The sequence below is a fragment of the Phodopus roborovskii genome, unplaced genomic scaffold (genome assembly GCF_943737965.1).
Source record: "Phodopus roborovskii unplaced genomic scaffold, PHOROB, whole genome shotgun sequence".
NCBI lineage: Eukaryota > Metazoa > Chordata > Mammalia > Rodentia > Cricetidae > Phodopus > Phodopus roborovskii.
This window is the reverse complement of record NW_026126469.1, coordinates 28,905,519-29,022,426: the sequence shown is the minus strand read 5'-3', so window position 1 is coordinate 29,022,426 and position 116,908 is coordinate 28,905,519. Positions and strand designations below refer to the sequence as shown.

Below are 116,908 nucleotides of genomic sequence, written 5' to 3'. Positions count from 1 at the left end.
GGGATCTGTACTCAGGTCTTCATGTACTTTACTGACTGAGGCATCTTCCCAGACTCATGACTTTATTTTCATGTAAAGGAGTCTAGACTTAACAGATAAAATTTGAAAAAGAAAATCTTACAAAACATCTACTGGATTTCAAGTGATGTCCATTCTGATAGTTTTACCAGTATGTCTGGCTATTTATCCCTTCACAGCTGGTAGTACAGAATCTCAATCGGTTTTAGTCTAGTAAAGAATCAAAGGAAGCCAGATTCAGAAATGCAGTGCACAGTAACAAGTCTGTATTGCTTTGTGTTTATAACTTACCCAGTCACGAGGCTTTTTATCTCAAATCATCCCCCCATAATCATGTACCATTTGATATGAAAATTGTAATTTCCATGTCAGTGCACATATTTAAAGAGTTTACTGCATTCTTAGAAGTGATTCTTTGTATACTAGGAACAGTTTTTAAAACATAAACTTTAAAACACGAATTGCTGGTTTTAGGTTGAATGACAAAAAGTAAAAGAGGATTTGACAAAATGCAAATTAGCTTTATAAACACACCCAGGAGCGACTTGCACAGCAAATTATTCCACTCCCATGCTGACTCAGATACTTCTGTGAATTAAAAAGCAACCTTATCTTATGTATTATTTCCTCCAGGTGATCAAAAAAGCAGCAGGCACAGACTTAAATACAAAAGTATTAGACAGCATCAGACCTTTCTTAGTCCTGATTATTTTAACCAACACCCAAATAATATTCCACAACCTCTACCAGAAGCCCCACTCTACATCTGGAACCATCATCCATCGTTCTAAAGTATGTGCTTTCCTCACTAATGTTATTGCTAGCAGTGGCATCTAGACATGGCTGCTCTTTACAATTGGCCTGAGCAATGTTAGAAATTGATGGACTCACAAGACCATGTCCAGAAAACCCACAGACTGACCCAAGCAAGTTGGAGCTCACTGACTCCAGACTGACAGCTGGGGAACCCACAATAGACCATAGGCCCCCTGAATGTCGGTGACAGTTGGGTGCCCAGGATAGTTTATGGGCCACTGGCAGTGGGACCAGTATTTATCCCTAGTGTATGAACTAGCTTTTTGAGCCCATTCCCTGGAGGGTTATCTTGCTCAGCCTAGATACAGGGAGGAGGGCCTTGGTCCTACCTTGATGTGACAGACTTTGATGATTCCGCATGGGAGGTGGGTTGGATGGGGATACATTGGGGGGAGTAGCAGAAAGAAGCAGGAGGGATTGGTATGTACAATATGATTATTCTAAAACTAATAAAAATAAATATAAAACAGAAAAAAAAAAAAAGAAAATGACTGATGCTTAGACCCAGACCTTAAACTGCTGAGTTCAAATTCCACAGAGCTGTGGCTGGAGTGCTCTTCTGAAAAAGATGGAAAGATACAAATGTGGTTCTGACACATTGCATTGAAAGGATGGTTAGAAATTGACTGGTTGGTGAAACTGGTGAACTTTTGACATGTGATAGAAAATATTTCATACTCACTAGTTGTCATGTTTTTTGAATTCTTAGAGCCCAAGGCAGACCCAGAGATACCTATATCCAACACAGATTGCCCTCTACAGATGTGTTTTCTCTTAGCTCTGGGGATGGCAGTTAACACAGGCCTCAGACATTAGCTCCCTCAGTGTGTTCTCCATTGAGAAGTGAGTTACCCAAGGTCATGCTGTTCTTGATGCTCTGCATGCAACAATGGACCAAGAGAAGTGTGCAAAGCACTTGCTATTTTCACTCAACACAGAATGCTGGTGTGACATTCTTGCTCTAGAAAGCATCATTGAATTGGCCAAGTGTAGGTAGAGTTTTCCTGTCCCAACTGCCTACTCCGAAATAACTGGCAGCTGCTTCCAAAACAACTGACTCAGCTGATAACAGAGACTTCTCATTAGCTAACTCTTACGCTTAAATTAACCCCTTTCTATTAACCTATGTATTGCCACAGGTCTCATGACTTGTTACCTCATTACCTCCTGCTTTCTTGGCATCTGGCTGGCATCTCTTCTGACTCCGTCCTCCTTCCTCTCATTCTCACTTTGGCTTTCCTGCCTAACTTATGCCTAGCTACTGGCCTGTCAGCTTTTTATTAACTGAGAGCAATACATATTCACAGTGTACAGAAGGATTATTTCACAGCAGCCAAGGTTGTCAAGCATGCACCACAGTTTAATTTATCTCTGTCCTGCTTCACTTCTGTCTTTGCACAGATGTGGATTCCTAATCATCTCAATATCTGCTCCCAATCTGCTCAAATCCACTCGTATCTCTATTCCTAGTTTTGTTGAATGAAGATGGTAATAAAACCACTCTATTAGACTAGTTGGTTAACTAAGGCGATTTGCACAGTGATCAGCAATTGTATCTATAACTATCCCCAAATGATGGTTAGTTTTTACTTGGAAAAGATACACACCACATTAATAAGCCAAACACTAATGACAGGGGAAGCACACACACAAACACCACATTCCAAGGAAGACACAGGTGTGGAGTAGAAAATAAACAAAAACATAAACTGTTTTATTAATTCTGTTATCAATAAACCAGTACAAAAACCTCTACAAAACATAATAACTAGTCAAAATAAGGCATTTCCTTAACAAGGATGAAGATTCCAGTTTCTGTACTAGGAATTTAGAATGCAGAAATTACATAATGTCTACTTTCTTCATAATATCTACATCACTTCATCTGTAAAACAGAAATATTAACACCCTTGTAAAAGGTTGGTATGAGGACTAGAGATGTAAATAATTATATTATATATATATATATGTATATATATATATATATATATATATAATATATGAAAACACCTACCACAATGCCTACAATTAAGAGCTGGAGAGTTGAGTCAATGGTTAAGATCACTTGTTGATCTTGTAGACAACCAGAGATAAATTCCCAGAACCTGCATGGCAGCTTACAACTATCTACAACTTCAGTTCTATGGGCTCTGATGCCCTCTCTTCTGCCTCCTTCATGCATGCACATAAAATAGTAAATCTAAGCAACAAAAATTTATAAAAGATTCTAATACATGCTTTTTCCTTTCTTTCAGTCCATTTGCAAAATTTTAAATTTCTTAAATTTTTTTTCTTTATATCTTCAAAGCATGGGCAAGAAGAACTGGCTTCTCTTAGATTCTATATACATGTGTAAAGTGTATTTGTTATATGCTTGTACTATTTTTTTAATCAAATCATACCTAATGTTGATTTTTTTAAAAGACACTTTTTTATTGAAAATAGATTCTCCACTCCTGGAATCCAGTTGCAGAGAGGGAAGAGTGATGAGCAAAGGAGTCAAGAACAGGCTGAAAAAACCCACAGAAACAGCTGACCTGAAAAGGGAGTGTTCATAGACCCCAGTCTGATAGCTGGGAAACCAGCATAGGACTGACCTAGACCCTCTGAACATGGGTGTTAGGAGGACTGGGCAGTCTATGGGACCTCTGGTAGTGGATCGGTATTTATTCCTAGTGTACAAATGGACTTAAGGATCCCATTCCACATAGGGATACTCTCTCAGCCTGGACACATGGGGGAGGGCATAGGTCCTGCTCCAAATGATAGGACAGACTTTGAAGATCCCCCATGGAAGGCCTCACCCTCCCTGGGGAGCAGAAAGGGGATAGGATGGGGAATGGTAGGGGAACAGTGTTACAAGAAGTTTCCCGACAGCCTGGTCCCACAGCCGTATCAGCCCCGAAATAATACACAGAGACTCCATTAGTTATAAAGCTGTTGGTCAATGGCTTGAGCTTCTTATTGGCTAGCTCAGTTTTAATATTAACTCATTTCTATCAATGTTTCCACGTGGTCTTATCTTACTGGAGAAAGGGTAAGGACCTCTTACTCCTCTCACAGCCTACGTCTTGACTCTTCTTTGCTACATCTCCCAGAATCCTCCATGTCTCCTAGTCCCACCTATCTTGCCTTCCTATTTGCCAACAGTGCTTTATTCATTAACCAGTAAGAAAAAACATTTTAAAGAATGACATCTCTCATCAGGGATAGGGGAGGAGGGAAAGGAGAGGGAACTGTGATTGGCATGTAAAACAAGATTGTTTCAAATTTAAGTAAATAAATAGAAAAGAAAATATGTTCTTCCCTCATACAATACATCCCAAACAGTTTCTCCTCCTTCCTCTCCTCCCAGCTTCCCACAAATTCCCCTCTGCCTCAGATCCACTTCCCCTCCATTTCCTTTTCAGAGAGGCCTCCTAGGGATATCAACCAAACTAGGCACAACAAGCTACAGTAAGACAAGATAAAATCCCTGGACAAGGCAACCCAACAGGAGGAAAAGAGTCCCAAGATCAGGCAAAAGATTAAGAGACACACCTGTTCCCACTCTTAGGAGTCCCACAAAAACATCAAGCTAACAACAAACATACATGCAGAGGACCTGGTGCAGACCCACACAGAACTGTCTTCAGTCTCCATGAAGCCGTGTGAGCTCTGCTTAGTGATTCTGCCATGTTGTCCTGGTGTCCTCCATCCTCTGACTCCTGTAGACTTTCCTCTCCCTCTTCGATGTGGTTCCCAATCTCTGAGGGAAGGGATTTGATGGAGACCCCCAATTTAGGATCTTCCTCCATGTAATGCCTGGCTGTGGGTCTGTGCTCCCACTCCTGTATGCTGCCAGAAGAATCTTCTCTGATGACTGGAAAAGGCACTGATCTGTGAGTATATCAGCGATTTGTTGGAATAATTTCATTGATTTTTTTTCTCCAGTAGTGTTTTGTTCTACCCTAGGTCTGTGGGCTATGCAGTCTCAGGTTCCTGACCATTCAGATAATGTAAGGCATTGACTGCCACTCGTGGTTTGGGCCTCAAGTTAAACCAAACATTGGTTGGCCACTTACACAATTTCAGTGCCACCATTGTCCCAGCACATTTTGTAGGCAGGACAGATGGTCTGTCAAGAGTTTTGTGATTAGGATGGTGTCTAGATTTCTATTTCTAGCATCTGTAGAGTACATTCTTGTGCCAAAGTGAATAGAGTACGGGGGTGGGGGGAGTTCCAAGTAGGTACCAGCTCTGTCTTTACATTCAATGAGATAAAGGGAAGTTTTCTTCAGCAGTGGGGCCCTGGTGTCAGTTTTCAGACAGCAATCTTCTGTCCTAGAGTAAGCCTACATTGTTTAAGGATCTCCACAGGTATGCAAGGCCAACAACTTAATCAAATACATCCTGGTCCCACCACTGGAAAACTTGCCTGTCTACTAAAGATGGCTGATGATCACCCTCATAGATTCCGGGAAGATACCACTGTGCAAGGTTTTCACACCTCCCATACTCCCCAATTCCAACTGTCTCTCCCTACACACAGTCAGTCCACACACACGCACACACACATGATTATTGTATATCTTTATTTCATTGCTCCCTTTGTGAAACCAACATTATGACTTATTATCACACTTCTTTGTCTCTTAGTTTTACGGATATACATATGCTTCAACATGCCTCAGCTTTGAGATCTCAGCAAAATACTAGGGTCTGAAGCCATGACATTCTTCTGCCATTAGAGCCTTGGGGAAAGGAAGTTTTCATGGGGCGTTGAGTATTATAATGTGTCTCCAATGATAAGGATGGTAATTGAGCAAGATACTCCAGTGTCTGGACTCTATCAATTCATCACTGCTCTTTTGTGCTAGACACAGTAGAGGTGCCTAAGTAGGCTTATTCCTGGAAGATACAAGACTCTCCCATGGACTGTACAATACTGCTTTGCATAGTAGTCTTGAATCATTACACTCACACTGTTTCCTACTTTTCTTTCCCTGAAATGAACTTGCTCTATGGTAGAATAGTTCTCCTACTTCCCATTTTTTTCTTACAGGAATTTCCCTGTGATAAAAATCTTTGCATATTTGATCCTGTTTTGGTATCTCTTAATGCAGCAGTGTTAGAATAGTGTGCCAATATCAGTCATACAATAGTTTACTTTATGACCCTTCATTCTTTGTTCAGCAGGCAACATTTCTCACAACAGGCATCTGTTTCAAAGGAGGTAAGAAGGTATTAAAGATAGTAAAAACAATATGACTAAATCAATCAATTCAAGATAAACTAAATATTAGCCAATGTACAAAGCAGACATAAAACAGAAACATGGAGCATTCATAATATTTTAACCAAAAAGGTATCTAAGAGCATAGTGGGAATTTAACAAAATAAAGTGAAAGTGTGTTTAATAACCACACTATGAACACTACCACATATTTCTTGGCTTGGTATCCTCTTATTATTTTATTTTATCTTTAGGTGGGGCTTCATGCAGCCCAGGATGGCCCCAAACTCACTATGTAGCCAAGGATGATCTTCAATTTCTGATTATCTCTTCTTCTACCTCCGAGTGCTATGGTTACACTTGTAGACAAAAATGTCCTATTTATGGGGACGCAACCCAGAGTTTCTGAAATACTAATTGAACACTCCACCAACTGAGCCACATCTCCAGCACCTACAGGGCTTTACAATAAGAAAGGGAGCGTGTGAATGACAGTAATTCATTGCAAAATGAGGGTTATTTGGTTGGTTGGTTGACTGATTTGTTTTGATTTGGGTGTGTATTTGTTTTTGCAGACATAGTAAGACCCAAGAATTTGTGTATATATGCATATGTGTATGTGTGTGTGTGTGTGTGTGTGTGTGTGTGTGTGTGTGTGTGTGTGTATAATATACATGGTATATAAAATTTTGGGTAAATATACAAACAATATGATTCCTTGAGACTTTATTAAACAGCTTTGATGTTATTTGTCCTCCCTCTTCTTCTATTTACCTTCCACCCTTATCTACAGCTGGAGCCCCTCTGTTAATCTGTTTCCCACTTCATATCACCTGTATCCTGTATACACCTCCCAAATCCCACTCCAACATGCACCTACCATCCCTCTATATTTTCCTGGTTTCTGCTGCACCGCTTAGAATGGCTTAGGTTGGCCAGGGTAGTCAAGTGTCTTGCAAAGAAATATTTATAGATGTAGGTAGGCTCTGGCTGCCTCTTAGGAGTAGAGAGTGGTTCCCTGTTGCTGAAGACACCACACACCTAAGACACAGAACGTGGATAACTGAATCTAGAGCTAACCTAAAAGCCTCTTTATTTGCAACCTAGCTTCCATTATTGCAGAAAATACTGTGCAAGCAGCCAAGGGAAGGAAGCAGTTAAACATTCCAAGTCACCTATGGATCACAATAATTGTCAGCATGGCAAGCTATGCAGAAAGGTGCAAGAAATGGCACTTAAATGTCAGTGGCAACCAGCAGATGCTTAATTTAACTGAAGGCCCACTCAACAGAACAGACAATCATGCCTAGTACTGGAAACATAGACAACATCCTGAGGCTAGTGAGGTAACTTATCTTAGAAAAGAATTCGCTGGACTATCATAATTCCTTACTACATTCCAAAACTCATCTTTATACACACAGATAAGTGTACTTATGACCCCTTGCCCAAGGAGCATCTTGTACCAGAAAACGAAGACCATCACAGAGAACCACAACTGGATACATGAAGAGATCAACAGATCATGGAGACCAGCACCAATGGGTATATCCACACCACAGCTCTTACACCTAGTGCTTAGGGAACGTCAAGAAAGAGGGGGCAGACCGACTGTCAGCCCAAACACTAGGAATTCTGCTATGAAACTGTCTCCCCTAAAAGTGACTGTATAAACATGACCAGAACAATAGCAATGTCAATGAAGATGCTAGCTAGCATGGAAGAGGGTATTACATGGGGTCTCACCCCTAGAAAAAGAAGTACAGGCTATTAATGACTGCTGGAAGAAGGAAAATTAGCCTCCAAGTCATGAGCCCCCCTATTGGTTGCTCAATGCAAACAGGTCATCCATGAAATCATACACACACAAGCAAATTATATATATATATATATATATAATATATATATATTATATATATATATATATAATATATATGTATGTATATATGTAATATATTTATATATATGTATGTATGTATGTATTTGTACATACACATACATACTTATGTATATATGTAACAATAATAAAGAAAAGGAGACAACTTGAGGAGGGGAATGGAATTGATTTGAGAGAGGGTAACTGGGAGGAGCTGGAGTGAGAAAAGGGAAGGGAAAAGGTGATGTGATTGTATTTCAGTTTAAAAGTCATTTTAAAAATGAAGATGGAAGGGAGGGAGGGAGGGAGGGAAGGAGGGAGGGAGGGGGAGGGAGGAAGGAGGAGAAAGAGGGTGAGTGGGGTAATGCCATAGGTGTGGAATTCTAGGACCTAATTGACCTTCTGCAAAGATCAAGCCATCCCACGGTTCATGCCAATCTTCCTATTAGGATGTTGTCATTTGAGTTTTTTGTTAGCTTGGATCAAGTTCAACTAAGGTGATGGCTTAGATAGGGTTGAAAATTATTTCTTACAAATGAAATAGAGACTTAGAGATAGGCAGTATGGGGCTGATCTAGGGGCTCCTTCTTGATCAGTAATCCTGTCTCTTTTTGTCTCTGTCTTTTTTACTCTCCATCTTAACTCTGAGATCCATCCTCCAGGGTGCTTCATGGTCTAATCTGGATGGTCTGGACTCCAGGATCCTTGTGTGAGTTGTTAGGCAGAGGAGGCAAAAGAGAAAAATGGTGGTCCTCAATGATGTGTAGCAGCCATTAAAGAAGCTTTCTGGAAAACCCTCACCTAAAACTCACTGACACCTCACCTCACTAATGTAAGAGAAATATGCTTGTAAAACATGACCCCTTCCTATCAGATCTGTATGCTGTGTCATGTTGTTCCATGACCTAGAAGCTGTAAAGAGAAGTTACATGCTCCATTCCCCCAACAGTTCCATCGTAATCTTCAAATTTCTTTGATAACCAGTTTTTGACTCCCAAGTGAAGTGTTGTTTGCAGTAATAAAGTGTAACGTGAGGCATTTTCACATTTAAAACAACTCATCTCCTAAAGTAAACTTCAAATTCTTGAGTAGCAGTTATTAGTTCTAACTAACTAGTATTTTGGTCCATTTTAATAAAAATAACTGCTAGATTTTTAAACATGGGTATCCTTAAAAATCTTAAGATACTGGTAATTCATTCTCATAGTAAAACTAATACAAGGTAGGACCTTTGGGACAATTGAGATCAATGACCTCACAAACAAGGCTTCAGAGCTGACTGGGTTGTCCCTCTCTGCTGCCAAGGATATGGCAAGAAGGCACCATTTAGAAATAAGGAGTAGCCCTACCAAACACCAAATTATTGCCTTCAATTGTATCCCCACTGGGGACTCCATCAGGCTCCAATGGAGAGTCATAACCTGATGATCACACAAATGACTGTGATTAAAAAGATAGGTCATTTGAAAAAAAAATCATGAGTATGGGAAAAGAATGGGTAGGGAAGGAGGTGTTGATTGTAGTGGGAAGGAGGTAAGAAAGGTCAAAGAAGGTAAGGAGATAACATAACCAGAATACATTTATTTCGATATATGGAAATGTCAAAGGACGAACTTAATAAAAATTTCCAGAAATAGAATAATGTCATTCAAATGTTTAAATTCATAATATATAATAAGTCAGTAATTATGAAATAATCTCTATATCCTTGAAAATCATGACTCTCTATATGAAAGAAAGGAGTTATACATGTGATACAGAGGAAGTCAGTCCAGAATCTGCAAAGTTCCTAAATTTGAATTTGAAGGTATTAAATATTTTATTCTTTAACATGTACACACACATGTATAGATTTTTATTTTTGGTCTGCCAGTTGACAAAAAAGTGACATGGAAACTTATTATTAATTATAAAAGCTCAGCCTTGGCTTAGGTTTGTTTCTAATTAGCTTTTAAAACTTAACCTATATTTGTAGCAGGTAAATGAGATATAGGTTTGGCATTCCAGGTCAGCCAAGAACACTTGGAAATACTTATATTAATAGTAAATGTGTTAATAATTAAATCAAAGCTAACCAACAAGAAAGCATAGCCAATGGCCAACAGTTTCATAATTAATAAAGCGTCCTCATGTTTCTTTGGGGCTGTGAAGGGTGGCGGGACCTGCCAAGCCAGAAAGCTAATCATAACCCATATTTTTAATCTATATTCTTCCATTACCTCATTTCCATTATGCCTATCCTGGGTTATTCCATGTCTGCCTAGTGACTTTTCTTTCTTCTTCCAAGAGCTCTCTGTCCAGAAATCCCGCCTAGATATTGGCCATTTAGCCTTTTATTGACCTAATCACAGCGACACATCTTCACACAATGTAAAGGAATATTCCACAACACACATGTTCATAGTTGGGAAGTGGGTAGAAAGGGGGAGGGAGGAATAGACTGGGGAAGGAAAGGGGAGAGGGAAGCTCTTTCTATGCCCTGTCAAGTGAGGGAACCCTGGAACAGTAATCAGCTCAGGACTAATTGCTATCTCAGGCATGCCGACTGCAGTCTTGGCACACATACCTTTTCCACTTTAAAATAAAACAACAATACTAAAACATATCTTACTGAAGAAACATCTAATCCAATCTTGAAGAAAACTTGACAAAATAAACCATTTTGTCATACTGTGTATATTTATTCTGGATTTCAACCACAGTTCCTGCCCCATAACTAATCTCTCTTAAGAAGGCAACTGAGACTACAGTTTCTATTCTTCACAATGGGTTACAGATATTCTAATTTCTCCTGCCTTTCTGTCTTGAAGTTGATCATTAAAAAATTCTGGTTTACTCTTAACTGAATAGGAGATTATAAGACATTCATTCCTGAGGAGTCCAGACACATACCTTTTAGGAAAGAATGTTTCACACAGGTCAAGAAGAAAATAAGAGGAAAGGGGAGAGGGAAGGGAGGAGAAGAGAGGAGAAGAGGAGGAGAGGAGAGGAGAGGAAAAGAGAAGAGGGAGTTAAGAGCTTCTGGATAGACACACAAAAGTGCTTGTAGGTGGCACTCTTAGAAAGGAAAGATCATCAAAGCTTTCCACTGGTCACTTGTGTTTTAATGTCCTTTACAACAAACTAGTGAAAGTATTCTCTTTCGTTAACCTGAGAGAAAAGAGTTATGAGAGTTGTAAAATTTATTATATCCAGTGCATCAGAAAGACAAGAAAAACAACCTGGGACTGTGACTGGCATCTGGAGCAAGAGAAAACGTGAAGACCAAGCTCTAAAATTTGTGTCATCTGATTCAATCTCAAGGTAGGTAATGTCAAGAGTCAAATGAATTAAAAGATACAAAGCCTTTCCCCCAAACAACTGTTTATTTGTGGGTGGTGATAAATCAGCATACTTCCTCTTACAAGCCTGTGTTGATTGTGGTGCAACATCAGAGGAAAAGTAAGAGGTTCCCCCAACACTCATGTAAACCAAGGACACGAAATTACTAGGGATGTATCAAAGGGACTTGAAGACAAGAGAAGAAGTCTCATTGGTAAAGTTGGGGTTACTGAGTTTCTTCTAAATGGATAATAATCATTGTTTAAATGGATAATAATCATTGTTTATTGAGACCCATCAAATGTGAAAGAATAAAGGATGAAGGAGTGAAGACAGAACGTCCATCTCCGGATCAGAGAAGAGCTCACTTTGAGTTGGATGGAACAGTGGTTACTAAAATGTCACTGAGGTTACACAGAGATTCTAGGATAATCTCCTCAGGAAAGAACAGATGAGCTATCGCCTACAAACTGCCATAAGCATTTGAAGAAATGGTAGTGTCTTAACACTCACACACACACACACACACACACACACACACATATGTGTGTGCACGCATTTTAATTGCGATCCATATGTCATATTTATTTAGCTTACTTTTTATAGGCACAAAATATGATGGACTGCCTCTGTGGAGCTAATAACTTAGACTTTACATGTACACAAAAATCTGAAATAGAATAATAGTGAGAAATAAGTGCCATCACAAAGGCACAATCAAAATTCTGCAGTTCAATAGAAATATCATTTCCCTGGGCCAGAAACAGGGGTGGAGAAGAGAGAAGAGACTTAGCACTGTTCTGCTTATGCTAGACACTCCAAGTACTACAGCTGATGAAAGAGCAGGACATCCAGCAGGTGAGACACTGCCTCTGAGACAATGCCACATACAGCAATGCCTCACAGCCCATCTGCAGAAACGGGTCACTGTGTCTCCCCAGTTAGTTGTGTTCCATACTTGTGTTAAAATCAATAATCATTGCAAGAAAAAAAAACACACCATTAAGTGTTTAGACTGCTATAAAATTTTCTGCAAACATTCTTTCACTTCTTAGGTTTTATTTTAATTTATAAAAATAAACATGAAGTTACTTTGGCACTGGGTTGGTGATGGCTTAGTCATTTCTTGTCTCAGTGATACTATCAACCCTTTGACCTTCTCGGGATTTAAGTTCCTTTTTCAGAAATAAAAATTAAACATGCCCTAAAACTTTCTAAATTGCATGGTGCAACTTAGTAAATATGGCCATGTCCTCTTCCTTCTGCCAGAGGAGGGTTTTCTTCCAGGAGTTTTTACATTGTTCCTCTATAACACTTGAAGTATAAGGCTAGAGTTGGTGCCCAGAAGGTTGGTGAGGAAGGGAAAGGCCTTGAAGGGACCATATTGTCTGTAAAACTAATCTAGGTTCATCTGAAATCACAGTGGCCTGAAAGTCACAGGAAACCAACAACAAAGCATTACCTTGAACCACAGAGCCCAGCTTACATTAACAGGATCTGTGACTCACTCCAGATTCCTAGGTACTGGTATCTTGCTGAAATCTGTCAGCTGAAATCTCCCACTTGAATGGCCAGTGGCTATTTACAATACTGCTTTTCTTATACATTCCTAATGTCAAGCATTATGCTAGTTTTGAACTCTTTCTCAAGTAAGTTGGTGAATGGATGAGAATGACTCATGTCCTTCAAAAGTCTTCACATCTAGCTTAACTTCACTAAGTTTTTCTTTCTCTTTTGTCTCTCTGGCTACTACTAGAACCTAATTCTTATTTGTGTGGTGAAAGGGAAAAGATGATATAAAAAATGATAGGTTTCAGAGTTTTAAAATTGTGACTTCAGACTCAAACTTTCTCCATTTTGAACAAAATATATTGGACTTTAATACAACTGCACACAACCTTCAAACACCAGTGGCTTAACAAATATGTTTCCCTCACTTTTCTTCTGTCGTCTGGAATTCTAAATGAATACAGGGCAAAACTCCTTCAGCAGTAACATGGTGGGTGCTCAGGGTTTTTCCTATTTGTGATCTCATTATCTCATGAGAGGAGCAGAGAGACTAGGAACTTAGTCATGACTTTTTCACTGCTTCATGTCAGCTGGCCGATCAGAACTATCAAATGATCCACGCAATTGCAAGGAAGGTGTAATATAAGGTCTTCATGCCCAGGAAGGAAGAACACTAGCAGGAATGCTATACTGCAATGAGACTGGTTTTTAAATCACTGCCATCATAGACTTTGTACTTTGGTTTCAATAACTTAGAACAACTTTAAGAGATCTAGAAAAATCCCCAAGTTAAAAGCAACAGACTTCTTAAGAGTTCATGGGTCAAAGAAATCTTAAGAGAAACTATAAACCTCTAGAATGTTCAAATTAGGATAGGTGACTTCTGCATGTCTATTATTAAGACTGGTGGTTATAGTGAATGACAGTAAGTTGGATAGTTTTAAATTGACCAAAGAGTGATCTCAAACATTCTCACAGTAAGAATAGACAAGTATGGAATCTGAAGTGTATAAGTATAGCACATCACAATCTGTGAATGAGGTCACAACAGTGCTTACATGGCGATTTATAATTTAAAAACATATTTTATCTTTTATTATGTGCATATGTCTGTATTGGGTATATATGCACATGAGTGTCAGTGCCTTGTAGTCCTGAGGCATCAGATCCCATGGAGTTGGAGTGACAGGCACTATAGTGTGGCATTCAAAACTCAATATAATTAGCAAAATATTTTAAATAAAGAAATATATTTTAATAGGTAAAAAAATATGCAGCAGAACTTATTAATTCAGAATGAAACCTCTCATCAAGTTAAAATTAGAAGGGGCTTTTCCCAGTCTGATGAAAGTTGTTGGCAATAACCAAGTCTTCAAATATGATATTTTGCTGTGCTTACAAGTTAATATTAGCCTATTGCACCTCATAGATGCTGGCAGAAGACATAAGCCTCATAATTCATGGTAAAGATGAATGACCCAGGATAGCCAAAACAACCATGTACAGTACCGAAACTTCAGGAGGCATCACCATCCCCGATTTCAAGCTCTACTGTAGAGCTATAGTCCTGAAAACAGCTTGGTATTGGCACAAAAACAGACAGATAGACCAATGGGATCGAATCAAAAATCCTGACATTAACTCACACACCTACAAACACCTGATTTTTGACCAAACAGCAAAACATATACAATGGAAGGAGGAAAGTGTCTTCAACAAATGGTGCTGTCACAATTGGATGATGGTGTGTAGAAGACTGCAGATAGACCCATGTCTATCGCCATGCACAAAACTCAAGTCCAAATGGATCAACATAAATCCAGCCACATTGAACCTCTTAGAAGAGAAAGTGGGAGGTACCCTTGAACAAATTGGTACAAGAGACCATAACTGAACATAACTCTAGTATCACAGACACTGAGATCAACAATTAATAAATGGACCTCCTGAAACAGAGAGCTTCTGTAAGGCAAAGGACAGTCGATAAGACAAAACAGCAGCTCACAGACTGGGAAAAGATCTTCATCAGCTCCACATCTGACAGAGGGCTGGTCTCCAAAAATATACAAAGAACTCAAGAAACTAGGCAACAAAACACCAAATAACCCTATTAAAAAGTGGGGTACAGAACTAAATAGAGAACTCTCAATGGAGGAATCTAAAATGGCTGAAAGACATTTAAGAAAGTACTCAACATCCTTAGCCATCAGGGAAATGCAAATCAAAACAACTCTGAGATACCATCTTACTCCTGTCTGAATGGCTAAAATTAGAAACATCAATAACAGCTTATGCTGGAGAGGATGTCGAGAATGGGAACACTCCTCCACTGCTGGTAAGAGTGTAAACTTGTACATCCATTTTGGAGATCAGTATGGCAGTTCCTCAGGAAAATGGGAATCAGTCTACTACAGGACCCGGCAATCCCCCTCTTAGGCATATACCCTAATGATCCACATCCATGCAACAAAGACAGATATCTGTTCAACTATGTTCATAGCAGCATTATTTGTAATATCAAGAACCTGGAAGCAACCTAGATGCCCCTCAACTGAAGAATGGATAAAGAAGATGTGGCACATTTACACAATGGAATACTAATCAGCAGGAAAAAAAATGGAATCTTGAAATTCACAGGCAAATGGATGGAACTTGAAGAAACCATTCTGAGTGAGGTAACCCAGTCACAAAAAGGAACATGGTATGTACTCATTCATATATGGATTTTAGACACAGAGCAAAGGATCACCAGCCTATAATTCACACCACCAGAGAAACTAGGATACAAGGAGAAATCTAAGAAATTCATACAAGCTCCCTCACAGAAGTCGAAATGAACAAGATCTCCTGAGCATATTGAGAGTCAGGGGGCAGTGAATGGAGAGGGAGTTAGCAGAAAAAGAATGGGAGGAGAGGAGAACATGTGGGACCAGATGATTGAGTCGGGGAACGAATAGATAAGAGTGAAAAAAAAAAGAGAGAGAGAGAGAGATACCATAATAGAGGGAGCCATTATAGGTTTGAAGAGAAAACTGACTCTAGAGAAATGTTCAGGACCTACAGGGATGACCCCCAACTAACAATCTGAGCAACAGTGGAAAGGCTACCTTAAATGCTCTTTCCTGATAATGAGATTGATGACTAAATTATATGCCATCATAGTGCCCTCATCTAGTAGCTGATGGAAACAGAAGCAGATACCCACAGCTAAACACTGAGCCAAACTCCTGGAATCCAGTTGCAGAGAGGGAGGAGGAATAAGGAAAGGAGTCTAGGCCAGGCTACAGGAATCCACAGAGACAGCTGACCTGAACTAGGGAGAGCTCATGGCCCCCTAGACTGATAGCTGGGAAACCATCTGTGTCTTCAGTGAGGTGGTCTAACAGGGGTATGTCTCTTTCTGCTTACCTTCCAACTGGCCCTTTAGGCATTTGTCTCTTCTGAGCATGAGATACCTGAAAGAATTCCAATTTCTTGGAGCCTATCATGTTAACAGTCTAGAAACTAAAACAAGGGACACACAAAATATCTGTTTCCCTGCCAGGCCTATTTCTGTACTACATTCATGTAGTGAAACACAAACTGTTTGAATGTTGCTTTTCTGTAAAATAATATCTACAAATTCAAAACAACTCAATAAAAACATCTAACAGTATAATTTTATAGAAATTTTAGATATAAAACTCTCTCCCCTTCCCCAAAATGCTATGAGAAATTCCAACATGGCAAATAATAACATATCCATCTTGGTACAAGGTGGCAGGAGGAGAGCTGGAGCTCCCGACTCCTGGCATCCCGGAAGTAGCTCTTCAACACCAAGCACTCTTGGAAACAGGATTTTAAAACAATCATCAGGGAAAAATAATTGGTTTGGTCAATTCCCGTTAATTTACAAGAGGACATTCGCACATTCTGCGCTAAATGTGAAGGAGGATAGAGGCTCAGGATTCAGAGTTGATACAAACCCCCTACATGCTCCGATTTTGTGCTGTTCTACTGCCCTCTGCTGGACAAATGGTTCTCAATGAATCTCCGAGAATGACATCATCGTACAGCATCCCAAGCAGCAGGATACTTTTGAGGAGGCAGGGCTTGTTGTGGAGGAATAGAATATAGGTGAGATAGAGGAAAGAGGGGGTGTTAAGAGAACGCTTAGCACTGGCTCAGCAACTGGGTGTTTAGTAGTAATGGGAATAATTGGTGGGAACATGGGGGTCTTATTATTCATCCAGCTATGGAAGTTGTAAAATCAGAAATTTTAAGCTACACATACTATGTCTGAAATGCCAAATAAGTAAGCAAATGAAAGTGAGAATAGAGGAAACTAAAAGGACAATAACTGACTTTATTCAGACTGATGCTTGTTGCAGGTTACCCTGCTTGGACACTCCCTGGGCGGGGGTGGGGGGGGTAAGAAGACAGTACCAATGACCCAGGCACTGGGAGTCAGTGAGTAGCAGAGCACGCTGTAGACTCATTTATTAAGGAAGCTAGGCTGCCTTTATACCCCCTCCCAAGGTCCCATTGGCTCTGACAGCTTTGTTGCTTTGCCCCTTTCTCACTGGAGTCTCTGGTCACGTGTCTCTTCGTCAGCAGTCTCTGGGCTTAGAGGCAGGCTTGGTTCAAGGAGGAAGTACGTGCCAGGCATGCTCATGTGGACTGGCCTGGGCACCTGGGCAGGACAACTGCGGCTTTGGTAGGCTGACCACAGTTTCTCCTACAGATACTAAAGAACTAGTCATACTTTCTTGTCTTCAATTGCTATATGGTACCTTGTAAATTTACCCATAATTAATGACTAGACTTCTTCCAACTCACACCACCATAAACAGAAGCAGTGTCTTCCTAGATGCCCCTGTGATGCTCTTCAATTTCTTTAAGATGTGTGCCCTAAAGCAGAACATACTTGACAGGATATGGTGAAATTTTATCACAAAATGCTGTACCAGTCAACACCATCAGCTGTGAACAAGAGGGAGAGGCTTTGAGTTTTTCTTTTAATTGCTTTTTCATCTTTAAACTTTAATTGCTATTTCATTTTTAAACTTGAGAAGACCATGGTAGTAGGCCTTCAGGATGGCCTGTTATGATCCTAATTGCATGACATTCATATATGCAAATTGATTTTCCTCACACAGTGAGTAGGCTGACCTATATAACAAACAGAATAAGGGGCGTTCAGTTTGTGAATTCTAAGAGTAGGTCATGGAAGAGACTGGCTTCTCTCCCATTCTTAGGTTCTAAGTTTCTCTGTCTGGGAACTTGAAGTAAGAAACAGCTCCTAACCATTGCCAACTTGCTAGCTGTAATAATCTTGTCACCTTGAGTAGATCTAGAAGCAGTGAGGAGACTGGAGAGGTGCACCTCTAGGTATGTCTACAAGGGTATTTGCAGAGGCTAATAACTAAAGGGCACAATCTGAATGCAAATGGTGTCACAAGTTAATCCCAAGAGACTGAGATGGAATGAGAACGAGAAAGACAGCCAAACACAGGCATTGCCTATATGCTTCCTGGCTGGCCACAAAAAGGTCGGGTCTCCTCTACCCCATGCTCCCATTACATTTAATCACAGTAACACTAAAGTAAATATACCTGTTGCATGCTTTTACTAATGAAGCCCACAGCATTCAGGTACTTGCAAGCATGGCTAATATGAAGAGTGCAGCATCTGACTTGACCCAGAAAACATGTGAGGCCATTCCAAAGCTCCAGATAGATCTTAGTCAATGACCATGACAACGATGCTTATAAAGAAAGTCATTTAATTGGGTTTGTTTACAGGTCAGAGGTTTAGTCCATTATCAGCATGTTGGGCAGCACACAGGCAGGCATGGTGCTGGAGAAGAAACTGAGAGCTCTATGTCTGGCCTGCAAGAAGCAAGAATAGAAGGCCACTAGAATTGGCTTGAACATTTGAAACCCCAAAGCTGCCCCTAATGACACACTTCCTCCAACAAGACCATACCTCCTAATCCCTTTCAAGTAGTGTCACTCCTTGATGACCTAGCATTCAAATATATAAACCTATGGAGGCCATTATCATTAAATCCACCACAGGATTCAAACGGTTAAGAGATCAGTGTTGATCATTGCTTTAAGCTACTGAGCTACAGGGTAATTTTTAGATGGAATCACAGTAATCTCCCACTGATTTCATTGCTAATTCGCAGGAATTCTCTGAATAAACATAAGTCGGACTCCTCTGATATATAAGCCCACATTCTACACATCCTTAAGACAGTTCAATTTTGTTGAGGGCATTTAGAGCTCTCAAATCATCAATTTATTTCAATTAGATTTTTAAATGCATCATTTTTTACACTGCTAAAAATATAAGCATCAAAATGTTACATGCAAGTGCTAACACAGTGCACATTACCTTAGCTTCCATGTATATCAGTGACAAATTAGTGAGGACAGAGTGGACAATAGGGGGAAAAACAATCTGAATATAATTTGGTGAGTCCATGTGCATTTCAGATTCTCTTCTCCTGAAGTCTATTTGGCACTTAATAGAAAACACCAGAGGGAGCACTCAGAAATGTTTATTGCTGTACATAACTGGGGTTGGGGATGGGATGGTAGTCATGCATCATATGTAGAAATTCCAACAGGATACCTTCATGAAGGCCAGAGTCATTAAAAAAGAATCACCAAATTCATCCAAGAAGAAATTGTCCTAGAATGTATGAAGAATTTGATTCCTAGTCCTGCATAAACTGTGTATGGTGGTACATACTTGTAATCACAGATCTCTGCAGGCAGAGGCCAGAAGCTCAGAATTTCAAGGCCATTCTCAACTACCCATGTGCCCAGTGTGTGAAGATTCAAAATTCATCAACACAAGCTGGGCCATGGTGGCACACACCTTTAATCCTAGCACTTGGGAGGAAGAGGCAGGGGGATCTCAGTGAGTTCCAGGCCAGCTTGGTTCCAGGGCAAACTCCAAAGCTACACAGAGAAATCCTGTCTCAACAAACAAACAAAACAACAAATTCATCAACACAATAGTAAGCTGAACTCAAATAATATGTATTATAAATTAGATACATATACAATTCATCCAAAGAATGCAAAGTTGTTTTAATAATCAGAGTAATTAACTAAAAAAAAGAAAGAAAGAAACAGGGCTGGAGAGATGGCTCAGCCGTTAAAGGCTTGGCTCACAACCAAAAAAAAAAAAAAGACAACAACAACAAAAAACCACTGATCATTTTACTAAACATAAGGGGGAAAGAATACCTCAATATTCACAGTAACTCTCAGTCCAAGGGCATTTATACAAAACTACAGCTGATGCTACAGAACTGAGAAACTAATCATTCTCAAAAATCACAAAGGCAAGTATGTTCTACTTATCACTATTTGACAGTTTCTAGACAGTTCAATATAAGGGACACAGATTGAAAAACGGTAAAACTGTTGGCATGTGACAATTTCCTCTGAAGGAAGATCTGAAAGGATAAACAACAAATCAGAATTTTTAAAGGGTTTTTATTTTTAATTATGTGTGTGGGAAGGAATGCATGTGAGTACACAGGCCCCTGAAGGTCAGAAGAGGACAACAGATCCTTTGGCACTGGAGTTACAGGTAGTAGTGAGCCACCTAGTGGTGGTGTTAGGAACCAAATTTGGGTTCTCTGCAAAGGCAACAAGCAGTTGTAACTGCAGAGCCCACTTAAAAATCACTGTAATTTAATGACTCTACCCAGGATACACAATCGGAAGCATATCACAGCAAATTGTATTCCTATATAAGGAGTAAAATATTGGAATTAGAAGTTACAATATGATATAATCATACTCAAATCCCAAAACTAACAAAATAAATGCATGATCAAAAAATCAAAATAATGCAAAGCACTACACTTACAGGTTTGAAACTTTTTGTTATGACATGAAGTCTCCCTTACTTGACCTATTGACTCAATGCACTGTCTATCAAGATCCCAGCAAAGTCCATTTATATACATTTTATCCTGGAGTTGCCATGTGAAGGAGAGAATCTAGAATTGCCAAAAACTGCTTAAAATAAAAAGTTGGAACTCTTACTACCCAATTCCAAGATTTTTACAGTAAATCAGGCATGAACATACCATTAAAACCCCAGAAATGCCTGTTTCAGGCAAGAGCCATGCAAGAATCTGGAACTAGAAAATGAGTATTTGTAGTAACTCAGAATGTCTCTCCCAGAATCTACCAGCTTGACAATGCTTTACCACAAAGCACATTCTTTGACACTCCTTTCTCTAGAAGAACAGTGAGCTCATAACCTCTGATATGCAAGTTGTAAAAGCTCAGACTCACTTCTAATAATACAGAACAAACAGTAATAGTACAGTACAGAGAAGCCAGCTGGCACCGATTAATGCCTGTTATAACGCAGAAGGCAGGCTTACTACTATTGTAGTATTCTCCAAAAATCCTAACTGCAGACTAGCCACCAGAAAACACACAAACTGAAACTGAGAATACTGAACAAAATTTCTACCATTAAGCTCTGGAGGTGTCAAGATCACTGAAACCAAAAACACCTAAAACTTAGTATCTGTGTGTGTGTGTGCATGTATGTATGTGTGCACACATTTGCATGTGTGCCCGTAGAGCTCAGAAGACAGTGTCAGATTCTCTGGAGCTGGTTACAGAAGGCTGTAAGCATCCAAATGTGGGTGCTGGGAACTGAACTTGGGTCCTTCATGAGAGCAGCATGTCATCCTAGCCTGAGCCATCTATCCAGCCCCACAATGCCTATTTTTTGTTTCATGTTGCTATTTTAGTTTTTTTGTATATTCTATTGAATGTATAGTTAACAAACTTTCTCCCATTTTTGTGTTGTCTTCACTCCAGGACAGTTTCCTTTGTTGTACAGAAGCCTTCTAAGGTCTGAGATCCCTTGTCAATTATTGATCCTACTTCCCACATTATGAGAGGCCTATTAAGAAAGTCCATACATCTATACCTGCAAGTTGATGTGTCTTCCCTTCTTCGTCTTCTTAACAGTTTCAAAGTAAACAAAATCGCCAGACTTGCAGGTAACTGGATTAAACTTTAACAATCACACTGAAGCCACCCAGAATCGATGCTGCACATTCCTCTTATGTGGATCCAGCTTTGAATCATCTTTAACTTGGAGTACATGTGAAAGCCAAGTAATTCTCAACAGACATTGAGAGTGGAGCCTGAGGTGAGATGCTAAACAACAGAGCAAATGTGAGCAGAGTGAGAGAGCTAAGGGTGGAAAGGTTCAAACGTGGAGGGGGTGGGGGGAGGCTGAGCCAAAATGTGCTATGAAAAATCTATATGGAAATCTATGACCTTGCACACCAAGTTCAAAAAGTAGAAGGACACCACACTGGTAGCATAATAGAATGGGAGTGGGGATACTGAGTTAAAGGTTTAAGTGAGGATGGGAGCAAGGGGGTAGGGGAGATCGAATGTTAGATGGGCTCATCAAAATTAAAGATGCATAAAGAAGCCTTATGGAAACACACTAGTTAATAATCTTATTAAAATACTTTTAAAATGGGGAGTTTGAGCAGAGGTACCCTGTAAGAGTGGACAATACTGTTCTCAGAAGACGTGCATTGCTTAATGAAAATCTAAATGCCAGGCACAGGATAACTCCCTTACTAGTTATTGATGACAGAGGACTTGAGGTACCCCAAACAACTTGTTACTGCCATTGTTCTTGGCTGCTCACCATAACTAAATACTAAAACCCTGTTTCTGAAGACACTGCCCACCTTGGATTCCATACATTGAGAATCAATTCCAGACTGACCAGGAAACCTTCTTCCTGCTAGCTAGCTTTCATAGTACTAGAAGGTGCTCATACAGGCTCCTGTGGGAGAAAAGTCATCAATGGACCCGCTATAGTACTAACCAATCAGCACAGGTGTACCCACTACTACACTGGCAATGGGGGACAAACCTGATTACATTCAAGGTCTGACATGATAACCTCTAAGGAGGAGCAGGGAGAAAAAGGGAAGGGGAAAGGGAAAGGGAAGGGAAAAGGGAAAGGAAAATGGAAAGGGGAAAAAAAAAAAAAAAAAAAAAAGGAAAGGAAAAGCCCAAGAGTTCATAGGTCTTAGGGGAGGATAATTTACTAGTGGTATTTTACTAAATGGACAAATAGTCAAGAGTCGTTCTTGGGATTTATGTCTATACCCATAGATTTATGCTGCTCTCAACCTTGGTCATTGAACAGCAATAAATGTAGAGAATAAGACTGTGATACATCATGTACACCACCCTCCCCCACCCAAGGCTCAGGAAACACCGTGGAAGAGTGAGCAAAAGAATGTAAGAGCTAGATGCTAAGTAGAGCTGTGAAATGCTGTTATCTAGACCTGACACGGCTGATGCACACATGGCAACACACAGCAGCTATGGTTGCCTGCACATGATCAAGCCAGTCAAAACTCCAGCCAGGACAGGGAAGGGCTCCTCAGGTCCCACTCCTTAGATCTATTCAGTTACTGGCTGGTGAGAAAGGGCCACTTTTCTCTGGGAATATGGCCAATGATAGGTTGCCCATGCCCCACAACATTCAAATATGGTCAATAGTAACTGTTCTTGGGATATTAATAAAAAAAAGATGATAATGAAGACATGAGTTTTTGATGAAGACAGGTTGATGGGTCCTGGAAGGGCAGGGAGTTGAAGGGAGGTGTATCCAAAATACACAGTATATGTGCATGAAATTTTCAAAAAAGCTTGTAAAGTTAAGGACATTCTTGAACAATAAAAACAAAACAGAAGTCAAGGTAAGCCACTACACCTTATACAAACTGAGACAGAGACTGAGAACAGTTTTGAGTAGAATGTTAAAACAAAACAAGGAAGCCAAAGGTCTAGATTCTTTTCCACAGCCTAAAGTATGCTGTTCCAGAAAAATCTGCTGTTTAACTCCTATGCCCAGATCTATAAACTGATATAACTAAAGATTCCTTTCAAATCCCATTATGCTACTGGCAACTGTGTTAAGAAAAATAGTCCTACAAGTTACTGGGGAAAAGGATTTCTATTTTTGTTTCTACAGAAAATGAAAAGATGTGGATTCCTTCCAGACTAATGTGGTTTGATCAAGCCAGACCGCCTGAAACAGAGTACGAGGTGATCCTACATTCAAAACAGCTGGACAAAGCAGCCTTACAAACTACAGCCAGGATTTCTGAATCTTCTTCGAATCCCCCATGACAGCGCCCCTTACCAGCAGGAAGTAGTTTGGAAAGAATGATGCCCAAATACCCAAATATCCAAATATTTTCTATAAATGTTTGTTTTCATTTAAATGGACTTTGTTATATAAAAAAAAATTAAAAAAAAAGAAAAAGAAAAATAGTCCTAAATCCTTAATAAGTGATATGGGTGGTGGCAATAAGTCAGGAAAGAAGTAGCAGTCCTGAGCATGTCTCTTGGCATACAATTAGCACTTCATAACATGCTATAAGCACATAGCAGATGTGGGGAGACGGCAAGCCAGAGCAAGGAGTGAGGCTGAAAAGGAAGAACACACAGCCCGGCATGGAGTACGTTCTAACACTGTTAGATGTTCAGTACCATTCTGACTCTGTAATCATCTTGATGGGAAATCCTACTATAACCTTTTGATAGAAAATGAAAACAGTACTTCTTCACACTTGTTTTTATTAAACAAATAAGGCTGGTAGTGGAACAGTTTTTATTTAATGCATAAACATATAAGTCCTTTTATTAGAGAAATTATACTTATTGGTAAATATGGTCAATGGTCACATCTATGTATTAATTCTTTAAAAATCAGAAGCAGTAATTAAGATACACTCTGTGTCCTCTTCACTACATTGTGAAGTGTCTTGTGTAGTCATATTCTATTGTTGGAATGACAGCTTGTACAAATTTCAAAAAAATTAGAAGATACCTGAAAGTCTTTAGCTAAGGAAAATAAGATTTTTAAATAGTGTTGTTTTAAATCCATAGTAATTATCTATTTTATCAATTTATGAGAAAAATATATGATAAAATTTTACATTGCATCTATTAAAGACACCTAGTCATGAAAATTTATATCTACTTAACACAGGTGTTCTACAACTGACTACTTAGCCATCTACTCCAAATTTGAATTTGAAATTTCTTAACAAAAAGTTCATACATGCTGAATTACCTCAATATTTATAAGAACAATGTTGTCTGTGTTTAAAACTCATATACATAAAACTCATTCACTTACTTTGTCCCTTTACTGCTTGAAATTTTCTAGGATATATATAAAATTAAAATGAAACAAGTATACAATCATAGCAGCAAATGAAAAGCAGATCAGATGTAAACACTTCATAAAGGACTCTCAAACTAGATCATATATTTAATAAACATGGAATGAGCTATACTGTACTATTTTTATTTAGTTAAATGTTAAAGTTTTTATCTGTTTGACCTAGAAACATTATGAGTTTACTTAATTTCAATAAGAAATAAAATTACTCTATCATGAATCACCTGTAGCATTCTAAGCTGCTACCTAGCCTTCAACATAGAGATGAATGTGAAAGTTAATGTACAGCAAGATTCCAGAAATAAGTCTTGTTGGGCTGAAAGCTTCTGGTGTTTGTTGCAGTATCAAATCAACCCAAAGTTCTTCTATGGAACATGTCTATTAATAATACAAAGCCTTTAATGCATGAGTAACCTCTGTCTCTCACTGAATGGTTTAAATTACAAAATTCAATACAAAAATATGCCCAAATCAATTCAGGTTACTTGGCATGTCAATCACTGACTGTGAGTACAAATCAATTCAGGTTACTTGGCATGTCAATCACTGACTGTGAGTGCTCTGATGAACCCAATACAGATACACACTTCTCAGGATATGACAAGTTGCTCAGACATTATATTAATTTACTCCTCTTATCCACCCTGGAGAACTGAGTAGGAAGATCAGAATAAAATGCTTTCCCACAGGAGAAAGGTTAAACGCTGTACTTTAAATTAACCAATTTAACTTGAATTCTTTGCTTCAGGGAGGCCTCAGGTTGACACAATCTTAACCTTACTGTCACCTGATGGGAACACACATTTGTATGTTAACCTTACTGTCACCTGGTGGGAACACACAATTGTGTGTTAACTTTACTGTACCTGATGGGTACACACACTTGTGTGTTCACCTTAAAAAATGATGGGGATGCACATTTGTGCTAAACATTATGTCTTTAACAAGACAGAGCTAACTGGCATAAAGATACAGTGTCTAGTCATTGAGTGTGGCCTAGTTTTTAAAGTATGACACATACCAGATAAATTAGATTTTCACTATGACATCCATACATGAGGATCTAAAACAAATTATAGGTTCTATCATGAAGGTTATACTAAATATCCAAAATGAACAAACAAAAATCTGTAGGAGCCATTAGCCACCAATGCTATATTCAGGTAAGGATACATATGAACACCAAGCTCTCCCCCACCTTCTGCAACTGTCTCAATAATTTTCTTCATCACTTCAGCATGCCTGAAAGCAAACAACAAATCTTATTAGCATGGGTCAACTCAATCAAAATAGGTTTTATTTACAAACAAACCCAAGAGAACCCTATGGCAATTGCTCATGAGTTAATTTTAATATAAAATAATTATACTATCTCTTTCTCCATTGCTGAGCCACAAAATCTCTTTCACTGGAGTGGGTAGCCATTTCTAAAAGTTATAATCATCACCACAAACACAATGGCATCAGTCAGCTTTCTGATAATGGAGGCAGAAAACCACAGGGGGAAACCCTGCCAAATGGTAAATATGAAGCTACGGTTCTTTGATCTGGAAACATAAATATCAGGGTATGCAAATCAACAAAAGCAAAAAGCTAAGAGGGCTCTACAGTCTTGTGACTGTGGAAGTGTGTGTGAGTTCAAATGTGGCCATGCGCATGCCAGGTGTATGAGAGGTCACAGGACCATTTTCAGGGCTCTCCTCTCCCCTAATGGATTCCAGGCTTGTGTAGCGAGAGCTTTTACCTACACTGAGACATCTCAGCAGCCTCTTAAATGTTTAAATATTCATTTAGCTTAGCGGAAAAACTATAACTGAAAGGGTAGATAAAAGCTAAGAATCACAGCCAAGTTCATTATCTTCCCTTTGTATTAATGGGTATTATCTGATTCTACTTGAAGAAAAATTTTGGATTTACATGAAGACAGTACCAACTCAAGATTATGTCCTATGCACACATCCACAGAAAATATGTTCTCTCCTTTGCTACAAATTAAGTGACATTGAATTAATCCGATAAACTAAGAAAAATCAATATTCAAAATAAACATTTCCTAGCTTACAATGCTATTTTAGTTCTTATAAACAACCCTTCACACATGGAGGAAGTTCCATAGGAAACAAGAATATACAGATTAGCACAGACCATGGCAGCCCTTGGAAAAGCCTAAAAATGTCCTCATTTCTTGTATAGGGCCTCAGATTTTTTAAATTTTATTTCATCCTGCTTTATTATAAGTGTTTTTATTAAAATGTTTAATGTAATATCAATATTTATCTCTTCTCAACAGAGTAAAACGTATGCCGCAGATAGACATATTCCCTTCAATTAGCACCTATTAAAACATCAAACTATGAGAATAAACAGACTGACTCTTAAAAATTAAAACCTTCAGATAATTTAAAATTAAAATAAGGCCATCGGGTACTTATTATAGGCTGTGTTTCTCACTACACAGAAAGGGAAGGCAAAGTAAATCTACCTAATACACTCAGCCCAAATCCTGTGCATGGGGATAAAATGGAGAAACAGAAGAAAACAAACACAAAACAACAACAATGAGATCCCACAACCAATGAATCCTAATAAATTATTTTGAACAAAAATATTAAAATTCTTAATATATATAAATAAGCTGGAAAATTGGAGCAAGCTTTCCATGAAATAAAAGGCTCTCCAAATATATAAAAAGGTTGTATAAAATAAGTGGACACCATCAACAGGTTCCAGATTTGGTGATTTCTGAGGCAGAGTCAAACTGAGCAACCCAAGATGGACTCCTGCCTCAGCCTCCCAAAAATGAAAGTGTAAACCACCATGCTCACCTAAACAAAACCTTTTCTTGAAAAGTTATCATCTAATTTTTCAATGGATTAGTAGCATTCTTATATTATTCCGTGTATCATGAATATTACTTATCATAAATTACTAAGCAAAAGAAACACGCACATTGCTTTTCCGTAAGGAAAATTCAAAACAAATCATGTGTCTCATTCAGTTTTGCTTCACTTGGCCTCATGAAAACACACTGACAGAGAGAGAATGCTAAAGCACAAAGTTCATTTGACTTGGGAAAAGCTAAGGAAAAGACTTGCTAAGCAAAGAATAAAGGAACGTACACTCATCTCCTCCCACTAACCAACAAGAGGAGATAGGGAGGCCACCAGAGGGAGCACCAAGTTAACCTTATAGTCCATGTCATGAAAAGATGCATTCACAACATTGGACACCTTGTATAACAGATGAGTGCTGAGTCCACAGCAGAATTGCCCAAGCTACTGTCTAAAAGCAGGAAGACCAACAAATCTATAACTAATCAGGAAACTTAAGTTCTGAATACTACATATAAAATAAATCAATGTTTATCTTCTTTTCTCTTGAATATTATGCTAAGCACAATAGGAGAACATTTCTCAGATGAAAGAGATTTCTTATAAAGTAAAATTTTCTGTTACTGATGTTTACACACCCCCAAATAAAAAAAAACTCATGAAGTTTACATACAAACAACACACATTCTCTCCTCTCTCTCTCTCTCTTTCTCCTCTCTCTCTCTCTCTCTCTCTCTCTCTCTCTCTCTCTCTCTCTCTCTCTCTCTCTTTCCCCCATACACATATATACACCCAGACCTGCATGGGTGAACTGAACACATAGGAGGTGGTGGGAGATGAGGATGATTTTCAATGGTCACTGTTTTCTTCACATGATCTTGACTGATGTCTTCATACATGTGCTCAACTGTTAAAGGCTGCCGTTGCTGAAAGCATAAAAAATGCTCTGAAACCACTAGTTAAACTTTCAGCCTACACCTGTTTATTATCGTATATCACTTGTAATTTACAATTTCAGATTACTTAGAATGACCAGATTGTTTTTGAGAAAAGATTCTAATGCTCAGGCTCTGTAATGGAAGCCATCACTTAATGTTGCAAGATGTCACAAACAGGTAAGTTTATAGACATAAAATTTTAAAATGTTAAGAATTTATCCCTTAGGCAAGAATTGGGCCCTTTTATTTTGTTTTGTTTTTCTTCCTTTTGATAATCATAAAATGACAAGTTAAATAAGTTGTTCTTATTTCAATTACTCTTCAATTCAATATCAGCAGACTAAAAACTGGTAAGGAAAATAGTACCTAACATAATCATTTTGTAAATGTTTACATATTCCACAGATGTAATACTGACAAAATACAAGGAACTCTACAGAGTTCAACTTACCACACTTTAAAGGGATAAGCTTAGAGGAAAAGAGTCAGGAGTCAGTACACACATATTATTTGTGTTCACTGCATTGTCATGTTGAATAGTTTATTCTAAACGTGAATCAAGTTCAATATAACAAAATTGTAAAACAAATGATTGCAAAAATTTGAAAGATCTTCTATACTCATGTATCTAATAAAGAAACTGGATTAAATCCACCAATCTAAAACATTCACTTTTCTTTCTATTTTTACCTCATCATAGCCAAACAACCATAGCCTCGGTGTCTGGTAATATTTGTCGTAAGTGATGTACAGGTCATAAGTTCTTGTTTGCAAAATAGCATCTTCACCTCCAGCATCAGCTTTAGCTTTACAAGCTTCCACTATTTTTCTTGTGTCTAGAGTAGCCTGTTACACAACAATAGGAAAAAATTAAGAGTCATTAAAAATTATTTTGAAAGACCATTACCAATATTAAAAACACTCATAAAAATCATCTTAAAAATTTACAAACCTCATCTGTTTCCAACAATCCACTCTCTTCATATTCTTATATGAAAAAGAAAAAGGAAGAAAAATGTTATGAGTTAAAATTAATGTTCCAAGACTTAATCTTTTTCAGTTTGATATATTATCAGCAAAGCAGAACGGGTGGTTCTTCTTGAAATTTAATGGACAGATTTGCTCTCAGTACAGAACTTGCAACCTTGGTATAAGATTTTCTATTCATACCAAATCATGGGCTTCCACCATCTCTCTTAAAGTATTTTACAGACTCTCAAACATACCCAAATGGCATAATGTGCCCTTTGAGGCTATTCTTAAGTAAAATAAGCCTCACTTGCACGCAAGCACTGTGACACCATGACAATGGCCATGATAACTGAGGTGCTTACAAGTGACAAGTCATATAGCCTACAGCATGAGTATGCTGGACAAAGAGATGCCTTCTTTATCATGGATGAAAGACACTGGACAGCATAAAGTGTCATCATTTTACTCAGAAAGCATGCGACTTAAAACCTAAAACTGTCCTATTTCTGGAATTATCTTTGTATTTAATATTTTCTTTTTTATGTTTATTTTTTTCTAATTTTTTAAAATTTATTTTATATAACAAAGTCCATTTAAATGAAAACAAACATTTATATTTTCAAGCCACAGTTGACAGCAGGGAACTGAACACTGACATCAAATGATAAGGTAATGACCACAGCTCGCAGCCTGCAGTGTGTTCTTCAAAGCTTTGTGTGATTTCAGTTTCACTGTGCCTAGGGGTAAATTACTAGTTTCCACCTTGGTGAACTCACAGGCCACTATGAACCATTGTGCCTTATCCCTGCACCATTGGAACACTCTTCCCTTGACTCTCACTGACTTCTTCTGCCTTTCTCCTGACTTTGCTGCCACTGCCTCTTCGGTATTCCCTAGTCTGGTTCTCCCATCAAACCTACTAAAGAGGAAAACAAAAAAGCAACATTTTTTAATACTTTAGTAACCTAAGTAAGGAAGAATTAAAGCCTGGAATATTGTCTCTTCTCTACCACACTGCCTCTAAGGACAAGCTCATCTGTTTAAATGATCCTTCCAAAACTTATTCCCTGTGTTCAGACATGGATACCTAGCCTACTTACTACTATTATTATTATGTTATTTATTTTACTTTAAGATCCAGTGTTTTACCCAGGCAAGATACAGACCTATAATCCCAACACTCACAAGGCTGAGGCAGTAGGATCATGAATCTTAGCCCAGATTGAACTCAAGGAGATTCTGCTTAAAAACAAAACAACAAAACTACTCTCTTCCCAAGTCTAAAAGTACAGGACTACACTTACAAGACTAAGGTAAGAAGAATTTCATGAGCCCAGTTGTCTTAAACCCTGCCAAGACAATATAACAAGACACTGCCTACTGCATCCTCCAGAGTTCGATTTATTACCAATAGTTCCTAGTAGAAATAATGCTCTTAAAATTATGTTCAAAGTAAAACAGAGGAACCCAAAATCAAAGTCAGTTTTACCCTGATCTGATAAAATTTAAAATAAAACAAAATATTCACTAGGCAACAGACCAGAATTCTCAACTCACATCAATTATAACTATTACAGAATCAACAGTCTAATGGAATTAAAGCAATTCCAAAATAGTAATACCTTCCATGTCTGCAGCTTCCCCTTCATCTTCCTCCTCTTCCTCATCACACAGAGCCGAGCAATCTTGGAGTTTTATACTGTCCTTTGAAATTAATTATATTTAAGTGACGCAAATGCATATTCAAACATTAACATACTTAACATGAAATTGTTATCAGAGATATTTATTTATTTCCTTCACAAACATTAATAGAAAGCACATCACATGCACAGTCTTGTTCTTGGCACTAGTGATACAAAGGTGAAGAAAAATGACTCGTCTGTCTCCTTCCTCTGACTGTTCTTTTTCTGTGAATATTTTTACAACTGTAGATCTCTTAGTGATGAGAACACATTCTGAGAAATGCACTGCTGGATGATTTCACTAATGTAAGACCACTAAGGTGCCCTTGACATCTCTAGAAGATAGCATCTTACAGTACCTCCAGCATTAATGTGTTCATCCTCATAAACATTCACACTGACCACTGAGCACAATGATAAGAATCTAACGTAAAGTTAAGTGTCATCTAATCAGGCACTTTATGCCCCCTAGAAATTCACTTACCAATGACAATGAAAAATCCATAAATAAATCACTATGTAGCTAAGTGCTACATAGTAACACATATATTAAAACTGGAACAACACAAAGAAAATTTATTCAATCCCACATAAGGATGAAATGTAATTAATGAAGCATTCCATTTTTTAATTTGTTAAAGAAGAAAAGCAGGTATTCTGTATTTTTCACAGCATTTCTAACAATCATATAAAAATATGAAGACAGGATACAGTCATTCTGAGAAAAGAGCTAATAAAACAAAGCAAATTAAACCATACTAGCAGAAAAGTCTCATCCAATTACACTGACATCTACCTGCCCAAGCTTACATGATTAAATGACATTATTCAAAATGTCACCATTCTGGCTGATAGTAAAGTACACATTTAAACCCCTAAAAACAGAACTTATAAAAACAATATAAGAAGTTACTACTGGTAATTAAAAAAAAGAAAAAGGAAAAGAGAGAGAGTGTGAGAGAGAGAACAATAAGATTGCTTAGAATAAACTACAAAATGTAATATTAATAAAACATTAGCACCTGCTAATCAGCAAAGGTACCCCTCACAAATGTTCCACTAAGTCATCTACTTAAACTAGTAGTTTATTGTAATAGTTATAAGACTGATGACCTGAATTTCATCCCCAGGACCCACATGATGGAAGGAGAGAACCAACTACCCCAAGTTATCCATCATACTTCCACGTGCTTGCTGTTACACACACTCAAAATAAACAAATACAATTTAAAATTGTTATGTAGGAAAAACTAGGTCACTGATTTTAGCGATGTTAAGCAATACCTTGCTTTCCAGTGTAATCTCCTTAACTGCTTCATTAATTCCTGTAATACCTGTTTAAAATTCAGCAGGAAAAAAATAACTAAAGTTAAACTGCAAATATTTCATTACTTGTATAAAACATTTTATTTAAATTTTCACAACTCTGAAATAGGCATATATTAATAGAATCTTCACAAATAAATTTTACAAGTAATCCCAAAGCACCTTAAAAAAAATCCAAAAGAATTCTAATTTAAGTTTTCCTATATTACCATAACTTGTCCTATTCAAAAACCCATTTACAATCATTCATTTAAATGCTTAGCACAACATACACTAAGACCAAGAGATTATGTGGCTTATATTTACATTCAACAAAATCAGGTTTTGGTTATGGTGACATACTATTTATTTGCTTCAAATATCTTGGACATTTGGATGTAGTAGAGCACACCACACTCTTATGGACCTTTTCACTTTACCAACTATTTCCACGTCTTATTAATCCTTACAAAATCCACCTATAAAACAGAGTAACAATTCCTCCCTATGAAGCAATGAAGTTGACAGGTTAAATAAGCAGCTAGAGGCTCACAGCAGTTAGGAGGGAGTTGTGATTAAAATCCATACAAAGAACCCCTTTGTCATAGGAGGGTATAATGCAAATTAGCAGCAACACCACACCATGCCCTGCAAATATTCTAGTCCCCAAAACCTGTCAGAGTTCTCAAAAGGACAGTTTAACCAGATGGGAAAGTCAGTAAGATGAGAGTATCTAAAGTTTCTACGAAACAAAAAAATCCTAAACTCAAAACGTATTTAGCTCCTAAAATTAGATTTTCTTAATCTAAACCTGGCATGCATGCCTTTAACATTCCTAAAGTAAAGGGTGCCATGTTCACTTTCACAAATGGAAGATGGCACACCCCTAAGACCAGCACTACAAGTCTATCTCATTACAGTTTCTTACAATCCTACAATAGATATGATCATTAAGATGATAACCCTAAATCTTAGCCCATCAAACCAATAATAAAAGAGTATTTACTAAACCCAGAACATAAAAAGAAAACTCATCTATCTGCCAAAACAGTAATGCAGTGGTATCCCATTAAACCAGACCCCCATGGCCTTCTCTCTGCAATGGGAAGCAGTCATGCAGAGATTCATGATGGTCAAAATACTAAGACTACGTGACTAGTTAGTGCTTGTGCTTGAACAGGCTGAACAGGACCTCTTTATCACACTCTCAAGGTTCTGGGAATATCAAGAAAGAAATGGGAGAAATAAAGGAAAACCTGGGAAGGTATGCTAAGGGATGCTGCCCTTGGGACATGATATGGACAACACACTCATGAACTCATAGAATCTTTGGTTATCTACACCAGACCTACAGAAGACTAAACCACTCAATCTTACAGCATGGATGGGAGAACAGCTCGTGAGGTTGCATCCCAGGTAAGTACTACTGGAAGCTGGTAACTGCTTTAGGGACATAGAGTACAGCTGTTTGTTTTTGAGGGAGGTGCCACTGGTGGGTTGTCCAAGCTCTGGTGGATATGTGGCCTACACTAAAGAAGGCAGGAAGGGGATAGGGTACAAAGATGGCTTAGAGGTTAAGAGCATTGGTTGCTCTTCCAGAGAACCCAGGTTCTGTTTCCAGCACACACCTGCTAACTAACAACTGTTTGTAACTCTTGTTCTAGTGAATCTGATACCCTTTCTTCTAGCCTCCCCAGCCACTCCACTGAGTGTACATGGTGCAGACATCCATGCAAATAAGACAAACATAAAATAAAAATAACAAGGACGTGTGAATTTTTAAAGGGACATGAAGATGGGACATGAAGATGAGAGGGGAACATGTCGAGCATAACTGAGGGAGTGGTGGTGGGTAGGGATATGAACAAGACACACTATACATGTGTATGAAATTGCCAAAAAGATCATTTAAAAATATTCTTAATTTTAAAAGTATGGCACAACTGACCAAAAGAAAGCTCAAAAATTCGACACACAGTGACCCTCTAGCATTGTGATGTTTTATTCTGTCAAACTGTTGTAACAGCCAGATGTCTGATCAAAAACTAGTACAGAGGTTGCAGTATAGGTACTTTTTAGGAGATTATGAATAAATAATAAACCAGTTTTAAATAAAGCAGACCATTCTTCAAAAACCTAGGTGGATTGCATCACATCAACTAAAGGAGAACAGAGGACATAAAGACCTACAGACTGCTGCCTGCAACAGCAACCCTTCCTTGGTTCTTGGTTCTCTAGCCTGCTGGAACATACATTACAAAATTCATCTGTCATATAAGCCAATTCCTTAAAATAAATCGATTTATATTAGTGTAGCAGTGGTCCTGGAAGGATAGACACTAGAGAATTAAAATGTCCCCAGGAAATCCTATCCTGTGGAAGAATAGGCCTTAAGTCCTGGCTATGGAGGAAGAGTTCACTGAGGCCTCACAATTTACATCACTGCTAAATCTACTTTGTATTATATTTCCTGGACTTTGTTTCATCTTTTCTATAAAATTATAGCATCACTGAAGAGAAGGTAAGGAGACAATTCCTCTCCCACATCTAGACAAAACTGTAAACAAACCCACTCCTCTAACGTGCCCAAAAGCTTTCCAGTGTCTCCTGTCATACCTATCTTATAGCAATGTCATTATATACCCTCTATTGGTTCTGTTCCTGTAAACAACCAATGACTACAGGGGTCAATATTACAAAAAAAGCAACAATGAAATCTCAACGAGGTAAAGCAAGGGAAACTGGCCTCGGGGGCACTGCCTCACCCTGAGACAGTTTAAAGTTATATTCTACAAGTATCTCTAGTGAACTTTAGAATTTATGTATTAAATGAACTGAAGAACAATAATGTTATTATCCATATAGAAAAAAATATGTTTCTTCTTCGGTACCTTTAAGCAAACGTTTCTAGCTGTCAGATTTTCATAGACTTTTACCAATCCAAGCACACTACTACCCACTTAGCTCTATGCACTATGATCCTATAGGTTAGGTTCTGAAGTTTAGGCTAGTGCTTCTAAAATAAAACAAGTAGAAATCACAGCATCTCTCCAGCTTTTTAAAGGAAAACACACTAAATGTAATCAGTAATCATTTCCAATCAGCCAACAGGCAAGTTACTACTCAGGTGCTATCTGGTCTCCTAGCCATGAGAAAATTAATGAAGAGCACTGAACCTACCACTTCCTCTAGGCTTTAACACAAGAGATTCAGGGAAAACTCATGCACAATCAGTGCTTTTTATTTGACTTATTTTCTCTATTTAGCAATCATGAAAACAAATGAATATTTCACACTGCAATGGAAACAGCAGATACTACTTTTTCAGGGTGAAGTCTTCAGGAACAAACCTGTACCATATGTATCCTTTTTAAAATTTTAAATCAAGCCTATTATAAAAGATAATGAAAACTTTAAAATAATTTATACACGTCATCCTGTACACCTCTCACCTGTGTTGTGATATGTATCTACCCATCCCCCATCGCCATCATCTTCTTCAATGATAGCCTCCAATTCATCTGAATACTCCATCTGTTTACACCGTTTGTAGCATGGAACTATTAAAAAAAAAAAAAAAATGCCAAATAGGTACATAACCCACTAATAAAAATCCACCAGAAAGAAACAGCTTCTATCACACACACACACACACACACACACACACACACACACACACTCACACACAAATGCAATCCTACCAGGTTATTAAGTGAACCTTTCCTTTCCAAGGAGACTGATAAGAATTATACTCAGCCCACAGACACATCATTGTCTGGCTTCATTAATTCTTCCCCAGTCTGCTTTATCAAAGACAAGTAAAGGGCTCTGGTTTAAGCATCTCTGTCTTCCTTTACCATGATCTGTGAGGAACAGCTGGCTGAAGCCAGATGACAGTGCTCAGTTCCAAGCTAATGAATAATATTTCACACTAACAGTTATGGTCTCAAAATATGCAAGCACCACCTGTCATACTGACAGGAGGTAAAGGTGACCTCTGGAATACAAGGCTAATATAACTGTCAATATGAGTTTCATAATTCATATTTAAGTTCCAGTTATTTGCAAAGGAAAAACAGATTAAAACTCAAACTGCTAAATTTTACTTCCTAATACAGCACAGGTGACAAAGTTTTCATATAGGTGTATTAATTATTATTACTTCATAAACCTATAATTGACATCACAAGGCATAAGCATGATGCTCAAGACACAGCTATTAATTTCCTGATTAAACAACCAGGATATAAATTACCAATCATAAAAAATAAGTACACTGTAAAAATAAAACTGCTGGGATTTTTTTGTTTGTTTGCTTTGTAGTGCTGCATATCAAACACAGGACTTTAAGCTGACCAAGCCCTCTACCAGAGAGCCGGATCCCCAACACTTGACTTCTTTCTTTAAACAATTGAAAACATGGTGTCCTTATATAGCTCAAGCTGACCTTGCACTATGTACCCCATGGCAAGTCAAAGCCCACAGGCACCAGGCCTGCAAAAACTACTCCTTATTACCTACTCTCTCCCTTTCCCACTTGGGTTAAATTAGAACAAAAGTCAATGCATTATTATATGATTATTTGAGGGCTATCACAGTCTCCTGATGCTTTAAAAATTAATTTCATAAATAGATGACATCTATTTTAAGAGAGTTTTAGTGCCTGTGGGTAAACCTTTGATGGCACAATGAATGATCAAAGCTTTAACTTTGATCTTTTCTATATCAAAGGTGGGATCAATTTAATTTCCATAAAACACACAAGATTAAAATAAAAAAGCTAAATATATTTTGATTATGAAATCAACTTTAAAAAGCTAAAAGGAATCTAAGTCCCCCTGGGAACCTCTTCTTCCATATTTTCACAATTAGATCTTTTTGGTAAAAAGAACTAAAAAGAGAAAGGATAAAAATCAACTGGAAAACATTCCTGGGATAGAAAACCCAAAGCTTCATGAAATCTTCATGTTTACATCTGTAAGAAACTTCAAGTGTAACTTGAGGCACAAATTAGAATCAATAACTGTAAATTGGATTTTGTTGTTTCAATATAATGTGCAAATTTTACTAATGTATACAATGATATAATTCTTACCATTTTTGGTTACCAAAAATTGTTTCCCTGATGGTAGATATGCCTTCACTTTCAATTCTTCCCCTGTAGCCCTTTAAAACAGTGAAAAGCACCAAAATACAAAATATTTTAAGAGTCAAATATGTAACAGAAGATATCACATGTAAATCTCAAGACTACAAAATCTGCATTTCTGTGGAAATTGTCTTGGGACTTGTTAGGAAATTCTGCCATTAAGTAAGGGCATAGAAAAGCATATATTAGCACGAGAGAAATATATTAGGAGGTGCAGACAAAGGGAATTTGTATTTAATATTAGGCAAAAAAAATGGTGGAATAATAGAAGTAGGAAACTTAATTCATTTGCCTCTAAACAAAAAGAAAGCTTAGCTCTTTCATAATCTATTACATCATACAACCTCTCAGACTATTAATATCAAAATACTGCTCATTTTGAGGTTAGGGTAAAGAATGGGGGGGGGGCTGTATGATACTACATACAAAGTAGACAATTAGCAAGATCACCTATCCCCTAGAAGGGGAGGGGATGAAGAAGGTAACGGTGGTAGCTAATATGGTCTATGTGAAAGGAATTTCTTCATGAACCCTAACACTTTGTACAATGACTATACTCTAAAATTAAGTCCTTCCTCCTACCAGTGTTTAGAATTGGAACAAAAAGATAAAAGACGCTTGAATCAAAGATGGTAATACTGAGAATAATGATTAAAAGCAAACAACAACAACAAAAAAATCCAGTTGCAGCATGTAATTACAGGACTTCCAGCTCTAATATGAGCTATTAATTATCAAAAAATTCTGCTAACACTAAGAGGCAGGGAATATTATCCCCTTTACAGATAAGAAAACTAAAGTTTAAAGGGGGTCAGAATGCTCGCAGTCACGGAAATGGGATGGAGGAGCCAGGATCAAGTCAAGTGAGACTCTTCTTCAGCTCCTCCTTTGGGTGAAGACAAACTGCTAGAAATTCTGAGCTATTCTGGCATCTCTCACTAAGAATTTATTCAGTCTTCTGTGCACCATCTACGAGACCTGGCCAGGACAGAGCTGGCATATGGTGCCTTCACAAGTATCAACACATAAACTTGAAGTCCCAATACCTTTTCAGGTTTTTAAAATTTAAACCCTATAGATTTGAGAACAAAATAAAGCCAGGAATATTATTTGACAACCTTATAATCTTTTTTCAATAAGCTCAACTATCATATTCAACATCAATGTCTGAAGTTCTGAGGGAAGGCGTTAAAATAATATCATGACAGCACTTGTGTACACAAATACATTAGCATGGAAATATCTGCTTCTAGCATTCATTTAAAATTAATTACTCCTTGGCCCTAGCAAGTCAGACAAAAGTGTGGGTGGGCACTAGCACGGGGTATGATTGAGTTCTCAGTTACAGTACAATCATTTCAACATTCATAATCCATTAAAAAAAAAAAAAGTTGGTGAGATAGCTCTGTGGCTACAGACTCTTGCCACTAAGGAGAGTACTGACTCCCACACATTGTCCCATGACCTTCACAGCTCATGCTGTGCTCAAACACACACTCACATGCACAGAATTTTTTTAAGTCTATAAATATAGACTAATACCCGTTAAAAAGATATTGCCTATATACACTGCTCTTTCACACTGTGCTTTATGTACGACACCTAAACTACGTGGATAATTTAAGGCATCATGAAAGAAATCTCAATAAGAAAATGTAGGCCTATCATAGTAAAGAAAAGTCTTTAAGAAAATTCCTCTGACCAAATAAGTGTTAGTTTATTTCTCTAGTTATTTGACTTGTAAAACTTGGAGATATGTTTATATGTATAAACATACACCAGAACATAACTGTAGCAAAAAATTTAGAACACATATATGAAAATATTAAATCAGAAACTTTCTATAGCAAGAACTTAATGTTTAAAATTTAGGGCAGAAATACACACATACACACACACACAAATAAATGAAGGTAACAATCTGGTATTTCTTGGTACGTAAGAATTAATGCCCTATAAGATACACAGCACTTGATAAAAGCCAATGATGAAAGGAAATAAAACAGGTCACAAATGAAAGAATTTTCTAAATTCAGTTTAAAAATATTTTAGGTAATTAAATTCTTTAGCCTAAAAGGAATCTGATAGCAACTAGAACCTTGTCATCCTAGGATCTAATAATTAAAACTACATCTTTCAAATTGAAAAACATCATTAACAAAAAAGATACATGTTAAAAAAGCATGTACATGAATTGAAGACAGGTGATTAATTACACATAACTGTAACCTAAACAAAACAGTTCAGACAGCACTGAAATAAAAATTTAGAACCCCCTCCCCATCTATTAGTACTTAAAAGTAACAAAAGTGCCTTTATTCTAAAGCATATTTGTATTAAATTACTTTAATACTAAAAGTAAATGCTAAGAAACAATTTAATCGTAATTGTGGTGCCGGAACTTGATTGGCACCCCAAGCCTCTGATTTTTGCTGATCTCTAAAGAGGGAGCATTACATTCACCTGTGATGCTATAGTTTAGGCATTATATCTTGAGGAACATAAACTCCACAAAATATCTGTATTTGTCTGTAACACAAAGAATAAAAAACCCAGACAGAAACAAATATTGGGATTCAAGCTGAAGATCAGAAAAGCAAAGCAGCCAAGCCATTAGCTTTTACCTCTACCTCAGACTGAAATGGAACTCCTACCCTCAACATGGCTGGGAAATGAATGCCTTCCTATCCTCAGTGTGGCTGGAGAATGAATGTCTGAAGACCCTGCTCCTATCTTTTATAACTCTCTAGTGTTGGAATTAAAGTCATGAGTTCTGTTTTTCTTTTAGACTGATTCACTCTCTTGCAGCCCTGAGAGGCCTTGAACTCAGAGAGATCCATCTCCCTTTGTGTCCTGGGTGCTGGGATTAAAGTATGTGCCACCACTGCCTAGCTTTTATGGCTAACTAGTATGGCTGACTAGTATGGTTGCTTTACTATTTTGAGTTCCTGGGGCTTTAATAAGTCGTAGACAATATATCACCATTATTAAAATGTTCAAAGCTATTCACAATTACTAAACTCCTAAACATTTTTTTTTAACGAATCATAAGTTCAGATCTAGAGAGAATGAAAACACAAGCAAAGGAAATAAATGGATTTGAGTATGCCCATACTTTGTTCTAACAGAGCAAAGTAAAATACATGACACTTATTTCCCCTTTATTTTCCTTGGAGTTTCACTCTAGTGCTCTTTAGTAGAAGAACTTAATGAAGAAGGTTATGTTTGTCATTTCTAATTTTCATATGCTAATCTAGTTTGCAAACTGCCTGTAATTATAAGCTATCCACCTTTTAGTAGTCCAATTTTCACTCCACATTACTTACCATTGCCATGTCGGACAGTGGTGGACTAAGTGATCTCCAGCTGCCACAAACTATTCAGGGTTTGCAAGGAATATGGAAAAAGCGGAAAAGAAACATTGAACATCACTGAGTACAGGGTGGTAAAATACCAAACTGATCACCCTGGGTAACTCTTGATATTTAATAATCAATTAAAATGAAAATAGCACAAAACCTGTTTTAGCAACCTAAAGACTTATTTTCAACTAGTAAACTTAAAGTTTTGGTGTTTATAAAAACTCAAATTAACTTTGGATGAAAGAAGAACATTGTTATTATCTTTTTGTTTAGTTTTTCTTTCCTTTTTCTTTCTTCGTCTTTTTTTTTTTTTTTTTTCTTTTCCTTTCCTTTCTTTTTTGGTTTGGAGCCTGTCCTGGAACACGCTCTGTAGACCAGGCTGGCCTGAACTCACAGAGATCCGCCTGCTTCTGCCTCCCGAGTGCTGGGATTAAAGGTGTGCTTGTTTATTTTTCAAGACATGGTTCCTGGCTGTTGAGGAACTCACTTGGTAGACCAGGCTGGCTTATCATCTGCCTCTGACTCCCAGTGCTCGGCAACCACTCAGCAAATACTGTTATCTTTAATTCAATTTTCATTATCAAATCATGTTGCAAGCCTGATACAAAAATCACTAAAGGCAAGGCAATGAAGTTCAATTGTCAAGATCCATCTTGTAGTTCAATAAACAGAATCTTGTTAAGAACTGAAAACTCAGAGAAAATGTTTAAATAAGTAAATAGATAAAGGTCTATAATGTCAGCCCATTTCATTATATCACAGTGGAGGTTTCCTCTTCCTTTTATAATTTTACTTCTTAATTTTTTTCAGCATTATTTTATAAGGTTTTGCCTGGGTGTATGTCTTTGTACTACATGTATTCCTGGTGTCCACAGAGGTCAGAAAAGGTCTTCACAGTCCCTAGAACTAGAGTTAGAGATGGTTGTGAGCCACCACATGGTTGTTGGAAATGGAACTCAGGTTTTCTGAATTTAATATTGAATTTAATAAATGAGACATCTCTTCATCCCTCTATTATTTTTTAAGAAACTTTTGTTTTTTTGGTGGTTCTGGAGGATCAAACCTAGAGCATGCAAACTAAGCACGCATTCTGTTGAGCTATATGCCCCAGCACTAGACCAATAATGAAAGCTTTATTACACTCTTAAAAGAATTAGTTAGGAAAAAACAATTAGAGTAACAAACAATGCAGTAAAGTTAAGTTCTGGACCAGCTATGTAAACATCTATAAAATCAGGCTTGAGTTCCAGGCTGGACCCTCAGCACCTCATCCCACCAAGCGTGGTGACACACGCCTTTAATCTCAGCACTTCTGAGGTGGAAGTAGGAAGAGCAAAAAGTTCAAGATCCTCCTCAGCTACCTGGGGAAATCCAGACTAGCCTGGGATACATGAGACCTGGCCAAAGAATTCTGTGAGGGAGCGCTCCCGTCTAGAAGGACAGAAGGAGAAAAGAGAAAAGACCTAGTAGATTCCTTGGGCTTTCTGAGCAGGATGAACACTATCATAAGCTTTCATTTCCTTCACAAATGAATATCAGACCCAGGACAAAGAATTTAATATTTGAAGGATTTCCAGTTCTCATAAATATAAGGTAACCTCACAGAAGGGCACAAACCTTACGTTTAAAAGCAGAAAACAAGAGGTTACTAAGCAGAACTACAGTGTAACAACTGCAATGATTTGTACACACTTTCCCAATTGCTGTTTCACAACAGCTCTAATTTAGAACTTTGTATCATTTGTGGGCTTATAATTAGGATACATTTCATATTCTCAACATATTTTGAGAAAGTATAATCTATCCACTTAAAAAAAATCCACAGAATTGTACCAATAATTAGCACATGTGAATGTCTGTCCTCATTAGCAACAGCCATTATTACTTGCTTCAAAGAAAGAAGGGAAATAACATGCGAGAGTCAAATTTCAAATTACCAATTGCTTATAGTACCTTCCTCATAATAAATATTCTCCAGGGATATTTTTCATTATGTAAACAGAGTGGGACTGTATCCAACAAAATACAATCAATATTTGCATTTTAGCAAACAATATTATTCCTCAAATGACCTTCAATCCATCTAAAACTATTTAACTTAGAGTTAAACCAACATTTGTTTTCCCCTAAAAGATACAGTATTGGATATGGGCTGTCCCTCTTTTTAATCATAAATACTTGTACTTTTCTCAATGAAAACAAAAGGATAGGAGGAACTGATGGGTAAGAGCCCAGAAATTAGAAGAAACAAATTAACAAATGAATTCAGTATGTGGTATTTATCCCAAGCAAATCATACCTTCCCATTGTCTTCCCTCAGGCTCATTTAACTCAATCCTGTAATTATGCTCTATCTGAGCCTAGAATTACATGCTTTGTACCAAATTAAGCTAGTTTTGCCTTAGATTCTTTTTAAGGGAAAATTCATACTTCATGAGGCTATTAAGTTATTCATGTTAGGATGAATTTTTGTTTGGAAACAGCTTAATTCCATAGAAATGCATCCAACAATGAGTTATTTTCACACAGTAGAGATAAAGTCAAAGTGTCAAAATACAGCACATGCTTATCTCTGCTCTTGACTTCAGATCATTCAAAAGCCCTGACTAGGCAATGCCTGTTTGGAAAGAAAATTAATGAGACCCTTTTAACTGGTATTCAACATATTACACTCTAAGACAAATAAGTCCTTTCAAAGAACCCCTTATTTTAGAGATGGGTAAATATAAGGCCCAGACCTAAATAGGTAACTGATTTGCCTAAATTAAGAGAAATTATATGGATGGTTCAACAAAGCAGGTCCGTAGGCTATTTCCACACCATCACATGTTTTTATTAAAAAATAACGAGTTTCATAAGTAAATAAATATAAATCAGTGTAGCAAGCCATTGCTGGACCTCAGATATGAACTGAAGAACAGAGCCTGACATAAATGAAAACTGAAAGATCAGCTAATTCTCTGCTTTGAAGCCTATTACTTTATAGTCATAACCAGAGCCTCATCATTCAACACAGTTTATTTTATACTGTTTTTAGCAAATAAGGAATACGATTCTGTTGCTAATAAATGTTTTCAGTGAAAGTTGAAGATCAAGTTTAAATAAATTTGCCACCTTTTATTAAGAATAAGTGGGTGTAATGCAACTGAACTATTCATAAAAATGAAGTCTATGGCATGTTTCTCTAAGGATAAACTATCTAAATGAATGAGAACTCGTAATTCAGACTTGGTGAACAAGTGAAATTATTCCTCAAAACATTATTTTATGCAAAAATGTTTAAAAAATGTAGGGACCATGTAAAATCCCCACAGTTCTAGCATTGCTTAACCTTCAACATAACTTGTTTAGCAAACAAAGTGAAAACATGGTGAAATAAAATCAGTGTCAACTATGTAACAGTTAAGCTGAATGTTAGGAGGAAAAGCCCTATCAAGGTTTCCAACACAATGTCATAAAATATACATTTGGTCTACACAGAGCCAAGACAGCAAATTCCAGAGCCCACTGTGGAACACATCCTCACAGGGCAATGAAAGATAAGTGAACACAGTATTTTCCTCTCCCCTTCACAACCTTCATTTACAGAGCTCAACTACCAAGAAATATGAGAAGCAGCAAAATGAAAAGATGTTATCTCTTAAATGCTAAGGGAAACAGAAATTCTCTTAATTATTATAGTTACCTAAATCTAATTTTCCTCAAAGAAAATTCAAGATGTTCTCTAACAAAGACAAAAAAGGCACGGCCTGAAAGAACTGTAAAGATATAAAGGCTCCAGGGCATCTTTAACACTCACCTCTTCTGGAGTAAGTACACCTGTCTCCTTAAATTTTGATTCCTAAAGAGGAAAAAAAAAAAAAAAAAAAAAAAAAAAAAGAATAAAAGTATTAGACCATCTTCACATTCAACCAAAAAACAAAAATGCCTTGAGGGCAAATAGTTGCCCCTTCTACACAATAGAGAGTATACTATGAAACAAACAAAACACTAAAACCTAAATGTACTATGTGAAATAGCACTGGTCCTCAATTATAAAGATATACAGGTACGATGTGGACGAATCACATGAAATTTGACTAGTACTACAATAAAACATGAGTGTTAAGAAAGTGTGCTAATGTTTAGGTCACAGTGACCCTGCACAGTGATCAAGTCACTTTGCAGCACTTTAACACAGCCAATGTTTTATTTAAACTGAGTAATATTAGAAACCAACAGCAGAAATCATTTAATATTTAATATTTCCCATTATTCTCATCTCTACCGTAAGATTTTCTTTCTTTTTATTTTAATTTTTTCTTCAGGACTAGGTTTTGTTATGCAGGCCAGGCTGGTGTGTAACTCAAAATCCTCCTGCCTCCGCTTCCAGAACCCTAGAATTCTAGCCAATGTGTCACCACCATGCCCAGCCTCACTAAAATCTTTAAATAGTATTTTCTCCTCTAAATCAAGAATGCTATTGACTAATTTTTGTTCTACATTTTCAATGATAAGATGTTGTGGTAGTCTACAAAAATAAAAAGATCAATCTGTGAGTATTATTTATTCAACAAATTATCACTATATGCCAGTACTATTGGAGACAATGGGCTGCATGCCTGAAAAACAGATCAATCTCATCTTCACGCCATGAAAAAAGAATCGTTATATAGGGGAGAGGTGGTATTAAAATAAAACAACTCCTCAGCTAGGGGTTCAACTTAGTCAGCACCTCTGGAACCCACTGGGGTTTTGATTGGCTTGATCTTGCGCAGGTAATTACAGGCACTCTTGAGTTTGAGTGCAGCAGCCTTGTAACTCCAGAAGATACTTTGAAAGCACTCCTCCCAAGCTCTGGCAGTTGATGGCTGGCAAGGGGAGATAAGGCCTGTTTTCTTCAAGGATGTGTCCCCTGGTAGGCTGTCCATTCTCCGATGAGTGAATAGCCTTATACCCACACACATATTGGGGGTTAATCTGGGAGGAACTGGAGGCGTTAGGGATGGATATGACCAAAATATACTGTATATATGTATGAAATAACCAAGGAATGAGTATAAAATATATTCTAAACAAAGGACCAAACTATAAGCCTGTCTGCAGGGAAAACATTACTGGCTGAGAGAAAAAAAAAAAAAAATACAAAATTCTAGTAACAAGAGTCCTCTTGCTGGAGTGCTGAGGACAGGTAAGGCTGGCTTACCATCAAGTTCTAATGAGATGAAGAGGCTAGGACTTCTACTGGCCAAAGAGACCCTTCAAGATCACTGTAAGGATTCTAGCTTTACTACACAGATGCCTTCTAAACAAAACATGCCTTCTCAAACTTCCACTTCCTATGAAAAAGACATTTCTTTCTGGGTATTTCCTCTCCCCCCCCCCCCATGCCTTCCCTCCTCTAGAAGAAATCTGTAAGGATTCTCTCTGCAAACCAGGAGTGACAAGGATGGGGCCATTAATTCTATTTTCTTTTATACTAAAAACATATTCCACACACATCCTCAGAGCATGGTGGCAAATGCCTTTTATTTCAGCACTTGAGAGGCAGAGGCAGGTGGATCTCTAAGAATTCAAGGTTAGCCTAGGCTACACAGTGAGTTCCAGACCAGCTAAGTCTACACAGTGAGACCCTGTCTCAAAAAAAGAAAAAAAAAATAACATAAAAATATATCCTATACATACTGATTTTCTAACATTCCTATCAGATTGGTGAAGAGAACAAATGTTTCCACAAAACAGTTCTACATCACAGGTTTAATAAAATCCAAGTGGTCTACAAGATAGTCATGTTGTATTTAATTGAGTAGTATTTTGTTCATCTCTCTCCCTTAGACTAAAAGTTGAAGAGATGGTAAAACACTGTAGACCTAGGCAGATACAATATTCTGAAAATATATTATAACATGCAATAGAAGATTACAATGTCGAAATTATTTTCAGTTTCTAAATATATGAGTAATCTTAACTAAAACGACTTTCACAATAAATATATAAGCAAAGCAAGAGTTAAGAATCTCATTTACTAGTGTCCCAGACTTTGCTTACTTGATCCAAAGGGGTATCATTTCCAAAGGTGTCTTAGAAATAAATATTCAAAGAGGAAGATAAAGACCAAGCATTGACCTTTGTCAAGGAAAGAAATCAAACAGCTTGCTCAGCCTGTCTGCGTATTTCTTGCTTGCAGTAAGAATAATGAAATTCTTAGCTAAATACAGAACGAAAACAAAAGCTTAGCACTGCCACTCATTTACAATTACTGCTCACTTTTCTCAAGGCAAAATCAAGTTACAACAAAAAGATGTATCCTAGAAGCTGTAAGGAAACTTGGAATGAAGCTCTGGAAGTTTACTTTTGAAAGATGACACATCACAACTCTCACCTGAAAAAGTTAATAGCGTTTCCAATCTATACAAATACATCCAGGTGAACTGCTGTCATGGGCTCACCCAAATTCAAGATTAACAATCAGCTACCGCTTCTTTAAAAGCTTGGGCAACCAGAAGTTTCGCCTAGTTCCGCTCAGAGTTACTAACATGTTACAATTTACTGTGTTCCTCTGAAACCAATGAGGCTGGAAACCAAGATCACCGGATAATCACAACTTCCTATGAAACTTGGAAGAAAAAGTGGCACGCCGTTGGCCACCGAGCTGTCATCTTCTCAAAGGTTAACCCAGATACCTGTTTTTTAAAACACTGTGGATGTCAGGACTCAACGTACACATTTCTGCTCCACACCACCTCTTAGCGCGCTCCAACGCACAGGAGAAATGACCGGTGGGGACAGCAAGCACAGAGTCGCTCAAGTTAAAGCAGGGGAGCCATCAAACCTTGGGACCGGCCCAGAAGCCCCGGGGCAAGAGGCAGCACACGGCGGCGCGTTCCGCCCCTCCACCTTCTAGCGCGACCGCTGGGGACCGGGACTTGGGCAGTCAGTGCCAAGCAAGCCAGACCCGCCTCGCTTACCTTGAGGACCGGTGTCAGGTACTCGGCCACTTCCAGAGCCTTTCCCTTCACGGTGTTGATCACATTCTGCATCCTGGGGCTGGAGCAGCGATGGGGCAGGGAGGGACAGTCGCGATCCGGGCCGGGGACTCAAAAACTGCCCGGGACGTGGCCGACTGGCATCGAGCCCGGCAGGCGGCACCCGCAGGGCCGGGGGGAGGGGCGGCGGCACGCGGCGGCCGGGCCCAGCTGTCACCTGGCCCGCGACGGCGGAGGCCCAGCCCGCCGAGCCGGAGGCGGGTGCGCGCGCAGCCCCTCGGCCTCCCCAGAAGCTGTCTTGCGGCCCCAGGCTCCGCTTCCACCCCTTCCGGCTTCCCCTTCCTCTTTACGCTCCCTCCCGGCAGCGCCTCCGCCACCTGGGCCTCACGTGACTCGAGTCTCCCCAACACGTGACAGCAGAAGGGGCGCGGGGGCGGGGCCCGCCGCTCCTCCCTCCGGCCCGCCCCCCGGAAGCGCCGGAGTGAGCGCGCTTGCGCAATGGCGCGCAGGCCGCTCGCTCTTCCCTGGCGCCTGGGTCTCTGCTTTGGTTCCAGCCTTGGAGGCCGCCGGCAGAAGGGCTTTTCTCGCCTTTCTTCCCGGTCCATATTTTCCCCACCAATGGGCCCTGAAAACCTACTGCTGCTACTACGGAGCTAAGCAGTCACTATCTCAGCTCTATGATGTCCGTTCTTCCGCTAGAACCTTCCCTGAGCGAGTGAGGTAACCGCGCCCCGCGGGCAGAGCGATGCTGGAGCTTGTGAGGGGCGAGGGTGCCGCCCGCTATTGCTATTGCGCATGTGTGGGAGGGTTTCCCTGACAGCGAGGGAAGCCTGGCCGCGGTGGAGGGCTGCTGACCCTTGCTCTTCTGTACGCTTGCGCCCAGCTGGTCCCTAGTCTGGTCGGGCTTGTGTCTGCGGTCCTCATCGGCCCCATGTGTCCATCGTATTTATGCGCTTCGGGCAAGTATTTACCCTGCCCGGAGTTTCCTGTCCACCTGTCACAAAAAAAAAAAAAAAAAAAAAAAAAAAACTGACCCATTAGCCTCGCTGACCTGAGATTTGCCCTCCGTTCCTATCCTGGTTCAGGAAAAAGTTAGTAGCCATGTTTCAGCTATTTGCACTGTGGTCGTTACCCTAGAGGACTCGTTCCCAGTACGTTCTTTTTCTATTCTGAAGGAAGAGCTGGTTTACTGAGAGTACCTTCTCCCCGCCAAGAAGAAAGAAGTTCCAAAATTTATTCCTTCTGGAGCAAAGTTACTACGAATAAACTACTTTCCTTCAGTCCCAAACTGTCAGTTACTCACTTCCTAACTTACTTCCAATCCGGACATCCCCTGTCTGTCTCAAGAATACTCCCTCCTGTAAGATGTTGTCATTATCGATCGTTCCTTTTACGTTTCCTCTCTCGGCTTTCTTGGTTCTGCTTTAATCGTGTCCAAACATCCACAGGTTTCCTTTTCTGTGAAGCACAGTCTATACCGTTTGCATTGTGCTTCATCCTTAGGTCTGCCAGCAGGGTTGCTCATGAAGGTGTTCTTATTAAAACAACTAAAAACCACTGGAATGGAAAGAAAGTGCTTCAGGCGTCCTGGCATAGGCCCGTCAAAGCTGTACACGTTTCTTCTAGGTGTAATATTCATTACTTTAAGTTCAAGTCGAATCTTACTGGTAAAATACTCTGCCAATGAAGGTGAGTTAAAATTGGAGTTGTATAGGATACTTTTTATCACTTGTCTGTGCTGTCCTTATGAATAAATTATACATGATACCCTTTAAAGTACTGCGCTTTGTGAGTGATGAAGTGTGTTTAATTTTTATGCTTTAACCTTGTGTTCCTTGCCAATATTTCTTTATTCTGAATGAAATTTGGATCATTCAAGTGCAAAATAAAACACAGTTTATCATAACATCTGTTTATTGACTCACCCAACAAGTATTTCTGGATCTCTAGCAAAATGTACAATTGTAGCTTATTTGGAAATACAATGTATTTGTTTAGTTTCCTGGCATTTGTGAGCCATAATTATTTTGTCAATATAGTTTGAGGCCAGGCTGATCTATAAAGCTACACAGAGAAACCCTGTCTTGGGTAAAAAGAAAAAAAAAAAGTTTGGTACATAGACACTCGAAAAAAAATTTATTTTTTTAAATGTAAGGGTCTGTGCAAATGCTTAATTCCACAAAAATGCATTGGTTACTTCTTAACTGTTGACAGCTATCAGATCATGACATGACTTTTAGTGGTCTACCTGGGGAACCTACATGTGAATGTAAGTTTTAACTTTAGTTAATATTTATCTTACAGACCCTAGGCTAAGCTTTTGTTTTGCGTTTTTGATTTTTCAAAACAGGTTTTCTCTATAGCTTTGGAGCCTGTCCTGTAGACCAGACTGGCCTCCACCTGTCTCTGCCTCCCAAGTGCTGGGATTAAAGGCATGTACCACTACCCAGCCCTAGGCTAAATTTTAATATATCTTTCTTTTCAGTTTCTTTCCTCATAACTCTGTCAAAAATACCTGAGCAAAGCAGGTTAAGGAAGGAAAGGTTTCTTTTGGATTACTGTTTGAGAGTAGCAGAAGTTTGTAGCAGTCACATGGCATCCACAGGCATCAGGCAAGAAGAGGAAAAATATGCTTGGGGCTAAAGAGATGGCTCAGCAGGAATGAATGCAGGCTGCTCTTTTCAGAGGATGTAAGTTCAGTTCCCAGCATCCACATGGCAACTTAAAACTGACTGTATGTGTAGTTCCAGGGGGTTGAAATGTCTCCCCTACCCAAATAACAATACTCTCTTAATATTGTTCTGCCACCTAGCAAATAACTTTTTATTCTTCCAGACTCTGGAACTTTGGCCCCAGCAATTTAGTATGACATATGAAGCCCTCTACCGGCCCCCATGGTGTACAGATGAACATGTGGACAAAACAACCATTCACATAATATAAAGGAAAAATATTTTAAAATAAAAAAGTTACATTCGACTTACTTTCACCTTATATGGTCTAAGACCCCAGCCCAGGAAGTGTTGTTGCCCACAATTAAGGTTGATCTTTTCAGTCAACTAATCTAATCCACATAATCCCTCATGGGCATGCTTAGAGGCTAATCTAATCTATTCCTCAGGGGTGTGACCAGAGACACAGTCCTTACAGACTTCCCGGTGTCACATTAGAGTTCATTGGCTTGCATGTTTTGATAAAGATTATATAAAGTATCTTTTGAGGATAACAATGTGATTTAAGCCTACCTTCATACAGAGAAAAGGGAGGAGGTATTTGAAGTAGGCTTTGAATGGTGAGCATAGTTGAACAAGCAAATACTTAAATTTAAGTGGGTATTTATTAAATGCCAGGTATAAGACAGTGACCAAGACCTGGTCTTTTTGTCATAAAACATTTACTTTCTAAGAATATGATATATGCACAATAAATAATTGTAATAGTTTGTCAAATGCTGTTACAGAGATTGATGGATTGTGCCTTAGAAACAGACAAGTACTTGATTTGGCATATGTTGAAATCTGCTGAAAAGAGAAAGAAAGTTTCTTGAAGAGAGAAGGTTAAGTTGGCACCCACCAACCCCAGTGTTGGCCAAGTTTTACTATGAATAAGAGAAGCAACCAAATGTTTGCAACGTGGGAGGCAGTACACTCCTGAAAGTAGTAGTTAATAAAGTTTCTATTTGTCCTGACCTCTATTATAAAGCAAGTTCTTGTTAAGCATTTAAAAAAGGCAGGTAATAACTAAGACCAAGGTATGTTTACCAAGCCTCATTCTTAATTCAGTTGACCTATTACCCCGGCTGTACTTTATGATTCATTAATGGGTGTCTGTGACCCAGAGTCACTTCCTCTTAACCCTAAAAGTAGCAGAGTTCTTTGCTTTTTTTTTTTTTTTTTTTTTTTTTTCTACCCCAGCTTACCATTTATGCCAGAGACAGGGAAACCAAACATTGTTCCTATATATACTATGATATGAACTAGGTTGGAAAATTCTGAGTTAAAGAAGTGCCATGGGCAAGTTGTACCTTGATTTTTCTAAGGCAAGCAAGTCAGGTTTAATGAATCATAAGCTGAGTACTAATTCAACTGATAAATTCATAACTTTAATGAGTCAGATGTTGAATGGTAATTACTTTTTAGAAGTCAGTCTCTGCCTCTTTCCCATGGAGCTTCCTTTTCCCTTGATCTTAACGTCCTGACACACTCAAAGATTTAGAAAAACTATACCTGTCAGAAGACATTTAATGAGTATTAAGTTTGATTTTTAAATTAAAAATTTTTAATTACATGTAAAAACTTTCAGAATAAACTTGATAATTTTACATTTTCTTGTTTCAGAGAACAAGTATGACTATCTCCCTACTACTGTGAATGTGTGCTCGGAGCTGATGAAACTGATTCTCTGTATATTTGTGTCTGTCTGTGTTATAAAGACAGGTAATTATTAAGAAACTTATATTTATTAAATCACACTATCAAAAATCATTGAACTTGTGTAACATTTGTATCATTTAGTTTAGTCCAAATATAGGTATGTTTTATAGGTAGGGAAACTGGATCAAAGAAAGTGTTAGTGCAGAGTTGTCTAAGAAGGAGGGGAACTAGATTTTCCATTTTGTTTCCCAGTGTCCCGCCCATTGTTCTACCTCATTACTTGTCCCTGGAATGTTTTGTTCAGTGGGTTTTTGTTAAATTTCCATCTCAGTTTCCCAGTTATGGGCTTTGACACTATCTTTTTACTCTGTATTCTCATGTGAGGTAAACAGTGTTTGGAGCATTAAAGTGCTTACACAGGAAGTCTTTCCATCCTGAACTGTTTCAGTCTGTGATTGAGTTTCTAGATAGTTGAGTACATGTCATCATTTCAGGGAACTTGTGCATTGCTTGAAGGGCTTAAATTTAAACTGCTCTTTTTCTTTCTTTTTTTAATTATTTATTTATTATGTATACATTGTTCTGTATGTATGTATGCCTGCAGGCCAGAAGAGAGCACCAGATCTCATTACAGATGGTTGTGAGCCACCACATGGTTGTTGGGAATTGAACTTGGGACCTCTGAAAGAGCAGCCAGTGCTCTTAACCTCTGAGCCATCTCTCGAGCCCTAAATTGCCCTTTTTCTTTCTTCTCTCTTTCTCTCTTTCTTCCTTCCTGTCTCTCTCCCTTCCTTCCTTTCTTTCTTTCTTTGCATTTTATCTCTTACAGTATGCCTTCCTAAGTCTTTGGAAGACTGGCGCTGAAATAATAACTAAAACGAGGATTAGTAAAAGTTGGCCATCTCATAGTCAATGCATATAATTTGCACTTACTAGTGCTCCTCACCCCTTGAGGAGAAAGTGAAAGCTTAAAGGCTTCATTGTTCTTATCTACTCACTCTAACCTTTTCTCTTTGTTGTACGTGCCGAGAAGTGAAAACACAAATCTGTCTGGAGTCACCTTAGGTGATATTTGTGCTCTGAGTTAATGGCAATTATGATTCCCTTTTGCTGAGGGTCTGGCTGGTTGCTCATTGACGCAGAGGTAGGAAGAAAAAGAGATACTAATAAATGTCATATTATCTTTTACTTTTATAGGCTTATAATCATTTAGCAATTTAATAAAGCCCATTTTATAGAGTTGTACTAGTAATCAAGTATAGTGTCGTTTCAATGAAAACATAATAAAGATGATTTGTTTATTACTTTGTATGATTCATGTATTTCTTTCTTCAGAAGATCATCAAAGTAAACATTTGAGATGTACTTCCTGGAAGGAATTCTCAAGTTTCATGAAGTGGTCCATTCCTGCCTTTCTCTACTTCCTGGATAACTTGATTGTCTTCTATGTCCTTTCCTATCTCCAGCCTGTAAGTAAAACTAACAGAGGAAGTGCCATTGAGAAGACACAGAGATGAGTCTCCAAACTGACTTCCTTTTTATCACTTTCCACTGGCCTGCCTGACAGTTTTCACATTGTTAATGATTCCTGTGCTAGCTACTGGGGGAAGTTGCTACCAGGCACCAGGACTCAGAAACCACCCTGATTTGTGTAAATGATGGGTCTACTTTTATTTAGAGCTATCTCCTGACCATTCATGACTTCTGCTCAGACTTCCAGTAGTAATTCAAAAAATAACACAATTGATGGACCTCACTTTGCTTTCCCTGTTTTAATGTAGTTTATCCATTTACTATTTGTATGTATGATATCCATATTTACTATATGACTTTTATTTTTTTTACTACATTTATGTATATGTTAGTGTGATATATATGTATGCATGCTCCATAGCATGGAATTGGAGGTCAGAAAACAACTTGTAGATCTTGGTTCTGTCCTTCCACTATATGGTCCCAAGATCAAACTCATATCATCAGACCTGGGTCTAAGCACCTTTACCCACTGAGCCATTGTGTTGACCCTTTTTTGTGTTAATCTTATCTATAGATTCCTTAAGAGTGTAGAACTATAGAAATTCAAGGGATAATACTAGGAATTCACCTCTGATACTTTTTTTTTTTATCAATTTGGAAAGACATTGGTAATCACAAGTAAAAGTCTTATCTTCTGTTTGTATGATAACTCACACCTTTAATCCTTGCACCCTGGAGGCAAAGACAGACACAGGTCTCTGAAACTTTGAGGACAACCTGGTCTACATAGTTAGTTCCAGGATAGCCAGGGCTATGTAGAGAGACCCTCACTCAAAAAAGAAAACAAGAAAAATCTGTTTTCTACATTTATTTGTAGTAGTCAGTTTGGATTCCGCTGCTCCCCTCCACCAATATTTTTAAGGTGAAGGTTTTTATTGCCTATGTTGTGTTTTAAGTGTTTTAAAAATAATGAAATTAAACACTTTAACTATAAATAGTATTTTTATTGTCAGTGATCCTTTCTACGAAAGTTCCCAGATCTACTTTAGAAATGAGTGAAAAGTGGGGAGCAATAGAACATAGGAGGGACAAGAGCTTGGCACTTTCTCACTTGTAACTGCGAAGGCCCTAGCTGCCCTCATTTTCAATTGATTCTGTAAAGCAGAAGAAAAAACGCTAAGCCAGCTCAAAGGCAGGTGCTTAGGCCACCTGAACACCAGAGTTCCTGTCAGCTTTGTGATTGTAATGTTAGTAAGTGTTCAGTTCATGTAACATGTCTTCTCCTAAATTTTTTCCAGTTTCTCAGATATGATAATTCCTATCACAACATTCAATAATAAATATTACTTTTATCTTATTGGAAAGCGACAGACTAGCTGTACATTTATACCCCTTCCTACTTGCCCAATATTAAGCAAACTTGAAACTTCCCTATTTACTGTTTGGGTGTTCCTGATCAGCTACAACAACAAATATTATGAAAAAGATTGTATGCTTTGCTCTATGTATTTCTTGCCTAGTTCTACTCTAGGAATTAAATAAAGGTGCATAGAAGCTTTAGGTCAAACGATTATTAGATGTATTCTCTAGTATTAACCAGGGAAGTGTGTTCAGAATCTGTCGAGTCAGCCAGACTGACTAGTTAGGTGTGTTTATGTTGCTCTTACTGTGATTTCTCAGGACCACTTTTCTCATCATTGCTTCCTCTGCTCTTAGCCTAAAGCTCACAAGCATGTGTGTTATAGTGAGGCACACTGAGAAAATAAACTCAGACTCCCACACAGACACACAGTCCATGATTGGGAAGGTAGAAATGTTGTTGCCCTAATTCAGTCATTATAAATGTTATAGATACATATATATATATATATATATGTATGTATGTATGTATGTAGTAAATTACTATTTTTATGACCAGTAAACATGTATGATTGTGTGTCTAATTCTTACTAGAAAATTTAATAGAAAAAACATTATATTCCTAAAATTACTACTAGTTGTACTCAATTTCACTTTTTTCTTTAACTGGATTGTAGCTGTGTTTGCTGTTATTAGTGGTTGTATAAAACATGATAGTCTCTGCTGTTTGTTTATTCGATTTCTTGGTGCACAGTTTCATTATGTCTCAGACTAAACAGGAGCTCAAGATAGCAGCACACCTGTTTTCCCTGTGTATTCATTCTAAGGTAATAGCAAGAAGCAAACAAATTGTGTCATATGGTTGTTGTTAAAAAAATATTAGCATTGTTGTAATTTAAGAAAAGTGGCTCTCAAGAGAAAGATGCCTTGTGATGATGTTTTTTTTTTTTTTTTTTTTTTTTTTGGTGGTGTTTTTTTTTTTGTTTGTTTGTTTTTTGTTTGTTTTGTTTTTAATTAGGGAAAGGAATCATAAAAGAGGGAAAATAAAGGGAGGAGACTGACCTCCAGACACAGGAGCAGCAGGAGAGAGGAAAGGGGCAGGGGTGGGGGGAGACAGAAAGGAACTGACAGAGGGAGAAAAAGAAAGAGAAGGATGGGAGGTGGGCAGGGCCCTTATAAAAGGGAAGGTAGTGAATATGCACAGGTGGTGCTCTCCATGGCTGCAGCTGAGGGCGGATCCTGTCGACAGACCAGTACTGATGCCTGAATACTAACAAGTATGGCCAGATCCAGTATAGGGAACAGTGGTAGAATTTCAAGTATTCTGGTGTGTGTACAAAATATAACTGTTCACAAAAACAAACCACTATAAAAAGTAGGCAGTACATTTCTAAGTATTTAGAGTAATGCAGATCAGTTCAGAGGACTATCTAATATGAACTATGCTTCAGGTCATGTCATTTCAACTGGAAAATTGAGTTTCTACAATAACAAAATTGCTTGCAGATGTGCCTGTATTTTCTTGCCATATGACTTAGTTAGGGTTTCTGTTGCTGTGAAAAGACACCATAACCTCAGCAACTCTTATAAAGGAAACATTTAATGGGAGTGGCTAGCTTACAGTTTCAGAGGTTTAGTCCATTATCATGACAGGGAGCATGGCATCATGCAGGCAGACATAATGTTGGAGACTAGGCTAAGAGTCCTACATCTTGTAGGCAATTGGGAAGTTGACTGAGACACTTGACAGTATCCTGAGCATAGGAAACCTCACAGCCTGGCTCCAGCAAGCCCATAAGCACTCCAACAAAGCCACACCACCTAATAGTGCCACTCCCTGTGAGATTATGGAGGCCAATTACATTGAAACTACCACACCATATAATTAGACCTAACATTTTCCCTCCTCTTTGACATGAATACTGAATAGCTATAAGGGGCAGTGGTAAGGTGCTTGTCTCACATGCACAAGCTTGCTCTTGGTACACAAAAATAGTAATTTTTAAGAACACTATGAAGTGCTTTGACAGCTATAAGAAAAAAGATGTATGCTTCATAAGCATGGTAACTTATTTCTTGATCTATACCTATAGGTTATTTATGCAGGTGTAAACTGCATAAGGCAAAACGTAAACATATATTGTCCAGTCCTGATAATAACTTGTTCATATCTGCATACATTTAACAAGCAATAAAAATGAAATTGAATCCCCCGGTGAAACAGCTGCCCTAGTAACCCCCCTGCTCTGTGACTAAAAGGCTTTTTGTGTCAGGTGAACTAGCAAGCTGGGAGGTTCTGAGGTTAGTGCTTTGCCTGGATTGTAATTCTATCTTCTCTTTCTTTCTAGGCCATGGCTGTTATCTTCTCAAATTTTAGCATTATAACAACAGCTCTTCTATTTAGGATAGTGCTGAGGTAAGTAATTCACTGTGGAAACATACATCATCCTTTAAAATGGGCCAATCTGGCTTTAGATAATTTACCCAGAATGCTGAGTCCTCAGAACCTCTAGGCCTAGATTTTATTTCTAATTAGATACCTTGTTTATCCAATGTGCAAAGCAACTCTAGTGGCTCTTTAAATCCTCTGCCATCAGGTAGAGGAAATATCTTGAACTTTTCAAAAGTAGGATATTTGATTACTATTTGTTGGTATTTTAATTTTTAGTGTTTTTTTTTTTTAAATGTTCTATTGTGCTTTGGTGATGCACCCCTTTAATCCCAGCACTTGGGAGACAGAGGCAGGTGGATCTCTGTGAGTTCAAGACCAGCCTGGTCTACGGAGCTAGTTCCAGGACAGCTTCCAAAAGCAATACAGAGAAACCCTGTCTCGAAAAACAAAAATCAAAAACAAAACAAAGCTTATTCTGGACAAGGTCTTATTTTGTAACACAGGATAGGCTTGAATTCCTAACTCCCCTGCTTCAGCCTCCCAAGTGCTAGGATTACTAGCCACACCTGCTGTGTCCAGAAACTACCTCTGGTTCTTACATTCTTTCTGCTACCTCTTCCCCTGTCAGCCCTAAGCCTTGGGAGGAGGGAGTGTGGTATAAGTGTCACATTTAGAGCTGAGCAGTCCACAAACCATCTCTTATTCTCTGAACCAGTTGTGGGTCTTTGTGTTACCCCTGTGACATTTGTGCCACCATTGTGTCAGTGAGCAAGTGTTGCCAAGCTGATAGTTTACTGTATTCACAGCTGGGTAAGGTTGATAATTACTTACTTTCTCTGATAGCATGCACAACACCTCTGAGCACTGTGGAGCTATCGAGTATAAAGCTTGCATAGTGGTCAGGAATGATCACAGAGCCTTGGGAGGGAGTAAAGGGGCCTCAAGGAAGAAGAGATAGAACACAGAGATAATGATGAATAGTGGAACAGAAAGGGTTAAAGTAGGACCTGTTAGAGGAGTGATTATGGGGCAGGACAACAAACACCAAATACCTTTCGAGGAAGTCATATGGGAACTACTGTACAATCGCACACGTGCGCACATGTGCGTGCACACACACACACAGTAAATGTAGTGAAAGAAAGATTTTTAAACAAAACAAATGATGTTCTCATAATTTATTATTTATGTAAGTGTTAAGCTACAAAAGGCACCAATGAGGTCACTCTGTAAAAAGACATGTAAAACATAAATAATTTTCATTGGAGGAGAAGCCCTCAGCTGTACTCTCAACAGTCACAGGGCCTGCTCAATGAGCTGCTGGTATCCCACTAACAGAACAGTGAACTAGCCATGTGGAGTCAAGTCACCACCTACACATAGATTCTCAGTTGGGTAGTTCAGGAAACATCATAGTCTTTTTCTGGAAATCTCCAATTTTAGCCAAATCCTTAGTGATTTTTATTTCCCCTACAACATTAGCTTTGAATCAGTAATTGTTTGCAGTGGCTACTTTTGACTTTATTTAAGTTCTTTTCCTTTAGGGTCTTTTCTTCACATTATTAGCAGAAAATCTATAGCTGCCAGTATTGAAAACTTCTGAGAGCTGTAAAATTGCCTCACTTGACATGTACAGTAATTCATTTCATAATTATTTTTATAAGTTGGGTATCCATTGTCCGTATTTATGGGTTTTTTTCTTTTTACTGCTTAATATGTACACCTGCACCTTCAGCAATTTTGTTGCTGTTCATGGTTTTAAACTAACGTCACAGGGCTGTGCCTAACCCAGTCACTGGGATCTAAATCTAGTTACGTGAAGATGGCACATGAGAAGGCATGATATACAGACATGCTGCTGCTTTTGCTGGTGTGTGCATTTAGCAGTTTGAGAGAAGAAACTGCAGAATTGAAGTCAGACTCACTTTTCCACATATGTCCTAGGAATTTAGAATGTCTTAAAAGTTGTATCCATCTAGGAGGCGGAAATCTCTTATTTTCTCATAAACAGATAAGCAGAGAAATCATGAACCTCTCACTTAACATTTTCCCTAAGAGCAGGAATTGCCTACATGTCCTATGTGCTCGGTACGCTCTAGTGTTAACATTCTTATCACCTCCAGTTCTCACTTTTACACTTCTGCTTTTGATTAGGTTTTCCCATCTTCTTCTAACTACAGGATCTTCAGACATCAAGGTTTTGAATTTTTTTCAGGGGCCTTGCAAAATGCTCCAGCTTCAGAGAGAGAGAGGGAGGGGGGGGGAGGGAGGGAGGGAGAGAGGGGGGGGAGAAAGAGAGATCTTCTTCTTTGTTGCCTTTACATAGATTCTTCTCTGTCTTACTTAGCCTCTGTAAGTGCCTCTCCTAGTATACCCACCTGGATCATGTGCCTCACATTCTGCCAGCATTTAGCTCCATGGCTTTCTCCTGACTGTAATGGAAACTCCCTAAGGGGATGTCAAATCTTTACTGGCCCAGTTTGCATGTTTTTGTTTTTTGTTTTGCTTGGTTTTGGGTTTTGGTGTTTGGTTTTTGAGACAGTGTTTCTGTGTAGCTTTGGAGGCTGTCCTGGAAGTAGCTCTTGTAGAGCAGGCTGGTCTCGAACTCACAGAGATCCATCCACCTCCCGAGTGCTGGTATTAAAGGTGTCCACCACCACTGCCCAGCCTCAGTTTGCATGTTTATTATATGTCTTTGAACTGAGTAAACTGACAAGTAGAGTAATAATACATATCTTCACAGCTTTATTATCAGGTAAAGCAAGTACTTGAAAGCTTGGTTGGACTTTATAAGGGAAATATTACCCAAGTATAAGTTTTTCTTTTCCTTATTATCCAGTACTTTGCAGTGTGGTGGCTTATTATTAGGCCCTTGACCCAGGAGCCTATGTCATGAAGTCCTTTGAAAAATGTCTAGTATCCCTTGGGAAAATTTATCTCCATTGATTACTAAAGTGTATCTATACTGCTTTTTCTCATTCTTGGAAACAGAATTAAGATCTTCTGTCAGAATTTACCACTTATCACAATAAAAATCACAGTGCTAGAGGTCAAAGATAGCCTTGGAATACAGGAGGCCAAGGTACACATGCACATCCAAAGCTAACCTGTAGGAAGAGAAGTTAATATGTCTGTGGCATTCTGGAAGTGAATAGAGAGATCATGTTTGAAACATGGACAAAAACAAGTTTACTCTGCACTTGAATTGTAGGAAATGCTAGCAGCCTGGTATAGCTTACTAAACTGAATTTTCAGTAGAACACTTCACAGGGGGAAAAATGGGGAAAAACGTGGTAAAATCTTGTTTCTTCCCTCTGGATAGGCGGCATCTGAACTGGATACAGTGGGCTTCCCTCCTGATTCTGTTTTTGTCGATCGTCGCCCTCACTGCCAGTACCAAAACTTCACAGCATGACTTGGCAGGACATGGATTTCATCACGATGCGTTCTTCACCCCATCCAATTCCTGCCTCCGTTTTAGAAGAGAATGCTCCCAGAGAGACAATTGTACAGCCAAGGAGTGGACTTTCTCTGATGTCAACTGGAACACCACAGCCAGAGTTTTTAGTCACATCCGTTTGGGCTTGGGCCACATTCTGATTATAGTTCAGTGTTTTATTTCTTCAATGGCCAATATCTATAATGAGAAGATCCTGAAGGAGGGGACACAGCTCACCGAGAGCATCTTCATACAGAATAGCAAGCTTTATTTCTTTGGCATTGTTTTTAATGGGCTGACCTTGGTCCTTCAGAGCAATAACCGTGACCAGATTCAGAACTGTGGGTTTTTTTATGGCCACAATACATTTTCACTAGCCCTTATTTTTGTAACTGCCTTCCAGGGCCTTTCAGTGGCTTTTATCTTGAAATTCTTAGATAACATGTTCCATGTCTTGATGGCCCAGGTGACAACTGTCATCATCACAACAGTGTCCGTCCTGGTCTTTGATTTCAGGCCCTCCCTGGACTTTTTCCTAGAAGCCCCAACAGTCCTCCTGTCCATATTTATTTATAATGCTAGCAAGCACCAGAATCTAGAATGCGTGCCCAGGCAAGAAAGGATCCGAGATCTAAGTGGCAATCTTTGGGAACGTTCCAGTGGGGTAAGTTGGTGTAAATACACTTTCTGCTTATTCTTAAATTTAAGAATATTTATGCAAGAAAGAGAATCAGCATAGTTTATCACAAAGGCATGTTAGACCTATATAACTTATGCAAGTCATACCCTGGACCTCTGGAGCTGGCAAGAGCTGTGTAAACCATAGTGTCTGAAGGACTTGGTGTGTTAACTGTATAATTGTATCACAGAGAGCTGCAGACCACAGAGGTACTCATTCCTTGTCTCACCCTGTCTCCCTAGAGTTATGGATAGAGAGTGAGCTACTGGTGTATACACTGTAGGTGAAAGAATGGTAATAGAGCTGTGCGGTCTGACTCCTGCTTCCTTGCTTTTCCCTTGCTTTTCCCACTGCAGAGTAGCTGGGGAAAAGTAGTCAACCTTTTACACTGAATAACTGTGTGAACTAGGACAGCCAGTACCTTACTCCTCCCTGTAGTTACCTGTTTATTTTACTAAGAGAATGCTTTCTAATAAGAACATAGTCATACAAAATATATTTGTCATATATTCAAATAAAATCATCCAGTAGTTCTGAATTTATAATTTGTATTAACACAGAGATGGGCAATTTCACATCATGAGCACATTTTACTCTTAAGAAAAATCTGTCATTTACTAGGATCATAGAAAACCTCCAGGTGTTGTATCTCTGAGTTATTAATACAACAAATTTTAAGAATAATAATAAAAAAAGACCATGTGTCCCAAACTCCTGAGACGCAAGAGTGCACACTTGGGCAAGCTTTCTGTTCTTTCTAGTGGCCTGATAATGACTTGCTTGCCTTAATTTTTAAGGAAAATCATATTAGGTACCAAGAATCATTCACCGTCCTTTAATCACTTCCCCACGAGGCCAGCAGGTGGTGCTCTTAGTCTGAGTTGAATGCATTCACTTTTAAACTCTGTTTAGATTTTTATTATTGTATGCGTGTTTGGCTTGCATGTGTGTATACCATTTGCATGACTCGTGCCCTCAGTGTTAAGAGGATGTCAGATCCCTCAGGAGCTGTAGTTGCAGATGATTGTTAGCCACAGATAGTTGTGATCTACCATGTGGGAGCTGGGAACCAAACCAGGCCCTCTGCAAAAGCAATAAGTGCTCTTAACCACTGAGCTGTTGTTCCTGCCCCTCCCCTTTTTGTTTATCTCATATGCTTCTAACTGTAGCATTTCAACTCTTTAATGTGATTAGATTATATTCAGTTAACCTTTAATTTATCTATTTAGTGAGGCATTCATTCCATTAGTAATTGTTGAAAATGAAACATTTCAAGTTCAACTGCTTATTCATTTCACATGTTTCATTTTAGGATGGGGAAGAGCTGGAAAGACTGACCAAACCCAAGAGTGATGACTCAGATGAGGACACTTTCTAATCGTCCCTACTTGGTTGACAGCTTCCACAAACTATGTGTGAGCATTTACAGCACTTGGGACAATTGTCTTTTCTGATAAACTGATGTTTCAAAGCTTAATACACTTTACATGTATCTAACCATGGCATAAACAACTCCATCCAAGACTTAGAGCAGCCACAGGGTGGCAGGTTTCTGAGACATGAATACAGGACTATGAATAACCCAGTATTACTTGAGTCAACAGGACATATTTGTAGATTATTTTCCTCATCCTCCAGGTTCCAGAAATCATGTTACTAGACCCTACAGGTACGCTAATGGAGGTGGTTTGCCAGATATTAGGATACTAGTCATTGTATCTTACTGTTTCCTGCGGTTTCCTCTCGTGTCTCTCTGTCTCTGTCTCTTTCTCCTCCCCTCTCCCACCATCCATTCCTTCCTCTTATTGTCATAAGTATTGTCTAGGTTGTCCCTCAGATTTCAAGGCCTTACCATTAGTCATTTTGCTTTTATTAAAGCAATAAGACTCTAAAAGTTTGGGCTGAAAGACCTAAGTATCTGGCTGTGCCATAGAATGTGGATAACATCCTTTGTGATATTTTTTAAGCTATTCTTCTGAAATAAAATACCAAATTTTGATTGTTTTTGGAAGTTATGAGAAATTTTACTCTTAGTAATTTTCTTTTTTTAGGCTTTATTTATATAAATGTTGGTTGCCAAGTTATCATACTTACCATTTGTATGTTAAATCACCTAAGCCATTGTGGATTTGTTTTTGTGTTTTTTACTCTGTCTTCCTCAGTTTGTACATTTACAAAATCTTGGCATCACTGCCTGCTGATGTTGAGTTACTCTGTTGAGAATTAAGTCCTTTTACTTTTGAGTTACTGGTTGCACCTTATAACTGTTAGCTGTCATTGTATATTATCCTGCCTAAAAGTCGAGACCCTGCCTTTAGGACTTCTTTATAAGAACCCTTTTGTCAAAACAATAATGTGTGTCTCTAACAGAGGGCCAGTAATCAGTAAGTCATCTCCTAATGATCATTTATACTTACAAGCACATGGTATTTTTCAAGGCATGTTTGCATGCAGGCAATTGACTCTTCATTGACCAGTAAATAAAAAGTAAGAAAATAGAATGATTTGTCCCAGGTCCTACAGCTGGATGGTGATTGAAACAAACTTTTAGCCTGTGTGTCTACAAAGTCCTATATTTGTAAATGTGAGTTATAAGCTACCATGCAGTTTGCACATTCCTTCAAATTTCTGTGTATTTATATATAAGAAGCTACTATTATTAAAATCCACCTGTCTAACCCAGCATAATATAATTGGCAATAATTGCTAAAATTTTTTAATTAAAATAATTACTGAATATATCTTGTGTCTGTCATCTGTCATGTGAGGAGAGATGTGTAATGCTTTAAATTAAAAAAAAAAATGGAGTAAGGCAAAAACGCAAGCAATAGCCTTGGTGTCTAAAGAATGGTTAAATGATCTAATCACAGGCATTCTCACCAGAGTTTCATGAAATGGGAAGATTGTGTCCACCAAGGTGATGAATTTTAAAGATAAGGAAAATAAGTTAGAACAGGACCTCACTTTAGGAGCAGGAGCATGCAAATGATCTTACCTACTGAGCAGATGAAACTACAGAGATGTCACCTACAGGACATAGCTGAGCAGATGAAACTACAGAGATGGCACCTACAGGACATAGCAGGCATCAGTGTCCGCGATGTGTTCACGGTTCTCTTTTCACAGTCTTAATCTTTGGGAAACAGTCATTCTCACCATCAGGCTGAGTTGGAACTAAAATGTCAGGTAGATGCACTGGAGTCCTTGAGGAACAACACTGTTTTAAGAAGGACAGTGTGAAGGTAAGAGAAAGGTCCAGAAACCATTTCCGAGGAACTATTGGAGTCAGGAGATTGTATGACCTGGAAAGAACAATTGTCATACATAAAAGAAAGTAGACATGGCTCTGGGAACGAAATGACAATGAGATTTAGTAGGATGACACTTATTCATACACATAGAGTGAAGCTCCCAACAAATGGTAATTCTCAACAGTGATCAAGAAAGCAAGAATGTAGATGCTGGCTGTGAAAGGAAAGGTGGCTTAGACCAAGATCCCAAGTCTTTGCCCATCTGATTCTTGCTCCATAGATTTTCGAGATCTGTGTACAGGGTGTAATTGCTCAGCCGTACAGCCAAGGCTTGCTTTTGTTTTACCTCTGAATCCCTGTATGGAAACCCTATTGCTTGTGAGGTGAACTAGATATGGCACCTTTGTAACTGCCAAAGTGCTGTAACCCTTTCCAGGTAAACCAAATGGCTAGATGGTCCCAGATCCTCCTCGATACATTTCCCCTTTACCTATGATGATTTTATATATATGAACTCTTAACTTTCCAAGCAGACAAAACTAAACATAGTGGGTAAGAGGTTGAGCTGTGTCCCCTCTTTCAGGATCTTCTCATTATAGATATTGGCCATTGAAGAAATAAAACACTGAACTATAATCAGAATGTGGCCCAAGCCCAAACGGATGTGACTAAAAACTCTGGCTGTGGTGTTCCAGTTGACATCAGAGAAAGTCCACTCCTCAGCTGTACAATTGTCTCTTTGGGAGCATTCTCTTCTAAAACGGAGGCAGGAATTGGATGGGGTGAAGAACGCATCGTGATGAAATCCATGTCCTGCCAAGTCATGCTGTGAAGTTTTGGTACTGGCAGTGAGGGCGACGATCGACAAAAACAGAATCAGGAGGGAAGCCCACTGTATCCATTCAGATGACGCCTATCCAAAGTGGAAATTTAATTTACTCAATCCCAAGAACTTTTAATGAAGAAAACATTTGATAAAAATCTCAGCGTGAAGTTTTACTTTTATTAACGTACATCCAAACAGTGTGAAGTGTAAACTTATTTTTTCCCAGACCATGTAGCCTAGGCTAGCCTTGAATTCACATTTTAGATTATACTAAATGAAAACTTACAGCAACGGTGGTGGTTTGAAAGAAAATGCCCCCCAAAGGGAATTTCATTATTAGGAGGTGTGGATTTGTTGGAGTAATTGTGGCCTTGTTGGAGCAAGTTCCAGGAACTGTTTCCCACTAGCCTGCTGGGTGACAAAGCTGTGTTCTGGAAACTGAACTACTCCTGTCCTCAGTCCCAAGGGGCAGACAGGAATGCAGAGTCTTCAGATCCCAAGCATAAGGAAAGACCTTGATAGTGTGTTTGCACTCTTGTTTGAGGATAAAAATGCTGCTTATTTGCCAGGAGTAATGTCCGAACAATCCTTCAGCACTCCAGCCAAGTGTTCATTGTGTGTCTTAAACCGTTGGTTCTTCTGTGAAGCAGGCTTTTTCCTTCTCTGAATAGAGGCTACTTTCTTTGGTCCAGATTCCTGCATGGAAGAAATACCCTGTCACTTGAGATACTCTTCAATTTTCTCCTCATCCATTGAATCCACAGTGACGATCCTTCGCAGTTTCTGGAGTACTTCATCCACAGAAAACTGACAGCTTTTATCATTGAAGAAATGGATATTCTTCTTATCAGGACGATTTACAAACAGTATCTGGTCCCCAAAAGCCTTGGATGCCTTTTGAGAATTAGGAAGCCCTCCTTCTATGTCCTCTAGCAGGATCCCTCCTAGCCTTCGCTCACCGTGGTTATCCAGAAGCCAGAGCAAGGCCTTCTTATTTTTCAGGTTGCACTTTGGCTTGAAGGCTTATTTCCCATATATATCTTCAATCTTGGGATTGTTGACTAAAGCCTCAGTCATTAGCCATTGTTTCTGCTTGAGTCCAATATCTAAGTGCTGTCTCTCTTCCAAAAATCTCTTCGGATGTTCTCCTTGATGCCATGTTTTCATGTAATTCATAATCTTAGCAAGAACACCAAACTTACATCCAGACCTTCCAGATAGTGCTTTCAACTTAAATGATCCATTGCTATGATATGCATTTTCTTTAGAGCCTGATGATCCTCCATGCTCTCCTTGGATGAGGCCGAGGGCAACACAGAAGGCTCAGGGGTAGAAAGAGCTCGTGGTTTTTTTTTTTTTTTTTTTTTTTTTTTTAACAGCCCTCTATCATTCAACAGGCTTGGATCCATAATACTCAGTGCCCACAGCCTGTGCTGCCTCTCTCAAATCAACTTTTTTTAAGCTTCTGTATGTGAAAGAACATGTTTTTCTTTTTTTTCTGTGTCTCACTTATTTTGCTCAATGTCTTCCAGATCCATTGATTTTACTGAAAATGATGGGATTTTTTTTTCTTTCTGTGTCTAAATTATATACATTATGTATAGATACAACATTCCTTTAAATATTTATCTGCTAATAGGCCGCTGGTTTTAGTCTCATATTTCAGCTACTGTTAATATTGCCACAGTGAGTACTGGAGAAATGTGCCTGATTTCTGTGTAGCTGGTCCATTTTTAGTTTTCCCAAGAACTTGCTTACTGTTTTTCCATAATGGCTGTCCTCATTTTCATTTGTACCTATAATGTGAATACTTTCCCTTTCCTTCACATCCTCACATATTCACCAATACATTTTGTGTTTTCTTTTGATAATGGCCATTCTGCTTTCAGTGAAATGGTATCGCATCATTAATTTGACAGCTCTTTCCCTCGTGGCTAAGAGTGTTGAGCAGTATTTAATGTACTTATTGCCATTTAAATTTCTTCTTTTGAAAAATGTTTGTTTGGGTCACTTCCTCAATTTTAGTTGTAATATGTATGTAATATGAAATGTGGATTTTTCTATGCATTTTTGTATGTGTGTACACAAGTTTAGGGGTATACATGCAAATGTGTGCACATGTATATAGAGGCCTGAGGCTGATCGCAGATATCTGTCTTTATTGCTGTCCACCTTATTCCTTGAGGCAGGGCATCTCAGTTGACCACAGGGCTCCTCAATATGGCTTCTATGGCTAGTCACCATGCTCCAAGGAGTCTGTCTTTGCCTTGGATTCTAGGAATCCAAATCCCTGTCCTCATGCTTGATGATTTCATAGCAAGCAGTAGAACTACTAAGCCATCTTCCATAACCTATTTCCCCATTTTTAAGTTGGATTATTTCTTTTTAGTGTTATTGTTTGAGACTTGGGCTTTGTTGTTTGTTTTGTTGTTAATGATGACTCTGATATATTCTGGATATTAATCCTTGGACAGGTGAGTAACTAGCTGGCAGACATTCTTCCCATTTACTCTCTTGGTTGTCTCCTTTGCTGCTCAAGACATAATTTGCTATAACCCTATGTGTATGCGATTTGTTTGGTTTCTTTTGTTTCTGGGTGTTTTGTTTTGGGGTGTGTGTGTGTGTGCCTTTTGGCCCTTATAATAAGAAAAACATTCTATGCCTATATTATAGTTTCAAAGTGTTTTCTTTTTTAGTAGTTAAAAAGTTTTAGATAAAATTCAATATTTCATCATTATAAAACACATGTATAGAATAAATTAGATATAGAGGGAGCATACCTCAGAATAATAAAGGAGGCACACATACACATGTATGTTCACACATACATCTGGCATCACATTAAGTAGGAAAAACCAGGAAGCATTTTCCGACATATCAGACATAACATTCAAATGTCTACTTTTAATGTCTGTATGCAGTATTAGACTGAAAAACTTGGGACTCTAAATCTTATAAAAATTGTAAAAAGAGAAGAATAAAAGCACACACAAGGAATAAGTAATATTATCTCATTTTGCAGATAATATGACATAATACATAGAAAGTCCAACAAACATATTGAGTAGGTGGTTAAATGGGAATAATGGAAAAGGAAGGATTGAATGGGTTCAGGGTTGGGAAGGCAGGGTAGAGGAAGGAATTCAGGACGGGATAAATAACATAAAAAAAAAAAAAACTTTCAAAGAAGTCATATGGAAACTTAAGACTGTAGAAGCATCCTAAAACCTATACATACACATAAATTCTTAAAAAATGTTCAAATGTAATTACTATATAATGAGACAACAATATTCCTATACCACAGGCTAACAAATAGTCCAGTGGCATGAAAATTTACAACCTTTGGATATATATATTTGAGACAGGGTTTCTCTGTGGCTTTGGAGCCTGTCCTGGAACTAGCTCTGTAGACCAGGCTTGTCTCAAACTCACAGAGATCTGCCTGCCTTTGCCTCCTCAGTGATAGGACTAAAGGTATGTGCTGCCACCATCATCACCACCCAGCCTTGGATTTTTTTTAAGTCTTCTGAAATGCTGATAGTTGATTTTATTTTCTGAAGTCCTAAAGAACACAAAAATATAAGAAAAAATATATTTAACACATCAAATAGTTTGTTGAATGTAGTATTCTTTAAGAAATACTCAACTTTGGGGCTGAACTATGTATGTCCTGATGGTTAGCAGAGGAGCTGAGTTTGGTTCCTAGCACTCTTATAAGGTGGCTCACAACTCTTACACCAGCTCCAAGGGATCAGTGCCCTCCATGGACACTTGTGGACACCTGTACTCATGCATGCACATACCCATAAACACACAATGCATATATATATGTATATGCATATATACATATATATATATATATATTTAAAACTACAACAAATCCTCAAAATGAAATACCCAACTTAGTAAATAAACAAATGTATTACCTATGAAAATTAGTTGAGAAAATCAGCCTTGGATATTTATAGTGGGTTTTTGGTTTTTAAGAAGGGAAGATCCTTTCTGGAAGTCTATTCCAGTGCCTTTGAATTCCCACCACAGACTTGATAATAGGACCTTATTGCTGAAGACACCCTGTAATTGAGTCACAGAACACGAAGGTATCAAACTTATATAGACCTAGAATCTTCCTCCAAGTTTTCATCCATTAGCTATCTATGCTACTAGATGGGTCTAGCAAGATATACCAGACTGGTGTAAGAGTGGCATGAATGTCATTGGAGTAATCTTTTATTCTTTTCTTTGGGGGGGGGCACCACCCAGCTCCCAAATGAATATACTGTGTATTGTTCTTACTTATGAATGCCCAGCCTTAGCTTGGCTTGTTTCTATCCAGATTTTCATAACTAAATTATCCTGTCTATATTTTGTCTCTGAGCTTTTACCTTTCTGTATACCTTTATTTACTTCTCACTTCATGGCTTTCTGTGTAGCTGGGCAGCTGGCCCCTGGAGTCCTCTTCCCCCACCTTTTCTCACTCCTTGATCTTCCCTTCCTGGATTTCTCCTCATATTCATTCTTTCTGCCTGCCAGACCTGTATATCCTTTCTCCTGCTTAGCTATTGGCTGTTCAGCTCTTTATTAGACTAATCAGGGGGTTCAGACAGGCAAAATAACACAGGTTCACAGAGTAAAACAAATGCAGCATAAAAGAATGTAGCACATCTTTTCATCAATAAACAAAAGCATAAACAAATGTAACACATCTTTCACTGATATTCCACAACAGTAATCAGCACTTTCTGATAGGAATTAAGGCCAGCCGCATAAGTTAACACCCACACCTATAATTGTTACCAAGGCAGGAACCTCTGGCTAGACAGGTCATTGACCTTAGAGGATAACATACTACAACCACTCTACTAAGTTGCCATAGTAGTAAGTTTATCAGTATATCCACAGATTAGTGTTACCAGTCAACCTTCATCAGTGAAGTTTCTTTTTATAGTAGATGTTGATTAACAAACCCACAACTGGTCAAGGTGCAGAGAATAAAAGACATGTAATGTTCAGCCTTAAATGAGATGTTTGTATCATAACACCTTCCTCCCTAGACTCGGGTATCATTGCAGAAGAGGTGACAGAAACATCACAAGAGGCAGGGTGCTGGATAACTACAAGGAAACACAGCAGGCAAGTTGCATATATGGCCTCACAGCATTTATGAGAGCATGCACAATATCTGCAAGCCCAAGTCAGAAAAAAACAAACATCAAGAGGAGAGGTGCTCACAGTCCCTAACATTAGCTAAGGAGCTACTGGTAAATGATAGCTTCTAGGAGAGGGAGAGCTAGCTTTACTTGTCATCTAAGTAGGTCAACTATACTTCAAAGAAAAGCCATGTTCAAGAGTACAAAAGTATCACAAACTGTCCCAGATGGGTAAGGAGGTGTAATAGTTACTTTTCTGTTGCTGTGATAGAATATCATGACCAAAGGCAATTTATGGAAGAGTTCATTTTATGGTTCTAGATGGATAAAAGTACGTGTTGCAAAATAACTTTTACACTGTGTGAAGACAGTGTGATTGGTTTAATAACAGAGAGATCTCAGAGAAGAAAAAGACACAGAGGGAGAAAGGCATGCAGGAGGAGAGGTAAAAGCCACAAGTCACATGGTAACATGTAGATGAATAGAAATGGGTTAATTTAAGTTATAAGAGCTAGTGTGAAAAGCCAAAGCTATAGGCCAAATTTTTCATAATAAATAGTAAGCCTCCATGTCATTTTTTGTGAGCTGAAGGCCCAAAGTAAAATCTGGCTACAACTCCATCCTGGCAGGGCAGTACAGTAGCAAGCATGGTGGCAGTTGTACAGAGATGAACGCTTACATCTTCAACCTCGAGTTTAAAGCAGAAAGAGGAACTGATAGAAGGGTCAAGACTGTAATTTCAAAGCCCATCACCGGTGACATATTTCCTCCAACAAGGTTACATTACCTAAACCTCCCCAGACGGTGCCACCAGCTGGACACTATGTATTCAAACACCCAAGCCTGTGAGGGAAATTCTCATTCAAACCATCAGTGTAGGGAAGAGAAAGTAGATCCCAGGGTCTTACTCTGCTTTTTTCTTCAGTCTTTTAAAATTTTCATTGTACAAGTTTTTCATTCCCTTTGTTAGAGTTTATTCCATGACATTTAATTGAGGGAGGGTGCTGTTGTAAATGGGATTGTTTCCTGACTTCTTCTTCATCTGTTTATCTTTGATATTTAGGAAAGCTACTGATTTGATATGTTAATTTTATAATCTGCCTTTTTGCTAAAGGCAGCAGTTTTCTGATGGAGTCTTGGTTCTGATGGAGTATTGGTTCATGTCTCCTACAAATTGGAATACTATGACTTCTTCCTTTCCTATCCATCTCCCTTGTATTTCCTTCTCTTGTCTCATCTCTCAATCTAGGACTTCAAACACAGTATGAAAAAAGACAGTTTGGTTCATCATAACTCTGTAGCCAGTGTTGGTTCAAACTTCTGGAGTCTGACCCTGAGTAGTTTATTTTAGGTATGTTTAAGCACAGCACTATTTGATGAAAACTTTTTCTGGTGATGATTAACTTAATCCTATGTGTACAACAAAGCATTCGTAAATCTCTTTGAAGAACAAAGTAAGCTAAATACAGATCAGATGTGACTACATTGAAAGGTTCGTAAGGTCCACAAAGATAGTTTCTATAGATTGAGGAGAACAAGTTTACAATAAAGGTCTAGGGGAGGAACCTGTACTGGAAAAGTCAAAGAACACAAATGACATCAGGCCATTAACTATGTCTGCTCCTAGCTTTGTGGGTGGATAGAGATATTATACCAGGGGTTCTCAACCTTCCTAATTCCACGACCCTTGTATATAGTTCCTCATGTTGTAGTGATTCCCAACCATAAAATTATTTCATTGCTACTTCATAATTACAATTTTTCTACTGTTACAAATCTTTTTATTTAAATTAGAAATAATCTTTTTTTATATATCTCCCTCCCAGTCTCCCATGCCCCCCACCAACCCTCATCTCATCCCTCTTCTGCTCCATAGATGAATCTTAACATAAGAATCTAATATGTGAGCCCACCAAAGGGTCATGACCCACAGGTCGAGAACCACTGATTACACATTCCTTTCTTCAAAGGAACAACCATGTGTGTTTAACATTCCAGGCTCCCATAGTGCTTTTCTGTGAGTACCAAGACAGCTGTGCCTCCTACATAGCCCTACATAACCACTATGAAAACAAACACTAAAGCTTTTCAATTTTTTAAAATAAACTACCATAGGATCAATTTGTGTCATACTGAAGGACTCTCACTTGGTTACAGAGATACCTAAACACCCATGCTTATTGCTGCATTGTTCACAGTGGCAAGCAAATGACACACAATGGGGTTTCATTCAGCTATAAAGAAAAATTCAATGAGGCCTGCAGGAAAATGAAGCAAACTAGAAGGTATTCTGTGAAGCTGCATGTATGAGGAAGTGATTATGAGTGTAGTATATGAAACTAGAAAGGAGGGGAAATGAAATGTGGAGGAGACGTGGTAAGGCAATATAGTATACATGAAATAAGAGAGGAAAGGAAGGAAGTGATGGGATGGATGGGTGGAACAGTGAAAGGAGAGGTCATGGGGGTTGGAAAAAGAGCAAGAGGAAAATTAGCAATTTCCTTTAAAAATATATAATGAAGTCCAATATTGTCTGTGATCATTAAAAAATAAAAATAAGGAATAAGAAGAAAGGTAAAAGCTTTCCTCTACAATGAAAATATACAAACATATGGGTTTGTGTGTATATAAATAAACCTACCTTTTCCCTGAAGGTGTGCTATTTTACCCTACTGCTTACATGTCTTTTTAACAGTTCCCTTATGTGTTCTGTGCACTCATATGCAAACAGAGCTTCACATTCCAATCAAGCCTGTTATTTCCCATAAAGTCATGCAGGAGGAAGACTATCCCTCACTTTGTCCCTCTTAGCTTGAATACTGACTGATGGTCTTGGAGCTGCCTCAAGGAGGAAGAGAAACTCTCTAGGAAAGGTCTGTAAAAGCTATAGAATTTTACATGGACGGGACAGTGGCTGTGTATTTTTCCTCTGTATTGACTGAAATCTGGCTTTAAGAGCCAGAACCACAAAGATGGGAGCAATACCTTCTACTGTATGTGAGGTGGCAGTTGGGTTTTACTTTGCTTACCTGGCTCGGAGTAAGCCCCTGCTTCAATAAAAAGTCTGTCAGGTGAAATGAAATGCCTCTATACAGCTCATTTCTATCGACAGCTATAAAGATGACTACTAGAATTTTCATTCCTTTTAGACTTACATTTTATAGCTTTTAATAGTTATTATGTGTGCACTTTTAATATTATACACAAAGTATTTTTAGAATTTAGGCTTAATATTTTGTATGTCTTATATGTAAGAATATTCTATCCTGCAAAGACTTTCCAATTTATATATTGCTTTTGTTTGTTTATAGTAATAGGGGTTAAAACAACCCCTAGGCATCCTGGGCAAATGCATAGCCAATGAGCCATATTCCAAGTCCTCCAAGTTTATGCATTTGAAAGTGCTCCCCAGACTTCATAGAATATACTCATATACGACTTTCCTTTAAAGTCAAAGGACAGAGTGCAGCAAGAAAAGGTGAATTCAGTCATTGAGGACTCAAGGGCATCATGTCCGTAGGCTTTCTAGGGTCCTTGTGGGATGCAGACTACACTCCTCCCACTATCTTCAGTTTGAACCACCAACATCTGTGTATCTTGACTTTAAAAAAGCTCAAAGCAAAAATTTCAAGTACAATGTTTTCTTTTGTTTTTAATTTTTTTTATTACAAATACTGAGTGGTGAGGTAGATAGGTCAGGGACACCTTGGAGGAATTAGTTCTCTCCTACAGTGTAGGTTCTGAGAATCAAACTCGGGTCATTGGGCTTGGCAACAGGCAGCACTCTAACCTGCTCAGTCATGTTGCCAGTCCCTAAGTAGAATTTTCAGTGTCTTCTTGCCCATCTAGTTGATTAGGCTTAATCTTAGGCCACTTGGAAAGTACCTAACCCTAGTAGTTTCAGACTGGAAACAACACATTATAAATTCTACAGGCTTTATCCTGGCCAAGAGTCAAAAACTAAGTATTCTGGTATTTCCAGAGATACAGGGCTTCGATGCTCCAATGATTGACCATGGCTTCGATTCTCTAACTTCAAGTATAACCTCCATATCCCCCATCCTCCATGTAGTGGTGTCTTTTGTCTTTGGCCTCAGTCCATGGCTCTTCATACCATGGACAATAAACTACAAGTATGTTAATTGTTGGGGAATATTATTTTCAGCTATGTGAGTTTTGTTTATGTTTCATTTGTTTAACTCCGTGAAGCTGTGTTACTGTACCTGCCCAAAACACCAGATTGTGTAATAAAGAGCTGAACAGCCAATAGCAAGGCAGGAGCAAGGATAGGCAGGGCTGGCAGAAAGAGAGTATAAATAGGAGAAATGAGGACAGAAGAATGGCCAGAGAAGAACGAGAGGAGGATGTCAGGGGCCAGCCACCTAGCCAGACATGGAGAAAGAAAGAAAGGAAGGAAGGAAGGAAGGAAGGAAGGAAGGAAGGAAGGAAGGAAGGAAGATAAATGCCGGGAGAGAAGAGGTGCATGGGTTAAGTTAAGAAAAGCTGACTAGAAACAAGCCAAGCTAAGGCTAGACATTCATAACTAAGTATAAGCCTCAGTGTGTGGTTCATTTGGGAGCTGGGTGGTGGGCTCCTCCAAATGCCTAAAGAGCCAAAGAGTTAAAAAAAAATCATTTCACTCATTTCAAGCAATAGTTAATTATTCCCAGCTGCCTCACTTCCCCAAGCTGTGGACAGTGAACAGGCACATATTTCTCAAAAAGAAAGATTAAGACTATTCCCCAGATGCAACCTTGATGACATACTCTTCAATGAACGCACTATTCTTTTGTGTTTAGTTCAGTAGAAGAGGAGGAGTGTTTGTAAATGAGCTAGTGCTAGTGCTGCCATCTTTCACAGATACCCAACAACTTCTTAAAGCTGAGCAAGATATGACATCCCCAGGGAAGCAGTACCCACACTGTGAGGATCCAAAATCCACTGACCATTGACCATGGTGATGATGGGGCCAATGGAAGACACCTGCTAAAACCTGAAGGAAAAAAAAATGCAATCATCTGGAATCACCAAACAGTTCCTCCTCGTTCCTCACTTGCTGCTGCTTCCTCTCCTCTCTTTCCATTGCTATACGTCCTGCCACAATTAGCAATGTCAGTGTAAGGAGAAAAGTCTTCCAGTTTTGTGTTCTGGACTCTGGCAGAGTATATAAAATAGCAAAAATTCTTTTGTACTAAGAGGGGTCTAACATTCAAGATACTATGATTAAGAATGGCAACGTTAAATCGTTACTTGTATAGTCCAAGACTTCCGGTCACTCCTGACTTGGTCTTCTCAAACATTTCTTGAACGGAGCCCACCCTTGTTCTCTTTTGTCTTCTGAAGGCAGCCCATGGTGAAAAGCAAGTCAAAAGAGCTATGCATGAAGCACCAAGCAAAACTAAGTTCATTTTGTAGCTGTGGTAGGAGTTAGCTCCCATAGGGAGTTAAAGGGCTCATGGTAAACTACAAGTTGATCTCAAAACCTGGGAACACACAGAGAATTGTTCGACTAGCAGCTGGTAGACCCAGCCAAGGCAGAATGCTGGCAAACTAAGCAAAGGTTAAAGGAGAATGAACAGAGGTGGTTGAAGCTCACGATACTCCCCTGTCTGGACAAATGGTGCACCATCATTTTCCAGATCAACACAGCAAGTGAGCTCCCATTGGCTCAGCCACAGTATGATCAGGCTTTGTCTAGTTTCTGCCCCAAGACCTTTAAAAAGCCCTTGCACACAGCTCAACCTTTTTTAAACAACAAAATTTATTTCTCAAAGTGAATTTTCAGAGTTGCCATTAACAGTATCCCATGAAGCCAAAGCACTTTTCTGTCTGGGGACTCCTCCCACTCTTGGGAATCCTCCTCACTTTTTCAAAATAAACATGTTTTCATTTTACTCCTTTCCGTAAATTTAGGGGGTGACTCTGATGGCCATATGGTACCTTTGTCCCGTAGGCTAAGGCCAACAGAGCCAAGAAAGGCTTCAGTCATGCTCAGAAAAATCAGTCAAGACAGAACCTTTACATTTAGTATTTTACCACCAAAGCTGAAATGTTCTTAAATGTCACTGAGTTAGACAGGAATTTAGAAATTGTTTTTTTATAACAAACATTGGTTTATAGTTGATGGCCAATATCATTACTCTGGTGCTACCAGGTTACATAAAAGAATTTCATATGGCAAAGAACTACTGTAAATATTGTTAGGCTGACATTTGAAGCCAGACTGGTGACTCATATCTTTAATCCCAACATTTGGGAGAGAGAGGCAAGTAGACCTTGTGAGTTTGAGGCCAGCCTGATCTACATGTGAGTTCTAGATCAGTCAGAGCTATACAGAGAGACCCCCATCTCAAAAAAAGGGGGCCATCTGTTGTCTTCTGTCTCTATCTAGATGTCTTCTGAAAACATATGTACTGTGCTATTTATTCTCTTTAACAAAGTTTTCAGTTGCAAATTGATATAAAATGATGAAAAATATATAAATGCTTTATAGAAATTTGCACATAAAATAATATCTATTATAAGAAAAGAGAGATACTACCTATTTTTTAGTACAATTATTTAGCACCAGGTTTCCCTCTCTCAAGTTAGAGAATTCTTTTAAATGTCTCAATAACAACTCATGAGTAAGGGAAAGTTGACTATTTCTTTAATCTTAGAACACAGAAAGAAAAGGACAGGCAATGTAGAGTATAGAGGACTTCCCTCATGTAGCTGGCCACACACAGCTCTAGCAGATGAAGAGGAAACTGGATGGGAATAGGATTACATATTTCTGTTCAGTAGGGGTATCCATGGTGGTAACTTTCATGATGACGGTAGTCATCTTGGTAGCCATCCTGATAGCCTTGGTGGTAATTATGGTAACCGTATCCTGCATACTCATCTTCTGGGCAGCGCATCCCCAGTGACTGCTGAATGGCCATTTCCTGTCTCCGAAGTTGCATGGAATCAATTAAGTCATACACGATGACCATCGACCACATAGGAGAAGGATACCAAGATTTAACATTCCCATCTTTTCCAACTAGAAGCATGGAGAAGTACTCTGGGCTCACTTGGAAATAGTTGCGAATGTCTTTCACCAAGTGGGCTGGTACATCTTCTCGCTCAACAGCGGAGCTCCCTGGAATAGTATTGGAATGGTTGTTAGTGGATTAAAGAGTCAAGAGTTCATAAACATAACACAGCAAGAGGAAATCAGCATGAGAGCAAAAGACCCATGAACCTTTCTCTTTAGCTCAAGAACAGTTTTCTGCTGGAAACATCCAACTAAAGTTCTACACTATGCTGTGCAAGGGTGTTAGTCTAAAACTACGATACACGTGGCATCTCTTTTGAGAATATTGCCAAATGCAGAACCCATGCCTTAATTTAATTCCCCAACATCAACGTCTTTACAACCTGTTAGTGACAAACAATGATGTTTTTATTTCTAGGCATGTTTCCAATTAGCTTACTTCTTTACATTCCAGTTTTCCTTTCAAGGGACAATGGAAAGCTTGTTTTGTTGTCCAGGGTGAAAAATACCAGTCATACTGAGAACCAATGACTGAATCTAAACTATTAGTATGCGTGTAAAGAAAGAAGAGGAGAGGGCAACTGAGGCTGGAGGGGGCTGGGGTCTGCTCTGGCGCGCTCAACTATTTCACACAGTAGCATTTTGTTTCAATAGGAGGAAGGAGTGGGTCTGCTTTCTGCAACCTCCAGTCTGTAGTCAGTTTATACAGCTTCTTTGAGCCTTTTATTGCATTTCCTTCTCTCTTGAAAGGAAATTAAGTTGATACAACCTCATAAAAACAATCATGAGATTAAGTGATAGAACATGAAATACAGTGAAAACCTTAAAGCTTCTTATAGATGAAAAGCATGATTTTGATTTTGAAAATAGATACTTTTTAACTGTTTAAATAAACTGTGTCAAAACCAGGATGAGTCCTTAGACCAGCCTCAGCCCCACACACAAGCAAGTCCGTGCACACACACTGTTCTTTAAAGTATACGTACTGCTTGAATATACCTTAACATAATTTAATTAGACTTAATACTAATTCATAATGTTTTAAAATAATAAAACATTACCATTAATTGGGAACAGTTCTAGGACGCCTCCAACTTCCTCTCCGACTCCCAAAAGCTTCAGAAGGGTTATGTGCCTCAAACCTGACACAAGAGAAGACAGGCACACAATCAGATCATCGGAAAACATCTTTCACTTTCCAAAACCTGACAACGGGTGATTTTTCAAGTCAATTAAAATTTGAATAGGATACAGAACATAAAAAGCCAAGTAGAATAATCTGTTTTTGATGTTTCCAAAAGATAGGAAATACTTTTAAAACTGAAAAGGATTAGAAAGACTCAGGTGGTTTTTGTGTGTGAGGAGGGTGGACTGAAACAGAAGAATTTGCTCTTAAAATGACTCCTACTATAAAATACCAAAATATGAAACTACTGATAACAAAATACTAAAGTACCTAAATGAGTTAGGCACAATGATAGATATTCTGAAAAACAAAACAAAACAAAGGAAAACAAAAAACCCAAAAAAACCTTAAGGCTGAAGTTTTCACACCTGTTATGGATAATTTCCCCTCACAGAGAAAAAGCACACAAAGCACGTGAGTGATTTTTAAAGGCTCAGTCACAGGATAGATGCTGCTGCACTTCACTGGCAGGATTCTACTCAAGCAGAGGGTCCCCAGGGGAAGCCCAGGCAAGCACAGCTTGCCTCCCATCTTCAGCTAAGGTTTCAGCATGGGAGGGAAGGTCATGCCTTGATAGCTTGTTGGAATTCTTTTGAAGATGAAAAGCATGTGAAGGGATTCAGAAAGAATCTCGCAGGGGTAAAAGCTTGGGGCTAGTGATAAGATCAGTGGCGTTTGTTGCCCAGGGAGAAAATTAACCTCTTCTATGTGGGAGGGCTCCTGTAAGAAGGCCACTAAAATCATGGCAAAATGCTATTTCCCACAGTTTTGTTTTGTTTTCCACTATTTCCCACAGTTTTGTTTTGTTTTCCACCTTTATCTTTTCCCAGAAAGGTGAAGCATTTTATTCCAAACACCAGTGAGTCATAGTTTCAGAAGGGAAGGTCATGAATTTAATCTGAATTTAATGACTCCTGGAAAGCATGGTTTGTTCACATTTCCTTCTGGTAACAAAAAAGCTTTGCTTACACTCATGTGGCACAGGCTTTCTGTGTCAGAATTAAAACAAACGAATGAACAAACAAACCTCTTAGTTGTTGAAAAGCATCTATAAAAAAAGCCATGATTTTATTTGTCATCATTGTTTTTCGACGTGGGTGGCACAATACAACTCAGGCTGGCCTGGAACTCACAGAACCCTGGGCTGAGATTATAGATTTGTGACACCAAAGGGGGATGTGTTTTGATTTACATTTGTACTGTGATGAATCCATGGTTCCTCTAAGAATACCTTTCATGATTAGCACCATCGATGACTCCAAAGAGTTTTAAATACAACTCAAAGTATTGACACAATCAGATGTTCTGTGCTGATAGTTGTAAATTATTATCCTTGATCAACAGAGGATAAGTGAGAAGTTCTTGAATTGTCTTACCATTTGGAGGTTGCTTTCTGCCTTCTTTTGAGTGACTTCACATCTTACAATCTTATAATTTAGAGGCCCTGAGTCATACCACAGAACCGGGTCTTGATAAATCTTCACAAAACTTATGAAGACACTTCCTTCAAAAATCAAGTACAGTTTTATAGCTGCACCATGATTATAGACATCATGATTCTTCCCTTTGGAAGAATCAAATGGTCTTGTAATGTTATAATAATGAATTTTTAAATCAGTGACCAGAAACCAACCCTCTGTACTTCTAATGACTCAAGGTGCTCTCTTCACAGCTGCACAACTCATGGATGTCAGCTGGGACATTGACACTATTGACTTCACCATCATTCCATTCCATATTAAACCTAGAAATAAGTTTTATGTGCTGTGCATGTTTCTGTGGCCACATTAAAAATGACACTTGTGCTTTCAGTTTCCTATTGTTTAGTAAGTTGGGTGCCATATTATTTTTCAAAATATTGAGGTATTTGCAACAAAGAATTTTTTTTCTTTTTGACTTAATAAGGTTCACAACCAGTCACAGTGACACACACTCATAGCTCCAGCACACTGGAGGATAAGGCAGGAGGATCTGAAATTACACAATGATATTCTATCTCAAAAAAAAATTCTGTTGCATTAATTCTCAGAACAAGATCAATTTATGGAGAAGCATCCAATGTTAGTAGCCAGTACCCAGGTATCAGATAAATGATGATGCTTGCATTTCATCATCTTGAGAGGTGTTTAAAAAGAAATAAAAAAATAATTAAAAGTAAAGCAGTAGATACTTGCAAATGCTTCAGTGTAGAATGTGAAAGGAAAAAGGTGAGGAGCCCTCTAGTTGATTAAAACAGTGCTTTGAAAACAGCTTCCCATTGAATAAATAGAATGTGTGTCAGGAATCTACACCTGGATTGGGGTATATTTAGATGAGCTAAGGCTCTGTGTTTCATTTTAGAATCATCCAGAAAATGGTATGGGAAAGCAGAAATGAGGTGCCTCCTACTCACCAAAATTGCATGCTTGACCACTGAGGGCAGAGAGCTGTTGTGAATAGGCCCAGTCTTCATCATTAGGGGCAGAGATCACCAACAACCGCCTCCTCCATCGGAACCTGGAAAAGATGCACTGCTTCAGAAAACAGAGGCCAGTGTAAGAAAGCAGAGCAACATTGGCTGCTGGGTTTTTCCATTCCCAGAATAAAAATCCCCCGCCCATAGAACTTTCCCACAGTTCCTGAAAGCCGCTAGACTGCATTGCCACATATTGACATTTTTTTCTGTTGTGATTTCAGTATGCCTGCATGATGTGTTGAGTCATGGTCACCGTGCTTGGTGAGGTCACTTAGGGTAAAGTGAAGCTCTCAGTTATAATGAAGAACTATTCAGAATTGTAAGGGACGCAGAAAAACCAAGACTAGGAAGGGAGCTGAAGACAACTGAAGTCCCAACAGAGTTCCCTCTGGAGTTCAGCAGGCATTGGGAGATGAGAATTCAAACAAGAAAAGGCTAGAAAAAGACTGTTAAGTTTTAAGTGGATGATAATGGCAACAAGAAGGAAAATGGAAAGCCACTGAAAGAGTTAGAGGGTTTCAGAAGAAATTAAGCCTGTGTTCTTTCCTTAGTAGCCAGTTGTAATTCTAGAGGCAAATGTGAGCTCTGATCCTTATGTAATTATCATAAATAAAACTCAATGCAACTGCACCTATGAAGTGGAAAGCCACGGGATTTTGGCAAACCCAGCCTCTAGTGTTAATACTGCTGTCATGTTCTCTTATTGTGGAAACTTGAATTCAAGATTGTCATCACTACTTTTTGGATGTCTTAGAGCATGCCACTCAGTTGAATGCAGTCTCACTTTCCCTTATTCCAGGAATTGAAAATACCAGTGTCTATTTCAAAAGGGTGTTACAAAATTTAATTCCAAAACCCATCAGTATGTTATCCAGATGATGGAATCGATCTGGGAAGTCGTGTCCTCATTTGCAGTTCCCAAGGTTAAACACACATTGGACATTATCACCATGCCACATGGCAACCTATTTGACTCTTGTGTCAGGGTGCCACTTTAAAGCTCACTGTCACTACACAGTAAGTGTTCCTCACTAAGGCTCAAGAAGGCAAGCTTTATTTTCCCCAGTTGATGAATGATGAGAGAGACATAAAGAAGTAAGTGGTTTGTACAACCAGTAAATCTAAGGTGGTACCAAAATATGGGCTTAAGGATGCTGATGCTTTAGCCATGCTCTCTGGGTCTCTATTGTGTTGTGAAAGACGTGCAGTATGCTTCCAAGGCAAAGCCGGGTGGAATTGTCTCAAACTGAAAAGGGGGCGTTGATTTCTGCCTCAGATGCAGGGAGCCAGCGGGTATTAACAATCCCTGAGCACATGGTTTCTCTCCCTATGCCCTATTTGCCTTCAGACTGAACAGAGAGTTTTCAGCCCCAAAGAAAATGGCTTCTTGGAGGGAACAGTGTTTTTGGTGAATGAGGGAAAATAATAGTCTAATGAAATACAAGCTCTGAATGGATGTCTGTCTCCCAAGACTTGCCAAGAATTGCTTGCTATGACATTACATTCACTTCCTCTGCTTGTTTTTCTTCAAAGGAAAAGAAAAATAAGTCTCCACTGAGGATAAGGAGATGAGTGTTTTGGCACAAATCAAGGGAAAGGAGCATATGAGATGGTCCAGAGGTTCCTGAGAAAGGGAATGATGGGAGGCTGCTGGGTCACAAACATGGTTGGTCTCTGGATTTCCCTGCTTCCTTAGGAGGAGTGCCAGGCCAGAGCTGGCCCCCAGCCAGGATCTAACCAGGCCAGCCTCTCTGGCCTACATGGAGCCGTTGAGTTATTTTAGTGAGGTCTGTTTCAACTTGTTTACCTGTATGTTCCACTGAATGAGGTTTTGATGGGAGAGGGATGAGACACCCTGTCTCAGACACAACTCAGAGCACAGTGCTTCCCATAAGAAACGATTGAACGTTCCACACAGGGGTTCAAGGCCCCAGCTCAAGGCACTGAAGGAAATAATGTTCAAGGTCTATCTGTGACAAGACTTGTGACTTTGCTTAGGTCCCCATCTGGGGCAAATTGTTCTTCTGTCACTTTAGTTCCTCAGTCAATGAAACCCTACAAGGTCTGTGTATGTTTGCTTCCTTTTAACTGGCATACCAAATTAGTGTGCATTTGCCCACTTGGTGAGGCTTCTGTCTCAGGGACGGGTAATTATAGCATAAAACACAGTGCTAAAGACCAGACCGGCTTCAGGGTCTGGTCAGCTGAAACCAGGCTGTGCCATCTCATCAACAAGTCAGCAAATTTAAGGAAAATTACCATTTGGGGACTGGCTTAGTCACAGAACTCTTTCTCTTTTCCTTTCTTTCCTTTCCAGTTTCAGGGATTTCTCTTTTTCTCTTTTCTCTTTGCCTGAGATTCAATGAACAGTCTACTGAGTTTCTTTTGCCAACAAAGTATGATATAGGGCCTAACCAACATACCTTTAGTATTCAGTTGCCCTTTCACAATGATTTTAAGAACAAGAATATTTATTATTATCATTTTGTAAATTCAAAAACTGAAGCCTGAGTCAGTTAAAAATATCAGCTCAATATCTCACGATCAATGAGTAAGGAAAAAAAAGGCAGAATTCCAACACAGGACCATCTTATTCCTGCCTTTGATTAGTACATTATTCTCCTTAAAATTTTAAGATAATAAAAATTTTAAGATAATATCTTATTAATTTTTTGAGTATTTCATATCATATATTTTGATCATATTCTCTACCCTCCAACTCCCCCAAATTTGCCCTCAAACATACATACATACATACACACACACACACATACATGGTCTTGTAAACTTTAAAAGAATCTGGACTAATGACAAACTTGCAATTACAAATGTGTAACTGAATAATTAGGAATTATAGCCCAAGTTGAAATCTAAGTGAACACAATTGTGTGTGGGTAGAGGCGGATTTGAAAATATTCAAACACATGAACGTATGGGCAATAGTGAAGTTCTTGGTACCAACACAGATGAGTGTTACAGCAACTCCGGATGGAGGAAGGCCCCTGCTGCCATTATTTTCATTTTATATAGGGAAAGTTTTTAAGGCAGCTTAGCTGAGATGCACAGAGTCAACACAATGGATGTGTTGCAGGCTGAATCCTCATAGGAATCATGAGTTGGACCTTCTTAGATGAAATGCTATGCCCTAAGAGCCCCGAGTCTCCTGAGTCTGCAAGAATTCAAGCTATTCACTTATTAATCATTGAATCTTAAGAACCCGACTAATATGAGGCAGTGTGTAAAGATTCAGCCCATGTGACACACATTTAACACTGATGTTTGCTTCATTTCTGGAAACCCTCAACCATGAAGTTCAATTGGGGTGGTATTATATTGAGGTCTCTGATTTTCATTGTTGTGAGTGTATTTTTCAATTTTGTCTCACTTGGGGCCTCAAAGGCCCTGTGAAAGGCATGAAGCAAAAAAGAAACTGCCATTTTGCTTTTTTTTACTCTCGTCTCTGGGGAATGCACCCATATTCCCCAGAGAATGCTGGAGCTGGGTCAAGAGAAGTCCTACTGTTAGGGTCTTGGTGTGAGGATTTACTGTTTTGGTGTAAGGAGGTAGAAAATCAATGTATCAAATCCCATTTGGAAATGGAAGTAGACTCATGTAAAGCACAATGTCATCATCACAGCTTCTTATATTCACTGCATGAAGCAATCCTTGTGGGAGTTCTGAATTCTATGCTCTGTATTAAATAAACAAACCGAAGAGACTCATCCAATATCACTACATCAACTCGTATAGTTGTAGTCTTACAACCAGACCCTGTTCCAGACATACATGACTAAGCCCAGCAGACAGGGCACCTGGAAACATGAATACTCTCCTCCCGTAAGCACACGAAAAACGTGTTTCTTTGGTTCTGAGTCCATTCCAGGTAAAATTGCTCTAGCCTCTCCTGGGAACACAAAGATCATGTACCTGGATAGGAAATTCTCCAGGGACTGTTTCTTGTCCTCCTTGCAGGTAATGCCTTCCTTCTTCTGCTTCTCCATGTCTTTGACTCGGGATTGGAAAGTATCGATCAGGTCAAACACAGACTTCATTGCTATTGGCACCTCATAGTATTGCTGTTTGAGAAATCATAAGGTATTTATAATTTGCACCTTCCAGCAAGGTATGGGGAAATCTCTTGATTTGGAGTCTAGAAGGTTTAATAGTTTCTAAATGCTCTTTTGCAAGAGTACTCTCATAATTGCTTGAAATTAGGACTCCGGAAAGCAATTGGCATATTTATAAAGAATTGTTCTTGCCTTCTTTTACTAAAATCAAGTCATATCTTCCTTACCATACAAACGCTACATTCACTTGTATATGTTTCCACATGAATCTTCTCTAATCTGGTTCTTGTTTATGACACAACCAGGGAAGTGAGGAACAGTATACTAATATAGAGAAGCAAATGACATGCATGCTAGAGATTTTAACTTGACTTTCCCATCCAATCCTGTTTTATTGAGTCATTTAACATTAAGCCATGTTTGGTCACATGTTCTCAGAAACATGTTGGGATCCAACTTAAAGACAATGGAATGCATTTCCTTGGATTCCAGTTACCCATACTTTTAAAAGTCACCTGATGTGGATATGGGCCTTGCTGAGCAAAACAAATATGAGGGACTATCTGAGTGTGGTTTGCAATTTTGCCACAATGGGGTTTCATTTTACATATCATCTAGTCCAACTTCTCCTGTGGGAGATGAAGCAACACTTGTGCAAAACATAGTAATGGAGTAATTTCTCCCCCAAACCACAAAAACACTGCAGGTCAAGTCCTCTGTTCTGATAGTACAGACAACACCCCTTCCCCCAAAGAACTTATTATAATGTCAGCATCCTAGAATGATGAAGACAATGGGATCTGTAGCTAGCCTCTGTGGGGATGAAATCTCATTCTAGTTGGATCAACTTGAACAAGCCACTTACCCATTCTGGGACTATATTTTTCCCTCTCTATGAAATGAGAAAGATACTGGTATTTATTTTATATCTATAAGACAAGGGTTACTTAGGTTTGAGCAAGGTGCTTGGTGCAAGGAAAGCTAGATATTTTGTCATTATTATGATATAGCTCAGTTTTTGATGGGTTAAAAATGTTGTTCCTTTAGAAAGAAAGTATATGGAAAATCCTTGCAGTCTTTTATTTATTTATTTAAATCATCAACCAGAACTTTCCATAATGGTACTTATGGTAAGTGCAGGTTTCTTGAAGGAAGAAATTCCTCCTTCTCTTTTATTTATAGGGATTGGTTCACCACATCATTTAACTAGTGTCTGATAAATCCACAGCTGTGGTGTGAAAGAAGGGTTCAGTCTGAGTCATGTACCTGGGCTAAGTTCAGCTCAACCCAGTCTTTTCCTGAAGACATCATTTCTGAATGCAAATTCATAAGACAACTGAAATACTAGGGCCATTTCAAAACCTTACTATAACGACATAGTGTGTTCTGAGTTATATATATATATATATATACACACATTGCACTCATTAACCACATTTTTATTTGTATTCCAAGGAATTACACCACATTACTCACAACCAAACCTGTACCTTCACTCTCAGATCCACATCTGTCAGCACCATGAAGAAGTCATTGTAGGTCATTCCATACTCTTTCCTTAGCTCACCAATGAGATGTTGGTCTACCAGATCCTCATCATCCACCACACGCATGGGTTTCTCATTATCTTAAAGCAAACAAAATGTGAATAATATTGAGTATGGAAAAACAGAAAATATCCAACTCAAGCCAGATAATGTTGCGCATGTATACATATATATGTATATACATATACATATATATATATATATATGAACAATGATACAATAACTTAAATCCAATACTACAGTGACTTAAATCCAATTAAAGCAGTTATATAGTGAATTGTTAGACAAAAAGCAACCAAAGGAATACACAAAATAGTATTGAAAACCACTTCTCTAAAAATGGCAAACTCGCCCACCCTGTTCATGTGAATCGGAAGTGTTAGCTTTAAGGCTGCCTGGCATTCCTAGAAAACTGTCCATTCTGCCAGGGTATGAGTCCCTACCTAAATTGCCAGGAAACTAGACCAGACATGTTTGTTAAGGTTCACTTCCACTATAGATAATTCTGAGTCTGAAGCCTGTGTCTGTTCCTGTTTTAGCATATAATTAACTTTGGAGTTCAGTAAACATGCACCATAGAGAAAAATAGTGTATGCCCCAAACTAGTCCCAGGTTCCTTTTGACTCCAGACAAAGTTAAACACTTCACTACACAAATTTCTCAAATGAACACAATCTCAAGCAAAATTTAAGAGTTTCTGGAAGATTAAGCACTATGCAAGTTTTTGATCAAAGAAACCATTATAATTCAGAATAGTTCCTGAGTAAATGAGAAACACAAAAATCAATGTCTTACTTAGTTGGGGCTTCTATTTCTGTGATAAAAACATTGTGACCAAAAGCAGCTTGGGGAGGAAAGGGTCAGTTTCAGCTCACAGTTCCATAGCACAGCCCATCACTGAGAAGTCAGGGCAGGAACTCAAACAGGGCAGGAATCTGGAGACAGGAACTGATGGGGAAGACATGGAACAATGCTTCCTACTGGCTTGCTCTTCCTGGCTTGCTCTGACTGCTTTCTTATAGCACCCAGAACCACCAGCCCAGGGGTGGCACTACAAGGACCACAGTGGTGTCATACACATCAATCATCAATCAAGAAACTGTATCACAGGGTTGCACACAGGCAATCTGGTGGGGGCATTTCCTCAATTGAGGTTCACTCTTCCAAAATGACTCTAGCTATGTCAAGATGACGTAAAACCAGTCATAACACAATACCCAAGGTATCTTTGGCTTAACATGCAAGTTACATATCTGGAAAGTATTTGAACATTTCTAAAGAAAGGGCAGCTTTATAGACTGTCACTAACTTGTGGTTTAACTTAATGTTTTTTTTCCTATGATAGAGTGAAAGTTATGCCCATTAAAGAAGCAATGCTTTGAATTTTGATCTTTTCCTAATAGCCTTTCATGATGTCAAGGTTCCAGAATCCATTTGATCATGGATAACAGCTGTATCTGTAGCATAATATATTATTCTGCTGTGTACCACAGCTTAGAAAAACAATAGGTTAAATGCATTCCGTGTGTGTATGTGTGTGTGTGTGTGTGTGTGTGTGTGTGTGTGTGTGTGTAGGTGTAGGTGTGTAGGTGTGTAGGTGTAGGTGTCACGTGTGTATGGCACAGCCTGGGTGTGAAGGACAAATCTCAGGAGTTGGTTCTCACAAGAGCCTATTCTCTCCTGCCACCTGAGGGGGTAAAGGAATTGAATTCAGGCCATAAAGTCTTCATAGAGGAGTCTCAATCTGCGGTGCCATTTTGCAGGCACACCCTAAGTGTTTGTCTGTATTGTGTTAATCAGTGTTTAACCCCATGGTAAATGAAAAGGTTTCTACATTTACTTCCTCTTCAAAACAGATTAGTGTTTCCCTCAATTCTGCCTGAATTGTGTCTTCAAAATAATCGCCCATATTAAGGATAAATAAAAAACAAATAAAATTAGTGAATATGTGACAACATTAATATTAGCACAGAGTCTCAGATATCAACCTGTTCACACAAGGAGTAGCACCAAGTACTCTGCTGCACTAGAGATTATCTTGCAAAAATGAGATTAAAACTGAACATAATATCCATTATCTTCTTAGTAATGGGACAATTACAGTTAAACTGTTACTTTGATTCATTTGATTAGGCTACTTGAAAAAACATAAACAAGTAGCTTGATGTCTCCAAAACAAAGTACAAGTAGAAAGAATTCTATTTTCTTTTCCAAAGTAGCAACAGTGTTTCATGGATGTGGTCCATAGACCCAGGACCTAAGGAGCTGTATGAGGACCAAGGCTTGTCTGAAAAAAACGAAAAGGTATGTGATAGGACATATTATATAGGCTATATATCTATTTTTTCAATTATACAGTTTGTTGTTGTTGGCAAAATAAATACTAGTTAAAACTTGTTATATTGATGCAGTAGTTTTGTTTGTTTTGACTGTATTTTCTTCACCATAGAAATTAAGTTGCAGAATTAAATGTGCAGCATGATGCTATTCTTGGTTAAAAACAATTAAGACAAAAGAAAATGCCAGCATGATTGCCTATCCAAGATGGTGCCCATGAACATCTAGTCACCGATTGGGGACAGGATTATAGGGTTCTGCTGCTGCTCTATCAAGATTTATTATAGTTAATGGTAAGGGGCAAGGGAGAGACAATTTTCTTCAATGTAGATAAGGTTCCCATGTTTCTCCAAATAAACTCTCATCCATTTATCTGTAAAAAACACTAATTAAACTAACTGGAACATACATTATTATGCATAATTATACATTAATAAAACTATGAAAAATAAAAATGTCCTTTGCATTTAGCATTCTTAAGCTTTACAAGTAGGTTTTATCTTCCCATGATAATTTTGAGGGGTTTTGTTATTATTTTATTTATGTTTATAAATAAAAGGGATTCAAGTAGCTCAGGTTTGTTTTTGATTCATTCAGTAGCTGAAGATGGCCTTGAACTCTTTTAAAGTTTGTTATTATCATCATTAGTAGTAGTAGTATTGGTATTAATAGTAGTAGTAGTATTGTATGTGTGTGTGTCCATGATGTGTATGAGTGGGTATTTACACTGTGGTGCATATTTGGAAGTCAGAGGACAGGTTGGTGCAATCTATTCTCTATTTCCAGCTTTCCATGGGTTGTGGGGATTAAACTCAGGTCACCAGGCTTTGAGTGGCAAGTGTCTTTGCATGCTGAATCATCTCACTGTCTTGACCTTGTACATATGTTCATTTTTTGTTTTATTTATCTAATAAAATATTTACCACTAGTTCTGAGTTGTTCCTGTGTTGGTACTAGGTTTAGGGATCAGTAGCTTGGGTAGAGTTTGAGAGTCTAAGCTCTAAGTAGAACCAAAATCAGATTATTAATACCTAACAGGTAAAGTTGAAAAACAAGTCAGTGGCTGCAAGGAAAGAAAGGTGGTAAATGTAACAGATCTTTTTTCAATGATCCCAATTCTTTATTCTCTCTATACTGTCTGTATCCTTGCCCAAACTGCAGCCCCTCCATCACTTATGGTGAATGGCTTGAACTATCCTTGCCTTGTGATTCTGAGCTCATGTGTACCAGTGGATTGTTAATACAGCTGATATGAAGGAAGCTATGTATGTGTGTTGATTCTTGACTCTACCATGGACATGAGAACATGTTCACACTAGCCTGCTGAGCGTAAATCAAGCAACTCAACCTGATACTATTTCAGCCAAGGCCATCCTAGATCATCCTATAGTCACTTCCTTCATCTTGAGGATAAAAGCATCCCAGATGAGGTCAGCTGAGTACAGGTATAGACACAAACCTAACCAACCCAGACCATCTGAGCACTGTAGCTGAATATTTGTCACCAAATGGATTTTTAATATAATATGCTGCTGAGGTTTGTGCATCTTGGCTCCATTACATCACTGAGAATGAATCCAAGGAAAAGTAGTAGATGCTGTTCCACTCCACCTACTTTCAGAGCCGAGTTATCTATATTTGTAGCTGGACTCCCCTCCCTGGGAGTTACTCTTCTTAACAAAGAGCCACCTTTCCCCCAGTCACACCCTTGCCAAGGAACAAATGGTGGCTGTGACGTTGGGTGGGCATAGTAGGTATAAAAGGCATTCCTCTCACCTCAAAATGGACAGCCCTGAGTGTCAACCACTTTAGAGCTCAAAATTCCAGCACTTGAGAGGCAAGGACAGACAGATCTCTGTGAGTTTGAGGCCAGTCTGATCTACAGGACAGTCAGGGCTACACAGAGAAACCATGTCTCAAAACAAACAAACAAACAAAAATTCACCCTTTGTCCATTCTTGCATTCATTTCCCTCATAGGAAAGGAGGAACGGGATTAACTCTATTTACCTCCTAAGGTTCAAAACTCAGAGAGTCTGGATCTCTTTCTCAGGGACCACATACTCTAACAGACTCTGAGACAGAAAAGAGGACTGGTTTACTCAAGTCCACACTGCTAACTAGAAGTAAAATAAGGGTAGGTCTCAGACAACACAACTTTTTCACGTAGAGACCACTCTGCTACCCAAACCCCTTACAATCATCAGCAAAGAAGGCCCTGGTTCAAGATCTAAGACAAACTCTGTTCTAACTGGCAAAAAGCCGATTTCACAATCTGGTTTCTCCTCTCCAGCAAAATGTTTTCAGAAATAATCCAACCAAACATTAGAACTAAAACATTTTTGCACTCTCAGGCTACTGAAATGTCTACATGTTTGGCCTGAGGAAAACAATGAAGGCTCTGATGCACGCTGGACTGAAGGAGGATGGAGGCAAGTGTATAGCAGGGCAGAGCCCACTCCAGGCCAAATTCTGAGGAAGGTGCATGTGAGGCCACCTCCTGTCTGTGGTGCCTGTTCTAGCCACCAGTCTCTGCTATCTCTGCATTCTGTGCAAATCAGAGCTGGGCTAATAATGCTCTCCAGTCAGGGAAGCAACCTAGAAAGTATAGATCCTTAAACTTGTCCACATCTGTCTAAACTCTCTTGTCCTTATGAAGTCCTATGAAAGCCACAAGTAGACACTCTTTAAGGAAGTCCTGCAAGCCAGTCACATTCTCCTGGTCCAGCTAAAATGACTCACAGATCCACATCTGCTTTGTGATATTTGGACTAGGAAGGTCAAGGGAAGGGCCAGCCCGAGGAGGTGAACTTTGTCTCACATTATTACCATTAGTCTAGAAATGATTTGTTTGCCTGATTCTTTGTCCTTTAAGAATCCCCATCACAAAAGCCAGTGGTCCAGTTTAGGTTGCATTACAGTAAGTTTCTTCATGTATTTGATTGACTTTAGACAGCACAGTGGAACAAACAAACAAACAAACAAACAAACAAATAGCTTCAATTGTGAGCTATTGAGTGAATGTGTGTGGGCCTTACCTGTGACTGCTTCCTCCCTGTGGTATTTGCTGTTTCTTTTCCTCTCACCTTCCCCCATGTTCAAGCTGTGAACTGAAGTTTTCTAAAGAAGCCATTTCTGTGCAGGAGAGTATGCAGACTATGACTGACTGATGGCTGATGAGTGACTAGACTGCTGTAGTTGTGGAGAGATGGAATGTTGCAGTTTAAGAGACAAAATGATCTCGGGCTATCTTTGGTTTCCTTCATATCCACTTGCTCCCAAATGTACTTGACCTAACATCTGACTATTAGTAAAGCTTTTGGAATGTGTTACTCAGCAGATCTCAGGCTTGCAGCAACCCTAAAGCTAAGAATGTTAAAAGATAACATCTGGTGCTGAGGCGATGACTCATTTGGTACAGTACTTGCCACGCAGGCACAAGGACTTGAATTTGGATCTCTAGTCCCCACATAAAAAGCTGAGCATGAGGGGGTCCTAGCTCACCAGTCTAGCCAATCAGCAAGCAAGGCTCCATGAGACATTCTGTCTCAAAAATGAGGGGGGGGGGGAGGCCAAGCTTGGAAGTGCACACCTTTAATCCAAGCCACTCTGAAGGCGAAGGCAGGCAGATTTATGTGAGTTTGGGGCCAGCATGGTCTATGAATAGGACAGCCAGGGCTGCACACTGAGACCCTGTCTTTAAAAGAAGAAAAGACAAGGGATGAAGAGTAAAGAGGAAATCTGACATCAACCTCTGGTTGCTATACTATTGGCATACATTAGAACACTCATGTGCACATGCGCGCGCACGTGCGCGCACACACACGCACACACACATACACACCTGAAACTTGTAGAATAGATTGCTCTGATCTACTATAACTGCTAACAAGATCTCACCACCAGTGTAATTGATAAACGTGCTGATTTGAGTTTTCTTTTGTTCTAGCACTATGAAAGTTCACATAATCTCTTTCACATTACAGCATGTCATTCAAGGTGACTGAAGCCTGTTTCACAGGCCATGATCTCTCATGTTTTTACCATCATGGACTTTATTATTTCCTTGGAGGCAAGAGCTGCCCTTTGCATCTCTAAAGCCATAAATGCTGGGGTCATTTCACCACCTGCTATGGCCACAGCATTCCCGTCTCCATTAGCTTTTCCTTGGTATGTGGAATGCATCGCCTACTGTCATCACTGTTCCTGGAAACTTACCATTACAGTTTTTGGATCCAGACCGATCAAATTAGAATCCCTCGTAGTAAGGCCAAGTGGGCTGCAGTTAGCAGTATTCCTAACTAACTTTAATGCACTCAAAGGATAGAATGCTATCTCACAGAAAAGAACCGGAATTCTTAGAATAGCATATAAGGCCATTAATGTTATGGACCCCATATATCTTAACTAATAGATCTATTAAGACTTCCTCCATACACTATGCTCCAGCTCTCTATTTTCAATATCAGAGAACTATAGCCTCTCTCAACACATTGATCATGCACATCTGATATCCCAGAAGGCTGAGGCGGCAGGATGGTAAGTTCAAGACCAACCTGGATTAGAGTGAGTTCCAGGATACCCTGGGCCACTTAGTGGCTCTCTCTCCAAATGTGTGTGTGTGTGTATTTATATATATGTACATATATGTATATATGTATGTGTGTACATATATGTGTGTTATATATCCAATATATATGTATATATAACAAATAGAACATATATATTTATACTAATTTGTAATTTCATAAAAAAGCACAAATGAATAAAGAAGAAATTGAACACTCAGTTTCCTACAGAGGACAGGGAGTAATAAGATGAAAGGATCACACATAGATTCAAGAACCATCTATGTATAACTTCTTATATAAATGTTATAAAATATATCAACTCCTCCAAAAGTTAGATACAGATATAATACCTCAGTTTCTAAAATCAGAGTGATACAAACTTTGTTTTCCAAGGTTTCTCCATTTAAAATCTCACTACTTAAATTTTTTCTGCCTTTTATGGTATTATCCCTGATTATGTCAGTTGTAAGAGTCTATCTTTTTATGTATATACATACACACATACACAAAAGTTTAAATTCAGCCTCTGCAAATGAGAGAAAATGTTTAGTCGTCTTTCCGAGTCTGGCTTACTTTGCTTAGCATGTATTTTTCTTCAAATTTCATTTTTATTAATGGTTACTAAAATTCCTTCGGGTTTTATATGCCATGTTTTCTTCATCAGCCCATCCTTTGACAGAGAATTACTCACCTTTCCACTACATTCTCCAATGACTTGTTTTACACATTTGACTTATGTGCTTGTATCCCCCTTGGTTATCAGGGGTTGATCTTAACACCAGTACATTTGGCCTTAAAGGCGGAGAGTAGTGGAATTAGATGAGTGGATGGGTGTCAGGCTTTGTAGCCTATATAGATATTATTGATAATCAGTGACTGCATAAACACCTAGACAGTGGAAATCCATTTACCCAGACCCTCTGCCTTACTAAGGTGGGTCATTAAGGATACTGATGATTGTAAGCTTCACCATATAGCTTAATTCTCTTCAATAAAATTGAAGACAAAAATATTTTAGGCTAGAATGTATTCTGTCATTCTTATTTCTATAAACAATTTATATGTTGTCTCTTCTTGTCAATGTATTCCACACCCATCAGTTTTCCTACATCCTTTTTATTAATTACCTTTAAACATTCATTCTTTCAGAAGATGCTGTCGGGGCTGGGATGTAGACCAGTAGATAAGAGCGCTTGCTGTGCAAGCAGGAAAACCTAAGTTCAAATCCCTAGAACTTCTGTAAAAACCTGTCACTCGAGTGTCAGTGTGTGGAATAGGCAGATACTGGGACCTCTGGTGGAAACAACATGCTCATGTTCCTCGAGAGACACTGTCTCAAAAAAATAAAGTAGAGATATCAGATGTCTTCTGATGGCCTCTGAATGTAGTCACGCTCAGGGAGAGTGAAGGATCTGTATGTAACACACACATACACGCACACACAAACACACACAGGGGTAGGGAAGGGAGAGGGAAAGAGAGGGGGAGGAAGAAAGTTTAAAGTATTCCTTGTGTTTTAGCCCTTAATATTTGGGGATCCATACCTGTGTCAAAGTATTTTCCAAGTTTATATTTTTCTAGGAGTAAGAAATTCCCACCTGCTATATTCTACCTCATTTTATCCTTTAATACAGAACCATTACCCAGCAACTTCTTCCGATCTGACCAATCTATGTTCTTCTCACTCATTATATACAATATTCTTATGCTATAGTGAGACTTTACATAATAACAATAAAGAAAGCCTTTATACATGAATGCATTTTAGCATCCCATATGCCTGTGTTGGCAAACCCATAAGGGCACCGGAGTTTGCAAGAGTCTCGTGACTTTCTTTAGACTAATGTCTGAAACATTAAGTTCTTAGTGTCCTTAGGCCCACAACAGATGTTACAATCACCTTACAAAATGAGCCAGCGGTTGAGGGCAGCCTATAATGTGTCTGGTTGTCAGCAGGCCTAGAAAAACTCTGGAGAAACACACAGTACTCACTTCATATTTAAGGAGAAGTAAAGCTTCTGGACAGTCTTCCAGCTGAAAATCAGACAAAGCTGAGATTTGGTTCACTGAGACCATGGTGCACGCCAAGTTTTCTTTTCCCATAACTGACTCCTAGCCTTGGCTGAAAGAGCTACAAGCCTTTCTCATAAGGGTAACCTGGGTCACCACACAGACAGGGGAGGGCCTTCCAGGAATTAGGTGAAGAGAGCCTCCCCAACCTCCAAATCAGGTCAGTGCCGTCACTCTTGGCGACAGAGATGCAAACTACAAGATCTGACTTCCATAACTCAGAAAAACACGACAACAACAAAATCTCAGTCCCCTACAGCTCACATTCAATCCAGATTTCTAGAAAACACCAGAGTAATGCTAAAAATTTTCCAAGGCGGGACCAGATGCTAACAGTATGACTGTGCCAAGATTGAAGTCGAAGATGTAATGACTTTTCCAAACTCCTCTGAACTAAGGAATGGGAACAGAGTGGCAGAGCTGGTAGGCAGCACATTTGACACTGAGAACACCTGGCTGAGGAGGACTTTTATCACCCGCCAGCAGCAGTCTGTGCTGGATTGAATGCCTGTTTCCTCTCCAGACATCTGGAGTATCATGAAGTCTGCTGGCTCAAGTGACTATGTGAAACTCCAGGAAACAAATAGTTTGAATCCCTGTTAACCACCAACTCTGCCTTTCTGTTATTCTCTTGGGCTGCTCATTTATCATCAACAGGACTAATGAAATCTGACCTGAAAGAGCAGTTGCAAGTCAGCAATATATAATTAGCAGAAAGCAATGACAATTGTGTTCCTGGCAACAACTGTGACAGCTCATTTAATCTCGACACTGCTACCTGACTCAATGGCGGTGATAAGGATGGCCACAAGAATAGTGCCTATTGTCATCAGGGGTGTGTGTATGCACAATCTTATTTCATCATCACCACACCCTGCAAAGTAGGTTCAATTTGTTTAAAGACTTCAGAGCTAACCTGCTCAAGATCATATAACAAATGATTTGTCACTCTGGCTGTGTGACCTTCAGAGATACTTCTTTTGTTTCTTGGTTTTATTTGACTGTTGCTATTTTTATTATTTTGAGGCAGAGTCTCACCATGTAGACTGGGCTGCCCTTAGACTCACAAAGATATATCTGCCTTTGCCTCCCAAGTACTGGGACTAAGGGTGTGAGTCACCACATTTGGCTATTGTTGTTGATTAAGGACATTATTCTCTCCCCCAAATGTATACACAGCAGAGGGACAGAGTTCACAAATCAGTTACTATGATGGGGATGGCATTTATTTGTCCTTTGTAGCCACCTCAGAGGATAGTGAGATAATGAGAACTGTTAGGAACTAGCAGCCAGCTGACCCCACCTCCAACAATGGGTGGGACGCTCATGGCCATGTCATAGCTACATCATCAGCCTTACCTGGAGGCTCAAGCTTTACCTGGCTGCCAGAGGACTCAGTTACGCATGCGCAAGCCCCCCTTTTAAAGCAAGCGCGCCAAGCGGCTGCTCTCTCTGGTCTCTTTCTTGCTCTCTCTCTCTCTGATCTCTCTCTCTGGTCTCTCTCTGGCTCCTGCTCTCTCTCCTGCTAAAATGGTGTTTGAAAAACATTTTTCTTACACTACCAAGGATTGAAACCAGGAACCTTTGAATGTTAGATATACTGAGATATCTTGGCTGTTCTCTCCTCCCTCCTCTCTCTCTCTCTCTCTCTTGGTCTCTCTCTCTGGCTTTCCTCTCTCTCTCTTGCTCTCTCTTTCTCTCCGCTCTCTCTCCTGCTTTCAGTTGGCCACCAGCTACCCCACCAATAAACTCAACGTGGGCACTGAGTCTCGTGTTTGTGTTTTATAGGCAATAGCTGCAGCAAAAGAACAACAACTATTGGTTACTACTGTGCCTATACTTAGACTACTACATTTTATATCAAAGCATTTGTTAGAACAATAGATCTTATGGTATTGTTGTTGTCACAATCAAAAGTGTATAGTTTAGAAAACTAGTCCATGTGCAAATCAAGCTGACATCATAAGTGTGACAGATGTGTCATTTGTATCAAGAGCTTTTATCAGAAAAATTCTGAGCTATGTTATATTATTTTGTATAAATATTAATATTTTCATATACTTTCAGAAGAAATATAGTCTGTGAAAAATATAGAGGATAATGAAAATAAAGAACTTAAAGAGCTTTAATTATTTAAGAAAATATTTTCCAGCCTCCTTGTGTTTGCCACAGGCTGTGTTCTTCCAGGGACTGTATAGAAAAAAGGAGGCAGAATAAACCTACCACATGTACAACTCAGCCTAGGCCATTGTGCATGGTCTGAACTGTGAATGGAAAGAATGGATTTGAGAAAAAAAATGAAAAAAAAAGATTTTCCAAAAGATAGGATTTTCCAAAAGATAGAACCTTTATTGGGAAGAAAGGTTTCAGTGGGAGAGGGAGGTGTATGAGAGAGGGTAAAAATGACCAAAATCACAAATGCTCGCATGCACGCGCACGAGCACACACACACACACACACACACACACACACGAAATTGTTACATAAAGTGTTTTATGCATAAAAAATTATACAAGAAGCCATTGCCTCTGGTGCCGCCTGAATATGAGGCTAACTAATCAGTTACTTTCGCAGCATGCCCATGGGATCTGCTGTGAATTGCAACTCAGCTGCCTGAGGCCAGTTGTGTCCCATGAACCTCGTACACATCATCAACATGAAAAATTGTGAAAACTCTGAAGTTCAGCCAAATTCTTCTTTCCAAAAGGATTTGAGTGAAGTTCAATCTGTATTTTCAGTGACTTTTCATTTAGCTTAACAGTTTCTAACTCTAACTAATTCCCTCTCCAAGTCTGCCAGCATCTAGGGGTCTGGCAGGTCCCCACATGAGATGAATCACTTGGATCATAAAGCATGTAGGCATATTGACTGGTGCTGCTAAAGGCAAGAGGACCCAGGACCCAAGAGAAAGGGGCTACATACTCTCTCATTCCCAACACCCAAAAAAAGAAAAGTACTACATATCTTTGTTTCACAATACTAACATCTTAAGCCAGAGTGTTCCTGGCTGCATAGGTATATAGATGGATGGATAGACTAGACAGACAGACAGACAGACATATGAATGAATTACAGGCAGACAGATGGATGGATGGACAGGCAAATAAACAAGCAGAAAGATATTATCTCTGTTGTCACAACCAGGGGATCCCCAGACATCCCAAAGTTTCTTTTGATCACCTCCAATCCCTTAACAACTGGCCCCACCACAGATAAGAGGCAAAAGCAAACAAACAAAAGACAAAACTATAAAATAATTTAGATCACCTAGCTGGAAGTGGTCAATTTTCAAGGTGCTGTTGTTAACAGGACCGAAGATGGTGACCACAGAGATCCTCCTGGTGGCCATCTTGCAGAAGCTTTCCAGATACTCATCCCGCTGCTGCACATACATGTTGTTCTCAGCCTTGGGAGTGGTGATCAGCTAGAGGCAGGGAGGACAAGCAAGTAAGTATTAGTTCATAGTGCTCAAGTCACTATGAGACCAAACCCCAAGACAACTTAGGGCAGAGGCCATCTAAACTGTAAACTGCTTCCTTAGACAGTTGTATAATCAATACCCAAAGTACCAATTAGACAGTCTTCCTTCCTTTATTTTCTTTCCTTCCTCCTTCCTTTCTTTTTTATTTGTTCCTTCTTCCTTCCATTTCTTTCCTCCTTCTTTTCTTTTTTATTTGTTCCTCCTTCCTTCCTTCCTTCCTTTCTCCCCTCTTTCTTTTCTTTTAAAGTAAAATAAAAATTAGTCCAGATAGTTTAGATGTCTCTACTCAGTTCTCTAATTTGCCTTCATTTCATCTGTGCTATGGTTTTCCTATTTGTGAACACACAGAAATATTATTTTTCAAGTCTGTCACATTCCGTGAATATCTGACATGCACTAATTATTTGCCCTCCTTCATTTTGATAGCCATTATCCTAACCAACTAATCAGATAATTCAGTCTTTTGTTTTGTTTTGTTTTGTTTTTACTTCCACAACGTTGAAAGAGTTTCACAGCCAGTCCTGCACACTGTGGATGAGAATTTTTATTAGGCAACCTTGCAAACAGTTTTATGATGGCTTTGGGGGATATATTTTGCCACACAGATGATATTCATTGTCCCACTGGGCCCAAGGAGGGAGATTCTGATACTACAGTCCAGGCCTACCCCATCAGTATAGCTTTAACTGTTTTACTTTGGCCTTCTCTCTAAACCAAATCTGGGATTTTCATCCATGTTTTATGACTCTTGACTTGTGAAGAAAAGGTACAGCAGAGGTATTTTGATTTCTAGCCATCTGGGGAGCTGTATCTCATTTTGTTTAGGTTAAAATGAGTATGCTTTGGTTGTATGTGTGAATGTACATATGTTTCTTTGTATGAGTATGCATGTAAAGTTGTCTGTATATGTATTTAGTTAATTATCTAGTGTCTCGGTGCTTTGAATCCTTCCTAACAGGAAAACTTCTCTGATCCTTTGATCATTTTAGTTGCCTTTTTCAGAACCTTCTCCAGTGTCGCAGATTTTCCAAGCTGAAACCAAAACTAATTTCCACATGCCAAGAATGGTTAGCAATACTTTGCTTGTCCTGAAAGTGGGAGAACGTGAAGCTGTATTCAGATGATGACCGGGTCTTTGTTGATCTCCTGGAACCAGGAGATCTCACATAACAGGTGTCCCCAATGAGCCTCATGCAGGCAACCTTTGTTGGCTCACCATGGAGCTTGGGAACAAGCTCCTCTATGTATTTATTATTTTCTGTAAACATTTTCTGGCATTTGGCCATATTCAAATTTAACAGCCACTTTTCTATTTACCCACCCAAAACTTATAAACTCTTCCTAAAGTCTGTGTCTACCAGGTTAGTATTTTTTGTGGGAAAAGTTACTATGCTAAATATGTTTTTTTATCAAAGGTGGCCAGTAAATTCGGCTCCAAGTTGATCTTGTTTATATATTTTATCCACCAGAGTTGTTTATTGATGCCTATAAACTTTCCCTGCTGAAATCTCAGTGCTTGACAAAATACTCCCTCCAGGAAATTAAGATGCTTCTGGAAGCCTATGAGTGTAACATTAGTAAAGGCTTTTGTTTTGTTTTGTTTTTCCTTAGTTCATAATTTTAAGTGGACATGTTTCAACTCATTTTTGATTTTGTGTTTCATACCTGTTCATATGGACATAATGGTCAGGAAATATGTTTTAAAAGATATAATCTCCGTAGTATTAAAGATAAAGTATTAAAATTCTACATAACTATCTAAAATTTATTCTTTGATTTAGAAAAAACTAGGTTGGTTCTAAAAAGATATAGTGGTCATATTTTCTGTTGTTAGTTTGTTTTTATTTAGCTATATGTATTTTAATAGGGAAAGAAGAATTTTAAAATTTATTGTGACTTGACATAGTCTAGACTTTTCCCTTTCTTGGCATGTTTTTTGCTCATAAATAGACCGTTTGGAATGAACAAAATGTTTAAGTGAGAGCATAAAACAGTGGAAACAAAGATAAAATGGTCAGCTGTCCATGATTTTGAACTCCTCTCCCATATTGAGGATATCTGCACAGCTTCCAGACACTAGACGAATGATAATTACTGTCCTCTCACTCCATATCCATACCCAGGCTTCATTTCACTGCCTCATTCTCTGTCGTGGAGCCCTGCGGTCCATGGCCATATTTTAAGAATTCTCAAAGCTGCCTCCTTTCTCCTCCTTTTGGGCATGTATAATTAAGAATTTCAGACAATATGTAATCTCAGAGATGCCCTTCCTCCCCTGCACGCCAGCTTCTCCCACATGTGTACACAGCAGCGCCAGGCCATGGATGCCCAGTGTGAATCCCAGACAAAGGGGACCCTCCCAGGCTTATTTTCACCTGGAGCTTTTGCCCAGGGATGCTTTATCTGGCCAGGAAGGAGATGTTCATGTTGCACGAGTCACTTCCTGGTTTCTGGCCTTGCAGGCTCTCTCCCCAGGCTTAGGTGCCCCCTCTATGTAGCATTGTTAGCAGATCACTCTCAACTGTGAGAGAGCGGAACAGAGGAAAGGGTGGTAGCTGCCATCAGAGTGGGAGGCCTGGTGTTTTTGTCTGACTTCAACCCCTCAATAGTCTGTGGCTTCTCACCTTAGTCATCTTTACCTCCAACAACCTCCATGGAAACCTCATAAAGTCTCAAGAATTGAACAGTATACATAGAAACTTGTACAGGGCTGTGCATCCAAACACACTCATGAGTGTTGCTCCTGATTAATTCACCCACTCTCCTACCATCTGTGTTTATCCATGTCCTCTAGCCTCTCCCCTACTACCATATCTCAGACACTCACTGCCTTTAATTACAGTTCCACTTGTCTGCACAGCTCTCGTGGAAATTTTGTATCTCCTTTATACATATTTTATGCTGACGTCAAGTTCCTTAAGGCACTGAGATCTCAGACCCTGAAGACATCCTGTGATCCTTTCTGACTGGTCCACATTCCACAAGCTAGGGTTCAATCTATCCATACGAGGGACAGGGGGAGCTCAAAAACATGAGGGTCTCTGACTATGAACATATCTAGGCAGAGCCCATAAGCCAGATGGAAAACCTTCTCCTTACACTTAATCTGCTGATGGAGTTTGCAGGGGAAAACAGGTAGGGGGCGGGGCAGCTGATCACCTGACACGTCAGAGCCTTTCCCTGTGTGTTGACATTTGTCACAACTATATTCTAGCTTTGGCAGCATTTCTAACAGTGCTTAAAATGGAAACTGTTTCTAGTTTTTTCTTCCTAGAAGGAACACCACAGTACTTTTCAGTGAAGGGTCCCATAATCTGGCCTCTTGCCAGCTTGACAGCTTTAACTTGGGGCATGTGTCCTGAATTGACAGTTGTGCTGTGATCTTACTTGTGTTTCTGTTCCAATAGTATTTTGGGCCAATAAGTCCCAAAGGAGAATGAAACTGGTTGTATAAGCAAAGGGAGCAAAGCAGAGATCCCGAGTTGCTGGGGAAAGTTTTGAAATATTTTCAGTCTTCACTTGGTCTAAGTACTGTGTGAGGCTCTAAACACTAGATTTTTAAAGGATTCTATAAACTAGCTTTTAGCCTTGGAGTGTGCCTTGTAAAATAGAACTTTAAATCCTTTTCTAAAACTAAACCAAGTAAGTCGATTGCTATCTCCATTTCCAAGTCTCTGTGGCAGAGCTGAAAACATTAACCCACTTGGAGTGTAGGACATTTCATTGCCAAAGAAAGCTCAGGCTTGAGCTTGAATTCACATAGTTCAACATATCGAAGCTCCTGTGAGCTGACATTAGGGTGGATCTCAGAGCTACCAAACGACTGTTTGTTAGCTATCCTCCACAAGGATCAGTGGTTTAGTGATGAATGGCTGTCCACCATCTCTGTAGCCAAACCCAAACCGGCATCCAGCAGACTGAAGGGAGAGAAAGTGGATTCAATCCACTATCCTCCACCAGCTGTCTAGCTAACAGAGCTGAGCTGTGTAGGAAAGGCAGTGACATCTCGTTTGCACTTACTATAAAATGGGACTGTTTCTTCACTTGTCTTCAAAACTCAAAGTTCAAAATGAAGTTTGAAGAAATAATATTGTTTATTTATTGCATGTGGGGCATGTCGGTGTGTGATGCATGTGGAGGTTAGACGGCAACTTTTGGGAGATGGTTCTCTCCACCGTGTAGGTCGTGGACATTGAACTCGGGTTGTAAAGCTTGGCAACAGACACTTTTACTTGCTCAGCCATCTTACTAACCCCAAAATGAAGTGTTAAATGTTCATACTATTAATGAATAATTTCTTCTCCAATTTCCCATTTACTTTGTGGCATATACCTTCCAAGGCTCACACCTAATGGAAGGGAAGTTGGAGTATGGATTGATTTTGAAAGCGAATAGATACAATTCTTTGCTACATAATAGCTACATGTCTTGGGCAAACATAAATGAGGCCATGGTAGCCCATAAGCTGAGTACTCAGGAGACAGAGGCAGGAGGATCTCTGTGAGTTCGAGGCCAGCCTGGTCTAGTGAACGAGTTCTAGGACAGGCTCCAAAGCTAAAGAGAAACCCTGTTTTGAAAAAAAAATCTCAAGGAATCTGAAAGTGTGTTTTCCCATCTGGGTAAGAGGGGAAAATTAGTCATTCCTTGTAGGAATTGTGAGAACAAAACCATGAAGTTTCAATAAAGCCTCTTACTCAAAGAATCTGCTCTTTTTAACAACCTGAAATACAGAGAGGGCTTTTAAAGGGTTCCTCTCTGGCTTGAGAGCACAGCACCTGGATCTGTCTGCAATGTGCTTAAAGCCCTTGAGGAAGCCATTTGCTCAAAGCACAACTTACACAGTCACTGCTAGGGTTCCCTGAGTAATCAGTTAAAGAGCAGTTATGGGATTTTTCACATCTAAAGAGTGGTATGAATGAATGCAAAGCACTGCAGGTTTTTACAACAAGTTAGAGTCGGGGATCCAGTTACTGAGAAGCTGAAGAAATGAGCTAGAAAGTCCACACCATTTCTTGGAATGCAAACCCACCCATAGGTTGAGCATACCCTGTTAAGTAGAGGCTAGAAGTAAATGTTCTCTGCCACACTTTAACAGCTCCAAATTGCTCAGCCTTAATGAATGCTAACTGAATCACCACACTTCCTGAATAACATGGAAAAAGTGAGTGGGAGGGGATTCATGCACGAGTAATGCCTTTCACCCAGGAGCATTGTTTTGACATCATGGTAGCTCCATCTCATTTTCTCTACTCCATCCTCTCTTCATACATCATTAGCACTTCAGAAAACACATCCGTGATACGATCGGCTGGTCACACACAGGACTGACAGACTGAGCTGTGTCCGGTTGGGATTTTCTTTCTAATAACAAACCTGATTCTCTGGCTAGCTACAAAGAGCCAACATAGGCAGACACGATTTCAGCGTCTGGATTTCTGCTTTGCCTTGTATGACATCAGCAGAAGCCATCCTTTGAGTTTTGTTTGGTGACAATTTATGAACACGGATACTGTTAAAAGCCGAGAAGTCCCAGCTGGGCATTCTGATCCCTAACACGGAGAGCAGGGAGCAGGCAAGAGAAGTTGAAGGCACAGCTAACAACTCCATGGAATATGAAAACCTCTTTCTTTTGACTTACCCGCTTAGGGCAATGAGGGTATTTGTCATTTGTCAGGCGGGTGCACAATTACAATCCTGACATTTTACCCTTGATTACTTCTTTCTGTGTTTAAAATCTAGCCATGAGGCTTGCTCTGCCTGCCTTGTTGTCTAAATGGACAGAACTGGGTGACAGGGTGCTTTAGTGGGCTGGACAAAGTCCCAGGTACTCAGCCAGCCGAGCAGGCCAAGTGGAAATACTTTCCCACGCTCCCAAGAGAGCAGCTTGGCTCCAAGGATCCTGGACAAACATCCAGGTACCGGCTAGAGTTCTACTTTGAATCAATGATTCTTATGGCTCTAATTGAGACAGTTTGTGGATTCGGGGAATATACAAGCAGCCATTAAACTACTTTAACAAATAGCCTATCATCTGATTGCCTAAATGTGTACAGTCACTTGAAAAATCTGATTTAAAATGCCATCAACTTACAGGAAGTACCAAAGGGATCTCTCTCTCTCTCAAAATCAGCCAGACCTTAGGTTTTGTTCTAACCCCTACCACCACTATTAATGGGAATAAAAAAAAAATTCAAGACATGCTCCACCCAGAGTAAATACCACAAAGGCATCTGCTTTGGTTAACACTTCAAATGTGCATTTAAGAAGTTTGAAACCACTAAAAATACATGTCATCAGAGTACCTCTGCTCAGATCATTAATCCAAGTTTAGGCCACTGTAAACAAACTGAAAGACTCTTGATAATTGCCCTAGAGAAGGGTGCCTGTCTGGTGTGCAAGATGAATGCAAGCCAGGAGTCTGGTCCTGAGTTCAGGAGGATGGGCATGGTCATAATGGCCTGACATGGCTCTCTCAACTGATATCTAAGAAAAGCATTCATGACTTGACTCACCCAACTTGTCATATGTTTATGACATATGTCACAAGTTTATGAACTTGTCATAAACAAGAGGAATCATGTCCTATCCCCTGATGAGAAAAGACCTTCTATTTAGCATTGGCTCGTTCCTTCCCAAAGCCTTCTTTCAATCTATCTAAATCCTTTTACCATCTTACTGACAGTGGCAAGTACTGCTCAAAGAGAAGGATGGATATTTCACACTCAACACTAGTGTACTCAGAACAGAAGACAAAACAGAAGTGGATTGCTTATCTCCTTTCCCCAACATGGGCTCACATACCCATGTCCACAAAGGCCTGACAGCTGACTCCAAACTCTTACACACCTCTGAGGCTCTAGGCACCAGAGCAAAAACCTCAGCCCACATGCTCTTCCTAGTAATTGGGACAGTGATGGAGGAGGCAGCCTTTCTGAAGACATGATATCTGCCCACCGGTTTAAAAAGTGTCTGTGAGAATGACAACAGCCAACTCAACTACATAGATCAGACTGACCTAGGACTTACAGAAATCCGTCTGCCTCCCAAATGCATGCGCCACCATACTCCACCCCCATCTTTCCTGAACAAGAGGCTGGCTCAGCCCCGCTCTGTCATCCAAGATGTGACTTTACAAAATGTACACAACAAGCACATCAGTGTCCCTCCTCAGCACGTGAGAGAAATGTGCCAAAGAGATTACTTACGAGAAGTCGTCGTTTGCCTTCAAAAGACCCCAGCAGGTCGCTCACTGACTTCTTGGGACTCGGAGTGAGCTGCTTTGGTGTGGGCTTCAGAAGGTAGCCATCCTGCTCTGTCTTGCCCGCCTTTTTCTTCTTACTCTTTTCTTTCTCCTGTTTGCTCTTTTTCTCGGCTTTCTTCGTTTGCTTGTCACTCTTGAGTAACTTGTCTGGTTTCGCACCCTTCCCTTTTTTTTTCTTCTCCTTCTCAGGTTTCCCGAGTTTTTCGTGCTTTTTCGACTCCTTTGCATTCTGGGAGGGAACATTGTCCACCTGCAGCTCCTCCTCCCCTTGAGAGGCGGTGGGTCGGCTGGGGTCGTACTTAGCTTCATACTCATTGCTAAGAATTTTGTCCTTCTTTTTGGGCAGCTTCCCTTTTGCTGGCTTGTGAAGACCTGGCACCACATTTGGTTCCTGATGGCCATGTTCTCGTCTATCTGTCCGGTTGTCGCGGGAACGACTTGTGCCCACAGCTCGTGTGCTGCCTTCCCAGAGGGTGGTGGGCGGGGCTGCTGTGACACTCCCATAGTTGGTGGCTTTACTGGGCCTTCTGGTGGCCTGTGGCTTCTCCCTCTGTTCCTTCCGAGTTAGAGGGTAGAGCTGCTCTGAGACGGAAGTGACCTTGACAGTGGTCACCTCAGCTGTTGCAGGAGGCCTGTGAGAGACTGAGAAGGGATGCAGCCGGGATGTCCAGGGCCTTTGGGTGGTTGGAAAGGCAGTGGTGGTTGTAGGTCTTGCAGCTATTGTCACCATCCGGGATGTGGCCCGAGTAGCTGTTGTGACTGGAGCAGGAGGAAGGGTGGTGGTCCTTGGGGTTGGGGGAGGTTGGGGAACAGCTGCCTTGGTGGTGGCCAGCTTTCTCTGGGGCTCTCTGGTGGGGTGGACTTGGGCTCTCCTTGGGTCTTCCTTCCTCTTCTCACTGCCCAGGCCTGTGCTTCCCGCCCCTCCTCCGCCGCCATTGTTCCCTTCCTGGACCACATGGCCCTCTATGCCCGAGGCCTTACACTTTTGGACAAAACCCTTCTGTCTGATCTTTTCGATCCTGCGGATGGGGCCTTGGTCAATGACCTCATACATGGCCTCCAGCCTGACAGGGTAAGGGTAGCGCTCCTCCACCTGCAGAGTCTTCTTTAGCAGCACCATGCTAAACTTGCCCTTCTCCAGTTTTAGGAAACTCATCAGCTTTGGGATGAGACTGGGGTCCAGAGGCTGCTCGAGGATCTGGCCTTCACTGGTGATCCTCCGTACCTTGCCACCTTCCTCACCTGCCTGGTGGAACAGCACGATCTGTTGGATGTGCCTCTCTGCCAGCTCACAGTACACATCATCCTTCAGGAGGCTCATCATTAGGCGGTAGTAGCCCTCTGAGGCGTGAGGGGCTGAGATGACCCACACCCTGTTCTTCCCTGCAAAGCTGGCCAGGATATTGGGAGAACTGGACCCAGAAGGGAACCGCAACATTCTCGACCGGGCAGAGGACCCCTCATCCCGGACCATCTCACGGGGAGAGCTCCTAGCTATTGGTCTCAACTCAGGTCTGACCGGTACTCCATTGATACCTAAGGGAGTTGGCTTCGCAGTCGGGTGAGCTAATCTCAATACCGGTACACTCTTCCTCCTTTGGGAAGGCTGAAGATTTGATTCTTCCTGAGTGGATTTCTCAGTTCCACCAGACCTCCCGGTGTGCCTCAGATACCGAGCTGACCTAGCGCTGATTGGAGAGGCCAAACGTACTTTCCGTCCTGTGTGGCTGTCTGTATCCAAGACAGGGGAATGAGACTCTAATCCACACATCAGCCACATGGCCAACAGCATGGTGGTGAAATGGGGTCCCATTTTCCACATCATTGTGTTATCCACTTGGGAATGCAGAGGGATCATAGTATGAGAGAGAGAGAGAAGAAGAAAAAATCATTAATTGCAAATAGAGCTGGGCATTACCACTTTTTCGGTCTTGACCAAGGGGAAAGGGTAGCTAGAGAAGAAAAAGGAGGGAGAGCAGAAGAGACAAAATCACTTCTACGATTGACAGTGCTTAGCATGGTCAGTCATTAAGCAAGAAATCCAACCTTGCTTCACAGGCAGGCGGCAGGCATGCTTGCATTACCTCAGCTGTGCTCTGGATGCACCAGAGACCATGTAAACCAGGCATTGTACTTATGACAATATTGAACAGCAAAGCAAAGAGCAAAAAGCAAAGATTGCACACTTACATCGTGGTTCATGGAGATGGGATGCAGAGGCTTTCAAAAGAAATGGAAAGGTTAGTCCCTAGGACGCTTTCCTAGATGAAATCGTTTCCTTCCAGCCCTCTGTCTCCTTGTGGAGGGTGAGCAATACCAAAGGGGTGTGCTGCAGCTCCTGTTTGAGAAAGCAGCCCCAGGAAGCTCAGCCTGTCCAGCCCCAGCCGGCTGATTCCTTTTCTTTTGGGCTGTGTCTTTTTACCTTCTGGTCCAGCGAGATGAGGTGAAGGTTGCTGTCCCTGGGACTGGCCGCGTCTCCATTTGTCTGCAGTTTCTCCTGGATCTGTGTGAGCTAGTCCCTTGCCGCCACAAGAATTTTCCTTAAAGTGAAGTCTTAGTGATTTCTGAATCTCACTCTTGCCCTCTGTGGAGTTCCAAGATCGTTCTTATCACCCTTTCCCAACACAGTCTGGCTGAGTCCCTTTGTTTCCGAGTGTAAAGGCACTGGGATTAATATGTTTTCCAGGCTGAGGGAAGACAGAAGAATGTGAAAAAGGACAGTTTCCCCTCCTTTCCTTCTGCCTCTTCTCCCTTTATTTCTCCCCACCTTTTTTTCTCCTCTTTTTTTTTTTTTTTTTTTTTTTTTTTTTGCCTTCTCCTTCTATTTCTTCTTCCTCATCTGGGTTCCATTCCAGAAATGTCAGGACTACCTCAGGTTTGTCCAAACCAAACTCAAACAACAGCAGCCACTGGAAATCAAGAAAACTTCACTAAGAATTTAACAGATCAGCAAAACACGCCTCCTTCTCATTTCAGTACTGGAGAGTCAGTGAACCTGGTGAGAAGGGAGAGGGCTGTGCTTGGGCTGGGAAAAGTTTTGAAACTCTACACATCCTCGTAAATCATTCCAGAATAGGATGACTGAGGACTTAACCCCTTCCTTACCGAACCATGAGGGCAGTTTCCCTTCCTGTCAGTTCTCACACTGTGCTTTGAAAGGAGGAAATCCTCAGGTTTCCCCACCTGGCTGGTTTTCCTGGAGATAGCTGCTCATTTGGACCACAGAACTTGGCCATGCATATCCAGACGGCAAGTGTCTATTTATAGTTCCACACATGTATTTTTATCTCTTTCTGTATGCTTTGAGTTTGGGGTTGGAAAAGCCCATGGAAAACATGACTAAGTTGTTTTTATGTTATGCTAATTGGAGCTCATGTTACTGTGTTCTTGGTCCTTATTTCTCCTTGGGATGGGTGGAAGCCGGTAAAAGGTTAGCAATGCAGGCAAAGCTGCTGTCTCCTGAGACTGTAGTTGGGCATTACATCAGGGAATGGGCATTCTGGCTCCCAGCTTCTTTCGAGATGGTGAACACTGTGTGTGTGTGTGTGTGTGTGTGTGTGTGTGTGTGTGTTACAATATTCAGCTCCCCAGATGCTCTAGGAATCTACAGTCTTTTACAGTTCCAAGAAGTAGTTATGTGAGGGCCTGGGAAGACAGCTCAGTCAGTTAAGTCTTTTCTTCTCAACCATGAGGACCCGAGTCCAAATTCCCAACATTCACACAAAAACCGGGCACCAAAGCTATAACCCTGCCACTGGGGAAAAGGAGCAGATGCACTTGGATCCCTGAAGCTCACTAGCCAACCAGTCTAGCTGAATCAACAAGCTCCAGGTTCAGTGAGAGACCCGTTTCAAAAAAGTAAGGTGGAACAGGTACCAGTCAGGTAAACAGTGCACATGTATATATGTAAGCAAAACATTCAAACAAAATAAAATAAATGTTTTATATATATATATATATATATATATATATATTCATACACAGGCACACACACACACACACACGCATACATATATATAATGTGGAGGGTCTGGACAGACTCCATGGTTAAGAGCATCAGTTGTTCTTGCAACTGCCACCAACAGGGGCATCCCAGGTACCACCTAAGCTTCTCTCAGTGGGTAAAATCCTCATCCCCAGTTGCATCCTTCAGTCACCTCCATCTCTCCTAGATACATGTGCCTTTCCTGCATACAAAGCGCTTAGCAGAGAGTTGAAGAAATTTCTGTAGGAGGCCTTGGATGTAGCACTCTTCTCTCATTGTTTAGAGTGCATAGGGTACCAAGGGGGAAGATGCCCTGTCCGGACGCTGGGCGCCACTGTGAATGCATAAAAGTCACAGCCGATTTCAATTCAAACTATAAAGTGGATCAATGCTCCGAGCCCAGTAATAGATTCTCAGTGTTGTTTCCATTATTTTCAGATGCGTTTCACACAGCTGAGTCTTCCCCCTTCTCTTATTTGTTGTTGCTATTTTCTCCTCTTTCCCCCTACTGACAACAGCTACCAGTTTCCAGGCATTTCAATGATCTTTGGTGCTTTCCTATATTCTGTTAGTTAACATACCTGTAGTATAGGGGAGTAATAGGATGACCCCCCCACACACACACACACACTTTATAGCTGGACAGAGGCATGTTTCAATAAATCTCTTGGAGTTTAGACCTGGTGTTCTGTGGGGTGGGGTGGGGTCCTACCTTCATCTTTCATTTTCTGCCCACACCTTTCCTTTTTAACATATACTCTCAATTCGTTTCCCATTTTCATCAAAGAGTCTCCTTGATTTGTTCCTACTGGAGTGCTTATCATCTTAGAGTTCTGCTTTCTGAAGTGATTGTGCAGTTTACCTTTTGCCTTTCTCAGTTTGGTTCTTTAAAAGTCTCATTCTTTGCCCTGAATTCTCATGCACTCCACTAACTCCCCAACCATGTTCACAACATTGGAAACCAGTGCCCACTCTGTGAGGGAGTAAAACAGAAATATAGTTACATCACTGAGTTGGTGGTGCCCCAAGAGGAAGCCACCTCAGCCGGAGCTGCCTTTCTCTTCCTGGAATCCGCAACACTAGGCCAGTAGATGGCGTACTAAACACATGAGCAGGAGGAGTTTAAGGAACAAGTTCATATCCAACCCCTTTATAAGGAGACTTATAATGAGTAATTTGTGGCTTGCAAAAATCTGAATTTCTATGTTTTAAAAAGTTGCCCATTTACACCAGTCCATTTTGCAGCAACCTAAAGGAAGAAATAATTTAGTATGGGGATGAAACAGATCTAGAGGAGAGACGTGTACTCAGCCAAAGGTAAAAGGGTATAGGAATTCATTTAGGGGAGTTGTTTTGTTTTGTTTGAGACAGGGTCTCTTCACATAGCCCTAGGTGTTTTGGAACTCACTACTCAGACAAAGCTGGCCTTGAACTCATAAAGATATGTGTGCCTCTGCCTCTTGAGTGCACGGGTCAAAGGTGTGCACCACCACATCCCAGCCAAGAGTAAAGGTTATACATGCTAACTTGGAGATTATGTGATAGGAAAGTACCTGGTGTTGATTGCATAGTAACTGAGCTGGGGGGGGGGGGAGTATCAGGATTGCTTTAGAGAAATGAGGGTGGGAGGTAGCTATCTGATGAAAGTCAAAGTGGATATAAAGAGACAGACATCCAGAAAGGTGACCACCAGATGGCTAGACCCACATTCACAGAAATGTGTTGTCCTAGGCACACCAGAGAACCCAGGCTGCCCATAACCTGCAGACAGCTCTCTTGTACAACGTAACATTTACTAGACGCCACTGTGCTGATCTCAAAACACTCTTCGGTTGCCTGCTTAAAAGGAAACGGAAAACAAGTCGGGACAACCCAACATTTCAGTGTGATGGGACAGGGAGCAAAGGGGGAAAAAACAAGGTGGCATTTCAATGTTGCAGGACAGGGGAGTCACCACCTGGGCTCCAGGAATGTATTCTCCCCAGCAGAAAGGCAAGCAGAGCCATTTGATCACACTCTGAGGTAGATACTGAATATTCACACAGTGGATGTTGCTGTGGTTTTTCTTTCCACCCGCAGACCTTAATCAAATGCTCTTCTTTGACCACATTCATGTTCTTCAGCTTGCAAATGAACCCCTTTCTTGTTATTCACTGTATGGAAGGAACTAAAGTGGAAATTATAAAAAAAAAAATAGATAAAAGGTCAAGGGGAAACCCTACCAAGACAATAACTCAGATACTGAGGAAACCCAGAAAGGTTCTGAGAAAAGATAACCCCAAAGCAAATAAATACTTGAAACTAATCTCAAACTACCAACCAAATGCCACATACCTAACTTTAACTTGAAAACGCCTTTTCAAAAATGAATGAATAAATAAATAGATGGCTACCTAAAGAAAACCTGAAGAAGTACACCACTAATAGACATGCTGACATGGAAGGGGGAAATCAATCTCACAGTGCCCCATCCCTAGACAAAGAACTATAGGCAGGCAACCAAAGGATGCTGAGCAGTAGAATTAACTTCCCACAAGGTTGGGACCCTTAATTGGTTGTCTAATAGCAAATGTCAGCCCTGACCTCAGGTACATACAAGTTACGATTAACACCACCGTGACTAAGACAGTTGTATTTATATAGTTAGGTGTGTGTGTGTGTGTGTGTGTGTAATATATACTATGTAATAACAATTAACTAAAAAGAGGCCATGATTTGAAGACAAATCAAGGCAGGTACCTAGGAGGGGCTATAGGGGAAAACTGATATAAATATATTTTAATTTAAAAATAAAATACACACACACACTTGCCAGATGAGCTAATGGCCAAAACTTTCAAGAACTGTTACTTGTTTTTTTGTTTTTGTTTTTGTTTTTTAAGTTGACATAAGCACTTAAGAGTTTATTAAAGGAAGTTTAAAGGTACTTTAGAAGGTTGTCTAATTAGGAATATATTGATTTTACAGTTAGAGAACATTGAAGGATCTTACCCTAGCAGAAACTGGAGTCATTGGTTTCTTATATTTATTTACTTGGGTTTGTTTATTTTTGTTTGATGTATATGAGTGTTTTTTGCATGCATGTATATACACCATTTACATGCCAAGTGACTTCAGAGGCCATAAGTGGGAGATGGATCTCCCAGAACTGGAGTTATAGACAGTTGTGAGCTGCTGTGTCAGTCTTAGGAACTAAAAAAAAAAAAAAAAAAAAAAAATGGATCTTCTGCAAGAATAGCAAATGCTCTTAAACACTGAGTCATCTCTCCAGCCACTAAGGTCTCTTTTTAAATCCCCACAGCCAGTGATTTAAAGTTCAAATTCTTACTGCTCTGTGTGAGAGGAATGATCCTATCTGAGCATGAATCTTCTGCTTAGAGTATCAATCCAGCATTAGGGAGATGTGGTTTCAAAGCCTTTACCACTACATATAACTGATTTCTATCCATCACATCTGAAAGGGAACATTCTGGTTGCTTCTTTCTGCATCCCTGTAGGTATATTCAAGATGGAAAAGATGCAATTTCTTTCTTACTTTTCTGTTTGTTTGGTTTGATTTTGGGTTTGTGTGTGTGTGTGTTAATTTTGGGTTTCTCCCCCACCCCACACCTGCCCCCACCCCATACCTGCCCCCAACCCACCCCCATAAAGAGCAGATTTTGCACCAGGATTAACAACCAACCAGACCGGCATCCTTCCCTAGAAGCTTACAGCCTGTAAGAGAAGACAGGCAAACACTACAGTCTCCACAGCACTACTGCCAACTTTCTGCTCATGTAAATCCCAGTGCCAATGATGAGGGCTATAGCCAACTGCAGGGTCCACTCCCATTGTAGGCACTACTCCTTTGTTTCCTGGAACAGGCTTTGCATAAGAACTCAGGGAACATCCACAATGCAGCTGGTCCATCTTGCTTGGCCCTAGCATGCATGAGCTCCAGATACTCTGGCAGGCTGTATTGAACTGCTTGCTTGTCCTTATGTCACCATTACTCCAGCTGACAACTAGGCTCAGCCTCTTGCACCTGCTTTTCTAGGTGGGACTGACCCTATCTTTCTTCGGTTGTTTCTCTGTACTGACCACATTGTGGGAATTTTGATCAAAAGACCTCAGATTATCATCTCATCAGAAAGTAGGAACCAGGAAAGTAAGAGTTCATTTCTTCTGCATGAATTTTCAAAGTGCCAGGCATTGTTGTCATCACTGGGAGTATGGACATGAGTGTACACATTAGTGGAGACAAATGGCTCATAAGGATGAGAGTAAGTGTAGTATCCCTCTCTCACATGAGATTTTGTTGTCTGATGTCTCGGTTACCCGTGGGCAAGCAAAGTCTAAAAACAAAGCTATGTACAATATTTAGTCCCATGCAATTCTAAGGAATGGGATTAAGCCTTACACTCTCCTGTTTTTTCCTTCCTAAGGATGAATCAACTCTTTATCCAGTATATCCCCCATGCTAAACACTAGCCTCCTTGGAACCATGGTGGTGATCAGTTTGATGTTCTGGGGCTGGCAGTACTTAACCTTCAAGTAATTCACATTTCACTTAATGCACTCAGAGTGCATAGGTGGTGATACCATCTATTGAAACACAGTCAACAGATGTCACAAAATTCCTCCTTTAATAGAAAGATGAATATTTTTGATTTGATAAATGTGCCGATTTTGTTAACTTTATGAATGCAAAGTCATCAGGGAATAGGGAACCTTAACTGAGAAAATGCTTACATCTGTTGCTTGATCAATGGTTGATGCAGGAAGGGCCAATCCCACTTTGGGGCATGCCACCCCTGCTTGGGTGGTCATGGGTTGTATAAAGAGAAAGTTGAGTAACCCAGGAGTAGAAAGCCAGTAAGAAGTGTTACTCCACAGCCTCTGCCTCAGTTCTTGCTTTTAGGTTCCTGTCATGGTTTCCCTCAATGATAGACTTTATGCTAAGTAAATCTTTTCTTTCTTATGTTGCCTTTGGTCAGTGTTTTATCACAGCAAAAGAGAAGCAAACTAGGATAGTAAAGACCAAAAATCATGTATGTACAGATGGACAAGACTACAGTAAGAATGATTCCTCTTGAAATCATAAGGAAAAACTTCCTGCTAGTCTTGTTGTCCCATGTCAAATAAAAGGTTTGCACATGCACACATGTTCAGTTGGTATGGAAAGGGCATTAATCCTGTGCGTGTATTAAAAAAAGAATATTCAGGGTCAAGTATTGTCTTTGGGTGAGGCCTCCATTGAGGGTCTCAAACATATCCCCCAAGGATGAGAGGTAGCTCCTGTATACAAATATATGAGCTTGAAAGAGAGACTTGAAAAGGGCAGGGAGTAAAGATGGTGAAGGGAAGGAAGCCATTTTAGATGAGGACAAGGACAATGCACCTAGAGACAGTAGGAACAAGTCACTCCTGTAGTGAGAAGGAACAGAAAATTCTAGGTGGAGGAATAGAATTGCACAGACACTAAGATAGCGGGTATTTCACAAGTATGTCTGAGAAGAATGATAGCAAAGGCCTTTCAGCAAAGACATGACAACCCCACTGTGGGATTTGTAGGAATGCTCATGGATGCTTCCTAGTGATGAGTATGGAGGCCAAAATGGCATCTGGGGGACCACTAGGAGGGTGTGCTGACACAAGTAAAGATGTGGGTGCTCACAGCAGGTAATTACAGAAAATCATCCTGCTATCCCATATGATTTTGAAGACAGGGCTAACAAGAGCATTTGAGGGCACAGAGAAAAGCAAATGTTACAT

At 39.5% G+C, this 116,908-nt stretch overlaps 3 protein-coding genes, 1 non-coding gene and 1 pseudogene across 6 annotated transcripts; 2 read left to right on the top strand and 3 right to left on the bottom strand.

The window, feature by feature from the left end:
* Positions 1-24,392: 24,392 nt before the first annotated feature.
* Atg3 (autophagy related 3) lies at positions 24,393-48,358 on the bottom strand. The gene is made up of 12 exons (XM_051191543.1): positions 48,209-48,358; positions 45,061-45,102; positions 41,226-41,275; positions 37,846-37,916; positions 36,203-36,310; positions 32,730-32,779; positions 31,383-31,464; positions 29,741-29,775; positions 29,479-29,634; positions 28,649-28,776; positions 26,193-26,261; positions 24,393-24,662 (listed from the first exon to the last, which is right to left on the bottom strand). The coding sequence occupies exons 1-12, from the start codon at positions 48,278-48,280 to the stop codon at positions 24,581-24,583; spliced, it is 945 nt and encodes a 314-aa protein (XP_051047500.1). The 5' UTR covers positions 48,281-48,358; the 3' UTR covers positions 24,393-24,580.
* A 333-nt stretch (positions 48,359-48,691) lies between these two features.
* Slc35a5 (solute carrier family 35 member A5) lies at positions 48,692-64,685 on the top strand. Of its 2 annotated transcripts, XM_051191541.1 has the most exons (7): positions 48,694-48,946; positions 49,730-49,915; positions 52,564-52,662; positions 53,935-54,068; positions 57,783-57,850; positions 61,149-61,929; positions 63,257-64,685. In XM_051191541.1, exons 2-7 carry the CDS (start codon positions 49,750-49,752, stop codon positions 63,320-63,322), a joined length of 1,314 nt encoding a protein of 437 aa, XP_051047498.1. In that variant the 5' UTR covers positions 48,694-48,946; positions 49,730-49,749; the 3' UTR covers positions 63,323-64,685. The 2 variants fall into 2 exon arrangements, with proteins under 2 accessions (XP_051047499.1, XP_051047498.1); XM_051191542.1 differs by lacking the exon at positions 52,564-52,662 and having other exon boundaries at positions 48,692-48,946.
* A 1,894-nt stretch (positions 64,686-66,579) lies between these two features.
* On the bottom strand, positions 66,580-67,430 carry LOC127227267 (general transcription factor IIE subunit 2-like; annotated as a pseudogene).
* A 10,371-nt stretch (positions 67,431-77,801) lies between these two features.
* Positions 77,802-109,902, bottom strand: Ccdc80 (coiled-coil domain containing 80). 2 transcript variants are annotated; one of them, XM_051191540.1, is made up of 8 exons: positions 109,592-109,902; positions 107,114-109,005; positions 99,695-99,851; positions 87,394-87,530; positions 85,764-85,912; positions 81,774-81,877; positions 79,257-79,337; positions 77,802-78,300 (listed from the first exon to the last, which is right to left on the bottom strand). In XM_051191540.1, the coding sequence occupies exons 2-8, from the start codon at positions 108,992-108,994 to the stop codon at positions 77,954-77,956; spliced, it is 2,856 nt and encodes a 951-aa protein (XP_051047497.1). In that variant the 5' UTR covers positions 108,995-109,005; positions 109,592-109,902; the 3' UTR covers positions 77,802-77,953. The 2 variants fall into 2 exon arrangements, with proteins under 2 accessions (XP_051047497.1, XP_051047496.1); XM_051191539.1 differs by lacking the exon at positions 109,592-109,902 and adding an exon at positions 109,360-109,574.
* On the top strand, positions 98,578-98,709 carry LOC127227294 (small nucleolar RNA SNORA51). The gene has a single exon (XR_007834979.1). It is a non-coding gene; the product is annotated as a small nucleolar RNA SNORA51 (small nucleolar RNA).
* Positions 109,903-116,908: the final 7,006 nt, after the last annotated feature.

Excerpts from the sequence above, each read along its gene's own strand:
- Atg3 (XM_051191543.1), bottom strand. The coding sequence starts at position 48,280 with ATGCAGAATGTGATCAACACCGTGAAGGGAAAGGCTCTGGAAGTGGCC. Across the intron at positions 45,103-48,208 it reads ACCTGACACCGGTCCTCAAG|GAATCAAAATTTAAGGAGAC; the intron begins GTAAGCGAGGCG and ends TTTCCTCTTTAG. Across the intron at positions 31,465-32,729 it reads AGATTACACTGGAAAGCAAG|GACAGTATAAAACTCCAAGA; the intron begins GTATTGCTTAAC and ends TTAATTTCAAAG.
- Slc35a5 (XM_051191541.1), top strand. The coding sequence starts at position 49,750 with ATGAAGGTGTTCTTATTAAAACAACTAAAAACCACTGGAATGGAAAGA. Across the intron at positions 49,916-52,563 it reads AAAATACTCTGCCAATGAAG|AGAACAAGTATGACTATCTC; the intron begins GTGAGTTAAAAT and ends TTCTTGTTTCAG. Across the intron at positions 54,069-57,782 it reads TCCTTTCCTATCTCCAGCCT|GCCATGGCTGTTATCTTCTC; the intron begins GTAAGTAAAACT and ends CTTTCTTTCTAG.
- Ccdc80 (XM_051191540.1), bottom strand. The coding sequence starts at position 108,994 with ATGATGTGGAAAATGGGACCCCATTTCACCACCATGCTGTTGGCCATG. Across the intron at positions 87,531-99,694 it reads AATTGACCACTTCCAGCTAG|ATAATGAGAAACCCATGCGT; the intron begins GTGATCTAAATT and ends GTTTGCTTTAAG. Across the intron at positions 79,338-81,773 it reads TGGTCAAGCATGCAATTTTG|GTTTGAGGCACATAACCCTT; the intron begins GTGAGTAGGAGG and ends CTCTTGTGTCAG.